The 144,179-nt window shown below is 40.1% G+C and overlaps 1 protein-coding gene across 3 annotated transcripts; it reads left to right on the top strand.

Annotated features, from left to right (window-relative positions):
* Window positions 1-27,268: 27,268 nt before the first annotated feature.
* Window positions 27,269-130,388, top strand: LOC126343865 (ran GTPase-activating protein 1). Of its 3 annotated transcripts, XM_050001974.1 has the most exons (10): window positions 27,270-27,503; window positions 32,726-32,913; window positions 39,395-39,574; window positions 54,479-54,613; window positions 74,081-74,353; window positions 76,125-76,309; window positions 96,302-96,464; window positions 97,334-97,426; window positions 129,506-129,630; window positions 129,744-130,388. In XM_050001974.1, the coding sequence occupies exons 1-10, from the start codon at window positions 27,392-27,394 to the stop codon at window positions 129,814-129,816; spliced, it is 1,527 nt and encodes a 508-aa protein (XP_049857931.1). In that variant the 5' UTR covers window positions 27,270-27,391; the 3' UTR covers window positions 129,817-130,388. The 3 variants fall into 3 exon arrangements, with proteins under 3 accessions (XP_049857932.1, XP_049857931.1, XP_049857933.1); XM_050001975.1 differs by lacking the exons at window positions 129,506-129,630; window positions 129,744-130,388 and adding an exon at window positions 100,819-101,026 and having other exon boundaries at window positions 27,269-27,503; XM_050001976.1 differs by lacking the exon at window positions 32,726-32,913.
* The last annotated feature ends 13,791 nt before the right edge of the window (window positions 130,389-144,179 follow it).

The raw sequence follows: 144,179 nt of genomic DNA, 5'->3' as shown, positions 1-144,179 counted from the left end.
AATGTAGAATAATCCCAATACTGCCAGTAGTCCATGTAATGCTGATCGACCTATACCATTACCTGATAATAGGAATGTAAGAGGAGATTATGTGTACCAACAAAATTGGAATGAAGTGTATTAAGCTGAGATACACAAACCACCCAGGAACCTAACCGACGGCTGGTCAAACGAAAGCCAGTCATTTTAGGCCTTCCTCAGATGGTTGGTTATGAGGAGGGAGGCAAACTTCACGGGTTAATCAATGTCCTTCATTACAATAACAGCTCTGACATCAGAGACGAATTAATGAAGAAACCAAGGGCTGAAGTCACCAAAGAGGATTTTACATTACAGGCGATAGTAGATGCTAAGATTAATAGTATTCATATAAGTATTCTGATTGACACAGGTGCAACAGTCAGCGTAATGATGAGTAGTTGTTTAAGTGTGGTTAGTAGGCAACAGAAGCTAATCACTTAACCAGTGTCAGGATGTACCGTTTCGAGGACTTTTAGCACAAAAGCTCGAAAGATAATTAAACAAGTGCGGGTAGCAGTAGAACTACAAGAAGCAAATTTGGAAGTAATTTCTTGATAGCGTCTAAAATGATTACACCACGCATCTCGGGAATGGATTTTTTATGTGAATATTGTGCAAACCTAGACATTAAGGAAGATTCTTGTACCTTAACTGTTAACGACAAACCATTAAGAATAATGTTAAGAAAGAAGAGAATAATCTTAGGAAAATATTGTCAACATTTGCTTGTAAATTATGTTCCAAGGAATATTCTGCATGACATAGGTAACGACCGTGACAAATTAACTGATGTTGACACAGATGTTAAGCATCGATGCAAAGGTTAGGGAATCGGAATACTTGTCAATTCAACAGCAGATAGAGTTCAGTAAAGTGTTAAGATCATAATTGCCTTATTTAATAAGAAGCCAGGCATAATTAAGAACTTCGAATATCACCTTGAGACCTATCCTCATAATAAGACGACATACTCGGTACGTTGGTCAAAAAGAGAAGCAGTGACGAAGGAAATCTAGAAGATGCTAGAAAATCTAGAAGATGTTAGACTGGAGTATTATAGAAACTTCAAATTCCGAGTACTCCAGTCCTCTTTTAGCTGTAACTAAACCAAATGGAGAAATACGTTTAGCTTTAGATGCGAGAGATATTAATGAAATAACTAAACCAGTAAGGATTCGTCCCCGAAAACCTTGAAGAACTCATTCAAAAATTCCATGGAGTGAAGTTTTTGACCTCTCTTGACCTCAAAAGTTCATATTGGCAAACAAAGATCTCTAAAGAATCAAGAAGATATACCGCTTTTATCTATTTAAGTAGAAGCTATCAACTTAAGATAATGCCATTTGGGTTAAACATCAGCGGTGGTGTATTTATATCAGCTGTAGTAAAGGTGCTCGGTCCAGATCTGTTGGAACGAGTTACGGTGTATGTAGATGATTTATTAATTGCCACAGAAACCTGGACAGAACACCTTGAATTATTAAATCGTGTATTTGCAAAATTCTTGGAGTATGGAGTGACAATTAATTTGGCTAAATCAAAATTCGGTAGAAATCAAATTAAATTTCTTGGTCATATAGTTACACCAGAGGGAATAGTACCAAACCCTAAGAAGTTAGACGCTGTTAAAAATTGCCCGTATCCTAACAGTAGGAAGCAACTAAAATCATTCTTATGATTAGCGTCCTTTTTCAGGAAATTTATCTTGGATCAGTTGTTAAATAAAGAATGCTTGTTTCAATTGTTGAGGAAAAATATACCATGGCATTGGACAGATGCTTGTAGTCAAGCGTTTGATGAAATACACAGCGCTCTAGTTAATGCTCTGCTGCTGCATCATCCGTGAATGGAAGAGGATGTTTTCATCGCGACTGATGCATCAGAGACGTGATTGGGGGCTACGTTATTTCAGATGGATGACGAAACTAATGTAGATACTATTAAATAATTGCCTTTGTTAGTAGAACAGTCTCCAGTAGTGAACGCTCATACTGTACCACCGAACTAGAAGTATTAGCAATAATATGGGCGTTGAAGAAATTCTGATACTTCATGTATTGTAGGAAAATAGTCATATATTGTGACAACAAATCTGTCACCTTTCTTATGTCTAGTAGAATGTTACATGGACGACTTATACGATTGCATTAGTGTTACAAGAATACAACATACCTGTTACGCAGGTCAAGGGTCGCTATAACGTCGTGACAGACGCGTTGTCAAGGCTACGGACAACTAAATCTAGTGAAATCGAAGAAGAACGAATTGTAAATTTTAAGGTAATGATACTTGAAACTGTCCCATATACGAAGCAAGTGAGTGAGCTGTGTTCACAGCTGGAACAGATGCAAAGAATAGAATGTAGATGGAAAAAAATTATAATTAATTAAAGTACTGGCAAGGGTGATGCAACTAAGAATCACTATAGAATAAAAGAAGGAGCCTCTTCAGTAGTTGCAAGGGCAACAGTCTGGATGATGGACTGATCTGGCCTTGTAACAATAACCAAAACGGCCTTGCTGTGCTGGTACTGCGAACGGCTGAAAGCAAGGGGAAACTACGGCCATAATTTTTCCCGAGGGCATGCAGATTTGCTGTATGATTAAATGATGATGGCACCTCTTGGGTAAAATATTCCGGAGGTAAAATAGTCCCCCATTCAGATCTCTGGGCGGGGACTACTCAAGAGGATGTCGTTATCAGGAGAAAGAAAACTGGCGTTCCACGGATCAGAGTGTGGAATGTCAGATCACTTAATCGGGCAGGTACGTTAGAAAATTTAAAAAGGGAAATGGATAGGTTAAAGTTAGATATAGTGAGAATTAGTGAAGTTCGGTGGCAAGAGGAACAAGTCGTTTGGTCAGGTTACTACAGGGTTATAAACACAAAGTCAAATAGGGGTAATGCAAAAGTAGGTTTAATAATGAATAGGAAAATAGGAACGCGGGTAAGCTACTACCAACAGCATAGTGAACGCATTGTTGTGGTCAAGATAGATACGAAGCCCACACCTGCTACAGTAGTACAAATTTATATGCCAACTAGTTCTGCAGATGACGAAGAAATTGAAGAAATGTATGAAGAAATAAAAGAAATTATTCAGATGGTGAAGGGTGACGAAAATTTAGTAATCATGAGTGACTGGAATTCGGTAATAGGAAAAGGGAGAGAAGGAAACGTAGTAGGTGAATATGGATTGGGGCTAAGAAATGAAAGAGGAAGCCGCCTGGTAGAATTTTGCACAGAGCACAACTTAATCATAGCTAACACTTGGTTTAAGAATCATAAAAGAAGGCTGTATACATGGAAGAAGCCTGGAGATTCTAAAAGGTATCAGTTAGATTATATAATGGTAAGACAGAAATTTAGGAACCAGGTTTTAAATTGTAAGACATTTCCAGGGGCACATGTGGAGTCTGACCACAATCTATTGGTTATTAGCTGTAGATTAAAACTGAAGAAACTGCAAAAAGGAGGGAATTTAAGGAGATGGATCTGGATAAACTTAAAGAACCAGAGGTTGTACAGAGTTTCAGTGAGAGCATAAGGGAACAAATGACAGGAATGGGGGAAAGAAATACAGTAGAAGAAGAAGGGGTAGCTTTGACAGATGAAGTAGTGAAGGCAGCAGAGGTTCAAATAGGTAAAAAGACGAGGGCTAGTAGAAATCCTTGGGTAACAGAAGAAATATTGAATTTAATTGATGAAAGGAGAAAATATAAAAATGCAGTAAATGAAGCAGTCAAAAAGGAATACAGACGTCTCAAAAATGAAATCGACAGGAAGTGCAAAATGGCTAAGCAGGCATGACTAGAGGACAAATGTAAGGATGTAGAGGCTTATCTCGCTAGGGGTAAGATAGATGAAGCCTACAGGAAAAATAAAGAGACCTTTGGAGATAAGAGAACCACTTGTATGAACATCAAGAGCTCAGATGGAAACCCAGTTGTAAGCAAAGAAGGGAAAGCAGAAAGGTGGAAGTAATATATAGTGGGTCTATACAAGGGCGCTGTACTTGAGGACAATTTTATGGAAATAGAAGAGGATGTAGATGAAGATTAAATGGGAGATATGGTATTGCGTGAAACAAGGCCCCCGGAGTAGACAACATTCCATTGGAACTACTGACAGTATTTGGAAAGCCTGTTCTGACAAAAATCTACCATCTGGTGAGCAAGATGTATGAGACAGGTGAAATACCCTCAGACTTCAAGAATAATATAATAATTCCAATCCCAAAGAAAGCAGGTGTTGACAGATGTGAAAATTACCGAACTATCAGTTTAATAAGCCACAGCTCCAAAATACTAACACAAATTCTTTACAGACGAATGGAAAAACTAGTAGATGCCAATCTTGGGGAAGATCAGTTTGGATTCCGTAGAAATACTGGAACACGTGAGGCAATACTGACCTTACGACTTATCTTCGAAGAAAGATTAAGGAAAGGCAAACCTACATTTCTGGTATTTGTAGACTTAGAGAAAGCTTTTGACAATACTGACTGGAATACTCTCTTTCAAATTCTAAGGGTGGCAGGGGTAAAATACAGGGAACTAAAGGCTATTTACAATTTGTACAGAAACCAGATGGCAGTTATAAGAGTCGAAGGACATGAAAGGGAAGCAGTGGTTGGGAAGGGAGTAAGACAGGGTTGTAGCCTCTCGCCGACGTTATTCAATCTGTATATTGAGCAAGCACTAAAGGAAACGAAAGAAAAATTCGGAGTAGGTATTAAAATCCATGGAGAAGAAATAAAAACTTTGAGATTTGCCAATGACATTGTAATTCTGTCAGAGACGGCAAAGAACTTGGAAGAGCAGTTGAATGGAATGGATATTGTCTTGAAAGGAGGATATAAGATGAACATCAACAAAAGCAAAACGAAGATAATGGAATGTAGTCGAATTAAGTCGGGTGATGCTGAGGGAATTAAATTAGGAAATGAGACCCTTAACGTAGTAAAGGAGTTTTGCTATTTGGGGAGCAAATTAACTGATGATTGTCGAAGTAGAGAGGATATAAAATGTATACTGGCAATGGCAAGGAAAGCGTTTCTGAAGAAGAGAAATTTGTTAACATCGAGTATAGATTTAAGTGTCAGGAAGTCGTTTCTGAAAGTATTTGTATGGAGTGTAGCCATGTATGGGAGTGAAACATGGATGATAAATAGTTTTGACAAGAAGAGAATAGAAGCTTTTGAAATGTGGTGCTACAGTAGAATGCTGACGATTAGATGGGTAGATCACATAATGAGGAAGTATTAAATAGGATTGGGGAGAAGAGAAGTTTGTGGCACAACTTGACTAATAGAAGTGATCGATTGGTAGGACATGTTCTGAGGCGTCAAGGGATCACCAATTTAGCATTGGAGGGCATCATGGAGGGTAAAAATCATAGAGGGAGAGCAAGAGATGAATACACCAAGCAGATTCAGAAGGATGTAGTTTGCAGTAGGTACTGGGAGATGAAGAAGCTTGCACAGGGTAGAGTAGCATGGAGAGCTGCATCAAACCAGTCTCAGGACTTAAGACCACAACAACAACAATATGGAGCCTGTTCAGACAGCTGAAGCAGTTAAGGACACCATTCACGTAAAATGGGAAATCCTGGTTTGAGTCGTGGTTCCGCACGAATTTTCGCTTGTCGCCATTGAATTTGTTGCACTCGCTGACTGCAGCTGAAGTCAGAAGTTCGGTTTTGTCAACTACAACATTGTTGTTTGGATGAAAGAAGTTACCTGTATCAAGGTATTTTGGTCTTATACACAGAAGCGCCAAAGGAACTGGTAGAGGCATGCATATTCAAATGAAGAGATATGTAAACTGGCAGAATAAGGCGCTACAGTTGGCAAAGCCTAAATAACAGAAGAATCTGGTGCAATTGTTATATCGCTTACTGCTGCACAGTGATAGGTTGTGGGGCAGTGTATGGAATAATTGTTGAATGATAAATGATGTGGAATGTCTTTCCCGGCTGATGCACCATATGTGGGGCGGTGGGTGGAAATTTATATGATTGAAATGAATGAATGTGGAATGTCTTTCCCAACGATGCACCATATGTGGGACGACGTATGGAAATATTTGTTATTAAAATGTTCGTATGATTTCTTTAATGCTGTTGTTTGCCGTTCTCAACACTGGCTCTCTAACTACAATATTGGCAACTGGAAAGTGATTAACAAAACGTGAAGCCTGTAATTAGAATTCCTAGGGCCCACTTCATCTGAGAAATACACTTATAACTGCAGCTTATAGCTCTGAGGAATTAGGAGATTGTCTGAGATTCATAATCAAAAACGATTATTTCAAAAATGTTCACTATATTCTGAAAGTCACAGATCAAAAAGAATCCACACAATCCAACTACCAGAGCAGTTCAGAGTCTAATGCGCTGATGCAACTATAACTGTTCCAATTGAATGTTTAAGTGAATGCTCCCCATAATTTGATGATAATGGCCATCAAAAGCCACGCTAAATAATGGTAGAATGTCTGTCCAGCAGCGGCACGTGAAAATACGACATATGCGAACTGAACATAGATCATCAAAGTCATCCCAGAATTAATACTTCACTCGAAAATGATTTCTTCGTTACGCATATCCCGAGTAACTTGTTACGGCATCCGAGGCTGTTTATAGCAATGATACCGATGCGACTCCCGGGACAGGTGGTGTGCAGATCAGCGTCTGGAGAGAACTGGGGCCTTCCTTTCTCGCGCAGCGTTCTTGTATATAAAGCCGCGGTGCGTACGGCTAAGGGAACGCCTGATCAATTGAGTTCTCCCGACTAGCCGCTGGGCTAGTAATGCACCACTTTAAGTTATTGAATAAATCATTGCTTCCTTTGCTTATGACCGATGAAGCTCTCAATTTAAATGTGCCATCAGCACACAAGTAAGTAATCATAACAAAAGTCTGACGTGGCTAAGTCCAATATTTTGAGCGAGAGAATTAATTTAATTACACTATACGCAGTAGACGAGCTCTGAACTTGCCATTTGGAGATACGCTATCGCTACAGTTTATTAGTTATTCAGTTGAAACTTCTCCCATCTTTATGACTGTAGCGTATCTCCCTTCTACTTAAATTTAAACATCCTAGCTTTATTCATTCACCTACTTAATCTATCTTGCTTCCTTAATTTTTAAGAGAAAAACCAGAAAATTATGAATTTCAACTAAAATTTTAATTTGTGGGATCCAGAACACTGTTTATACTAAATTATTATGCAAATGGTATCTAAATATGAATTTTTAAGTTTCTAGCTCTTTTCTGTTGCGCCAACGATTTTTACAGAAAAACGTCAAAATTTCGAAAATGGTTAAAGTTATTGAACTGATATTCAACACATATTGGTTTAGTATTGCTCCTGACATGCTAGAAACGTTTCAGGTTATTTACTTGATTTTTAAAGTATTGGGCAACATTTATGACGTCAGAGCTAGTTACAGCGGACTGGCTGGCACACAATGGAAAAACTGTTGTGAATTTTATACGGCGTGAGTAGGCTGCTTCCCTACAAGGTTATCAAGAGTTAAGTGAGTTTGAGCGTGGTGTTATAGTCAGCACACAAGGACTGGGACAAAGATCTATGAGGTAGCGATGAAGTGGGAATTTTCCCATACATCCATTTCAGGAGTGTACTGTGAATATCAGGAATCCAGTAAAACATCAGAACTGTGAAATGACTGTGGCTGGAAATAGATCCTACAAGAAGGGGACCAAAGACAACTGAAGAGAATCGTTCAACATGCCAGAAGTGCAACCAGTAACACCTATATCGATTAGAAGTAAGTTTATACTATGTATATGTGTATCTGTGATTATGAATTGTTTCTTTCTTGATACTTAAGGTCATCGATTTGCGACAGGAAATTTAAAATTTGTAATTTATGTATGGAGAAAACTAAATAATATTTACAATAATGAAATACTATAATAGATGTATGTTTTAAAGAAAACAATATGCATTGTGTAACATATAACATTAGCTTACGGCGCCGCATGACAGAACGTTCGTACGTTTTATTCACAAAAATACATTTCAGAACCTACAAACTGAGTGTAAAACAATTGTAAGGCGTGTACTGAATGTCCAGCGACGCGAACTTCCAATAGATCCGGAAAAGTAATTAATAGAAAATTTCACAGGCCTTTAAAAGATAAAATATAAATTATTTAAAAATTAAAATGGATATTAAGACGATTGTAGGTCAGAACAAGCGAAATGAGAAAATACCGAGTGTACTAGATGGAAGTAGCTAACTAGACTGGAGTGCAGATGACGCCACAGGGCGGCAGCAGGCTTACATGGAGTGCCATACGCACTTTAACGATCAAATTCAGAGGATGAGATCGTCACAAATAAAACAAGCTAGGAAAGACGGCACGACTAAAGACAGTGGTTATTTTAACGTCTCGATGGATATGTTCAATTCATGGAAAGTCGAAAGTGAACCGAGTGAAACACAAGAAGTAGAATCTGAATATGAGGACACCTTAGAACATGAAAGCAAAAAACCACTGGATATGACCGAATTGTTAAAAACGTTGGCTGCACGAATTACAGAACAAGGTCAACAAATTGCAACACAAAGTAGTAATATTAACAAACAAATTACAGCACAAAGTAGTAATATTAAGAAAAAAATTACAGCACAAGGTAGTTACATTAACAACTAACTTAAAGTAACGGCAGATGTAATTAAAGCACAAAGCACCAAATTGAAATGCAAGGGGTTAAAATCAATAAACAAATCGAAAAAGTAAACGCAAAAGTAGGTGCGTTGTGAGCAATGCAGTTAGGGACTTCAAAATTGAGATAGACACTATCAATAACAATGTAGATAATATGCAGGTACAGATAAATGACCTCAACAATAGATTCGATACCGAAATAATGAAAATACAAGACCCTGTAGAACCTTATCTGATAACAAAAGTTGATGAAAAAGGTTTTGGCCTCAAAACCGAATTAATAAACAAATGTAACACCAAAATTTCTCAGTTGAGACAAACGGTAAATGATTCCGAAGAAGAACTGAGGAAACAAGTGGCAACTTGCAGAAAGAAGTGTGAACAGAACACTTCCCCAATTCAAGGCAAAGTGAGCGACCTCGAATGGAAAATGAGGGGAAAACCGAATTACATAATTGAGAGAATAATTTTTAGAAAATTGCTGGAGGGTGAAGAACGTTTCGATTGGGCTAAAAACATAGTGGATGGCACCCATTAGATTTTTTGAAAAACTGTGAAAGGTATTTTCCTGATTATGTAACGCATCAGAAAAAGATCAATGTGGTCATTAGCGCCTCAGCAGGCGATGCAAAAAAATGGGGATTAAATTTAGATACGGATTAAATGTCATTTGACGAATGTAAACAAACATTTATAGAGGAATACTGGTCGAAACAAATACAGGACTACCTATGGCGAGTTTATCATGGCAAGATTATATGATAATAGAGGCAGGAGCTCAATGAAAAAAAAAATTGCGGAATGTGTTATCGAAAGTTGACAGATTTGAGAAACAGACAAATGGGATCCGAAATAGTGTGGGAACTGTGGAAAAGCTCCCGGCGGATTAGAAACGTTACATGGGAAGCAACCACAAAAGCTTCTCTTCGGTTTTCGAAAGAGTAGAAGACGAGGATCACTGGACAGGGAATCGTGATTATCGTCGAAACAGTAACAACCGGAAGACGGAAAATCACGAGTATAATGAACAAACTGAGAATGAACGTTACTGAGTAAATACTCATATGATGCAAAGAGGCAGAGGCGTTTCACGGTAAGGGGTTTGTACCCCGAAACTTTCACAACCGAAATGATGCAGAAAACTAAGGCCAACATGTTTTATGGGCGACATTCGCACAGACAAGTATTATAGTCGCAAACTAAATAAACCATACCGGATAAAACGAAGTGAATGTAAGACACAAGCAAAAGGCAGAGATGCATTGCAAGACAGTGCGCGCGTAATGACAGGTGCGGGCAGGAATGAGTCAAGTACAGGAAGATATACAGCAGGCGGTAACATGCAAACTAGGCCACCGCATGCGCTGACCTTGGCAGAGCGATCAACTAGCCACCATGAGGCTGCAGTAGCGACAGTAAGAAAAGATGACGTCGCAAAGGAATTCAGTAGACCTGTTTCGGTGTAGAATATCACCGAAATGAAAAGATAATTGATCGTGTTATTAAGTAAAAGTGAAAAGACAGACAATTTGTGCGAAAGGGAGTCGTCAGAGAACATGGAAGACCGTGAAGATTTGTCATACAGTTCAAAGCAATATAAGTGGGAAAATTTTGAAAAGGGTTACATGGCCAGAGATTTAATAAAACAAAGAAACGAAAGTGCAAACGTCGGAAAGAGGGTGTTATCTGAAAATGAAAAGAGGTGGAAGTAGTTGGCACCGTGCAAGGTTCAAGAGCAGCAAATTTAGATGGAAAGATTGCTAAGAGAAAGGAAAGCGTCGCGCAAACCACGCGAGCTGCCAATGTTAGGAAAATTGGTGCTGAAAATAGAAACATGGTCGGTATAAATAGGGATCTGGAGGAAGATGAAATCCTCAATAGTGTGGATGCTGCGATCCTGGCTGACGAAAAATTCGTACAGGCGAAGGTTGGTGATGGTCATAAGATATACATTCAGATGAATATATGAGAATCACTGAAATCCAAGACGATTCTACGAAATATGAAGTTAAAGTTCACGTCATCCGAAGTGATATTGAAGAAACGCCTGTGACTAAAAATGCAATAGAAATTTTTGGAAAGGATTAGAAACTTTAAAATAATGAAACTAACAAAAGATTAAAAGAAGAGATGTCTTGTTGTCTTAGTGTAGCATTCAGATAGTGAATGTGAAATGAGTGATAGTTCAGGTGAAGAAAATGTAGAAATAGAGGAAAGGGAACAAAGCACTACGAAAAATATATCTCAAAAGGAAAATGAGGTTTTTTCTAAACAAAATCCGGTGGTAGATACCTAACCATAAAAGTAAGAGCCACCTGACATTTCGATACCGGGGCAAAAGTTGATGAGAGTTGTGAAGCAAGTAGAAATCAAAAACGGAAAAAGCCCCCAGACATATATGATTTGCCAGCAAATAACATATCTTGGAGCAATCTTGATGATCGAACAAGATTTGTTATAGGAGGAACAGGAAAATGCGAAAAGTAGAACTATCAAACAAACTGTCATCCAAGTCGAAATTTACGGTACTAAATTGCAAGTTCTTTTAGACACTGGATCCCAAATTAGTGCTATTTCACAATCTTTCTTTCAACATATTTCCAAAAAACCTGGGGTGGTTATGATGTCAGTAAATGGTGTGAAAATTGTAGGAGCAACTGGCAAATCCAGCAAGCCTATTAAAAGACAAGTGTTGGTGGAGTTTGAAATGAATGGATGAAAATTTGAATACAGCTTCCTAGTAATGCCCGAATTGAATGCTAAAATGATTTTAGATATCGATTGATTGGCTAAGGAAAAAATATGTATGGTAACGGTATTGTCAAAATTATCAGTAAATCTAGCATTTTGGAAATTAGGTTTGAGGAAAACGAAATTTCACAGGACACCAAAGCTGATTCATTCGTATTAGAATTAGACCTGGGAAATGACGGTTTGTCCAATATATGTCAAATATACCATGTAAAGAGGGTAATGATTGATAACACAAAAATAGAAACTTTTAAAGAAATTATTGAAGAGATTCAAGAACTTACGTCAGAACAGAAAGCTGATTTGTTTAACATTCTAACTGGTAATCAGGAATTAATTTCAGATACACTGGGGAAAGTAAAGAATTTTCAATAGCGTACTGAAGCAGTAGAACACAAAACATTTTTTGTGAGACCTTATCCAGTACTACTTGCTAAGAGAGAAGCCGTGCAGGTAGGAACCGATAAAATGCTTGAATGGGGAGTATATAAAGGAACAGCAGTGAGTATAATAGCCCTCTTATTATTGTGAACAAGAAAGATGGAGGCGTACGAGTGGTAATCGATGCACAAACTCTAAACAAGGTTGTCAAAAGAGAAGTAGATCGTCCAGAAAATTTAGATGGTGTGTTGCAGAAGTTCCACAATGTGCGATATTTGACTAGCTTAGACCTCACAGCAGGTATTGTAAAATCCCATTACATAAAGAGTCTCGAAAGTAAACCGCATTTCTATTTGTGGGAAAATATTACCAATATAAAGTTGTTCCTTTTGGTCTTAATACTTCTGCCTCAGTCTTCATTAGGGCTTTAGATTCTGTGCTAGGAAGGGAACTAAGTGCTACATTGACAATATATGTGGACAACTTGTTGATCGCCACAGAAAATTGGAGGGAACGTTGTGAATTGTTAAACAAAGCCCTTTCTGCTCTTCAAGCACGAGGAATGACTCTAAAACTGAAGAAGTGTGAGTTAGTAAACAGAGGAAATCGAATTCTTGGGACATATTATTTCCATTCCTGGGTTTGGAACAGACCCAGAGAAGTTAAATGCTATTGAAAAATGCCTGCCACCTAAGAACTGAAAGCAGTTAGAAGCGTATCTCGGTCTCTGTGAATTTTACTGCTAACATTTAGTAGTCCTCATTTAAATGGGTTGCTTAAGAAAAACAGTGCATTCATTTGGACACAAGGATGCCAACAAAATTTGGAAAATCGAATGAATTAATAAAGAATAATATTTTGCATCACCCTGGTTTGAGTGAACCATTTCACATGAGTACTGATAGCAGTGCGTATGAGATCGGGATAGGAATTTTCCAAGAGAACATAGACTTAGTGGAAGCAAAATGTAGGACAATAGCTTTCGGTAGTTGAACCCTGACCAAGTTCGAAAGAAATTACACCATTTCGGAAAAGGAAGCTCTAGCTATCATATGGAATTTGAAAACGTTTCGAAATTATTTATGGGGGCATAAAACCATTATAAAAATGGCTCTGAGTACTATGGGACTTAACATCTGAGGTCATCAATCCCCTAGAACTTAGAACTACTTAAACCTAACTAACCTGCCCGGGGCAGGATTCGAACCTGAAACCATAGCGGTCTCGCGGTTCCAGACTGTAGCGCCTAGAACCGCTCTGCCACCATGGCCGGCTAAAATCATTATACATAGTGATCACGTAGCATTGACGTTTCTTAATGATTGCCACTTATTTACTGGCAGATTAAGCTGTTGGGCACTGTACCTCCAGCAGTTTGACTACAAAATTTTCTATGTTAAAGGAAGAAGATGCCAAGTCCAGGCTAACGGAAGGAATGGACAGTGCTCCAGAGGAAAATAACGAAGATGGCACTTTTCATATCACATTCATCAAAAAAGAAAATCGAACATATTTGCAAAAATATGTGGTACTACCAAAACGAAGATGAAGTCTGGAAGTCAGTTAAAGTAAATTTTAATAATATCAAGTATTCTAAAATTTGTAAATTTTATAAACTTTTTAAAGATATTTTATACAAAAGGAAAGATGTGAATAGAGAGAAGTGGAAAGTATGTTGGCCATCTCAATTTGAGACCAAAGTAATTGATTATTTCCACCTCTCCTTAGTACCATGTGCTCCGAAAAAATGTATAGAAAAACCCTCTGATATAATAGTAATGAACATGAGTGCAACAAAGAAAACAACAGATCGAATGAAATCATATAATATGTGCCAGAGGGCAAAAGTTCCAAATCGAACCAACCAAGGTTATATGCAGAATAATGTACCAGAAGACATTCAATGAAACATGGGGCATGTGTGACACGTATATCGATTAGAAGTAGATTTATACTATGTAACTGTGTATCTGTGTTTATGAACTGTTTGTTCTTTGTTACTTACAGTCATTGATTTGTGACAGTAAATTTAAAGTTTTTAATTTATGTTGTATACATGGAAGAATCCTGGAGATACTAAAAGGTATCAGATAGATTATATAATGGCAAGACAGAGATTTAGGAATCAGGTTTTAAATTGTAGGACATTTCCAGGGGCAGATGTGGACTCTGACCACAATCTATTGATTATGACCTGTAGGTTAAAACTGAAGAAACTGCAAAAAGTTGGGAATTTAAGGACATGGGATCTGGATAAGCTGAAAGAACCAGAGGTTGTACAGAGTTTCAAGGAGAGCATAAGGGAACAATTGGCAGCAATGGGGGAAAGAAATACAGTAGAAGAAGAATGGTTAGCTCTGAGGGATGAAGTAGTGAAGGCAGCAGAGGATAAAGTAGGTAAAAAGACGAGAGTTGCTAGAAATTCTTGGGTAACAGAAGAAATATTGAATCTAATTGATGAAAGGAGAAAATATAAAAATGCAGTAAATGAAGCAGGCAAAAAGGAATACAAATATCTCAAAAATGAGATCGACAGGAAGTGCAAAATGGCTAAGCAGGGATGGCTAGAGGACAAATGTAAGGATGTAGAAGCTTATCTCACTAGGGGTAAGATAGATACTGCCTACAGGAAAATTAAAGAGACCTTTGGAGAGAAGAGAACCACGTGTATGAATATCAAGAGCTCAGATGGCAATCCAGTTCTAAGCAAAGAAGGGAAGTCAGAAAGGTGGAAGGAGTATATAGAAGGTTTATACAAGGGCGATGTACTTGAGGACAACTTTATGGAAATGGAAGAGGATGTAGACGAAGACGAAATGGGAGGTAAGATACTGCGTGAAGAGTTTGACAGAGCACTGAAAGACCTGAGTCGAAACAAGGCCCCCGGAGTAGACAACATTCCATTAGAACTACTGACGGCCTTGGGAGAGCCAGTCATGACAAAACTCTACCAGCTGGTGAGCAAGATGTATGAGACAGGTGAAATACCCTCAGACTTCAAGAAGAATATAATAATTCCAATCCCAAAGAAAGCAGGTGCTGACAGAGGTGAAAATTACCGAACTATCAGTTTAATAAGTCACAGCTGCAAAATACTAACGCGAATTCTTTACAGACGAATGGAAAAACTGGTAGAAGCGGACCTCGGGGAGGATCAGTTTGGATTCCGTCGAAATGTTGGAACACGTGAGGCAATACTGACCTTACGACTTATCTTAGAAGAAAGACTAAGAAAAGGCAAACCTACGTTTCTAGCATTTGTAGACTTAGAGAAAGCTTTTGACAATGTTGACTGGAATACTCTCTTTCAAATTCTGAAGGTGGCAGGGGTAAAATACAGGGAGCAAAAGGCTATTTACAATTTGTACAGAAACCAGATGGCAGTCATAAGAATCGAGGGTCATGAAAGGGAAGCAGTGGTTGGGAAAGGAGTGAGACAGGGTTGTAGCCTCTCCCCGATGTTATTCAATCTGTATATTGAGCAAGCAGTAAAGGAAAAAAAAGAAAAATTCAGAGTAGGTATTAAAATTCATGGAGAAGAAATAAAAACTTTGAGGTTCGCCGATGACATTGTAATTCTGTCAGAGACGGCAAAGGACTTGGAAGAGCAGTTGAACGAAATGGACAGTGTCTTGAAAGGAGGATATAAGCTGAACATCAACAAAAGCAAAACGAGGATAATGGAATGTAGTCAAATTAAATCGGGTGATGCTGAGGGAATTAGATTAGGAAATGAGACACTTAAAGTAGTAAAGGAGTTTTGCTATTTAGGAAGTAAAATAACTGATGATGGTCGAAGTAGAGAGGATATAAAATGTAGACTGGCAATGGCAAGGAAAGCGTTTCTCAAGAAGAGAAATTTGTTAACATCGAATATAGATTTATGTATCAGGAAGTCGTTTATGAAAGTATTTGTTTGGAGTGTAGCCATGTATGGAAGTGAAACATGGACGATAACTAGTTTGGACAAGAAGAGAATAGAAGCTTTCGAAATGTGGTGCTACAGAAGAATGCTGAAGATTATATGGGTGGATCACGTAACTAATGAGGAGGTATTGAATAGGATTGGGGAGAAGAGAAGTTTGTGGCACAACTTGACTAGAAGAAGGGATCGGTTGGTAGGACATGTTCTGAAACATCGAGATATCACCAATTTAGTATGGGAGGGCAGCGTGGAGGGTAAAAATCGTAGAGGGAGACCAAGAGATGAATACACTAAGCAGATTCAGAAGGATGTAGGTTGCAGTAGGTACTGGGAGATGAAGCAGATTGCACAGGATAGAGTAGCATGAAGAGCTGCATCAAACCAGTCTCAGGACTGAAGACAACAACAACAACAATTTATGTATGGAAAAATTAAATAATGTTCACAAATAAATTTTATGATACATTTATGTTTATAAAGAAAACATTGTATCTTGGAAGCTGGTTCATACTTAGGACACTTGTATTGTACATTGTATAACATTAGCTTATGTCAAGGCAGGCTAGTATCATAAACCCTTTCACAAATTGCTGCAAATTTCAATGCTGGGCCATCAGCAAGTATCAGCATACTAATCATTCAACAAAACATTGTCAATATGAGCTTTCAGAGCATAAGGACCACTTGTGTACCCTTGTTGACTACATGACACAAAGCTTTACGCCTCGCCTGGGGTCATCAACACCGACATTGGACTGTTGATATCCTGAAACATGTTGCCTGGTTGGATGAGTCTCATTTCAAATTGTATCAAACGGATGGATGTGTACAGGTATGGAGACAATCTCATGAACCCATGAACCCAGCATGTCAGCAGGAGACTGTTCAAGCTAGTGGAGGCTCTGTAATGGTGTGGGGTGTGTGCAGTTGGATTGATATGGGACCCCTGATACGTATAGATACGATTCTGATAGGTGACAGGTACATAAGCATCCTGTCTGATTACCTGCTTCCATTCATGTCCATTGTGCATTCCGATGGACTTGTGGAACTACAGCAGGACAATATGACACCCCAGATGCCCAGAATTGCTACACAATGACTTTATGGACATTCTTCTCCGTTTCAACTTCCACTGGCCACCAAAGTCCCCATACATGAACATTATTGCGCATATCTGTTTTGTCTTGCAGCTTACTATTCAGAGGAGATCTCCATCCCCTCGTGCTCTTGCGGATTTATGGACAGCCCTGCAGGATTCATGGTGTCAGTTCCCTCCAGCACTACCTCAGACATAGTCGAGTCCATTCCATGTCATACTGTGACCCTTCTGCCTGCTCACGGGTACCCTACACAATATTAGACAGGTGTACCAGTTTCTTTGTTCTTCAGTGTATATCGAGCTTGACGTTTAAATTTTTTTGTGATAAATTTCAAATAAACTTTCATAAATGTAAGATGAACAGAGCTGGCTGCCATGATTGGTAGTGACGTTAGGGGTATGCCGAATTGAGCAATCGACTCACAAGAGAAGTAATGTAGATGTAGGTATTTTGCTGTGGTGATAAGTATAGCATTGGTGGACAAATGCCTCGCAGTTCCATCAGTATTTGGCCAAATAAATGCCTTTTTCACTGGTTGCCCTTAGCTTGGATGAGAGACGCAGTGGAAATTGCTTACTGGCGGAAATCTGCTGTGACGAACTGCCACGCTTGTGACATGATACTTCATAGTATAACACTACTGCCTTGTGTAGAATCTGAATACGTCAGATCTATAAGTCCTGCGATGTGTTGAGGAGTATCTTAGTTCATTGTCTCATTCTTGGGCTTTGGCAAATACTATGAAGTCAGACTCCTTCCAAACAGCGTCAGTATGAGATAATGTATCTGATGGTTCATATTCTGCTTACCATCAGTGTGTCGAATATCCATAGTAAATTATCCAATGAAGTCCCAACGCCGCAACTGGCGCTGTGATATCTTGTCTGGCTTCTGATGGAAGGCGAATGTGGGTAGCGTCTGGTCTGTGATTATAGTAAAATGTCCGTCTTCAAGCATGTGTCTAAATGTTTTGATTGATTGAGGTATATGCCACACTGAGCTCGCTGTTGTACAAAGACAGATTTGCTCATGAAGGCGATAATTTGTCATTGAAGAAAGCTGGACGTAACTAGAAATGTGGTACACGCTCCATGTAGTGCGTACAACTCTACTGGTTGTTGATGATGCATCCAGCATAACTGCGAGATACATGTCGGAAGAGGATAAGCTAATACCGAAGCCTCTGCAATGTTAGTTCTTACTCAACATCAGTCCACTACAGCTTGCCTCCAACTTCAGGCAATCTTTTAGGAATACATTCAAAGGTGCTCTCAACAATGCTTGATTACGAACTAAAAATTGATAACGTTTTGCCAAGTCTAAGAAATGGCATAACTCACTTATTGCTGTGGTCTGTGGAAATTGAAAAATGGATTCCACACTACTTTGAGGTGGTAAAATTCTTTGTGCTTTGATGATGCATCCTAAGAATTTTACTTCTGCCCCTCCAAATATGCATTTTTATGGTCTAAGCACTACATTGAGCTGTTATAGTCCAATGGATAGTTGCTGAAGGTGGGATAGATATACTCAGCCTCACTGGACGACATTGCAAGTGGGTCATCAAGATAGAAGTAACATAACTCTAAGTGTATAATTACTCCAGAAGACTGTATTCTATGGAGCCACAACCTAGATGTATAATTTTGAAAATAAAACTGTTTCAACTGTAAGTAATTATTTCACTTACGAAACGCTGGAAAGTGTGGACAGTATGTGCAGACTGAATGACATTTCCAGAAATTCGTATAATCTGAATGAAGTACAAACAGCTGTTTTGCGTATATCTTCTGGTGGTGTCAGTGGAAAAGATATGAGAGGAAACCACAAAACAAAAGGAAATCTACCCCATAAATTGGACATAACATCATGGCGACAAAGAATTTTTATAAAAAATCATGACAAAGATGGAAGCTGAGTTGCAAATTGACATAGCCATAGCTTTTGGTGGAAGAACTATTAACAGTGTACAGATGATTATTACCGGTATTTCGCCGTGGAAGACGAGGAAGGGGTATAATATCCCTTGGCCTGTACTAGCGGTTGGGGGAGGGAGCCACAAAGCAGGGGGAAATATGCCCCAGAAGTTGGACATAGCATGATGGCAACAATTTCATGTAAATTCATATCAAAGATTAAAGCTGAGATGGAAATTGGCATCGCCGTAGCCCTTGGCCCGTACTTGACATCGCCGTAGCCCTTGGCCTATACTGGCGGTTGGTGGTCGTGAATCGATCAGCTGATTGGAAGGATAGAAGCTGAGATGCAGGCTGGCGTAGCCATGGCCCTTGGACCACACTGGCGGTTGGTTGATATTGAGATACAGGCTGGCGTAGCCATGGCCCTTGGTCCATATTGGCTGTTGGTAATGTATTGAGCAGTTGATCTGTTTATCGACCTTCGTATTATTATTGGTTCAAAAAAATATATATCGCGAGGCGGCACGTTTTGCCTGCGCAAACGAAATATTTATTCCTTGGCTTAGTGTTGCTCCACGGCGAGCTAAGAAATGTAAGAAAATCGGTATGTGACCTGACTTTCTTGCGAGACAGTGTGTGCAATGAAACAGTCATTGTTAGCCGCCATATTGTGTAATTTGTGTTTTTTTTAGATTCACAAGCGGTATGTAAGGTTAATGTGGAGTTTAGTAACAGCCATAAAACACTCAGGTCCATTTCAAAGGTAATTTCGCGGATTTACTTTTGAAAGAAAGATTCTGTGATGCACTGTATTGTACGACAAGCTTGTATAGGACTTCGAACATTTGGTGGTCGGTGTTTGCTGTAGAACCTGCTTCAATAACACGGTCAAAAGCAGAGAGAAAGTTTCTCTGCTAAAACGAACTCTTTTCACTCGCAGACAATCATCGAATGACCAAACACGAATGGCAGTATCCCAGTTAGAGAATCTCCTATAGAAGTTTTCTTTCTCTTACATTTCAGGAATTTTACAGGAGACCGTCGGAGCCGGCAGCTGCTTGTATACCACGAGAGTATCTTGTCTACGTGTACAAAATTACGTACGTATGGTGTGGGAGTAGTCTGCGCCACTCGGGAAATTCATATTGTCCTTAACAGACATACAAACGGAGACACTACACACACTGGTTCAATAACAACGAGTTTAATATTACCAGGTTAAAAGCATTAATTTTTTTTCTTTTGAGCCATAATAAGGGGTATACTGCGATATAAACACTTATATCAAAGGTAAATTGTAGTTTGAAAGAAGACTATTATGAATACTCAGTGGCCGTCCAATTTCAAATCTGCTACCATTGCTACTGATCCCGTACAGCGTTTTGCTCGTCACAGAGTGGTCGACACTGCCAGACTGCAGCTCCAGATTTTCTATGATATTAGCAAATCCTCTCCCTGGTAGGTAAATGATTGTCTCTTTGAGAGAGCATCGTCATTCCAGTACGGGGTGGAGTGCGATATTTGTAGAGCCGCAGCTTCTTACATGGTTCAGCTGTTTTTGTTTGCAGTGCTTCCAGAGGGCTTTACGTCATGGTGGAAATGGCTGTGACTCCCTTGCATGTATAAGTCTCTATCATCTGAGTGAGAGCATTGGGGTCACCAATTTAAATTGTACTTGAAGTCCATCTGTAGACAAGTGTGGCAGCCTTATATTCCGCTGGATAGCATCGTTCAGTAAGTTGTTTGCCAGTGTACAAAGAAGACGAAGTAATCGGAAAATTGTCCAGTTACTACACAGAGCAATTTTTCAAGTCGCTTGGCTTCTGACAGCGTCAAGAGCGTTAGGAGCATGTTACAAACACTTACTTGATAGAGATTTATTTTCTAATGTTTGGTGGAGAGGTTACGATGTCTTGTGTTTCTGTAGTCATTTATTCGTTAAGTACATCCGCCACAAAACTATATTTAGTTTCGATCAAGGTGATGTGAACCAAGACAAATTGGCTTTCAAGTTTGGCAAACCACAATACTCCATTGTTGGGCCAGGAGGTAGGGAATTTCACCCCACTAGTCCTAAGAATCATTTTTGTCATAAGTAAGTCAGTGCTTGCACTATTCTTTATGATTGTCAAGGTAGGCACTGAGTACTTGACGCTATTCTCTAGTAGTTTTGGGTGATGCAGTTGTGTGAAAACTTAGTAAGAAACCTATTATTCTTCTGGTATGGGATTAACTTTTTCCGCCATGCAATGCTATTGTTCCAGCCCATGATTAGAAAGCTCAGAGTTGTCAAACGTCGTGTGGAAATACAACTTATTCAACACAACATATAACATTTAATTATTGAACGATAGGCATTTTACAAAAGTTGATTAGAATGAGCAGTACACAGTTACATTCAGTATTAAGCTGACATAAAAGACTATTATATAAGCACATTTTCAGGCAATGAAATCAAATTTAATGTACTGGAAAAAATAATCACCGGTATGAGCACCACAGAAGAGCCTAGGATAGGACTGATCTCTGTAAGAACAAGGACTACAGAAGGAAATACAACTAGGGACCTGGAATGTCAGAAGCCTGTACCAACCTGGGGTAGAAAAATGGGTAATAAAGGAAACAGATGAGTTTCAAATTGGTCTACTGGCTCTGCAGGAGACAAGGTGTACAGAAACCAGAGCTACTGAATTGGAAAACTATGTCATATTCCATGGAGCCTAAGACGCAAACCACTCACTAGGAACTGGTTTTATAGTGAAGAAATCACTCTGTACCACATACATAGATTTTAAATAAATCAACCCCAGAATCTCACTCCTAACCATAGACACAGGAAAACACAAACTCACATTTATGAATTATCATGCCCCAACCAAAGAAACCGATGACACCAAGAAAGATATTTTCTATGGGGGATTAGAAACGGTTTTAGACAATGTACCAAGAGAACACTGCAAAATTATCCTTGGAGATTTTAATGCGAAAACAGGGAAAAAAGCAGCCTTCATGGGAACCATCGGAAGGCACAGTTTACATAATGTTAGCAGTGATAATGGCACTAGGCTGGTTAGCTTTGCGACTGCAAAAGGCTTGTTTATAAGTAGTACTGATTCCGACAGGAAGAGTATATATAAAGGAACGTGGGTGTCTCCAGATGGGAAGACAGTGAACTAAATTGACCACCTAATTGTAGAGACGAGAATAAAGAAGTGGATGCAAAATGTCAAAATGGCACGAGGTGCGGAATGTGGATCAGACCAGTTCCTTGTTAGGGGAAGGATGAAAACAATATGGAGAGCCAGAAAGTACAAAAGAATGCAAATAGTCACTCGATATGACCAGGAAAATCTGATTATGATGATATAAGAAGAACTTTCAAGAAGGCACTGACAAACCGTTTTGAGGCTTTGAATGCATCCCGCTTGCCGACAGCGCTCCACAGACCAGAAGGTAACTCATACAAGTGCTAGCCCAGCCCGACAGAGCTTTACTTCAGTAATCTGATGGGAACCGGTGTTACGACTGTGGAAAGGCAAAAAAAGTATGTTATAACGACATTTAAAGTACAATAAGAATGTTGTTGCCAGTGTATTAGCACTTACTTGCAAGTCGAGTAATATTGTCACTTGGAAACAATTAATTCACAGAGTGAAAAAGGATGCTCTTTTTCTGTCTAATGTGAAATAATATTAAACGTGGAGATGAAGACATAAAATACAAAGCTTGGCACTATTAAAATAACGTTTAATACACTGCATTGTATTTTGGACTAATAATGATAGTGAGCGAACATCGGTCAAAATTCACATATTATTTACGAATTATGTTAATTCTGTTACTCCCATCAGCCACTGCACTGGATGTCTTTCTAGAGTGTGCATTGGTATTCTCTTTCCATCTTCTGACAAAGTGCCGGCATCTCACAGTCCGTCTTCATCGGCGGTTGACGTTTAAAATCATCACAACGATTAGCTCTAACCAGAAGAAAATGGAGAAGTTAAGGGAGAAAGCAAGTAAAACAGTCTGCACATGTCAAACAAGTCATCGATTTTACTCTGTGTACACAAAAATAAGTTCACTTTCATATACACCACATTTTAAATTTTTAGGTGGGACATATTCTTCCAGAATTAAACTAAGAATAGTTCTCATCCTCCAGTCTGCAGCAAATCTATGGAGTTTTTTTTGGCCCTGTGTTTACGTGGCCAACATCCTGTGCTCGCAATTCATCTTTGACACATGAAATACAGAATGTCATTCCCATTTTATTGTCTCCAACACAGGCTGCAAAACTGTTTATAAGGTGAAATCCAAATCATGATTCACACAAGCTGGTGTTGCATGTAATTTGTTTGCCTCTTTAACAATGCAGTCCTAGAAACCACTCACTTAATAGATGAAAAATTCATTTTTGAAATCGAATTTGTGCTTCTCCCTTAATTTGTGCTCAGCCAGTGCTGATTTATCTTCCTGTCCATGTTTTACATGGCAGATATGCTCAGTGCAACAGATAGAGATACGGTGCTGAGTTTTTCAGATGTTATATTTGCCCAGTTTGCAAAGAATGCGATAGAGCCCAAGTGTATGAAGTCCAAAATTACCTTTGCCACGCCCAAAAGATTTCTTACTTTTACATATTGGCATAAGATGTGTTGGATTCCTTTCTTGCCTAGAGCTCGGCCAGTTGTTGTTCAAGCTCTGCCAGCAAATGGTTGGAAGACGATTCTCTGGTCACTTTCTTTGTGTTTACCTCTATGGATTTGACACTGAAGTGCCTTCTTAATATTTTCTCTCCTAAAGCCGTTGGAAGCAAAAGTGTTTTCCAGACATTCCAGCTCCATCATTTTTTAGAAATAGACGTAAGTTTTCCCTCTTCATACTCTGAGTGATTCCATGATGATGTTACAAACTTTGAGGATAGGGGAGAAGGGTAAACTTGTCAAGTGAAATTATATGGTTCCAGATAGCTTTTCAAGTCTCATGTATGTATATATGATGAGCAAAACGACGAATGAAAATTTGTATTAAGGCCAGGTTTGGAACCTGAGTCTCCTGCTCATTAGACAGATGTGCAAACCACTACGCCACCCTGGCACAGCAGCTTTGCACAACTGCATGGACTACGACTACCCTAGCATGCCTCACTCCCCAATCCAAATTCCCATTCGTGCTTACTCCACTTGGTATTCCTCATAAACTCCAACACCATCACTCTGGAGCTGTATTGGAATAGCACCTCAGTGTCAAACAAAATGGGGAATCCTGCTTGAAACCCAGACATAGGCACTTTTAATCAAATGAAAGTATATAGTACCTGAGACCTTTTGGAGGCTCAGAAATCTATTATGTATTTATGTAGACTGGAGTTGTGAATCAAAATTTGTACCAAGGCCTGCCTAATAAGCAGGAGAGCCAGGTTCGAATCCCAGACTAAAGCACCTATTCCTGAGTTCCAGCCAGGATCCACTGTTTCGATGCTGAGATACTATTCCAATACAGTTGGAGAGCCTCTGCAATGTTGTTCGAATTTAGGGGGAAATACAAAGTGAGGTAAGGTGGGAATGGGAATTTGGATTGAGGAGGGAGGCATGTTAGAGTAGTCTGTGCAGCTGTGTAAAGCCACTGTGTCAGGGTAGCGCAGCAGTTTGCATATCTGCCTAGTGAGTAGGAGGCTCAGGTTCGAACCTCAGCCTTGGCACAAATTTTCGTTTGTTTCTTTAGTCTGTGTATATACATCATAAATTTATCAACTTAAAATAAGGAACCTTGGTCTAGAAACGACTGAGTCGAATGTTATAAGTGAAAATTGTTCTGATACCTCTGACAGTGGAATTTATATATCGGGTCTGTTTTCGCTAGGATTGTGGAGTAGCAAATTTTCAGAGGTTGTAGTGAGGACCAAAAAAAGAAAAACAGTCTGGTAAACTTGGGCTGAAAAACGCATACCTTAAGAGATATGAGCACCTGTTCATTTTCGATACTGTGGAACTCATCTCTTCCACTGCAAGCTCTTTGGCCTCGATATTTTTGGAGAAGGCAGTGTGGAGAAAAAAAAATACATACCTTAAGAACTACGGGCAATTGTTCAGCAGAAGAGATGTGTTCCACAGTATCAAAGATGAAAAATTCTCCCCAGCTACTAAGGATACATTTTATAGCCCACATTCACTAGATTTTTTTTGTTTTGGTCCACGTCTGAAAGTTTTCTACTCTACAATCTTAGCAATAATGGTACTAGTACATTTATTTCACTGTCAGAGGTATCAGAACGATTTTCGTTTTTAACTTTCGATCTGGTCGTTTCTGGATCAGATTCCCTTACCTCAGAGTGATACATTTATCCACATATATAAATCGGATGCATTTGTTCTTCTCAACATTAATTGTAAATTTTCTATTTTATTAATATTGTCTAGGTGGTCGAAGAATTCTTCAAGAGAGACTGTCCCATGTTACCACACTACAAACATATCATAAACATACAGGGTGGAGAAAAATTGTGTCGCAAAATTTTAACCCTGGATAGCTGATGCAAGTAGGAACCAAAATTACTACAATTGTGCAGATCAACAATGCACAGTTTTTGACCTACGTAAACAAGGCGTCATGCACTCTGATTGGCCGTGGAACTTCCCTGTTGCACGATGTTCTGGACGACGCATGACAGTGAATGTGTTGCCTGCTGGAGATCACGATGTATCCAAGGTGGCCCGCACGCTCTGGGATAGCGCGCCAGTCTTCCACTCTGGGAGCCAATCTGTTGGGATCCCAATACATCCATTGTAGTTTCATGATGAGACGTACTTGGAAGAAACCTCCAACAGCTGTTAGTTTGCATACAGAAAGTATTTTACAAATTGTGTCGGCTGTGAAAAGGTCCTTCTTTGTAGCTACTACATTGTTTACTTAAAGTAGATGCTGAAGCTCGCGACCTGCTGACACGGCACAAGCTTGGTACCATCGAATGGTGTTTTGGAGAACTCTTTCAAAGATTCCTGGCATTGCCTTGATGTGTCTGGTGGCTTGTTGAATTCAATCCGTTAATTCCTCTTCGTTTCTAGGCCATATCCTACCAGCACCTCTTCCCATTACCCAGCCATTGTAGAGTTCATTTAAACATCCACGTACAGAACGACTGTTATGTGCAGGCGCTTCATCATGCTACAACCACATGCGTAGCCGTATGACCAGGGGAACATCTTCCAGCAGGCTCGGTAGAGTTTCCTGCAAAAAGTGAAGGTAATTTGCCCGGTAAGTCGAGGAGATAGATGGACCATCCCAATCAGATGGTCACTCACAGTGCCTGCCCAAATGTTGAGCGAAAATCGTTCCTGGTATCCATGGACATATATGATATATGGGATTTCCCCTTGCCCAGTAATGAACGTTTCGAGTGTTGTAAAGGTCATCCCGATGGAAGGTGCACTCGTCAGCAATGAGTACAATGGCGGGGGAGTCGGGATCTCGTGCAACACGTCGCAGAAACCACCCGCAAAACCCTAGCCCATGGGTTTTAGTTCTTGGTTAGAGTGGAATGCTCGTGTTTCGAAATGCAGCGACCAGGGAGCAGTGGTGGAAGGACAGTGGCATAAAAAAGTACGAAGAATTGGAACGTTTCATGGCACGCCAAAAGTCCCGTCTCTTAAGTTGTGCCACTGAAAAATGGAAGTTCGAGGAAGCAACTGCAACTAAAGTATGCCGCTAGCTGTGCCTACCCATTTGTTTCGTGTGTGGATGCGATTTTAATTGTGGTATCAAACGAAAACTAAAATAGACTGACAATGTATCGATATGCAGGCGCTGAACCAACAGTGATGCGGGGCAATTAGTGGCATCAAAAAGTTGAAAGGACTTAAAATTTTAGTTGCTTGATCGGAGTTCTTCCCAACGGTCCTTCCATATTCAACTTTGATGACTCCACTTTAGCTGCGTCACATTGGTGGCAGGTGAAAATTTGCTATATGCTGATGCCAAGCGAAGTAGGCTATTCATTTTTAATAACGTGTTACACAACACGAGTACATTCCAGTATTTTCTCTGGACTTCGGTGGTATTCATAAGAGCCAAATTTGTTTACTATCCTGTATTTTTTTAAAACTATTTACGTCAACGAAATAGACATCAGTCATATGGACGCCAGTTTGTTAACATCGCGTTCTCTTTGTGTCATTCTATTATAAACACTCGTACATGTGTAAAGCAATTCTTTCCTAAATTCGTTGGAGACCAAGAGTTGGGAGGGTCCCAGTTGCTAAGGCAACGCTTCAGATTACTCACACGAAATTTCAAATCATCGAACTCTGTAAAAGATTCTATATAAAGCGGAATGTTTCTTTTCACATTGTTTCAGCGTCTAGCTCCACTTCATTCTCGGATTGTCTGTACTGAAGTCTTTTAGTGCTACCTTCACAGAGCCTAATTTATCAAGACCTTGTTTACTTTTACATTTATTTACAATTACTTTGCCGCAATGGGGACATAGTATCTTTGATTGAAGTGTGTGGCGTACAGGTTTTGTCGCGGGAAGGAAGTGTTTTGGAAGCGTGTTTGAATATTTCGGAAAAAAAGCATATTAAGGATCAAAATGTCGCTTGCAGACCTGGAAGAGGTGACGGAAAAGCTTGGGAAAACTCACATCGAAGGGAATGGAGTTAGCTTCGCTGGGAAATCGTTGAAGCTCGATACCGAAATTGATGGTATGTCAATGTGAAGTTCTCGCGGAATGAAATCACGTTAAAACCATGTCATCTACTATATTTCTTCTCGATTTCTGCACCTTAGTTGAATAATTCTTGTCATTGATACAACGCGGTCTTAGGTTGTCTCAGGACCGAGCAAGTCGTTTTCGAGAGACTGTATTTTTTGGTACACCAGCTAATTACTCCCCTTGCGGTAAACATAATCGGTCCGTATTGTGAAATCATGGGGCACTGACAACGATGAGTATTAGAGAAATTGAGGAAATGGTTGATTTAGATGAAAATTTGAGTCATCTGGTTGTCAGTTCATTGTCATTTATATTTTCGACATATCTGTGCGACGCCTGTAGTAGGCCTAAATCATTTCCTAGTTGTTCAATAGTGATGGAATTTTTCCAGCATTGTTTTCACGCTGTATTTAAAGCTGGCACTGCAATTGTTAACATATTTGTTCCTTTTAAACAGCAAAGGAATTTCATAACATGATCAAAAAAAGTCTTATTGTAGATTGAGATTAAAAGATGTCCACACAGTTAGTCATATGTTTGCAAGTTTCACAGCCGTGGACTATACTAGTCACATGATGATAATTTTGGATTTGTTTTCCACAGAATAAAGTTGGGTATACCGTGTAACAATAATGCTTGTTTTCAGTATAGCTAATAAAATTAATAAAATAATCATTCAATATAAACTGTATATTGACTGGTGTTATTTATTGAACATATTCCTTGCCTGTTTTAGGTAAACTTAATAATTGGAAACCTGCAATAATCTCCATTTATAAAGAATGTTTGTTGTGCTACTCAGTGGTCTGACGTAAGAAGAGAGTTATCAAAGTGACTGACATGAAACAGTGAGTCATTACTTACTGGAAGGATTCCAGATAACTGCTGTGGGCTGAATTTTGAACTGTTTATCTCAAGAGCAGGTCATTAAATGGGGCATTCAGCATATAATTATTTTGTATTTGCACGTAGTTTTTCAACAACACTAAGTAAGTTACCATGTGGGGCATGTAGTCAGTCAAATGTAATTTAAACTTGTTTGGAATGAGTAATTTATCGGTGTCCTTACATGACATCCACTGGCGAACACCACAGATTATTCTTACTGATCACTTTTCTGCAGTGAATACTATCTTTCATCACACTGAACTTCCATTCGGAAGGATGATGGCTCAAACTTGCATCTGGCCAACCTGGTTTAGGTTTTATGTGATTTCCCTAAATCACGCCAGACAAAATGCCAGTATGGTTCCTTTCAAAGGGCATAGCCAACTTCCTTCCCTAATCTGATGGAATCAATGACCTCGCTGTTAAGTCCCCTCCCATAAATCAACCTACGAACCCTCATTCTAAGCTATGATATCTCCGAAAATTATTCTATAAGACATTATTGAGTAGAAGTATGCAAACATGTCAGGAGGTTGATTAATTTGTTTCTATGTTTGCTCTTCGTATGCTTACTAAATTAAGTGAGCCTAATGGTTTGTGAAGCTCAGTAACGTGTTTCTTCCAGTTAAAGTTTTCATCAATATGTATAGCCGGCCGGAGTGGCAGAGCGGTTCTAGGCTCGTCAATCTGGAATCGCGCGACCTCTATGGCCGCAGGTTCGAATCCTGCCTCGGGCATGGATGTGTGTGACGTCCTTAGGTTAGTTAGGTTTAAGTAGTTCTAAGTTCTAGGGGACTGATGACCACAGCAGTTGAGTCCCATAGTGCTAAGAGCCATTTGAACCATTTCAATGTGTACAACCAAAACTTTGGAACCTTATACCCTTTTGCTGGGTGATGTGCTGCATCAGTTGTTGTTATAACTGTTGTACAGAACTGCATGTAGTGTGTTTTTAAATTCAGGTAAAGTCCATTTTTTAAGAGTGACTTTATAACTCTTTTTAAAAATGTAATTTATCCTCTCATCTGTTCATTCTCTCTGTGATTCATTATAACTCTCGTGTTGCTAGCAGCATTGCTCTCAGGAATGTAACAATTTGCAAAATTTTGCACCCCTCCTCATCCCCCCCTCCTCCCCAAAAAATCTGTGAGTCAGATTATTCTCACAAGTTCAATATTTGAGCTTATGTGTTCTGTGTACAAAATGTGCAATTGTGACACACAAATGCAGATAGTCTGAAGATTGTTTTTATCTGAGAGTAAAACTACTAATTTTTTTTTTTTTGCCAATGTGTAGAAAAGTCACAGCATTGTTTCTCTATTGTTCATAGGTTGCTAATGCACCAGTTTTGTGCAGACAGTGGGATGGTACTTTCAAGTAATCATTGAGAGGCAAGATGGGAGGCAGTGTATTTCTAATACCAAAATTGAAAGCATTCTCTTATTTGCTGTTGGTGGGTGATGTTGCTCATGTTGAATGTGAAAGCTAAAAACATGGTTGAGGTGACAGAGTGAAATGTAGCTTAGGCCAAGGTCTAGGTAGTTGTCACCTTCATTTGTTTGGTTTTTCCAGCCATGTTACAGATTATGAGGTGGTGATAAGGTTGGGACCCAATAGCACAGCTTAAATTAAATTAAAGAAATATACTGTGTTTTCACATACATTCCAAAGACACCCCCCCCCTTGCATGTGCCAGGAATTGTGAGGTGGTAGTAGTGTTGGGAGACTCCAGTAACACAACTTAATTAATTAACTTGGATGTCAAAATATTTGACAGGTTCTTCCAAGTGTGTTAAGACTCATAGGTTGTGATTTATTGAAATGAGAATGTGACAGTATTCCTTAGTCTTTTGTTTTGAATCACATCAATCTGCTGCTTTCGTACTGGTTGTGTAGTAGAGCCAGCAGTTGACACAAGTTTCATTCCCTCATACCTCTCTTTGAGCATTGACAACATTGCTGCACAAACCATGTAAGCAAGCAACTGGCACCTTTAGAGTGGGATGATGGAGTTGAGCCTCAGAAACTTATCCTAATTAATAATTACAGTAGAGTCCCGCTAATCCGAATACTCGCTTAATCAGAAAATGAAAAATGTCAGTAAAAGCGTATGGAAAACTTTTTGGTGAACTGCTGTACATACACGCTATTTTAATTTATAAACATGTATTAGAAAAATTGGCAAGAAAACATTTGGTTTAAACAATGCACAACAATGAAAGAGAAGCTGTTAAACTTAATAAAATACAATGGACATTTTATCCCCATTTTTTAAGTGACAAAAACTCATTGTTTTTTGGCGTAATGAAGGCAGTCCGTTATATGGCGCATAGTTGCACCATTGTCTCATAAAATCAAATCAACAGGTGTAGCAGTGAGATGTTGCTCCAAATAACACAGCGCAAGGTCAAGGGCTTCTGCTTCACTGTGTGGCACCAACTCTCCTTTATCGCTTTCAGGTTCATTGCCACTTCCATCACAGCAGTCCGCTTCTTCCTGGTCTTGAGTCACAGCAGCAACTAAATCGGTAAGGTTCTCCACACATGCCCCATCCACTCATCTACATCTGCTTCACTAGCTTCTTCACATCCAGGGATTGTCTGTATTATTTGTAGTAGATTTTCCTCTCCATTTTCAACTAGCTTGTCCTGAAATTAAAGAGGTGTCCGCAGTTTTCTCCACGAGTTTCACAGAGTATTTTCTGAAATATTCTGTCATGCCTCAGCGGCCCAATAAACATCCTTCACGTTGGTCTTTTTTATTTTGCCCACTAAAGGAATGCTATTATCTTGAATCAGCAATCTTAAAAATTGTTTTCTGTAAATCAGTTTTAATGTATGCCCTGGTCCATCAGTTGTAGAAGCGATGTAACATTCAGCAGCAAAAACTTCGCCACAATTTCTCCATCACATAATTCCTCTGTGCTGGGATGAGATGGCGCATTAGCAATCGAACGGATTGCACAGTGAGACAAATGATTTTCCTGAGAAATCTGTTGAACAGAGGGAACAACCTGGCCATGAAACCATTCTTTGAACAGCTTACCATGATGATAAACGGGCAGGGACTTCATGCTACAGTTTTTAAATGCTCTGGGCCTAGGCATATTTGCCGATTGGCATTAAAGGCAGCTTATGATTACCAACAGCATTGCTGCATGCTAATAAAGTCACACGATGTTCGCACATTTTAAAACCAGGAGCATGGTCTTCTGCTTTTGTTGCCAGGCTTTTTGTTGGCAGTGCCCTAAAATTAAGCCGACTCTCATAAGCGTTATAAATTTGTTGGGGAGAATACTTTCCCTCTCTCATCATTTTTCAAACTCGCCCGAGTATTCCTTCACTGCATCACAGTCAGAAGAAAGTTTCTCTCCAGTAATTGTTAGCTGATGGATTCCATTACGTTTTTTGAATCTGTCCAACCAATCCTTACTCGCACTAAAAGACTCATCGCCATTCATTAACTTGTTCAGGTAAACAGCCTTCTCCTGAACCAGTGCTCCGCTCAGAGGAGTTCCCCTTTCTCTTTCCTGCGTAAACTGAAGGAAAAGAGCTTCATCCACTTTATCGTACTGCGATTGTTTCAGTGTCTGCCAAATTTCGAGCGTTTTTCCCGAAGACGCACAGGACTGTTCAAGCTTCACTCAGTTCTTCTTCCAACCACAAATGGTTGCTTTACCAACACCCAGTTCCATTGGCAGTTTAGATACATTCTCACCATTGTCTATCCGCTTCAGAGCATTCAGTTTTTCTTTGAGAGTTAACGTTGTATGTTTCCGTACACTCATGACGAAAATACGTACACCACTACAACAGAACGAATACAATACAACTATTACGCGTGCCAGCAATCAATAACTAACATAACCAAACGCTTTGCGAGCCAACTAGCGGTGCACTGACCTCAGACACTACAAAGTTCTCAACAATGCATAACAACAAGGGCAGGGAGTGAGAGTGAGTCATTGTTTCCACACTTGTTCCCGTTTGTTACCATGGTGTACCTACTTACCTGTTTGGTGTACTTCATTCTAGAAACTCGTCACTGTAATTCCGGCTAATTCGAACAAATTGGTAATCTGAACAAGGCCCGGTCCCAATTAGTTCGGATTAACGGGACTACTGTATTAAAGTTTAGTTATATGTGACAGTGTTTGCTTATTGATGGCCCATTCTAGCCAGTCATTTGGGGTTTTCAGTGACAAGGAAAAGCAGTTTGGCAGATAAGTGTGTATTGGTAGATAGTATTTTTGTTGTTGGTATAGTAAACAAAAGCGAGTAAAATACTGTTGCATTAAGTAAAGTTTTAATATGTCTGAAATAGCTAAAGAAGTTGTCGACGCGATTGCATCATGTGAGGATATGCAGTTCCTCAACATGGAAGGTAATACACTTGGAGTTGACGCTGCAAAAGCCATTGCCAAAGCTCTGGAAAGTCACAAGGAATTTAAGCAAGCACTATGGAAAGATATGTTTACGGGTCGCATGAAAACGGAGATTCCACTGGCTTTGGTGAGCATACCATTTTATTTTCCTCAATGTGACAACTTGAAACTTTTTGTTGTATTTTGCTGGTGCTGCTACTACTACTCCTACTACTACTACTACTACTACCACCACCACCACCACCACCACCACTTACTACTGCTATTGAACTGAAGTATTTGGACATCTCATTTTAGGAACAATTTCTGCTGGATAATATGCAATAAATGTTTACACTCCATTTCTCCTGGAGATTTAAATTGAGGTTTCTTGTAATGAATGTGTGATATTTATACACTAGTACAGGTCATTCTGAAGAGAAAAGTTGTCAACATTTTCGCGGTTTAACTATGTAAATGTGGGTAGCATAAACTACAATTTCTTGTTCATGTTCTAGTGACTATTTCTTTTCCTATACTTGCATGTGACAGTTAGCAGAATGTTAAAAAATTCCAAAAAGTAGTAAAAAATTACACTGTTTTATTCTGAAAGCATTGGCATTAACTTCCTGTTAACATCGCCGTACATCAAGCTTACAAACAGTAATTGGATACTTGATACTGTATTTGCACAAATCTAGGCTGCACTTTTTTACCTAAATTTTGGCTTGTAAAATCATGGTGTGGCCTATAACCATGATTTTTTTCCCACTCAGATCTTAAACGTCAATTTCAAAATGACATTTGCACATATTGTGCGGATTAAAAATTTAATGTAATAGCTGTTCTTAAAAAAAAAAGTGACTTTGTTTTGCAAAACTGCTTTAGCTTGTTTGTACAACTTTTTCAGTTTCTAAAGAACCGTGGTGCAGCACATGATGCAAGTTGATGTTTCAATACAATTTGAATGGCGTTAGTTGGCACTGTCAGCTGTTACAGCCAGCCAACGTAGCCAACCATAGTTAGTGCAGATGACATTGTGTTCAATGTATCTGTGTACTTGTAAACAGAAGCATGCATACGTAACACACAGAATTACAAATAACAGAAATATTACGTGTGTTTGAATTTGATATGGTGTAAATTCGATGACATGTTCAGGGAGGCTAATCTTTGCTACAAAATACGTAGCAGTCACTTAATAAATCAAATTTATTATTAAAGGTATTTAAAGCTATTTTGCTACTTGTACGGGTGCATATATTTTACTTTAAGCATTTTGTTTTCTCTATTGAAAACATTGTCTGTGGCAGCAGTTTTGTCTGATTTCTGCTTACATCTGAAAGATTCATCTGCTTCCACATTTTTCGTATCTGCAAATACAGATTTCTAGTACTTCTAACAAGCGTAAAGCGTTTACGAACACCGTCGCCACACAAATGAAGAACTGTAATCAAATCTAGTATAGGTAGACGGTAAAAGTCGCGCAACATCGAATAATTAGCAATTAATGTTTATTGCTTTTGCTGAAAATGTATAACTAAAAGTACGTTAAATCTGAGGACATCAAAACATCACACAGTGGCACTGTTTTACTCCAATCGAGCATAATCGCCAGAATCACCAGCATCCGTTTCTTTGCTCTCACTAGACAATACAGTGTGTTACCCAGGGTGACTACCACGAAGAAAGTCATCTTCAGTCCCATCAAGGTAACTGGAAATTTCAGTTTTAAAATAACTTAATGACAAGTTCTTCCAATATCGACCATCAAGCATCCAAAATCCAATGACATTTCTCTGACAGAAAAGTGCTTTGTAAATGGCCTCCTGGCATCAAAGTTGCTTTGCTCATGATATAATCTGTATAGAATTGTCTTATACTAGCTGCGAATGGATGATTGATCCAAGCATCCAAAGGCTGCAACACAGTTGTCATGCCGCAACTCGTTCAGTGTCCTCCTTTCAGATTTTTTTTACTCCTTCACCAATGTGCCCGCAAAAAGCTATCAAACACAAGCACTGATCTTGAGCGAAGCAGAACTCCTGGCTGCTTATTCCACACTGCTGAAATCCAGTGTAGAACCAATTCCTCTGTCATCCACCCACTGTCACAAGCTCTACAATGATACCAAGTGGTATGCTTTCTTCTTTTGGGAGGATTTTCTGATTGGAAACCACATATGGTGGAAGTTTTGGACCATCATCTGTAATGCTTAACCTCACTGTGCATTGCTGCTTTTCAGCACCACATGTACGGATTTTCAGACTACATTCACCAACAGTATTTACTGTTGTGCTGCTGGGCATATAAAAAAAGACCAGTGTTTGGTTGCATTCCATGTCTGGGAAAGTAAATTACAGCTTTTCTATCGAAGTCAGATTACGTAACACTGAAAAGTTATCATACTGTTTTTGTAAATTTGAGGCAGGTTTTGCGCATTTGTAGTTCTGCGACAGTGTTTTGTTGCATGAATTGCTGAATCCACGCATACAAAATTTGAAATTGTACTTGCTAAATGTTATCTTCAGAAAGCTCTATTTCATGTTCATATTGACATTTAACTCACTGCAGCTAATTTTTGACATTGTTTATTTTGTTGTCAAAATATTTTATGATATTACTGAAGTAAATTTCCTCAGCTGTGGCCACTTGTAACTGGAAAAAATGATGTTTAATAATTATTATAGCTAATTTAAATATGCTGTAGAACTGTTTTACATGGTGGAAGGTGAAAAATTCTTTGCCTACCTCAGAGACGATATAGATGCCAATAAAACTTTGTTATTACAAGAAGAATTTTAAATCCAGTTAAGTGTCTATTTGGAGAATAGGTTTGTTGATGTAGCATTTATGAAAAATGATGTGATCCCCTCATTCAAACTGATAAATGTGAATGGTAGGTTATCATAGAATACTTTATGTAGAGCAGTTTGTCACCAGCAGAAATTCATCCAATGGCAAGGAGTTGGAATGAACTTTTTATTAAAAATGTATGAAATAACTTATGCCTTAGTTCTATCAAAACAAAGAAGACCATACAGACTGCACACTTCAGCTTGGCCCCTATGACCAATGAAAATTGGCTGACATCTCGCTGCTCCAGAATGTTAATACTCATTACTAACCCAAGCTACGTAACAGTACTGTACGCTGTAGCAATAAGTAGCCATTGTCAGTGTAGTGTTTGTGTTCAGTGATTGATAATATTACTTACAAAAATGAATGAAGAAGCTGTACCTAGTTTCTCTAACAACTCGCTGTTAACTTTCATGTCACTTATATGACATATTAATCCATTATATGTTTGGTTCTTTTATAAGCTATAAGGTGGTAGCTCTGGTAGGAGGAGGAGGCAGCGGCAGAGCTTGTCTCAGCAAACAGCATGTTGCGAGATTGGTACAAATGTTATCAGAAAATGTAGACTTTTGTTACCAGTATAAACTAATGGTTTGCTAGTATTCACAACGGGCAGTACCTGCCTCCTTTGAAGTGAGAAAATCTAATAATACTAAGGCAGGCCAATGCTGACAGATATGAATACTACCAAACTATCAATTTAAGAAGTCATAGTTGCAAGATAATGAAATGGACTGACCGAGCTAGGTGGTATTCAGGAGGAAAATGGTTCAAACTTGTGTGTGGCCATCCAGATTTAGCTTTTCCATTATTTCTCTAAATCGTCACATGGCATATGCCAGGACGGTTCCTTTGAAAGGGTATGGTTGATTCCCGCCCTCCCCTCCCTTTTCCCTAATCTGAGCTTGTGCTCCATCTTTAATGACCTTGTTGCCGATGGGACATTAAATACTAATCTTAGCCTCCTCCTCCTCCTCCTGAAATGAATTATTTACAGAGAAAAACTGGTAGAAGCTTATCTTTGGGAAGATCAATTTGGGTACCAGAGAAATGTAAGATCATTTGACACAGTACTGATGCTGCAACTTCTCTTAGAAAGGTTAAAGAAAGGCAAATCTATTATTTATTTTATTTATTTACACGTCAAGTTTCGTAGGACCAAATTGAGGAGCAAATATCCAAGGCCATGGAATGGGTCAGTACATGAGATCACAACATAAAAGTAATAACATATAAAAATAAATGTTTATGAACCTGAAAAAAGTCAGTCCATTAGTTTAAGTAGACGCAATCAACAACACAATAAGAGTCAGCTTAATTTTTCAAGGAACTCCTTGACAGAATAGGAAGAGTGACTCGTGAGGAAACTCTTGTTTCGATTTGAAAGTGCGTGGATTACTGTTAAGATTTTTTAATTCGAGTGGTAGCTTATTGAAAATTGATGTAGCAGTATACAGCACCCCTTTTTGCACAAGATTTAAGGAAGTCCAATCCAAATGCAGGTTTGATTTCTGCCGAGTATTAACCGAGTGAAAGCTGCTTATACTTGGGAATAAACTAATATTGTTAACAAGAAATAACAATAATATAGAGGCCAATGTCAAAATACCCAGACTTGTGAACAGGGGTCGACAAGAGGTTTGTGAACTTACACCAATTATTGCCCAAACCACCTGTTTCTGAGCCAAAAATATCCTTTTAGAATGGGAAGAGTTACCTCAAAATATAATACCATACGACATATGCGAATGAAAATAAGCAAAGTAGACTCATGTTTGTGTCGAACGATCACTGACTTCTGATTCTATTCAAATAGTAAAAATGGCAATTTAAGTCTTTAAGTGGGCTTACCATGACAGCTTACTATCTATCTGAACACATAGAAATTTGAACTGTTCAGTGCACTAATCATATACCCACGTTCTGTGAAATTAAAATGTCAGGTTTTGTTGAATTGTGTGTTAGAAACTGTAAAAACTGAGTCTTACTGTGATTTAGTGTTAGCTTATTTTCTACAGACAGGTCATGTACTGCACTATGTGAAACTGAGCCAATGTCACACACAACATCTTTTACTACTAAGCTAGTGTCATCAGCAAACAGTAATATTTTAGAGTTACCCATAATACTAGAGGGCATATCATTTAGATAAATAAGGAACAGGAGTGGCCCCAATACTGATCCCTGGGGCATCCCCCCCTTGACAGTACCCCACTTAGACCCCATATCACAGCCATTATCAACACTGTGAATAATGACCTTCTGCTGCCTGTTGCTAAAGTAAGAGGTGAAACAGTAGTGAGCTACTCCCTGTATTTCACAATGGTCCAACTTATGGAGCAATATTTTGTGATCAACACAATCAAATGCCTTAGTTAAATTAAAAAATATGCCAAGCATTCAAAACTTTTTGTTTAGCCTATCCATTACCTCACAGAGAAAAGAGAATATAGCATTTTCAATTGTTAAACGACTTCTAAAGCCGAACTGTACATTTGATAGTAAATCTTGTGATATTAAATGATCAATTATCATTACATACACAGTCTTTTCAGTAACTTTTGCAAACAGTGATGGCATAGAAATAGGTCTAAAATTATCCACATTATCCCTTTCTCCCTTTTTATAAACTGACTTTACTATTGAGTACTTTAATCGCTGAGGATACTCATCGTTCCTTGAAGTCGAAGTTAGGGGACCTATAAATAACAATAATTAGAAGTTTAGTATTACTAAATTCAACTTCCCCTGCACAACATTCAAATATCTGTTCAGTGCAGCGTCGTGATACATCTATGAACTCCAATGGAATACTGTTTTTTACGTACATAGCCACTCCTCCACTCCGCAAGGAACTCCTTGAGAAACAGCCAGCTAATCTGTATCCTGATAAAGGAAGCCTATGAATTGGCAAATTATTTAAATGGTGCCTTGATATACCAATAATTTCAGAGTCAACATCTATAAGCAATTCACTAACTTTATCTCTAATGCCTCGTATACTTTGATGAAATAAAGTAATTCCTTCTCTACTTGGAAACATTACATCCTCGGAAGGTGAGCCATTAGTTAAGAGGGACTTCCTTTAAGCAGGTATACCTATCAGCTGACTTCAATGTAAAGAAGGTGCAGCTCTAACACCAACTACTATAGGAATTTTGCCATGAGTGACACCAATTACACCAGTAGAGCATGTGGCAGGGATAAAATACAGGGAGTGAAAGGCTATTTACAAATTGTACAGAAATCAGACTGCAGTTATGAGTTAAACACTAGAGGGGGGGGGGGGGGGGCAGCAGGAGCAGTGCTCGATAGCAAAATGGGACAGGGTTGTAGGCTATCCCCAGCATTATTCAATCTTCACATGGAGCAAGCAGTAAAGGATATCAAGAATAAATTTCAGAAGAGAATTACAGTTCAGGAAGAGGTTTGCTGATGACATTGTAATTGTCTCAGAAGTTACTTCAGTGCCCACGGTTTTGAGATCGTACACAGGGTTCACGTGTTTCCATCTTTTCTGTCGTGTGTACTGGTACATACTTTTTGGATTGAAATATAAATCATCTAATGTTTGTTTTCCTCTGGTCTCTCTTATCCCCATAATTATTTGATGGGGCTCTACACTCAACTTTTACAGTTAGTGATTGAAGTGTAATCACTATGCCTCTGGAGAATTGTGTGTGTGTGTGTGTGTATGTGTGTGTGTGTGTGTGTGTGTGTGTGTGTGTGTTGGATGTAGGCTTATTACATGCTTACTGTTCTGCCCACAGAAACATCTAAGCAGTGGACTGATGCTTGCTGGAGCCCAGTTAACAGTGTTGGATCTAAGTGATAATGCTTTTGGACCTGTGGGAGTTGAAGGACTGGTGACCCTACTAATGAGTTCAACTTGTTATTCTCTGGAAGTGCTAAAACTAAATAACAATGGTCTTGGAATCACCGGAGGAAAGGTAAAAATTATGTATTGTTAAATAACTGAATATTGTCATGATCAGAAATGATATTGGAGATTAAATATGACAGAGGCTGCAGTTTTTGAAGTATTTATGTAGAACAATAGTTCTTAATATATGTAAATTTTCAATTTCAGTCATCCATTTATTAATTTAGAACAGGAATTGATAATATCTGTAAAAGTTAACTTCAGCCATCCATTAAGGATGGGAACGTATTTGAAAGTCATTCATTCACACATTATGTTCCATAACTCGCACCATGGAGAAGAGCCTTCAGGGATGGAATGAGTTAAATTCTATATTAACTTGCAGAAGCAACCACGGCAAGCGACTTAGGTGAACTGTTTTGTGTAGCAGTTACATGTAGTGCCCATCTATTTGAACATCGATAGTGGAGAAAAGAAAAGCAGTCAATAGTGAAATCTGTGGATCTGAATTTTGACTATTACATAGTCATCCTCAGTCCTAGATATTACAAAACAGGAAGATCAGGAACAAATATAAGGTAGTTGTCAGTGCATTATGAGTGCAAACATAAGCACCACACAATTACAGACAGTATAACAATAAGTGACATTAGTCCAAAGTGGTAAGTAGTAAACAATATTGACGGTGTTGCGCTTATAGGAGTCTTAAGGCTTACATGTTGAACAGGAAGAAAATGTGATGGCAGAGCCTTGTGGTGCCCTCTGTTGAGGTGCTGGACAATAGTTATGTAATTCAAAAAATTTAAAAATGTACTGGACAATTAAACTACAAGTATTGGCTAAACATGGTAAGAAATCGCGTGTCTAGCCATAAGTATAGTCTGCTCAGTGATAGTAAATAGAGGATAATGTCATATATTTTTGCATTATGAACTATTGGAAGAGGATCCATTTACAATTCTGTCAACATGAAAAGTACAGTATTAAAATAACGTACTGAAATAGTTAAAATTTAATGGAAATGAAAATAGCATGATGTAACAATGTGTGGCTTCTGGGCATAAACTAAAATCATACAACTCATAAAATATGTTAGTGCCATCTGTGGGATTACAGTACAAACATTTCGAATATTGCAGCATTACAATGTCAAAAGATCTGAAGCTAACCTGTGGCTCAAAAATGAACTCTCAAGTAAGATAAAAGATTGAAAATAGTACAATAAAAATGGTATGCCCTTTTTGGTCATAAACTAAAATCAAACAGATCATAAAATACATAGCATCACCTTTGGGCTTACAGTATAAACATGTGGCATAAAACAGCATTATTGAAAGATATGAAGCCAGCCAGTGGAACATAAAAATGAACAAAAAAGTGAAACAAAGGAATGTAACAGAGTTATGGGAAATAAAATATGTTCAAACAACAGGGACTAAATGAGAACATGGTTATTTTCAAACATGCGACCTCTCTGGGCCAAGGAACAAGATACACATGCCATACTATGGCAACAACAGAAATGCCAGCAGAACATTAAGCAGTGGGATAGATCTTGTAGAAGGCTATAAACTGACAGTGTGACATTTTTAGTTGCTTTTAAATGTATTACATAGTGAGATCACTAGTCCTTAACTGGGTGAAAACAGTAAGAAAGTAAGTATCAAGACCATACTCGAATACTGACTTGTTAATTGGTCAAATAAGTATGTGACATGAGAATGGACATATTGAATTGGGTGTTGTCACCCCTTGTTGGTATATCTTAGGTGTTTCGAAACGATTCAAATCACTTAAGAAAGGCAAGTCTTCCAGTCCAGATGGTTTACCAATCAGGTTCCTCACGAGAGTATGCAGACACAGTAGCGCCTTTCTTAGCAATAATATTCAACAGTTCACTTGATGAAAAGTCTGTTCCTAAAGACTGGAAAGTAGCACAGGTCTCACCAATATTCAAGAAGGGAAATAGGAGTAACCCATTGAATTACAGACCCATATCGCTGACCTCAATTTGCAATAGGATTTTGGAGCATATACTGTACACAAACATTATGAATCACCTTGAAGAAAATTACTTAATTATACATAACCAGCACGGATTCAGAAAATATTGTTCTTGTGCAACAGAGCTAGGTCTTTATTCCCATGAAGTAATGAGTGCTGTCGACAAGGGATCTCAGATCAATTCCATATTCTTAGATTTCCAGAAGGCTTTTGATACAGTTCCTCACAAGCAACTATTAATCATATTGCATGCTTATGTAGTATCGTCTCAGTTGTGTGACTGGATTCGTGATTTCCTCTTAGAGAGGTCACAGTTTGTAGCGATAGACGGTAAATCATCAAGTAGAACAGAAGTGATATCTGGCATTTCGCAAGGTAGTGTCATAGGCCCTCTGCTGTTCCTGGTTTATGTAAATGGTCTAGGTGATAATCTGAGCAGCCCCCTTAAATTGTTTGCAGATGACACTGTACAGGGTGTATACGACCTGGGAGATCCAGGAAAACACCCGGGAATTTTTTCATCCGGGAGAAAACCAGGAAAACCCTGGGATATTTTTTTAGAATTTTGGGAATTTTTCATTGTTTTAGTTTTCAGTAAAATTTTTGTAATTTTGACTGGTAAGAACCGATATTCTAACGAAGGATATTACTACACCCAACTGCTGCAGAATAATACTTCAACAATAAAACATAAACCAGAGAAAAAAATGAAAATAACTTCAATTGCAAAGTAAATGCGCCATATACGACGACAACGCACAGTGCTCATGCAAGCGTCTGCCAGCTGGAAAATGTGTCAAAGGCATTAGGAACACTATGCAATGCTCCAAAACAACAAATTGCCTCCGATGAGTGTGAGGTCACAACTGTTTACATTAGATTCGTTTTAGCAGTTACGATTGGGCTCATGTGGATGCGCAGCTGAGTCTCGTTTGGGTTGTAGATTCTCCCACTTCTGGCTACAGGAATGTGGCTGTTGGTTGTGCAAACAGTCACAGCAAGCAGCTAGAGGCTACTGGGGAAAGGGGGCACCAAATTCGTATTCTTGAGGGAAGAAACTTGTTTCAAAAAGCATCTAGTATCCAGTGCACGTTTGTCTATTGATTATTCATGTGATTTTGAAATGCTTCCCTGTTGATTTTTGAACACATTTTAAGTTGATTTCTGAATGAATCATAAGTTGATTCTTGAATGCATGCATAGTGTATGTGATGTCTCTGTCAGCAGAATTCTTGTAACATATAAAAATAAACTTCCCACAGACAAAAGGGGATGGGGATATACGACCTGAGTGGAGTAAAGCCGAACAGATGAATGCCAATCACTGTCTGATTATGTGGTTGATGGATTTGCAAGTGATCAGTGTTGTTACAATTACTATCGAAATCCATAGATTCAGACTACCAGAATGGAAATAAATGACTGACAGGAATAACAGGTGAGAAAGATTACGCTTTATCTTCTCGGTGTATCCAAGAAAATGAAATTTTGACAGAAAATTTTGGGCTAGATCGCTACACTAGTAAGGACCAAAAGTACTGACCCCAGCTAACAGCCGCGTAAGTTCTGTTCTGGAAGTAACTTGGAAAACGTGTTGTACGAACACATAATAACGCCTAACCGGAAAATAATCGCGGGATAACTAAACCTGTGATTCTGGCAGGGTTAGTGAAGTTAATCGGCTAACAAATTTTGACAATGCCAAGAGTAACTACAGAATTAGTGATGACAAGATTGTTTGTTAGAACAAGGAAGGAGAAGAAACGGTGACATTACACAAATTATGGAAGAATAAGATGGGGTATCTTTTGAGAGGCCAGACAAATGTGTGGTTCCTGAAGAGGGGCAGCAACCTTTTCAGTAGGTGCAGGGGCAACAGTCTGGATGATTGACTGATCTGGCCTTGTAACTCTTACCAGAACGGCCTTGCTGTGCTGGTACTGGGAACAGCTGATAGCAAGGGGAAACTACAGCCGTAATTTTTCGCGAGGGCATGCAGCTTTACTGTATTGTTAAATGATGGCGTCCTCTTGGGTAAAATATTCCGGAGGTAAAATAGTCCCCCATTCGGATCTCCGGGCGGGGACTACTCAGGAGGACGTCGTTATCAGGAGAAAGAAAACTGGCGTTCTATGGATCGGAGCGGGGAATGTCAGATTCCTTAATCGAGCAGGTAGGTTAGAAAATTTAAAAAGGGAAATGGAGAGGTTAAAGTTAGATATAGTGGGAATTCGTGAAGTTCGGTGGCAGGAGGAACAAGACTTTTGGTCAGGCGAATTCAGGGTTTTAAATACAAAATCAAATAGAGGTAATGCAGGAGTCGGTTTAATAATGAATAACAAAATAGGAGTGCGGGTAAGCTACTACAAACAGCATAGTGAACACATTATTGTGGGCAAGATAGACACAAAGCCTACGCCTACTACAGTAGTACAAGTTTATATGCCAACTAGCTCTGCAGATGACGAAAAAATTGAAGAAATGTATGATGAAATAAAAAGAATTATTCAGATAGTGAAGGGAGACAAAAATTTAATAGTCATGGGTGACTGGAATTCGGTAGTAGGAAAAAGGAGAGAAGGAAACATAGTAGGTCAATATGGATTGGGGCTAAGAAATGAAAGAGGAAGCCGCCTGATAGAATTTTGCACAGAGCACGACTTAATCATAGGTAACACTTGGTTCAAGAATCATAAAAGAAGGCTGTATACATGGAAGAATCCTGGAGATACTACAGGTTTCAGATAGATTATATAACGGTTAGACAGAGTTTTAGGAACCAGGTTTTAAATTGTAAGACATTTCCAGGGGCAGATGTGGACTAAACCAGAAGTTGTACAGAGTTTCAGGGAGAGCATAAGGGAACAATTGACAGGAATGGGGGAAAGAAATACACTAGAAGAAGAATGGGTAGCTTTGAGAGATGAAGTAGACAAGGAAGCAGAGGATCAAGTAGGTAGAAATATGAGGGCTAGTAGAAATCCTTGGGTAACAGAAGAAATATTGAATTTAATTGATGAAAGGAGAAAATATAAAAATGCAGTAAATGAAGCAGGGCAAAAGGAATACAAACGTCTCAAAAATGAGATCGACAGTAAGTGCAAAATGGCTAAGCAGGGATGGCTAGAGGACAAATGTAAAGATGTACAGGCTTATCTCACTAGGGGTAAGATAGATCCTGCCTACAGGAAAATTGAAGAGACCTTTGGAGAAAAGAGAACCACTTGTATAAATATAAAGAGCTCAGATGGAAACCCAGTTCTAAGCAAAGAAGGGAAGGCAGAAAGGTGGAAGGAGTATATAGAGGATCTATACAAGGGCGATGTACTCGAGGACAATATTATGGAAATGGAAGAGGATGTAGATGAAGATGAAATGAGAGATATGATGCATGAAGAGTTTGACAGCACTGAAAGACCTGGGAGTAGACAACATTCCATTAGGATTACTAACAGCCTTGGGAGAGCCAGTCCTGACAAAACTCTACTATCTGGTGAGCAAGATGTATGAGACAGGCGAAATACCCTCAGACTTCAAGAAGAATATAATAATTTCAATCCCAAAGAAAGCAGGTGCTGACAGATGTGAAAATTACTGAACTATCAGTTTAATAAGCCACAGCTGCAAAATACTAACGCGAATTCTTTACAGACGAATGGAAAAACTGGTAGATACGGATCTCGGGGGAGGATCAGTTTGGATTCCGTAGAAATGTTGGAACATGTGAGGCAATACTGACCTTACGACTTATCTTAGAAGAAAGATTAAGAAAAGGCAAACCTACGTTTCTAGCATTTGTAGACTTAGAGAAAGCTTTTGACAATGTTGACTGGAATACTCTCTTTCAAATTCTCAAGGTGGCAGGGGTAAAATACAGGGAGCAAAAGGCTATTTACAATTTGTACAGAAACCAGGTGGCAGTTATTAGAGTCGAGGGGCATGAAAGGGAAGCAGTGGTTGGGAAAGGAGTGAGACAGGGTTGTAACCTCTCCCCAATGTTATTCAATCTGTATATTGAGCAAGCAGTAAAGGAAACAAAAGAAAAATTCAGAGTAGGTATTAAAATCCATGGAGAGGAAATAAAAACTTTGAGGTTCGCCGATGACATTGTAATTCTGTCAGAGACGCAAAGGACTTGGAAGAGCAGTTGAACGGAATGGACAGTGTCTTGAAAGGAGGATATAAGATGAACATCAACAAAAGCAAAACGCGGATAATGGAATGTAGTCAAATTAAATCGGGTGATGCTGAGGGAATTAGACTAGGAAACGAGACACTTAAAGTAGTAAAGGAGTTTTGCTATTTAGGAAGTAAAATAACTGATGATGGTCGAAGTAGAGAGGATATAAAATGTAGAATGGCAATGGCAAGGAAAGCGTTTCTGAAGAAGAGAAATTTGTTAACATTGAATCACATAACTAATGAGGAAGTATTGAATCAGATTGGGGAGAAGAGAAGTTTGTGGCACAACTTGACCAGAAGAAGGGACCGGTTGGTAGGACATGTTCTGAGGCATCAAGGGATCACCAATTTAGTATAGGAGGGCAGCGTGGAGGGTAAAAATCGTAGAGGGAGACCAAGAGATGAATACACTAAGCAGATTCAGAAGGATGTAGGTTGCAGTAGGTACTGGGAGATTAAGAGGCTTGCACAGGATAGAGTAGCATGGAGAGCTGCATCAAACCAGTCTCAGGACTGAAGACCACAACAACAACATAGTTAATTGATTAACAAAAGTTTACTACTGTCTCACAGTATGTAGTGTCTTGAGAATGAGCTTTCAGACTCATATTTTGAGTATATTGCTCACATTTGTTAAATGCTTTCCTGAATATATTTATTTTTTAAAGTTGTTGGATTAGTAAGAGTCAGAAGAAACTACCATTCTTTTTACAACAATAATTATTGTGGTGAATTATAAGTCGTATTGTTGTCTGTAGGTAAATAAATTTCAGCTGATGATACGAGAGACTGGACACCTGTGATTCATTTTGGTTGCATCACTTGTGGACCAATAAAGCTGTCATAATTGTGAATATCTTTGAGTCTTTTTCATACTGTGCATGCATAATAGAGGACAAATATTTTATAGGAAGATGTAAAAATATAAGTTGCATTAAAAGGAAAATTCATATGAGAAGACTCCAAAATTGAGAAAGAATTGTTGGAAATTTATTTAACTACAGGAAGTGAAGTTTTCAGTATTTTTGATGTAAATAAAATTGAAAGAAACTTCCACATGGGAAAAATATATTAAAAACAAAGATTCCAAGACTTACCAACCGGGAAAGTGCCGGTAGACAGGCACAATAAGATAAAATACAAAATTTCGAGCTTTCGCAACCAGCGGCTGCTGCATCAGGAAAGAGGGAAGGAAAAGGAAAGATGAAAGGATGTTGGTTTTAAGGGAGAGGGTAAGGAGTCGTTCCAATCCCGGGAGGGGAAAGACTTACCTTAGGGGGAAAAAAGGATAGGTGTATACTCGCATGCACGCGCACACACACACACACACACACACACACACATACATCCATACAGACACAACCAGACATATCTGCTTGTGTGTGTGTGTGTGTGTGTGTGTGTGTGTGTGTGTGTGTGTGTGTGTGTGTGTGTGTGTGCGCGCGCGAGTATATACCTATCCTTTTCCCCCCCTAAGGTAAGTCTTTCTGCTCCCGGGATTGGAATGACTCCTTACCCTCTCCCTTAAAACCCACATCCTTTCATCTTTCCTTTTCCTTCCCTCTTTCCTGACGAAGCAACCGCCGGTTGCGAAAGCTCAAAATTTTGTGTGTGTGTGTTTGTGTGTTGTTTTATTGTGCCTGTCTACCAGCACTTTCCCGCTTGGTAAGTCTTGGAATCTTTGTTTTTAATATATTTCAGTATTTTTGATAAGACACATACAAAAATACATGAAATTATCCTGTTTTGTGGAAATATTAGGTCCTTCCTTAGAGGGAATAGAGTGGGAGAGGTTAGATCAGGCAGATAACTCACGACATCATGATGAAAAGGAGGATCCACCTGTTGTGGGGACGAAGGTTGGTCCCTATAATCCTGTGGTCTGAGCTGAAAATTTCTTGGGAAGGCAGATGGAGGACTTATTCAGAGAAATGCAGGGACATATAGAAAATGGTTTGAAGAAAGTTGCTGTTTGTGCGCTGAATTGACTGAGGCATAGTGTGTGAATGTGACAACAATATGGCAGTTATGTGAGTTAGGTGTGTTTGTAACACTCATTCAGTTGACACTGCCCTTATTCAAGGAATTTCTTCCTCAAAGGATGAAGGCAGTATCCCATTGATAATTGGGAACTTCAAAGTATTTCAGGAAATTGTATTTATCCAGCAAGAATTCAACCATTTATAGACTGTACAAAAGACGTCATATATGTTTAGGAAGGCTGGACAATTAAAAATTACAATTTCCACATTAAACTCAAATTTACAGAAGTAAAAGCCATATTACTCGCAGGGTGCAATGGCGTAATGGAAAGTGGAACAAGGTGTATTTGATTTGGGATTGGTGTGCGGTGTAATGTCACCTCCAACCCTTATCACTGCAGTGGGTGTAGACACACATCTTTTAAAGTCACTTCCATGAATGCTCTGCATAAGTCTTTAATGCTACTTTTGTTTGAGGTCCTCGCCGGTAATCTCTGAAGAAAGAGAGCAAAGAAATTTAGAGCTGTGCTTCAGTATTTTTAATCCATCAGTGTACACAGAAGAAGAAGAATGTTTTGCTGGGCATTAGTAACTAAGAAAGTACCATTAGAAGAAATTAAGCTCTATGACAGAAAGATTTTGGGTAAAGTTTGAAGACTTTAGTCACCTCTTGTTGCAAGTGGAAACAATTTTTATTTCAGAGAGTGTAAGACTGTGAATTGGTTCTTTGGACAGGTTTTGAGAATTCTTATGCTCCCATGGTCACAACATTCTGTCACTTCAGTGAATTCTAATAAGAACAGTCTCTTGAAGAGTTTCAGTCCATACATTAAGCATCTTCAGCGATTGAACAAAGTAATTTACTATTGATAAAGTAGTTAAGGATAGTGATGCTGTTGGTATCGTCACAGTTACTACCTGGCTAAGATCTTGCAAGAGTTTATTTATGTTAAGACGGTTTAGAGTCAGTGGATGTACTGTGTAAACCAGAAACAGAAGGCTGAACTTTCGGAATTATTAATGCAAGACAGGTTTCATTCTGGAAGATCAGAACTGTACAGAATGTTGCTGTATCAGCTTAACCCACACATGTAGTACCAGTCATGATCCCTAATGAAGCCCATTCAAGAGAAGTGAAGAGATAAGTGAATGTGCACTAAAGAGTGGCGTCTACTGTCTTCACTCCAGGCTCACAGGCCATGTGGACTACACATTAAGAAAGGATAGAAATCATTGTAAATAAGTATACTGTGGTATGGAAAATTTCACTGATGGAGCAGTCTCTACAAGCCAAGTAATAGTGCCACTTCCATACAATGTTTGAAAAAATTTCATACTTGGCATGGGAACTGCCAGGTTCTTATGTGAAGTAATATTTTTTACTTTCTGACCGACAGTTTACTCCCAAGAGAGCAGTGGACAGACTAGTTATGTACCCAGGGTGTATATGACCCGGGACAACCAGGAGATCCGGGAAAAACCCGGGAATTTATTAATCCGGGAGAAAACCAGGAAAAATCCGGGAATTGTTTAGAATTCCGGGAATCTTTCATTGTTGTAGTTTTCAGTTAAATTTTTGTGATTTTGGCTGGTAAGAACCGATACTCTAACAAAGGATATTACTGTATCCCCCTAATGCAGAATAATTCTGCAGCAACAAAACATGAACGAGAGAAGAAAATAAAACGGAAATAAAATTAAAGTTGCAAAGGAAATGCGCCATATACAACAAAAAAACACAGTGCTCAGACGAGCGCCTGCCAATAGCAAAGTTTGTCAAAGGCTTTAGAAAGACTATGCAATGCTTCATGACAACAAATTGCCTCCGATGAGCGTGACGTGGCAACTGTTTAATTTAGATTCGTTTGAGCAGTTGCGGGCGGACTGTTGGGTATGCGCAGTTGCTTCTGGTTACAGAAATGTGTCTGGCTGTCACTATCTTAGTATTGTTTGGAAATATCGTAGATCCGCGGCTGATGCACAGAGCAGTCTGAGTTGTGGTGGGGAGGAGGGTCATCTCCACCTGACCTGTGTTTACGTTCAGTGATTTTTTTTTGTTTCCTCCTTGTTTCTTGCTCTAAAGTTAAATGAAAACAAAATGGATTTTTTTTTGGCCGAGAGCTAGCAAATGAATTAAAATATGTTCGCATAATTATGGAAGGCTAAAATATGTTGTTAGTTTCAGACTTTATGTCCACCTTTCTGACAGTCAAGCATTAATCGCCTTGCAGAACAATGAAGTTATTTTTGTCTGTTTGCTAAAGAGATTTGGCTTTTAATAAATCTTTTCTGCTGAGGCAGTCAATTTATTTGAAACAAAGTGTTTAATTTCACACTGTTGGCTAGTTTCAATGGTTCGCTGCATTTCAAGTGCACGTTTGGCATTATGCTATAATAAAGAACCAAACATGAGATAATACAGTACTGGTACTCCAAGAAAATTTGCATCCGAATCTGGGCTTACGAATGTGCACTTTAAGCCGAATTATGCATTTTAGTATGGTTCACGAAATTCCGATGCTCTTGAAGTATCCTCTGATGTCTTGTTTCTTTTTTATGAAATAATGTGAAATCTTTTAGTGTTTTACATGTAGGAACATCGGACTTCATGCGTCATCGTAGCTGCGCAAGCATGGTGACACCCATCATCTGGCGCTCTCTGGCAACTGCTGAAACAAACCTATTTCTAACAGGTCGCGGGAAGACGTTGCGACTGGTGGTTTGGAAAGTGTTACATTCAAAGTATATTTCCGTTTATGCAAGATGAACTATGTGCGAGAATGTACGATAAATTTCTTAAATCACAAAGCTTTTGACTGTCATTTAAAAATCAACTCTATGAGGACAACCATTTAGAAGAATTTCGAGCCCAGAAGATTTACGTTTAAATTTACATCGTTATTAAAAATTTACTGGTACATTTGTGTGATGTATCTTAAAGTGTAACATGTGCAAAAAAGATCAACATTATATGTGGAAGCTTAGCTTCTCTTCCCGCTTAGTAATATTCTTTTGTGAATGCTATGTATATTAATGTAAACCATTAACTTTCCTTACTTGTGTGTTCGCGCTACTTCAGAGTGATCTTGCTATTGACTGACTGCATCACGTGTCTTATGCTGTCATCAGCTGCCGAGATCACGTGACATGAGATGTGTCTGGCTTACAAAAGCGCATCGCAATCTGATTTCAATGCTTCAGAAAGCGACATGCGGTTTTTGCTGGAATGCAGATTTATACCTTCGTAATACGAAAATATGCAGCGTACATGTTGCTGCACATCAAAGGTCTTTAAAACGTGTCCCCCCGCCCTCCCCCCGAATTTCGTTTTCTAAAATGCCGGTAAATTCTATGTCGGTATATAAAACCATAAACATTCAAAGGATTGATGAGTTTTACATTGTCGAGGAAGAGTATACTGTCACTTAACACAGGAAAAGTGTATTTTCTCGCAGGAGAAAGCCTATTTTTAACCGGGAAAAATCCGGGAATTTTTTTTCCTTGTTCATGTATTCACCCTGGTACCACTACAAGAGTGTATTCCAGCTAGTGGTGAGGGTTGTATTACAATTTCTCAAAATAACTCACAAGGAGAACACATAAGCAAGCCTGCGATGTCTTCTGATCCACCATGACAACATGCCTGCCCTCAGTGCAGCCAAATGCAAGTGTTTACTAGAAGACTGTCAAATACAGACACTTTTGTATATGACATAAAGTTCAGGTCTGCTCCAATGTCACTCCTTTTCTTTTCTCAGAAGTGAAAGAAACCAACTGTTGGCTTTATTTTGAGTTATGGAAAACAGTTAAGTTTGTCTGCAATCTGTTCCTGAATAACCACTTTTAAAGAGGTATGTTGTAAGGGCATCACTAAAAGTTTTTGGAGAGGATTTATTGTTGCTTGGAGTGATGTGAAGATGAGTTAATGGAAAACAGTGGCGTCCATGGTCCTCTCATGAATAAGGCAAGAAAGGAAGTGATTGATTATTTTTCGAAGTTGCTTATAGTGTGTCTATATAGTGTCTTATAGTGTGTGGATATCCATTAGGAGGGCAGATTTGCAATGATGGTGGCATTGAAAATGGATTTAAAAGGTCAGGACAAGAGCTGTTAAAAATTCTTTCACACACATGTTACACTGATGGTATACTGTAGGGAACTGATGACTTTAGAAGTTAAGTCCCATAGTGCTCAGAGCCATTTGATGGGATAATGGTACAGTGTGTGTGTGTGTGTGTGTGTGTGTGTGTGTGTGTTTGTTCAAAATGGTTATACAGGTGCAAGTCTGAAGGATATGTGACTTCGTAGACATCATGGGATTGCCATGAATGGTTTTGTAGGGAAGTAAGTTTGCTACAGCTAGTATGGTCATGTTCTGTGGCAACAAAGCACCTGTGTGTAAACCAGTGATTATTGGTTAATGAATTGTCTTGCATGTGGTAAGACGTTCTTAATTTACCTGCAACACTTGAGTTTTAAGCATATCTGAATATAATGGTACAGTGTGTGTGTGTGTGTGTGTGTGTGTGTGTGTGTGTGTGAGTGTGTGTGTGTGTGTGTGTGTGTGTGTGTGTGTGTGTCTTACACAGATGTAAGAAGAATGTAAAAATTCCAGTTCCAAAGAAGGCAGATTCTGACAGGTGTGAATATTATATAGGAGCACACGAGGCAGTACTGATCCTGTGACATATCCTAGAAGACAGGTTGAAGAAAAGCAAATCTATACGATATTATTGAGGTAATTTACACAATATGAAATCTGAGCAGTAGGCTGTTCACGAAACCTGAGGAATATAATGGGATGTTACAATGGCGCAGTCTGAACAGTGTGTTCAAGAATAAAATCTTTCATAAGGTGAACTTTTGGGCCAAATAAGATAATTATGGATTTGTAGATAGCAAAATAGCCTGTTAGCTATCAAGACATTCGATATCGTTTGCAAAGTGCAGTGTGAGGCATTGTGATGTCTTCATTCTACTGAGCCTCGTTAAATGGCTGAAATGCTAGAATGGCTGGCACTCTAGCTTTTGATGGCTGTCTCCACTGTCAGAAGGAGTACAAAACATTGACTGGCATAGCTTTCATGGTTTTTTGCAGATAGGCATGATTGGAGGTGCTGAAATGAGGCATGTGCGGAAGGTGATTTGGGCAGCTCATAGCGACACTTGTTAACATCAAAAATAAATTTATGTGTAATGTAGTTGTTTCGGAATTTGTATGTCTGGAGTGTAGCTTTGTATGTCTGTGAAATGTGGATGATGAAAAGTTCAGGCAAAAAGAATAGATGCTTCTGAAGTATGGTACTACAGGTGACTGCTGAAGATTAAATGGGTAAATTGGATAACTGAAGAAGAAGCACTGAACTGAAGTTGAGAAAAAAGAAATTCATGGCACAATTTGAATAAAAAGAAGGGATTGTTCCATAGGACACATCCTGAGGCATCAAGCAATTGTAACTTCAGCAATAGAGAGAAGTGGGGGGGGGGGGGGGGTGGATAAAAATTGTGGAGGTGCACCAGAGCTTGACTACAGGAGGCAGGTGCAAATGAATTAAGGCTTGTTATTGGTTATTATTTGACATGAACTTGGCTGAAATTACTGAAATAGATATATCAAACAATGGAAAATCCGGAACAGAATGTGACAATATTATGAAAAGGAAAGTTGCTACTCACCATATAGCAGAGATGCTGAGTCACAGATAGGCACAACAAAAAAACTGTCACAAATAAAGCTTTGGGCCAGTAAGGCCATTGTCAGAAATAGGTGACACACGAACGCACAAGGCACAACTGCAAACGCAACTCACACACGACTGCAGTCTCGGGCAACTGAAGCTATGAGTGTGGTTTCAGTTGCCTGAGACTGTAGTCTCGTGTGTGTGTGTGTGTGTGTGTGTGTGTGTGTGTGTGTTTGTGTGTGTGTGTGTGTGTGTGTGTGTGTGTGAAAGAGATTGTTTTTGACAGTGGCCTTATTTGCTGAAAGCTTTATTTGTGACAATCTTTTTGTTGTGCCTTTCTGTGACTCCTCATCTCCTATATTGTGAGTAGCAACTATCCTTTTCATTATGTTACATTCCATCCTGGATTTTCCATTGTTTTATAAATATTGTTATTTGATATTTCAGATTGTTTTAAATCAAAGTGCAGTTCATTTTAAAAAATGCATTGTTTACAATCACTTAAAAAGCAACAAAGAAACTTAAAAGTAATGGATGAAACCTGAGGATAAGTATGATTGTATCACAGCTGGTTTGAAGTAGTTGTGGCAGCTGTAAAGATTTTATTTTAATTTGAATATTTCTTCTACCTACTTGTACTGCTGTGGCTGTCACATCTGTGAACTTTTTGTGATATTATTTTTAACCCAGTGTTATGTACATTTAGTTCCTCTTAAAAAATAGTTTATTTTTCCCTCCCTCTTTACATTTCAAACTACATTGACATTAGTAAGTTGGTTGCCAAAAAAAAAAATGTCAGAATACTCCATACTGTACCAGATAAAATGTCTAAAATATGATTTTTTAAATAATGAAATCCATAATTCTGTGCAGTAAAAGTTAGTTTTGTACTTACTTTTACCTAAGATAGTTTGTCCTGGATAGGACAGTCCAGTGAAAAGACAACATAAATATGCTCATGTCAGTTTTAACATTATGCAGTTATTGTTAGGTGTCGTATTAGGAGTTCAGTATTCTGGTGTTACCGTGTGTGTGTGTGTGTGTGTGTGTGTGTGTGTGTGTTATGTACCGATTTCAGAGTATAATTTCAGTGTATTCAATGCTAAATTTTTATGTTTTCAGATGTTGGCCAAAGGTTTGCTTGATTGTCACAGAAATAGCAAATCAGCTGGACGTCCACTTGCACTCAAAGTGTTTATTGCTGGACGCAACAGACTTGAAAATGAAGGAGCAAAAGCTCTGGCAGAAGTATTTAAGGTAATTATTCATTTCATTATAATTATGTTTTGTGCTAAATTTCCTAGTAATATGATCCATCAGACACAATTGTTTGGTTATATATATATATATATATATATATATATATATATATATATATATATTAAAAACAAAGATTCCAAGACTTACCAAGCGGGAAAGCGCCGGCAGACAGGCACATGAACAAAACACACAAACACACACACAGAATTACGAGCTTTCGCAACTGGCAGTTGCTTCGTCAGGAAGCACGGCCAGCACATCTTGGCACAGTGTTACACCGTCCGAGTTATCTGGATACTTCCCACCAACACCAACCTATCCGAACTCCGGAGATGGGAACTCGCCCTTCAGTATATCCTCTCTTCTCGATATCCGCCAGGCCTCAACCTCCGCTAATTTCAAGTTGCCGCCACTCATACCTCACCTGTCTTTCAACAACTTCTTTGCCTCTGTACTTCCGCCTCGACTGACATCTCTGCCCTTACTCTTTGCCTTTAAATATGTCTGCTTGTGTCTGTGTATGTGCGGATGGATATGTGTGTGTGTGTGTGTGTGTGTGTGTGTGTGTGTGTGTGTGTGTGTGCGAGTGTACACCTGTCCTTTTTTTCCCCTAAGGGAAGTCTTTCCGCTCCCGGGATTGGAATGACTCCTTACCCTCTCCCTTAAAACCCACATCCTTTCATTTTTCCCTCTCCTTCCTTCCTTCCTGACGAAGCAACTGCCAGTTGCGAAAGCTCGTAATTCTGTGTGTGTGTTTGTGTGTTTGTTCATGTGCCTGTCTGCCAGCGCTTTCCCGCTTGGTAAGTCTTGGAATCTTTGTTTTTAATATATTTTTCCCATGTGGAAGTTTCTTTCTGTTGTATGTTTTTGAAGGTTAAAAGTAGTGTATGAAATGTTCAAATGGGTGAACTAGTATCCAGTTCTTTCAGAAAATTCTCTACTCGGGGAAGTTTATTTTTTGTGCTGCTAAAATTCATACTGAGTTGATGAAAGTTTGAAGTGAGCCTGTGCTTTTATTTTGAACAATTAAGAAAACATTACTAAATTGCTTGCAGGCGGGTGTCTCTCTCCTCTTGTCTCTCCCTTTTCTGCAGAGCTAAGACAAATGCCTATTCATCAGTGGATGTGAAGATAAATCAAACATAAACGGGATTTTATTTTTAAAAATTATTGTAAAAAAAGGCAAGTTTAGTTTATTTTTCTACTGTTTCCTGCTTTACATCTCTCCAAATAGAAAGGAAGTTTCCTTTAATCCCAGCACCATTCAATTGTGCATGAATCTCTTTGTGCCCTTGTCTTCTAATTGTTGCCCTCCTAGAGCTTCTTTAATTGGCTCAAACAGTGGAAACCCCATGGTTGTAGGTGTGAGCTGTAGGGAGGATGAGTAGGGTCAAATGAATTTCTTCAGGTTTTGAGACCACTAGAGCCCCAGGATGAGGCCTGGCATTGTTGTGAAGGAAGATGGCATCTTGAGTGGTTGGTCTCATCTTTTGTGGCGATATACAGCCCTCGCCTTCTTCAACAACTCACAGTGGTAAGCAGCATTGATTGTACATATTTCATGCAAAATATCAGTGAGTAAAATGCCTTGCCCATAGAGGGAAACTGTTGAAAGAACTTTGCCAGCTGACTGACACATCCTTCACTGTGTGTATCTCACCTTCTGCCATTCCACAGTGGCTTATTTCAGTATGAGGGGATAGTGGTGGAACAACATTTCATTGCAGGTGACAATATGACTCAAACATGCTTAACCCAAGCCTCGGGACATCTCAACTCATCTGTGGTCAAAATGTGAGGGATCCATCTGGCACACTGTTCGCGGAACTTTAGGGTGTTAGTGATAATTGCTTGACCACTCCGATAACTTATTTTGAGCTGTTCTGGAATTTCAGCTAGACTCACCCATCAATCGTCTTCAGGAACATCTCAAATTACCTAAACATTTTCATCTGTAATGCTGGTCTGAGGGTAGTGATCATGTTCCTGATTATCCACAGATTCTCGTTCATTCTTGAACTCAATATTCCAGGCAAACATAAGAGCCCTTCACAGTGTTTGGTCTCTGAACAATGCAGTCATTTTTGTCAGTTGAATTCCTTCACAAGCAAGAAATTATAATTATGCGTTGGACAATGGAGGGGTTCATCTGTTGCCCAGACATCATGAGTACTATTGATGAACTGTTTGGAAGAATGGAATAGTTGACTCTCCTTACTCATAATGCAAACTCCCCCCTGCCCCGCCCGCCTGCACCACCCCCTCCCATAGCATACTAGAACATAGGCCAAGTCCTATCAGCTGTAGACATTCATGTTTATATTTGATTAAAATAAAATAGAAAGAAACTTCCACATGGGAAAAATATATTAAAAACAAAGATTCCAAGACTTACCAAGCGGGAAAGCGCCGGCAGACAGGCACATGAACAAAACACACAAACACACACACACAGAATTACTAGCTTTCGCAACCGATGGTTGCTTCTTCAGGAAGGAGAGGGAAAGACAAAAGGATGTGGGTTTTAAGGGAGAGGGTAAGGAGTCATTCCAATCCCGGGAGCGGAAAGACTTCCCTTAGGGGAAAAAAAGGACAGGTGTACACTCGCGCGCGCGCACACACACACACACACACACACATATCCATCCGCACATACACAGACACAAGCAGACATATTTAAAGGCAAAGAGTAAGGGCAGAGATGTCAGTCGAGGCGGAAGTACAGAGGCAAAGAAGTTGTTGAAAGACAGGTGAGGTATGAGCGGCGGCAACTTGAAATTAGCGGAGGTTGAGGCCTGGCGGATATCGAGAAGAGAGGATATACTGAAGGGCGAGTTCCCATCTCCGGAGTTCGGATAGGTTGGTGTTGGTGGGGAGTATCTAGATAACTCGGACGGTGTAACACTGTGCCAAGATGTGCTGGCCGTACATCAAGGCATGTTTAGCCACAGGGTGATCCTCATTACCAACAAACACTGTCTGCCTGTGTCCATTCATGCGAATGGACAGTTTGTTGCTGGTCATTCCCACATAGAAAGCGTCGCAGTGCAGGCAGGTCAGTTGGTAAATCACGTGGGTGCTTTCACACGTGGCTCTCCCTTTGATCGTGTACACCTTCCGGGTTACAGGACTGGAGTAGGTGGTGGTGGGAGGGTGCATAGGACAGGTTTTACACCGAGGGCGGTTGCAAGGGTAGGAGTCAGAGGGTAGGGAAGGTGGTTTGGGGATTTCATAGGGATGAGAACCAAGAGGTTACGAAGGTTAGGTGGACGGCGGAAAGACACTCTTGGTGGAGTGGGGAGGATTTCATGAAGGATGGATCTCATTTCGGGGCAGGATTTTAGGAAGTCGTATCCCTGCTGGAGAGCCACATTCAAGGTCTGATCCAGTCCCGGGAAGTATTCTGTCACAAGTGGGGTACTTTTGGGGTTCTTCTGTGAGAGGGTCTGGGTTTGAGGGGATGAGGAAGTGGCTCTGGTTATCTGCTTCTGTACCAGGTTGGGAGGGTAGTTGCGGGATGCGAAAGCTGTTTTCAGGTTGTTGGTGTAATGGTCGAGGGATTCAGGACTGGAGCAGATTCGTTTGCCACAAAGGCCTAGGCTGTAGGGAAGGGACCGTTTGATATGGAATGGGTGGCAGCTGTCATAATGGAGGTACTGTTGCTTGTTGGTGGGTTTGATGTGGACGGATGTGTGCAGCTGGCCATTGGACAGATGGAGGTCAACGTCTAGGAAAGTGGCATGGGATTTGGAGTAGGACCAGGTGAATCTGATGGAACCAAAGGAGTTGAGGTTGGAGAGGAAATTCTGGAGTTGTTCTTCACTGTGAGTCCAGATCATGAAGATGTCATCAATAAATCTGTACCAAACTTTGGGTTGGCAGGCTTGGGTAACCAAGAAGGCTTCCTCTAAGCGACCCGTATTTGATTACTTTCATATTAAGAGTTTGTGAAGTATTTTACTCCATTTGATATGTCAGAGTTCTGATAAGCCTAAATATTTGTCTCCTGAGAGTCACATTGGAGCAGGGTAAAATACTTCGGTTGACAATGCCCCCAGTGTGTTGTTATATTTCGCAGCACAGTGCGCAGTGTAACGTGTCAAATATCTGAATTCTTCTGATGAGCTTCCAACATCTTCTGTCACAGCAAACAATGCAGTAGCCTCACAGCTGAAACTTGTCCTGCATCTCTGGTTCTCCTTCTAGCATGGCCATTGCTTCAGACATATCAGGCAGAATTTCACGAAGCAAACTCGATGACAGGAATTATTGTTAGTTGTCTTCCAGTTCCACAGATGATGTGTTTGACAGCAGAATGTCATGAGCATTTGTTCCCAGAATCATCAAAAACAGGCAACGTTTCACTTCTTTCAGGGAAAGATGGTGATAGAAACGACCTGTACCTCCAACCTAAGGAAACAAATTGTTGAGGCAGTCCTGGTTTAGCCATTCTGTTAAAATATACTTAATTCTGAGTGACATGAGGTCAGCATCAAGGGCAAATAAAGAATTAATTGATATTTGAACAGTTCCTCGTAGAATTTGCATGAGTTGCTTTCCGTTGCCAAACTGCATTTTTTCACAGGGAGAACACCTTTTGTTGAAGATAGTTTTCTGGAGCTGTTCATTAGTTCTGTAAGTGTTTGCTAATACGCTGATCTCTGTTTGTCAACAATTTTCCAAGAATTGGTATTTCCTTTTCGTCCAGCAATAGACAGTGCATTGCTTGAGCAGTTGTACTTGAAAACAGTTGCAAGGCTGATTATACAAATTGCTGCTCTTTACAATTCACATTGATATGAAACTGTGGCAATTTGGGGCACATGTTAATTTATGCATTATCTAATGATTGGTGCTTTTGTAATCACATCCCATCGGAAAGCTTAATGCCATGATTAAGAAGTGGTTGTGAAGTAATTTGCACAAGCGGGGGACATCTGAAAATACCCACACTTTTTTCGCCGGGTCCTGTGCAAACGGGAAACATGAATTGACCTGGTCAATATGCAGTTTGTTTCAGACGCATCGATTTGACGGCCCAAGATCAGAAACAGCTGTGACAACACTATAACCAACATTATGAAGTGAGGAAACTTTTGAGTTTAGCAGCACCACTATCATCTGAGTATGTCATAAAATATTGGCTGTTTCCAACCTGAACGAAGTCCACTAACTATGTGTGCCTACAACACTACCATCTAACCCCTCTCAGGGTACTCACAGCTCTTTTGTAAGTGTGCTTGACTATCACAGGGCCCTAGCCTATGCAGCATTACTCCCTTTCCTTGCTACATGCTTATACTTTCACTATCCCCCCCCCCCCCCCCTGGTTTATGATTGGGCCCCAAGTTTTCACTATTAGCGTATTGTACAACTTTTCATGAAATAAACACGTGGTCCCGATTCGGTGTGTGCTCCTTCTGTGTGCTTTTCCATCTCTTCACCCTTCCCTTTAATATGGTAATACACCCTAAACCCAGCATGGTAGCCATCCCAATGGGGGGAGGGGTCATCAAGTACTTGCATGGTGTGGTAGACTCCCCTGATTACACAGGGATTGTGCTTTTGTTGCCCGAGTTGAAGATTCTCCATGTATGCCAAGGACTGTGTGCCTGCTGTGATGGGCACGGGTATTACAAGCAACGGATTACTGCTCAGGCAGCAGTTGCTGAGGCTGGATGTTGCCCATGGGGAGACACCCTGTTCAGAGTGGGTGGCATCTTGGCAGATAAGCCACAAATGAAGCAAACGAAGTTATCCCCTGCTTGGTGCTACATGGACCCCAGCAGTCTTTATGGAAGAACAGTCCTTTTTCATTGCAGAGAGATACGACCCTAAAATGTTCCCTGCCCTGTCTACGCCATAGGAGGAATGTATGGCTAAGTGGTAAACAGAGCAATACTCATCGCACTACTTGTTTTGTTCAAGGACTGATGGTGATTCCTTCTTGACCATGAAACCTTTGTTCTTTGTGGAGAAATTAAAAGACAAACTTGGGGAAATGGCAGCTATCTCTAAAGTGTAAAGTGGGTCAATGTTGTTCAAAACGGCATTGCCCAGTCACGGGCACTGCTCGCTTGTAACAAGCTGAGTGATATACTGGTGACTGTTACTCCCCATAACATTTTCCATAGAGACCTGTTCTGATGATAAGCTACTCACCAACTTGGAGCATCAGGGTATACACTCTGTCAGTTGTGAGCATAGGGGGCCAGATGACAGTAGGGTTGCCACATGTGCCTTCATATTGGCTTTTAAAGGTGATTCATTGCCTGAAAAGGTCAAGGTGATGATATACTGATGTGAAACCGTATGCCCCCTTGCTTGAAATTTGGGCGCATGTGTTGGCGTTGCCACGCTAGCTCCATCTGTAGAGATTGTGGAAGAGCACTGCCTGTGAACACTCACTGTGAACCTTCCTCCATATGTGTCAACTGTGAAAAGTACCATTCTCCATGCTCATCAGATTGCACCGTTTTCCAGAGAGAAAAGACAGTACAAGACTCCCCCCCAGGGGGCCCACAGTCCTTTTGTGGGTACGTGTGTGGCGCACATGGGGCCCCGAGCTATTGCAGTCTCTTTTCCTTTCCTCTGAAGGCTGCATTCACATCCCTGTTCCTCTCCCTTCCTGTCCTTGCTCCTTTGTCCCTGCCCCCTCTTTTCCCTCTTAGTGGACTTCTTTATGCCGACCTGGCTATCTTCCTGGCTTTGTTTTGGTCTGTGCTATTGTTTATTTTGCTGTTTCCATGTCCTTTTAGGCATTTTTTGGTCCGCTTGGGGTTTGACTCAATTTCCAAAATTTTCCATTCAGTGTAAGCCATTTAGGGATGAACTTGCTGCCTAGCTTCCATAGTGCAGGTTCCTCTCCCCCTCCCCCTCCCCTTTCCCTTTGCACTTTGGCCCCCCTCCTGCTAGGTCACCAGCACGGTAGCCAGTCCATGCGGTGGGGCTGTTAAGTACCCACTTAGCTGAGACCCCTGAAACCACAGGTATCACACTACTAGTATCTGAGCTGTTAAAGCCTTGTGTATGCCCCGGAGTCAATGCTCATCATTTTGGGGCATTGTAACTTTTGGGAGCCTGGAACTCCCGGCAATGGCTTCCATGCCAGATGGCTCTTGATGTGCCTGGGTGGCGCCCATGGGGCGAGCTCCTGATTGGAGTTGGTGGTACTAGGGCAGACGCCTTCCGTATGAAGCGGCAAGAGTTTCCCCATCCTGGCCATTCTGTGGCCATCTCTAAGAGTGGTAGCAGATCCTTTGGCCTTCCCCTCCGTGGCTACCTCCTGGGACGAGCGCCGAGCTCGCTGGCTTGGGTTGAAACCTTTCTCTTGTTACCTGGTTTGTACCAGGATGGATGGCAGTAGTTTTGCCATGACCAAGCCTTTGTTTTTCGTGGACACAATTGAAGATAAGTACAGCAAAGTTGAATCGATGAGTAAAATGCGGTTCGGTGCTTTGCTCATTAAGACATCTTCTGCTGCCCAGTCTGATGCCCTGTGTGCTTGTGATCGTCTCAGTGACGTCCCAGTCTCCATCATGCCCCGCCAATCTTTGAATTCAGTACAGGGCATTATTTTCCACTCAAATCTTCTTCTGCAAACTGACAAGGAGCTCTATGCTAACCTTGAGAGGCAAGGGGTTTGTTTTATCCACCGTGTGCAGTGGGGCCCTCCAAAGAATCGCATCGCTGCGGGCACCTTCATCCTGGCCTTCGAGGGGATGTCCTCCCTGAGAAGGTCAAGGTGATGGTGTATCGGTGTGATGTAAAACCTTATATTCTACCACCGTTGAGATGTTTTAAATGCTTAAGGTTTGGACACATGTCTTCGCGCTGCACCACTGATCCCCTCTGTGGTGACTGTGGGCAGCCCCTCCATGAGGGGGGTGCCTGTGCTCCCCCACCAGTGTGTGTAAATTGTAATGGACAGCATTCTCCACGCTCGCCTACATGCCTGGTGTTCGTGAAAGAAAGAGGGATTCAAGAGTACAAAACCTTAGATCGGCTCCACCTACACTGAGACTCGTCAAAAATATGACCGGCTCCCTCCCATGTCTATGACCTCTACTTTTACTTCAATTACGTCCATTCCCCTTCCTACCCCTTCCTCTTCCCAGCCCCACCCCATTCGCCGCATGATTTCAGCCTCCCCCCCTTCTCCCACTCCCCCTCCCCCTTCCCCTCGGTACCCATACCCACCCCTTCGGGTGCTGCTCCCCCTCCCCCTCCCCCTCCGGAGAAGTGCCCCCATCCTTCGGCAGCCACTGGTACTGGAGCTCCCTCCTGGTACTCCTCTTCCTGGCACCTCCCCTCGAAAGGCGATCTACATCGGCAGGATGATCAGCGTCTGTTGGGCGCCAAGGTTGTCGGGTGTAATTCCGTGCCTACCCTCGCTGAAGGCTGCCCTTCTCTTCCTTCCCAAGAGAAGAAGCAGAAACACAAGAGAAGGGCAAGGCCCCTCTGCTACCCCCCTGAGGTGCAGCCTTCCCCTCCTACAGTCAATGAACTAACAGTGTCTGACCCCACCTATATGGGTATTACCCCATCCTTATCGGTAATGGATAGCGACTCGGTGGTGTGACTGACTCTGGTCTATTCACTTCCACTTTAGATTCCGGCTTGAGAATCCTCCAGTGGAATTGTAATGGATATTTGCATCACCTTCCAGAGTTGCAACCCTTTCTTGCGCTCCAAGAGACCCATTTTGTTACTCTTGCTCATGTGCCCTTCGTGGGTTCCATGCTTTCTGTCAGAACCGAATTGGCCCCTTGCAGGCTTCTGGTGGTGTTTGCACCTTGGTCTGCAAGGACATTGTTAGTAAATGGGTTCCCCTCCATACCACTCTGGGGGCCATTGATGTCAGGGTCCATCTGGCCACTCTAAATCACAATCTGTAATCTCCACCTCCTACCTGACAGGCTGCCCACGTCCCATGTCCTCACCACCCTTCTTCAACAACTCTCTTCTCCCTTCCAGTTATTAGGGGACTTTAATGCCCACAATCCTCTTTGGGGTAGTCATATGACTATTGCCCTGGGCAGGGCAGTTGAAACTATTCTGACAGGGCTTGACCTCTGTTTCCTAAACACTGGCACTCCCACGCACTTTAGTGTGGCGCCCAGCACTTTCTCAACCATTGACATCTCTGTCTGCTGTCCCGGCCTTCTTCTCTCGATTCAGTGGGGCATCCACGATGACTTATGTGACAGCAACCATTACCCGATCGTTTTGACCTTCCTTGAGTGTCTCTCGCTCCATTGCCCTCCCAGGTGGGCCATATCTGGGGTGTCTTCTCTTCTGCTCCCATCCCCCCTGTATTGCCACATGACAGTATTGATGAATCTACTCAGACTTTGACTGCCTCCATCCTTTCAGCAGTTGTTTCAGCAATCCCTTCTTCTTCAGGTTCCCCCTGCTGGAAGATGGTCCCTTGGTGGACTCCGGAAATTGCTGCAGCTACCAAAAAACCGCTGCCATGCTCTTAAACACTTCAAGCAGCACCCTTCTACTGTTCTTCTTCTGGTCTTTAAACGACTCTGTGCCTGGGCCAGTACCTAATCAAATTTCAGAACAGATTTGCTGGGAATGATATGTAGCTGCCATAGGATCCCACACCCTATCTTCACAAGTCTGGTGAAACTCCGGCAAATTTTTGGCCACCAGGGTTGCAGGAATTTCTGTGCATGGTTTGTCCTTACCAATCCGGACTTTGTGGTAGAAAATTTTGCTCAAGCTTTTGAAAGAGCATTCAGAATGACTGCCTTTGTCTTTTGTTTTCCCGCTGCTGAGAACAATATAATGCCCCATTCAGCGAGTGGGAATTTGCCAGCACCAGTGCCCTTGCCCTTTATCCTGACACGGCTCCTGGACAGGATCGGATACCTAACCAAATGCTCCAACACCTATCGGTGGCTGGCCACCATTGTATACTGACCCTCTTCAACCGCCTGTGGAGTGAGGGACTTTCCTACCCAGTGGCAGGAAAGCATTGTTGTTCCAGTGTTGAAGACAGGGAAGCTGCCTCTTCAATTGGATAGCTACCATCCAATCAGCCTTGCTAACACCCTCTGCAAGCTCCTTGATCACATGGTGAGTCGGCGGTTGTTTTGAATCCTTGAATCCTGCAATCTTTTGTCATAGACTAAAAGTGGTTTTCGCTGTGGCCAATGTACGGTGGATAACTTGGTCCACCTGGGGTCTGCTATCCGGTCGGCTTCTGCCCATCGGCAACACCTCCTTGCAGTCTTCTTTGATTTGCATAAAGCCTATGACACCACCTGGTGCCACAACATCCACACCACCCTTCACGAATGGGCCTCCGTGGCACTCTGCCCGTTTTTCCGTAATTTCCTTTCTTGTCGCTCGTTTCGGGTCCAATTGGCTCCTCTTACAGCTCTCCCCATCGGCAAGAAAATGGGATCCCACAGGGTTCCGTGCTGAGCGTTCCTCTCTTTCTAATAACCATTAACGGTCTGGTGACAGCTGTTGGGCCGACAGAGTCCCCCTCTTTGTATGCTGATGATTTTTGTATCTACCTCGCCTCCTCTGTAATGGGCCCTGCAGAATGCTGTCTACAGGGGCAATCTGTCAGGCAGATTCATGGGCTCTCTCCCACGGCTTTCAGTTTTCAGTGGCCAAGACTTGTCATGCATTTCCGCCATCACCGTACAGTCCATCTCCATCTGGAACTGTGCCTCGATGGCCAGCCCCTCGAGGTGGTGAACACCCATCGCTTCTTGGGTCTGGTCTTTGATGCCCAGTTGACATGGCTCCCTCACCTTTGCCAGCTGAAGAGGATGTGCTGGTCCCATCTCAATGTTCTTAGGTGTCTGTGCAATACCACCTGGGGTGCAAACAGCTCTGTGCTCCTGCGATTGTATCGAGCATTACTCCAGTCTCGTTTAGACTATGGAAGTCCTGTCTATGGTTCTGCGTCGCCTTTAACACTGCATATACTAGACCCCATCCACCACTGTGGGGTCCGACTTGCGACTGGTGCCTTATGTACTAGCCCCGTACTTAGCCTTCTCGCAGACGCAGGGATTCCACCATTGTGAGTTTTGCACCAGCAACAGCTGATATTTTATGCGCTCCGCTTTCGCTGCACCCGAAAGCACCCTAATTATGGTCTCCTTTATCCAGACACGGAGGTCACCCTGCTGCAGCGCCGGCCACAATGTGGGCTTACCATGGCTGTCTGCGTTCAGTCGCTCTTTTCTGAGCTCCAGCAATTGCCTTTATCACCTCTCTTCTCCGCTCACACACTTACCCCTCCGTGGTGCGTCTCTTGGCCGCAGCTCTGTCTTGATCTCTCAATCAATTCAAAGGATTCTGTCCCTGTGATGGCTCTCCACCACCAGTTCTCCTGTCTCCTCAGTTCTTTTCAGGGTTCAGAAGTGATCTATACTGATGGCTCCATGGTTGCTGGCCACACTGGTTTTGCTTACACCTATGCGCAATGCACGGAACTTCGTTACTTGCCACATGGCTGTAATGTTTTTATTGGAGAATTGGTAGCCATCTTGTGTGCACTGGACGCTATCCGCTCCTGCTCAGGATTATCCTTCAATATCTGAAGTTGCTCATTGAGCGGTTTGCATGCTGTCGGCCAGTGCTTCCCTCGCCACCTGTTGGTCATCGCTATCTAGGACTCCCTTTCTCTCCTCGCTCAATGTGGATGCTTGGTGGTTTTCATTTGGACCCCAGGCCATGTTGGGATTCCTGGCAATGAACTTTCCGATCAACTGGCTAAATTAGCTACTACCAGGTCATCTCTTGCTATTGGCATTCTGGAAATAGACCTTCGCTCGGCATCACGTCATCAGGTTTTGGGTCTTTGGGATGCAGAATGGATCACTCTTTCTTCGCCGATCAAGCTCAGGACACAACTCCGTGGTGATCCTCCTTATGGTAAGGCCTCTGTCATCCTCTGCCAGCTCCACATCGGCTACACTTTTTTGACTCATGGTTATCTCCTCCATCATGAGCACCCCCTCTCTGTTGTTGTGGATCGATGTTGACTGTGGCTCACATCTTATTGGACTGACCCAACTTAGCAACCCTACGATGGACTTTTAGCTTTCCAGACTCGCTACGCCTTATGTTGGCTGCCAGTACCTCAGTGGCAGATCTTGTTTTATGTTTTATTCATGATGGGGTTTTTTATCATTTTATTTAAGGGAGGGTCCTTCCACCTTATCTGTGAGTGGAGGGGATGGCAGGCCCTCTTGCTCCCCCCTTCGCCCCGACTGGATTGGCTTCAACTGGGCTTGGTGATTCAGTCCAGCCCTCTGCCTTCCCAGTCCTTTCGTTATGAGGTCTGTTAAGTTCTGAGTGTCTCTCTCATCTCCTTTGCTTCTTCCTTCTCGCCCCTGTCGTTAGTCACTTTCTTTCCCTCACATCGTCTTCCGCCCTTTCCCTTCCTTCCCTTAGTTTCTCATTTTATGGACATTGTAGTGTGTAGATATCTGAGTTGTATGGTGATAAGTAATGGTAATTTTTGTGATAAGCACTTTGTCTTCAAGATACCTTTCCATTTTTGTCTTCAGTTCAAATGGAATTTTGATTTTCTTTCCCATTATGCTTTTATAAATCCAGTATTTTATTACATGTAGCACACAGTTGTATAGTCATTCCGAAATATACTAAATGTAGCATACATAATGAATATTATTTGCATAGTTCACTTCCAAAACTAAGTAAAACTACTTAACAGACTGCATTCAACAGCCAAGTTATTCAATAACAGTAGAATACGTCCAAGTAAAGAACAAAGTAAAGAACTATCATCAAGTTATAATCAATTTTGGAGGCTGAATCAGATGATGACTGGGGTTGGAGTGATGCCTCTGAGAATAAACCATTATTTGAAGTGGACCTGATTGCTGACACACATATTATATGTTCAGAAACAAGTGAAACCAGAAGTTATATTCACAACAATAAAACAAGTGCAACAAACAACACTGACGTTGAAACTGACATTCAAAGAGGTTGTTCTAAGCCAGGAACAGCGACAGACTCTTAGAAAAGGAATATGATTTTGTTCAGTGAATGAGGTGATTCGACTACTGTGCTGACATTTACTAAAAAGGTGAAAGTGTGTTCTGGAGACAGTCTCCTTGATTTCTTTATTGTATTTATTTCTAGAGAAATTCTCAAGCGAAATTGTTGGGTAGACCAACTTGTATGTACACCAGAATGAAAAATATTATTTCTCCATTTCTGTTTATGAACAGAAGAGATATTTCAGTACAGCACTAATAATGACTTATTTCGAATAACCAAGAATATGATGATGTCAGCCTGAGGAAACTGGCTTACGCATATACTTGATTGCAGGTGCTATGTATTTCAGAAGGTATTATGATCTGTGCCATTTCCTACCTTTCAAAGATATTTCTACAAATTCTCTGGATAATATTGGCAAGCCATAACATTATGGCCAGTTTTGAAAGCTCTACATTGTAACTATCATAAGACTATCAAATCTGGAGAATTCAGTGTTGTTGAGATGGTTATTCCATTCAAAGGGAGATGATCCCTGAAGCAATATCTCCCAAAGAAGTCGAAGAAATGTGAGAGTGAGCTGGGGTGTCTGGTTACATGTGTTGCTTTGAACAGTTCCAATGCTGGAGGAGAGGACACACTGATGTTTGTGAATGTGGGGCAGTAGAAGACATTGTGCATCTGTGTCATGGTGTCATGACATTTGTGGAATGAACAACAATGTTTACATTGACAGTATCTTCAGTAGCATTCCCTTGATGCTTAAACTGGAAGAGCTAAACATATGGGTTGTAAGTACCATTCACATTTACTGACTGCAGGGAGCAGAAGGCATTACAGGAGGAGGGACATTGGCAGTTCTTTGTTAGTTACATCATTGGGAGGCATTACTATCACAAAATGGATTGACAGTTCACTTGTAATTGTTGTATCATATATTGGAAGAGAACCTAAAGGGATTGCTGACAGTTTTAGTCGAATAAAAAAAGAAGTTTACAGAGATTAAAAGCCCCACGATAGCGGAATTTATGTAAGTACATGGAGGTGTTGACCTGGTGGATTCTGTCGTTGCCAGCTCTAGAATTGTCTTTGGTGGCACATGAGTGTTTTCTACCACATGTTAAATACTTTCTACCATGTGTTAAATGTAACTACAGTTAATGCCTGGATATTCTGGAAGATGAGTGAATAAGAAAAATATGGATCTGCAAACATTTGAAAGTAGAATGATCTCTGGACCAGTACTCAAAGCGAAAGCAGAGGTTGAAGGAAGAATACAGTAGACCTTCAGATAGAAGCCTAGTGTTGTCGGAACATTAAAAAAAAAGCAGCCTGTCATTCCATACCCAATGAATTATGATTCAATTGTGGATCATGCTGGTCTGCCAAGTCACAGTCAAAATGCCCAATATGTCATGATCAAGATTGTAGATTTAAAACACATTACAGCTTTAAGAAACGTAATGATTGTGTGTGTATGAAACAATGTCATTCCTCAAAATAAAATTGAAGATAGTGTGTAAACCCTTCAGGTATTCTTTAATATTACTGATAAATGTTCTAAGCAAGATGTAGTTTGTGTTCTATCTGCCCTAATAGGACACCTCCTTATTGGTCTATGGAAATAATTTTCTCGATTTTTTGAGCACTTCTGGGGTATTTAGTGGGACGGCTGAATGGCTGAAGATGACTAGAAATTGGTTTGCTGAAATATTATGCCTTTTGGATGATGACACCCACCTAAATACTTGCGAAAAGATTTTCCTATCCCGGGGAAACCTAAAATGACTCTTCTTTTGAGTTATGAAAAGGATAATTACTACTCACCATATAGTGGAGATGCTGAGTCACAGATAGATACAACAAAAATACTGATAAAAAATGAGCTTTTGACCAACAAGGCTTTTGTCGAAAACACACACACACACACACACACACACACACACACACACACACACACACACACCTACCTCATACATGACCACAGTCTCTGGCAGCTGAAGCCAGACTATGAGCAGGATAGGCAACCAGGTGGGGGTAAGGAGGGGCTGGGTTGGAGAGGGGGAGGGATAGCAGGGGGCAGGGGTGGGGGACAGTGAATTGCTGTTAGTGGGAAAGTGCAGGAACAAGGTGGAGAGAGGATAGGGCAGTTAGGTGCAGTTGGTGGTTAGACGGGGGGGGGGGGGGGGGGGGGAGTAGGGGAAAAGGAGAAGTAAAAAGACTGGATGTGGAATAGAGGGCTGTATAGTGCTGTAATGGGACAGGGATGGGCTAGATGGGTAAGGACAACGACTGACGAAGTTTGGGACCAGGAGGGTGACAGAAGCACAGTATATTTTGCAGGGAGAGTTCCCATCTGTGCAATTCAGAAAAAACTGCTCTTGGTGGGATCGATCCAGATGGCACAGGCTGTGGAGCAGTTTGAGTTGTGAAAAATTTTGCATAAGATAGGTCTTCTGAAAATGTTTATTAATTTTGGCTTGATAATTTGTGCATGAGAGGGTTAATTTACTTCCTCTTGTTTCCCTTTTAATGTGACCCCACCCCTCACCCCATTGTTATCTCCCAGAAAATCTTAAGATAAAAAATATTCTCTTCAGTTTCTGCAGAGTAGTTGCTCCTTAATTATTTCATAGGTGTAGGGCCTCTGTGTCCAATGGACTTAATATACTACCAGTTTGTTATATCGTTATAGTCTAGGGCCTCTGTGTCCAATGGACTTAATATACTACCAGTTTGTTATATCGTTATAGTCACCTGATGCCTAAATATTGTACACTTTGGACATGAAAAATGTTGTTATATTTGTTCGATATTTTTCTGGTATCTGTGGTGGGAGTTTCATCTTCGAAAATTTAAGTACCATATTCCTTAACATCTGACACACACACACACACACACACACACACACACACACACACACACCAGTGGTGAAATTGACACTTATTCATAAGTGTGAGAGGAAACAGAATAAATCTAAGTCTAAACGTAAATGAAAAATCATGGGCTTTCCATACTTGAGAGAAATGTAATAAAATTAGTTCCTACAAATGGACATTGAACAGAAGTTACACAATTTGTTCTTGCACAGTGCTAAAATGACAGGATCTCTGCCATTTTTATTAACAATGTATGTTAAATGATTACACATACTATCCAGTTACAGAAGAAACCGATTATCTGACTTTTGTAACTTCAGAAAATAGTTATTCAGTGAAACAATTTTAGTTACCGAACATAAGATGAGTAAGAGAATATTGTAAGCAGTGGAGTTATTGCAAGTTAGGAGCTGAGGCACTGGTGTAAGTAAAGCTGTTAGGATGTGTTGTGAGTCTTGATTGGGTAGTTAAGTTGTTGATGCCCTTGCTTGCAAAAGACTAAGGTCCCAAGTTCAAGTCTCGGTGCAGTACAGAGTTTTAATCTGCCAGGATGTTTCATTTGGGTGCACCCTCCACTGCAGAGTTACAATTTGTTTTGGGATTGATTTGTAAATGAACCAGTAAAAAATAAATTTTACAAATTTTGGCAGAGCTCTCTGTGTGACTATGTGGCAGCCAATTTAGCGTATTATGTATTGTTGTGTACTTTGCTAAATAGTACTGTACTGACACTGTTAGTCAGTGCACTAATTTAAGCATTCTCAACCATGAACTTAATAGTAAGCACAAAGAGAAAGAAATGCATAGAATATTCACAATCATAATCATGTCCTTAAGCATATCTGATATTGAAAAGCAACTGAAAGAATTGAAAACAGGTAAGTTGCCAGGTCCTGATGGAATCTCAGTTCATTTTTATAGTGTACTCTACAGCGTTGGTCCCACATTTAGCTTGCACTTAACACAAATATGTCTCTCAGCTCTAATTTCCCAAACAACTGGGAAAAAAACTGCAGGTAATTCCTGCATACAAACAGATTGAAAGAATGGATCCACAAAATTACAGACCAATATCCTTAACGTTGGTTTGCTGCTGAATTCTCGAACATATTTCAAGTTCAAGTATAATAAATTTCCTTGAGGCACTAAAGCTTCTGTGCACACATCAGCACGGATTTAGAAAGCATCATTCATGGGAAGCTGGGCTTGCCTGTCGCTTACATGATGTCCTGCAAATCATGGATAAAGGGCAACTGGCAGATGTCCCTCTGCAAACTGTTAATGATGATCTGAGCATGTGAAATAGGTTCCCAGATATGTGAGTGGCTCAACGACTTTTTAAGTAATAGAACTTAGTTTGTTGTCCTGGATTGCAAGTGTTCATCAGAGGTAAGGGTATAAGGGTATTGTCAGGAGTGTCTACAGACAGTGTGCTAGGACTACTCTCATTCTTTATACATAAATAATTCGATGAGGGATGAGGTGAACAGCAATCTACAATTGTTGGCTGGTGATGATGTAGTGTATGGAAAAGTGTCATCGTCATATGACTGTAGGAGCATACATTTAGACAACATGTCTATTTGATGTGATGAATGTCAGCTTGCTGTAAAAGTAGAAAAATGTAAGTTAATACAGAAGAATAGGAAAAACCACCTTATAATATTTGTATATTGTATTAGTGGTGGGCTGCTTGACACAATCAGGATGATTAAATATCTAAGTGTAATGTTGCAAAACAATGTGAAATGGAACAAGCATGTAAGGTCTGTAGTAGGGGAGTCAAATGGTCAGCTTCAGTTTATTGGGAGCTCAACTATATAGGAATTGACATAGAGAACACTAATTTGATCTATTATTGAATACTGCTCAAGTGTTTGGCATCCCCACGAGGTTGGATTAAAGGAAGACATTGAAATAATTAAGAGGAGTTTTGGTAGATTTATTACCAGCAAGTTCAATCAACACATTGTGTGGAGATGCTTTGTAAACTCAAATGGATCTCCCTGGAGGGAAGACAAATGTTCTTTTTGCAAAACACTGTTGAGGAAACTTAGAGAACTGGAATTTGTTGCTGACTGCAGAATGACCGTACTGCCGTCGGTGTACATTTCTTGTAAGGACCTTGAAGACAAGATAAGAGAAATTAGAGTGCTTGTTTGGAGACCTGAAGACAGTAGTTTTTCCTTTGCTCCATACACAGATGGAACAGGAAAGGAAATGCCTAGTAGTGGTAGAAGGCGTCCTTCATCATGCACCATATGGTGACTTGCAGAGTATATATGTAGACGTAGATTCTTGAAATTGTTCAGATGCATTTGTGATGCAGCCATTTGTTTAGAAACAACATTGCGACAGACTTTTTTTAAATATACCATATGGCATTTCTTCACTTAGCTGGATAATGTTCCTGTCAGTACTGCCTAAGGGATAAGAATAGACTCTGTGTGATGAATGTATAGATACAGTATTCTCAGGCATTGCAAAGTTTGTGGAATCCTGATTTTCCTATCTAATAGTTTAGATATTTATGTTGTGAAACTGGGTTATAACTGTTTCATTACAGTGTTATTTTCTGTGTTTAGTTGAAAATTAAATACCACAGTGGTGTAATGATATGTCAGTACATGACCCACAGTTTTACATGTTGATCCAGTTTCATCTTCAGACACAACTTCCTTTATTACCAGATAAATTGGCCTGAATATTGCTAGTAAATCTGGGATCTGTGCACATATGATTCGTAGAGGAATTAGAGAAGATCCAATGAAGAGCAGCACTTTTCACTATAGGATCACTTAGTAAGCACAAAAATGAGAGACACCCAGCCAACTCCTGTGATAGGTGCTGCCAGAGATGTGTTCTGCTTTGTGGTGTGCTTTACTGTTAAAGTTTGAAGAGTGTACATATCTAGAATAATCAACTAATAGATGGCTTCCTCATAAATACGTCTTGCGAAAAGATCTTGAGAGATTTGGGCTCTCTGGGACCTACCAGCAATTGTACCTCCAGTGACCCGTGTGCAACTGTAACAGAAAAGGGGAAGTGGCGTGGTATACAATGTATTCTTTGCCACACACTGTACAGTAGCTTGTGGTGTAGATGTAAATATAAATATGTACGTTGTAAATAAAATAGAAAGAAACTTCCACATGGGAAAAATATATTAAAAACAAAGATTCCAAGACTTACCAAGCGGGAAAGCACCGGTAGATAGGCACAATAAATAAAATGCACAAACACACACACACAGAATTTCGAGCTTTCGCAACCGGCGGCTGCTTCGTCTTTCCTGACGAAGCAGCCGCTGGTTGCGAAAGCTCGAACTTCTGTGTGTGTGTGTGTGTGTGTGTGTGTGTGTGTGTGTGTGTGTGTGTGTGTGTGTGCGCGCGCGTTTTATTTATTGTACCTATCTACCGGCACTTTCCCCTTGGTTAGTCTTGGAATCTTTGTTTTTAATATAAATATGTACATTGTTTGAAATTACCAAATGGGTGATGTACATTGTTAAGAATTTGTTGCTAGGACTCACCTGGAATTTGTCATTATTAACAGGTTCTTCTAATGTCCGTTTCAGACTGTAGGTACTCTGGAACATCTGTCAATGCCACAAAATGGGATATATCATGTTGGTATAACAGCAATATGTGAAGCCCTGACACATAATCCTAATTTGAAGATATTGGACCTGAATGACAATACTATCACAGCAAAAGGTGCTCTATCTGTAGCCAATGCCCTCTCTAGCCTCCAGAAATTGGAAGAAATTAATCTTGGTGATTGTTTACTTAAAACTAAAGGAGCAACATTACTGGCAACTGCCCTCAAGAAGGGACATCTCTTACTTAAGGTATGTGCAACTTAAAAGACACCAATTCATGTAGAAACTTATTCAAAGAAATGCAAAAATGAACACTATTGACATTAGGACACTACAGAATCATGACTTATGAAGTTCCAGATGGACTGCAGTGTTGGACGAGAGAGAAAGAAAGAGAGAGAGAGAGAGAGAGAGAGAGAGAGAGAGAGAATATTTTTAAACAAGAATTAAAGTTTTTAAGCTGAACTAAAATATTACAGTTCTTTTCTGTGTGCCTACCTCTCACATAATGCCTCCACTACAAAGTAGTTATTATTTTTTTACTCATTTCATTTTAGAACAAGTTTTTTGGTTCTAAAATGAAATAAATAAAAGTAACCAAACACTTTGTAGCGGAGGCATTAATTGAAAGGTAGGCACATAAAAAAAGAACTGGAACATTGTTGTTCAGCTTAAAAACTACAGATATTTTTTAAAAGCTCTCTCTCTCTCTCTCTCTCTCTCTCTCTCTCTCTCTCTCCCTCCCTCTCTCCCCCCCCCCTCTCCCTCTCCCTCCCTCCCCCCCTCTCTTTCTCTCTCTCTTGTCCTAACACTGCAGTCCATATGGCTCTTCATAAATCAGAACAGTTGAGAATATTTGCACCTGTTTAATGAAATTTCATTGGTAACTTTGATGATCCCAATCGATCATGACTGTCATATGAGGAAAATGAAAAACTGCAGGACCACCTAGTTGGGTCCCCCATAAGGCATGATTCACATACCTACTTAAGCTCAAGGCCACTATGTCACATAATGTGACAGCAGCACTCCTAGTGCATAAAATCAAAACTGAAACATGTGCAACATCTGATGAGGTCTTTCCAGGCATCTTAATATGTCATCATGGAAAAATAAATGCCTTTAAAAGAAACTGGTGGCAGTTAATTCATTATAAATTAACTATGTTTCAGCAGTTGCAGTGTTCTTATATGCCCATAATGGATGAAATTTTTTACTAATGTCAATACAACAAAGAACATAACAACAGATATATAGCAGTGACACAGGAAATTTAGTTGACAAACAATGACGAGTAACCTAGCAAATCTCTTCCACGGGCTAGATGGAAACCAATTGTGAGCTGCTGGTTGCCCACTTGCAACCTATTTGTTGTGTCCTGTTGGATGCCCAAATTATCCTTCTATCCTCTATGAGAGTTCCCAACAAACACATTGATTTCAAGAGTTTAGAGCACTCTCAAAATTATTAGACTAAATAGTAGCTTAACACTATTATTTTGGCGGCTACTGATTGATTGGATTTTGCCTCTATCAGTGCAGATTTTAACAAGTTCTCATTGGTATTCTGCTAGTCAACAAGTGTTCTTAATCTGTCCCTGACAAAATACAAGAGATCAGTTAAGACTTTGAGAGTTAGTTGCAGTAGTCATTGGCCAACCTACTACACAAGAAGATACAACAGTAGTATTCCCCTTCTTGTCTCCATCAGTTGATAAAAAACTTTCAGTTGATGTAAGAAAGTCACATAAACTTCCAGCACATATTCTTCACTTCATTTCCTCAACTACTGTAGGGAGCATAAATTTGTCAGACACTGCTTTTTGTAGGTCTGTGTACTAATATATCTGATGAACAGCCATCTTCTGTAAATGTATTGGAGGTGCCCTTGCAAACTGTCCGTGAAGGTTGAAAGTAATGACTTAAGTGGATAAATATCTTGTATAGTAATTTATTCTAGGCACTTCAACTTCTGTGTTTTACATAGACTTTTTTTTTTACTGTGTCTGCATAAATTTCAGGAAGTTCATTTGGGCTATAATGAAATAGGTGCCAAAGGTGGTTTAGCATTGGCTGAGGCAATGCGTAATAAAGGTAACCTGAAAATTTTAGTTCTTCAAGGAAATCAGTTTGGTGATCAAGGAAGGCAGGAGCTACAGTCAGAATTGAAGCACAGTGGACGTATTGGAGCTCTAGGAAGCCTTAGGTAAGATATTAATTAGTTTAATTTAGTGCTTTGATGCTTATGTAAAAAGTTTATTCTCCCAGTGCGTAGGTATATGTGATTGCATTCATGATTCTGTTAGTTATTAGCAGTACACTACATTGCACCATTACACTGTTCAGAACAAATTGCATTGGGAGCTCCAGGATACTGCAAACATTACACTGCTCTCAAGAAACTGTGGGGCAGCTTGAGGCCTTCTGTGCAGCTGTAAGATGATGATGCCTGCAGAAAGTGGTTTTGAAGTTTGGGAAAAGTGTTATAGCTGTCCATATGAGGAATAAAAGGTGTTTTTACTGGTCAGGATTGGTGGTGGTATGAGTGTGGAGGATCTTAGGGTGAGCAGGTGATCAGCATTCGAACACAGTTTATCGATTGGGGAAGCCCGGTGGCTAACAGTAGCAACAGCAATGACAAGGCCGGGAGAAAGACCCGCTTTTATTCCATGTGGATAGCCGACAAGCGCGCGTGACGACCTGGCGGCGTGGACTCGGCAGGGATGGAAACATGCATTCCCTGCTGGATGGTGAACAGTAGCATGCTGCTTCCTCATTCCCTTACAGGAACATAATTATTTGGGACTTGAAACCCTCACAAAAGACCCTTATATAATGGTATAGCTGTAAGATCCCCCATGTTGGGCACCAAAATGTAGCGGATGGGAGTGCTTGCACAGAAACATTAGTAAAACATTTCTTGCTTGTCAGGCTGTGCTCTAGTCTGTTGTGGGCATTACTGGGTTTGTAGATGGATTGAGAGAGAAGTGTGATATGTGTGGGGACGCAGCAGTCAAATCAAGGTAAATATAAAACAAGTCTTTATTCATTCCATTAAACTTTACTCCACAATGTAACTGTTTATAAGTGGCTGCAGACAGACATGAGGATGAACATAAACAAACCTTTAATTACTTCATCCAACAAGTAGTCACTTAAATGTGTTTCTGCCTTTATGTAATTTGGGGGCAGGTGGCTGGCGGAGCGTTGGCTGCCAGGTTTGGGCAGACAGGCAGATATCCTTCATTCGTGGCCCTGTCAGCAGAAGCGGCATGGCATGGTGGTGATGAAGAATCCAGTTGTCACAGATTGCCCAGCTGGCCAAATGCTGACAGACTGATTCGGGTGGGCTTAAATGCTTCTGCTCTCCACTAGTGGCAGGCTGCATTTGTGTGTCATGCTGAACTACCTGGAAAAGAGGCAATGACTGGCTGTTGTAACTGGCAATGGGTCAGCTTTAATTCTTCCTGGTGAGTGGCCTGGTTTTGTCATGTTGAAGGCTGTGATGAGGAAGAGGTGTTAGTCCACTCAGAGTAAGGGTCACTGGTCAGTGCCTGGCTGACTCCAGTGTGACATGATTACCATCCTGTCACTCCACTGCTGGCTCCAAACCCCCTTTAAAACTTTTTTCCTTTATAGGTTCTTCCCCGCTACGGAATAAATCTGCCCTCAGATTTTGCTGATACATAAACACTGGTTTATTTACTGTTATTTACACTTCACTTTTTCCACCTCCACTCATGGTGTCACTTTGTCCTTTGTGCTATGTACATTTTCTGTTCTGCTTCACATCTCCTGGCTCCACACAGAGGTCTTTGTTCTTGTTTACAAACTCTTCACTTAAACCCACTTTCAGTCCTACTAGCAGCTACACCATTTCACATCGTGGGGAAGTAATCTGGGTCCAGGAAGGCATGTGTTCCTTGAACTGTTTAAGAGTCATTCCATGTCAAATCAACACACAAATGTACTATTTTCAACTTGACCATATCTGATTTTTATGCAGTTTTTGTATTCATTTTACATAATGAGAGAAGTGGTGTTTGTGTTTTGTAACTGTACATATCTGCCAGATGAAGTAGGTGTTTGGGAGGATCATACACTACTGTAATTCTTTCAAGAAGAATGGTCTATGTAAAGTGAAATTGTGAATGGTTGATATGATCAGTGTCATAATGACAGACCACAAAATATGTGACAGAGTAGGAAAAAATTAACACTGAAACAAGGCCTGTAGCTGAACCAAGTACAAGGGTCATCCACAAAGTAAGTTCCGTTTCTATTTCTATCTGCAGCAGCACTATGATCACAGTTCTGAGCATGCGTGGCAGTTGCTCTGACTCAAGGAGAAGATATGTACGCCATTTTCAGATTGCTGCTGCTGACTTGTGCTTTGTAGTGCTTCTTGATAATGTCAGCCATAATTGGAAATGCTGCTGCATGTGAAGTCAGATCTGTGATTAGTTTTCTAAATGGAAAGAAAATTAAACCAAAGAAAATTCATTGGCAAATCTGAGAGTGAGTGAGTGAGAGTGAGAGAGAGAGAGAGAGAGAGAGAGAGAGAGAGAGAGAGAGAACATACCCACAGAAAAAGTTTGAGAAAGTATCAAAGGTATTCCAAAGTACAAGGGTCGTTTCAATAATCAAGGAGACAAATTGGTTTGGAGAAAAAGAGCATTTATTTTTACAAAACAATACTTTTTTACTTTTTCAACATAATCCTCTTTAGTATGTGTTCCAATGGGCCACAAGAATTTTTATTCCAGCTGCAAAGAACTCTTTATCTTGATGTCTGAACCAATTTCCCACAACCTTTTTCGTGTCCTCGTTGTCCAGGAACCTCTTCCTATGTGGTGCCTCCTTCAGGGCACCAAACAAATGGATTAACTAGGTGCTAAATCAGGACTGTAAGAGGAATGAGGCAGTACTACCCAGTCCATTTTGTCGATGGTTTCACACATTAGTTGAGCAGTAGGAGGTCGTGGGTTGTCTTCCTCTCCTCTGACATCCATGACATCTGTTTCTCATGGCTGGCTTCACCTTGTTTAAAAGCAAATCCAAGTAGTATTGGCTGTGCATTGTACACTGCTCTTTGAGATAATCACAAAAAACTGGACCTTCAGCATCCCAAAACACCGTCAGCATGACTTTTCCTGCTGAACAGTTTTGAATTTTTTCTTGACAGGTGAGTTGGTGTGCTTCCACTCCATGCTTTGTCGTTTTGATTCTGGCTCATAATATTGAACCCAAGTTTCGTCACAAGTTATAATTTTGTTGAGGAAGTGCTCACCTTATCTTTCATAACTTTACTTTAGCCCTGTGCACAAACTCAACCTTGTTTCCTTGTGTAGCCGCTTCAACTCCTTTGGGACCCATCTTGAGCATGTTAAGCGGTACTTCTGCTTGTTACAGATAATGTTATGAACTGTACCATTACTAACTTGAACCTTACCAACTATCATTTCCACACTCACATAGCGGTCGGCATGAATAATATCATCAATTTGACTTTCAAGTGAGGGAGTCGAAACTGCAACTGGTCAGCCAGAATGGTGTTCGTCAGTCACTGAGTCGTGACCATTTTGAACTGCTCTACTCACTTGTAAAGATTTGCATGATTCATACAACCTTTACCATAAACTTAGACATTCTGTAGTATATATTCACTGGTTTCTTATCTTCAGCAAGTAAAAAACAAATAACAGAATGTTGTTCAACTAATGTGGATGTTTCAAGGGGATTCACCATCTTGAAATGTGTTTTTGAGGTAAAGTTGATACATCAGCTGAGAAGGGCTCATCACAGCGATACCAAATGAAAGGTACCAATCCGACCTTACTAACAGTTTTCTCCCCAGACCAATTGTCTCTATAATTATTGCATGACCCTGTATGGGTTTCTCCCAGACAGAGACTGAGGCAAATGTGGAATCTGAAATTATAATGCAGTTGAAAAAGAAGTTAATTACTAGCATCACAAGCAGCGAGAAAATCCAGCTATTTACACTTCTTCTGAAAAGTTGGACCATCTGAAGGACTGCAAATAAATTTAGGGCCTCAATCTACTTAGTGAGAAAAGCAAAACTATTAGACAAAGAATGTGATATCTTAACAACTCCCTATCCAAAACATATACATGTCCTAAGTGAAAACACTGTGAAATGTATTATAGAATTTTACAACAGAGAAGATATAAGCCACTGTTTGCCTGAGAAGAAGGATTTTATTTCTGTTAAATAAAACAATCCCAGTGTACATAAATAAAATGTCTGGTGTTGGAAAACACGAAAGAGCTGTATCAAGCATTCAAAGATGTACATCCATGACTGAAAATAGGATTATCCAAATTTTGCCAGTTACAACCCAAAAATTATGTTCTGGCTAATGCAACCAGTATCCATAGTTTGTGTGTTTGCATTATCCACTAAAATGTGAAGCTCATGTTAGAAGGTTGCCAATTGAAAGTGTTGACATGTGATGCAGACTATCAACACATAGAAACATTGTCTGGCTCAGATAATTTGTAATCCCTCACAGCTAAAATTTTATGTCAGCATGTGATAGCTGCCGAGGTGCATATTCTTTCATGGAATACATAGGAGAGTTGTTTGATGAAAATGGAATTGATGAAGTAACATACAAACTGTGGACATCTACGAGTATAACAACTCTGCAGATACGCCTGTCTTCTGTGGGAGACTTATTGGTAAGCCTCATTGACAGATTAAAAAAGGCTCCTGCTACACTCCATCATAGCCAGCCAATAGTCTGAATTTCTGCAGCATCTGAAAGAGAGACTTGCTGACAATGAATACATCGATATATGTGATTTTATAAGGAATTATGCATTTATCATGCAGGATGAATTCAAAGGGCTTCAGTGGAAAATGTGCAGGCCACCATCCATCCATTAATGTTTATTTTAGACATTCCAAAACCGATGTAATTGATCACATGTTATTTTTTATCGTATCAGAATACCTTAAACACGTCACTGTGTGTGTTCATCTTTTCCAACGTCATTTGGTTAACTTAATGATTTTCCATTTCCATAGAACACCCAAGTACATTTATTACGTCTCAGATGGTGCTGCAGTCCAGCAAAAAACTGCAATAATTTTTCAAACATATCTTCTCAGCAGAATGATTCCAATGTCTGTGCAGAGTGGCATTTCTGTGCCATACCCTATGGCAAAGAGCTGTGTTAGGGTATCACTGGTATATTATCAAGAGACTTGCTGCCCCTGCCAGTCCGCAGTGCTTCTGCAACTCTCAGATAATGATACCATTGCAGATATCCACAAATTACAATATTTTATTCCCCCTGGCCGTAACAAAATTCAAATGAAGGTTTTCTCCAATTCACCAGACATCAGAAACGAATATGTAACACAGACCCAAGAAGGCTCATACCTTGGTGATATCGCAGAGTTCGTTGCATGTATGTACGGAGATCATTGGTGGGTTGGATGTGTGTTGAATATTAATAAAGATACCAGAGGAGTTACAATTAGCTTCCTTACAACCTGAAGCTGTGTGCTGAACCTTCCGCAAATGTGGTTTGGCTGGAACAATATCATCATGTTTTGCATTGAAAAGACGAAAAGACTTTCACAAATACTAGCTTCTGGCCAATAAGGCCTTCGCAAGAATTAGATGGCAAATACACATACATACCCACTCTCGCAAACCCAACTCACATGATTGCAGTCTCCGGCAACTGAGACTGCAGTCATGTGAGTTGGGTTTGTGTTTGTGTGTGTGTGTGTGTGTGTGTGTGTGTGTGTGTGTGTGTGTGTGTGTGTGTGTGTTTCTGTCGTCTAATTCTGACGAAGGCTTTACTCGCCGAAAGTTATTATTTGTGATAGTCTTTTTGTTGTGCCTATCTGCGACTCAGCATCTCCACTATATGGTGAGTGGCAACTTTCGTTTTTACAATATTGTCACAGTCCATCGTGGATTTTCCATTGTTTGATGTGTGGTGCAATTATGTTATTTGCATTTTTCATTCCCTTGTCGTGTTATAAATACACCATATTTGATAAAATCAGAGATAGTCAGGTTGGCAGCTGTGTTGATTTGACATGGAATGACTCATAATGTGGTTATATTTATCTGTACAAATACTACATGAGTATCGTATCATTAAGATTTAATCGGTAATCAAAACCATGAGGTTAATTCAAATGAAACCTGGTCAGTGCATATACCTTTGCCTTACACGCAAGGTGGCACCACCTAACTGCGGGTAAAGTGATGTCATCTATTGGTAGAGAGACTGACGCATGTGCACAGTTTGATGTTGCATAGTGCCAGTGTGGTTTCACGGCAAAGAGAAGGTGGTCACACAAGCTATCGTCTACTTCCGAACATGCAGGCGAGTAAGCAGGAACAAGGAGGGAGTAGATTTTTGGCGGTGGAGGTAGTTGGAGGCTGTGAAATGTATCGACGGGTGAAGGCTGTGTGCAGTGAGTACAGTCTGAGTTGTTAAAATGTTATGGAATGGTGCAAATGATTCCTTGAGGGGCGCGAGTCACTGGAAGACGATACTTGTCCTGAACAGGCTCACCACGTCATCACGCCAGAAATGTTTGCGGAAGTGAATGCGGTGGCAAAGTGTGTAACTGGGCCAGGCCTGGATCTGACAGCAGCCTACTAGCTGCTTCAAGGATGGAATTGACTGGCTAGTGTCGCAATGGGATAAATGTGCCAACAGTTTTGGTGACTATTTTTGAGTATGTGTATTGTGTGTAATCAAATTTTTGAGTGAATAAAATAGTTCCCATTACCTTACACTAGTGACCGGGTTTTGTTTGAATGCCCCTTATATTTAGAGACTAAAGAGGTTAGTGGCAGCATTTCCATTGTTGCATTCATTATATTTACTGGGAAGAGCTTTATGCTGAACTCAGTTAACTAACTTCATCTTCTCAGTGTGCACATAGTTTATCATTACATTCTTTGTATTTCTTTGTAATGAAGCTCGGTATCTCAACTAACAGATACCTCTCGTTCCGAGCAAATGCAACTAGTTCTGTGGCCCCCATTTCATGAGCTGCCCAATACAATGGACCAACCTGCTGGGTCACAGTTGCTTTCCACCTACTCTCCTCTGCGCGTTGCTTTCCAGCTCCTCTCCTCTGCCCATAATACATTTTTTCCCTGTCTGTCCCGACATACTATTTCCTAGGCTACCCTCTTGCCCATAAGACATCTTTTCAAACTTTCCTGTCACATTCTCCCGAAACACCGAATTAATACAGACATCATTGGCAGATGTTCTGCTGTTACATGCAATGCTTCCCAGCAGACCTAGAGCAGTTTAATTGATATCATGGTGACTAACGATATCACACATCCATGTCTCAGCATCTTACTGCTTTGGATCAGTCAAGTGTAATGTAAAAAGAGAAAATCTGAACCATCTGGTTCTACTGTGATTCTCAGAGCGTGCTCTACTTGCTCAATGCTGAAACTTGTGTCTAGGAACAACAAATCTTTGTGTCGATCGAGTGTGCTGATCTGCTGGCCTCTGGTCAACAGGTCTTGCGTTTCCTGGGTGCAGACAGTGAAAACCTGCATTCACCTCTAGCACAAAGAACTATTTGATCAGTTCCATGTGAAATTCAAGATTGTCTTGTGTGGAAGTGCCTAAGTTGTTTGTGCAGTTTATAGGACCTGCAGTTTACTTTACCAAAAACTCCTTGAAAATATACCCCACAACTAAAAATGTAGTTAAGTTTGTATTCTTCCCAAAATATGAGTAGTTTTTCATTAAAAAATGTTCCATTTCTTTTCTTAACTGACTAATTCTGTATGTTTCTGAGTGTAGAGAACTAGGCGGACGGATTTGTCTGAATACCATGTTTATCGTAGATGTCTGCATAAATAGTGTGGATACTGGTTTCCTTCATTAATCTGGATCTGAATTTGATCTTCGAGTAGTGAAGCTTTACATACATCTCTCAAAGTTCGTATCCAACTACAGCAGTTTATGGATAGCTGTTGTTTCCATGTAACATACCTTTCAGCAGATTGTACTTGACAATAGCAGAACGACTATTGCAATTGTATTCACAATCCTGGAGTTACAGAAGTATTCATTAATGCACTGGGCCGGAATGGAGAATCAAAAACAGCTGACAGATTTTGTGATATAAGCTAGCTAGCTTAATAAGTCTAGTATTAGGGCAAGATCTACACGTTACCATTTTCGATTTACTTTTTATAAGTGTTTGCTCTATTTTGAAAATTGGGCTACTGCAGTTGATAGTCCCAGTACTAGAGGCATTGAAATTTTTCTTGTTAAAGATGTTTACCATTAAGGAATTGCCTGTAAGTTACACTGTGTTGCAGGAACTCAGGGTTATTGGTGTTACCATTTCTTTTGTCAATGGTATAAGGTTAGAAAAAGGGGAAAAAACAGCCTGTGCTGTCTGATTGCTATTAGCATTTTGCCTATAAATAAACAGCAAACGAAAATTGCCACTGCTAAAGACAGTGAGTTAAAAAAGTAAAGAAAATTGTCAAAACACGCTTTCTGTGGGTAGAACCATGGTAACATACATGACAGTATGTTTTTTAGACACAATTTGTAAGCTTATAAAAGTCCCTGAAATGAGATTTTACATTGTGTGTATGGGAGACATTCTGCATCAGATTCTTGCAGTAAATATTGTTTTAATTTTATCAGTTTCAATTTTGATGAAATTTTGTATATATTACACACTTGAGAATGCTAAAATTTCATATGTGGAAAGAACAACTCTCTGGCAGCATTGCTCTTTCCACAATTTCCTGGAATATCAATGTTTGAGAAATTTGAATATCAATGTTTGAGAAATTAAAGATTACAAGTCAGGAAGAGTGATCTGGAAGTGTGTTCTGTAGTAGGGCCATATAGGTTAAAGAGTGAACTGTATTTCTCAGGTTTATTACTGCCTATATTGCAGTGCACATATTGCAACTTTTTTTTCCATTTTCCAACATAAGAAATGCACAATAACCAAAACACGTGAACAGTACACAGGTGACTACTGTAAGGTTTCGATGTCTGCCACTGGAAAGTGCTACATGGTGCAAACTCGAGGCCAGCTGAATGCAGCCAATCGGTTCGCATGATCAATACCAAGATTTGTTTTCCCCTGGACAGAATGTGCTGAACTACCACTTGTTACCTCTATCTTATTATTAGGAAAGCAAGTTCCACGTTCACTTAATTTAATTCTAACCTAAAAGCTACTCTAACTTGTTACTTGAACTTCATCTATCTATAGATCCCCCAGGGGCTCAGCATTTGGTTGCTGGGTATGGGCTTGGCGATCCTGGATTCCTGAGCTGGGGACTGGTAAGTGCTACCAGTCCTCTGTTACTGTAAGCTCCGAGCTTGCTTCAGTGACCCCCATGTGGCACAGCAGTGGAATGTTGTCCATCTTGGAGAACAGGAGCCTTGGCGTCACCACCTGGACTGCTCAGGCATACAGGGCTCTGCCTGAGTCAGCGGTTATTTCCCTAGAGTCTCGTGGGAACCCTATGGAACAGTCCCATCAAACTACTACTGCTAACGAGACGGGTGTAGCATCAGATAGTATCTACATCCATTCATCAAAGAGAGCTCATTTGGTCACTCCTTCCAAGAATAAATCTCAGAATCATAGTAACGAGGCATTAGTGTGCCATAACACTATTATTGTAAGCAGAACAGGGGAACCTTTCAGAAGGTCTCCCCTTTCTGTGCTCACGAGACATTGGAGGGTATTGTTGGGTTCCTACAAAGTGTCAAACGACTTCGTAATGGAACACTTCTAATTGTAATTGCCAACTCAAACCAAATATTTAAGCTTCTGGGATGTATGGCCTTAGGTGACTACCCAAAAGGGGTGGTTACCTGCTCCAATATAATGAAGATGGACCCCATGGAGTTACCTGAAGAATGGAAAAATATGGGTGTCACAGAAGTGCAGTACTATATGAGAGTCAGTGGCACATTGGAAAAATCTGCAACATTTATTCTAACATTTAGTACTCCAGAATTACCTGAACACACCCTTGCAGGCTATATCCGTGTTAAGGTTCGCCCATTTGTTCCTAACCAACTTCCGCGCTTCAGTTGTCAGAGATTTGGTCATAGCACTATGGGTTGGCTACATGTGGAAACTGTGGAGGTTCGGCTCACAAATCAGGCAATTTTTGTTTACTTCCTCCGAAATGTATAAACTGCCCCGGCGATCACCCAGTGAGGAGCAGAAAGTGTGAGGTCTACAAGAAAGAAAGGAAAATTCAGGAGTTGCAAGTCAAGAGACGCGTATCCAGTGGTGAAGCTAAAAAAAGCTTTCAAAGCTCTACAACCTCTGATTTTTCCTATTTCTTTTGCATAGGCCCTTAAGAAGCAAGTCTTCATGTGTGATGCCTCCACACAAACTCACACCACAGATTCAAGTACGATCACATGCATTTGTCAGTGTACCTATGGGGGGAAGGCGTGTAAACGCTATACTTGAACCAGAAATCATTCGGAAGCTGTTGGTGCTGGGTATACCACCTAAGCCACATAACACTGCCCACCGTCAGAAGTATACTAAGTCCTACCCTCAACCCAGGCACCCATTTTCTCCCATAGATAAGAAAAAACCACCTTCAAAAAGTAGTTCACAGTCAAAGAAAGTAGCAGTTAAACCTTCGGATTGGCAAGCTCTCTCCCACTCAGATGAGGACTTCCAGTGGGAGGAATAGGAGAGACAGAAACTGGCTAACGTTCCCCCTGACCTTCCTGGTAAATCACTGCCTCCAAGGGAGAAAGACAAGACCAACCATGCCTAACACGACACAGCATGGTAACAGAACATCCTAATTCACAGGAGGACTCAAATTACGACAGTCGGAAGATAAAATGTCAAGCAGAGCTTGTAAATCATTCAGAACATAATTCAGCTATATTGACAATGGAAAATAACCACAAACTACTTATACAGCTTTCCGAACAGCCACTGCTAGAAGAAAATGCTACAGCCGTTGCTCTTGGTCGGCACACACCACGGACAGAGCGCCAGACGTGGCATGGATCGCAGAGGGAATGCCTAGCGCAACATACACATAAATACCAGACTCATTCCACACTGGAATCAGTATCAGACAGCACCTGAAGAAGACAGCGAGTCACGCAGTTGAAATATCGTGCAGGAAGAATGCAAATACCAGCAGAAATGCAATTAATCAACATGACAACTCCTCGACAGGAAAGCTTGAAGAATTACTGTAGTATATGCTTAAAAATGGATGAAAAAAAGTTGTGAGAACGTAATATGGAGTAAAAGTTTTCTTGTACTGTGTCAAGCTTAAGATCACTTTGGGCCTCTGAAGACACCAAGGCAGCACCACATTCCATCCCTATCTGTGTATTTGGAGGTCTGATAGATCCAGATCCTTTAAAGACTCAATAGCACATATCCCAAATGGCTTGGTAGCATGGAGCCGATTCCTGCTGTTCAACGTTGGGTTGGACCACTGCACTAAATGCCAATTGCTGAGGTGACATTGAGATTTTCAGTGCCTGTTGATCCACAAGGACACTGCATCAAATCCAGAGTGGTGGTTCACCAGCCTCTGCACACATACTCTGAACTGAGCTGGTCTGAAAGGCTCCTGTCGATACCTGATGTCCTCATGGTGGACAGTGTCGAACATCTAGAGGTAGGAAATATGTTCTAATCCATAGACCACACTGCCATAATCTAAACATGATTGAACAGATGCTTTATAAAACTCCAGGAGGTGAAACCTATCAGCTCTCCATGCTTTTCCAGTAAGGCATTTAAAAATATTCAATGACTGGAAGCTCTTTGTTCGTAGGCCTTTCAGATTTGGCAGTCAAGTTAATTTCGAGTCAAATAATAAACCAAAAAGGCACAGTCTCTTGAAAATGTAAAATATTGTCGCCTGTTGTGAACAATAGTTGGTTAAAATTTCAATGAGCACATTTAAAATTGACACATGTAACCTACTCTGAAGAGATCCGAAAACCAGTTGTCCTGGCCCAGGTTTCCACTCTCCTAATGGTCAGCTGTAGCTGCCTCGCTGCCACTGTAACATTGGAGGCTGAGTAGAAGATTGCGGAGTCATCCACAAACAGCATTTGACAGGGCTCCTGACTGCGGAGGAAATGCCATTGATAGCAGTGGCAGACAATGCGACACAGTACACTGCCTGGGGGGCCCCGTTCTCTTGAACATAGCAGTCACACAAGGCATTGCCAATGTGGTATTGAAGACGCTGGTCCTTGAGAAAGGATTGGATAAAAAGTGGCACATGTCCATGGACTGACATTCATGAAGTTGGCGAAGGACGTTGTTCCTCCAAATAGCGTTGTATGCTTTTTGGAGGTCAAAAAACACACAAATCAAATGGTTTTGGCATACGAAGGGCTCCTGTATCATCGTCACCAGTAGAATTAAGTTGTCAAGGGTGGAACATAGCACCTGAAACTGCACGGGGAGCTGCTCAGATGACATCGGGATTCAAGCAGCCAGCTGAGGTGGCAGTTAATCATGGTTTAAAGTGTCTTACCCAAACAACTGGTAAGTGTTACACACTGGTAACTGTTAGGGGTGCTACAGTCCTTGCCTGGTTTCCGGAATGCCCCATTCCAAGTGGCGGGGTACTGTCCATCAAACTAGATCTGATTGAAATGAGAGGAGCTGTCATTTCACTTCAGAGCATAGATGACAAAGCATAATGGATCTCATCAGGTCCTGGAGCAGTGTCTCTGCCCACAGATGGAGCCGATTCCAGTTTCCAACCAAGGGAGATAGCATAGTGTCCAGCACACTGGACTCACATTCGGAAGGATGACGGTTCAATCCCGCGTCCGGCCATCCTGATACAGGTTTCCCATGATTTCCATAAATCACTTCAGGCAAATGCCAGGATGGTTCATTTGAAAGTGCATGGTCGACTTCCTTCCACAACCATACAGGCATGGCGGACTTCATGTCAGCCTCACTGCTGGAAGGAGGTTCTGCTTACACAAGGCTGCACATCAGACATAGCTCTTTAAACACGTGGCTTTCTTCTCCAGCAGGAGCATCCAACACTCAGTGAAGTTTGTGGTGTGCCACTTTCAATTCAGCATATATTTTTGGCAAAGAGTCTGTATACTGATACTTGGGCAGCCCTCAGTCTCGATAGACATCTACCCACCATCCTACCGATACTGATTTCAGTGTCACAAGCGTGGTGAAATGTTGTAAATTGTCAGGCCTCTTCCCTAAGTTGGGGGGGGGGGGGGGGAAGGGATGCCTAAATTGGTGGGGAAGGGACGCAGACTTAAATGCATTACAAACTGCTCCACATGTGGGTACAGCCTTCATCCCCACTCTTGAGAATGGCGTGCTGACTTTTTGTCTGGGTGCTAATGGCCATGATGTTTAGCACTCCTCACCTTGAGTCGTTATATTTACAGTTCTCATTCTACTCCACAAAAATTTTTATGTATAAGAAAAACTATTTTGACCTATTCTTATGTCCTCTTGGCACCCACAAAATCCCACATCTTAAGTCAGGTGCACTCCTAGCTCTGGCTTTGCATAGTGATCTTTTTGATGCCAAACCTAACAGATCACATTGTGTAACTTGGTACAAGGGCATGAATGCAAGTTACACTGCGTACAAGTTACTATTATCAGTGGTTTGGCCCTCGAGCCAAATGCTGCAACTGTATCTACACCTGACATATTGAACAAGACTTCGAGGGTACAAAGATACCAGAATGAACTGATGACACAAGTGAAAAGTTTGTGCTGCTACTCTCATATGTTTCTGTCCTAGTTGAATCATCACTTGCAGTCATCTGCCATCAGAATGATGCATACATTCTTCATCATTGTTGATTCATTGGTCTCCAAAACATCCCACTTCTGACAACATAATTGGTGTAGGAGTGAGATGCCCCACATTGGGTGCCAAAGTCGAGTGGATAGGAGTGGCTGCACAGGAACAAAAGTCAAACACAAAACAGTTCGTGCTTGTCAGAATGTGCTCAACTCTTCCATGGATGTCGTAGGATTTGTAGATGGCTTGGGAGACAAGTATGACATGTGGAGAAGATGCAGACAAACCACTGCTGGATATAAACCATTTCTTTATCAAACAAATGACACTGTATGACTCTAGAAACATTTTGAAGTCTCAAATGTGTGTGATTTAGATATGGAGATTGAGGCGATGAATGAAAATTTATACTAAGCCCAGGATTTGAACCTGGTCTCCTGCTGATTAGGCAGATGCAATAACCACAATGCCATGCTGGTACCGATGCCTGGATTTCGAGTGGGATCTCTGCTTTTATTCTGTGTTGAGCTACTATTCCAATACATTTGCAGAGCCTCTGCAGTGGTGTTAAGAGTTTAGGGGAGTACTAGATGGGGTTACGGGATTAAGTGTGAATGGGAATGTGGATTGGAGGGGAGGGGGGGTGTGTGCTTGGGTAGTCAGTGCAGTTGTGCAAAGTCACTCTGCCAGGGTGGCGTAGTGGTTAGTGCATCTGCCCAGTGAGCACGAGACCTGGTTTTGAATCCCAGCCATGGTGCAGATTTTCATTTTGTGCTTCAGTCGTGCATATCATGGTTCTTTATTAATTCCATTAAACTCTACTCCACCGTGCAACTGGTCAGAAGTGGCAGCAAAGAGGGATGGGGATGAACATAAAACAAGACTTTAATTAATGGTACAGTCATTTAAGTGTGTTTCCCTCATCATGTAATACCCTGTATGCAAACCAGTGAAAAAACTTTGGTTCAAGTCCACATATGTTGCCTATAAAAGGTAAATGTAAAGATCTACTTAATGAGTTAGTTGTTTATTTCATGAATCAGTTATACTACACATTATAAGTAGCTTAGCACCTGCTGCTTTGCTTGCATAATCTGTATGGTCTGCACAGGCTTGTTCTCCTTTTCTGTAATCAACTTTTTTATTTTGTTCACAAATTGCAATACCTTCTAAACTTCCCTTGCTAATTAAGGCCATAGAAACATCATATTTCCCGAGTGCACTTCTGACCAAAAAGTGATTCTGGTAGCGGCAGTCAAATGTTTTTGTTAATCATGCCTTTTGCATTCTAGTGGCGATACTTCCATAGGAACTTTCATTCCCTAACACATTCTTTATATTTAGCAGGGAAATGAAATACAAATTTTCATACTTCTTTCTTCAGAATTGCCTTAATAGCAACGTATTTTCAAAAAGTCTTTCATCCCCCATTTTATCCCCTTCATAGCAGAATTTCGAACAATCCCTTGTCAAATGATGTCTGTAGTGTAACAGGTTTCTATCCTTAGCAGTTTAGGCTGGGTAGTGATGAGTCAGAGTGAGAGTCAGTCAAGACATTGCCTTCTATATATAGAGATTATGCGGAGCAGATTAATTTATAAACTGTTAATTTCTATTTACTTGTAACAATGGGGCACAATGTTCGTTTACTAGTGAGGCCGAGGGCTTCAGGGATTGCTGCTTGTAACTAATTACCTCCAACCACTCATTCCCCACCACACAACACACATTTTGTATGATGATAAGGGATATTAATCACCTTGCTCATAGCTATCATCATCCCAAATAGTAGGTTTTTCATTAAACTTGGACAGTGTTGATCAGGTGTACATTTGGGGCACCAGATAAGGATGAAGGCTCCAAGTGTTACTCTGAGATGAAGAGGTAGGTACAAGAGACATTCGTGGTGAGTTGCATTAAACTAGACAGAAGGCTAATGACTCAAAAGCCTTCCTAAGCTGGGCTCTGGTCAGTCACTTAGTACTGTAAGCTTTGTGGTGCTCCAGTGGCCATCATTGAGTGCCACAATTGTAAGTTGTTTGACACAAGGAATGAGGATCTTGGCTTAACCTCCTGGATTGTGAGGATGGCATAAACGTCAATCCTGGAGGTGAGCGTTGTGCAAAAGTGGTATGTGACAGAAATAAAAGAAAAAGAAAACAGCTAGGACTCTTGCTGCACCTGATTTGTTTTTGCCTTGTTCAGGGATACAGGACTCAGCCTGAGTTAACTTTTAAATTACAAGCTGATAGTGGGAGTGCGGTAGTTTCCGTTCAGTTAATAGATAGCTAATCCACCGAGATCATCAGTCGAGAAACATTCTTAACAATAGCATCACACACAGTGCTTGTAGAATACTTCTATAATCAAGAGCAAAAGCATTGTTTAGAGATTGGCAAAGCATCTAGTAATGGGACACGTTTAGTGGAGAGAGCTTCTTACATCAAATTAGACAGTTGTTTAGTGCAAAGGTGCTGGGCAAGTTTTTGGTAGCCAGGGAAATTGATGAGACTCTTAAAATGTATTAGTGCACATAGACAATGAAGAGTTAAGGATAAGCATAAAGGGTAATTTGTGTTACATATATGAGGAATATAGTGAAGTGGGTCAGTAGTTAGCTTGAGTTTGATTCATTGATTTTACTGAAATGCATTACAGTTATCTTCTCAATGCTGTTTGTCAAAATCCTTAAACAAATGTGTTCTTCACTATGAACAGCTAAAACCATTGCATGTGAGAGACAGACTACATTTGGACAGTGAAGACAAGTTGTGCATAAGTAGAAGCTCTTGTACAGCACCAGAGCGGAGTAATTTTTTTTGGAAAAATAGCAGCAGCATTGAGTCTACACAACACGGCATTAATCAAAGAAAAATAACAGGACATACATATAACTAAGCTAATTTTGTAACTGTAGCCAAGAAAATTAATCTGGTCCAAAACCACCTTTTTTTTGGTACAGTGGTGAACAAAACACCTAAAATAGATTTGTGATCATTCTAATGACCAAATAATGAAGGGACTGCCAACAAAATAAGTCATCTTGGTAAGAATTTTAACATGTAGAGCCTGGAAACCTAGGTGGAGACGTACAGCGCTTGATGCTTTCGCCAGACCAAAATGAGGTTGCAAGCATTAAGAAACCGCTGATTTCAGGCTGGCTGATTGTCAGTTGAGGGTAAAAATGTGACACGATCATGTACCATCTATAAGCAAACAGCCCCAACATAGTATAAAAAGGCCACCAGTTAACAAGTGGGCGAGTGAGCAGAATTCAATAGTTAGTGTTACTGCCAGCAGACAAACCTCAGGTGTCTTGTCAGCCAAAAGTAGAAAATTATGGGAGTGAAAGAATCCATTGAATTAAGCTTGTAAATGAACGATGACTTGCATTCTTGCCTGTACATATGTCTGGACTATGGTTAGTTAGTCTATCGTGGCATACTTGTAACCAGGTCTGATCCACACTTGCAGTGTGATATGTAACAGATCCTGAGAGCTCAATTTCAGCAGTAAGAAACCGGCTCCTTTTCATGATTTGAGTCAATGTGATAGGCTAGGCGGGCTATTTGTTATAGTAATTTTAATATCTAGTAAGCCTCATCTATTTTCTGCGCTCATTGAAAATTATGACCCCAGTGTCTGCACTCTTCGATATCTTCATGTAAATTTGGGAAGAAGTGATAAAATCAGACTAAGGTACCAACTCAGAAGCTCATTTCTTTATGTCTACCTCCCTAGCATGATACCTGAGTCTTTTTGTACTGTCTCCAACCATAGAGTTCTGATAAACCTCAGCTAGACCCTGCCACCGACCTGTTCTCTTGCATAAAGCCGCTCACGCGCCAAAGAGTCAGTATTCCTGAAAAGTCCCTCATTGCTTCCTTTTCTACTGAGAGATTCATACATGTGGAAGAGTTGAAACCACTTGCCCGACCTATGTGCTTTCATTTACAAGAAACAAGAAAGATGCTGATGTCAATGTACAGAAGAGTAGCCATCTTTGTATGTGACACACAACACTCCTGGTTTCTCCACCTCACCATAAACTTACAAGAAGTTGCTGTATTAATGTGTGTGCATAATAAGCTGTGCAATTGCCCATTCTTACTTTCCTCATCTTAACCTAAAGAGTGGGAAATTGGTTCTTTCTGTGTTCTGTGCTTTCCACTCCACACACTGGTGCTGCAGGCTTAATCAGAGTGCCATTAGTAAATAATTTAGATTCTGTCCACCTGCCACCTAAAAGTATCATACATAAGGAGCCCATCTCTCAAGGATTACTCAAAAGGCAGGAAAAATAATCTTTTTAAAATTCAAGTTATTTAGCAGCATAGCTCAATGTGTTTGGCATCTTGTTTTTACAACTTAAGGCAATAAATGAAAGTCAAGCTCTGCCAAATTGGGATTTCAACAAGTTTCTACTGGCAGTTTAATCCAATTCTGAGTGTGTTAGTGGTTGTCATAGCATTAAATACAAAGAGTAGGATGGTTGAGGCAGAATTCTGTAGTTTAGTTAAAAAATTTTGTTGTGACTTAACAAATGTGTGAGGGAAAGTGCTTGTTCTGATCAAGGGGGGTTATCTTTTTTGGAAAATGACTTTTTCATCAATTCTGTATACAATTAATCTGCATAAATATTTTACATTGTTTTGGCCATGCAGTTACCTGTTCTTACTTTACTTATCTTAACACAGAGCTTGAGTAAGCTGTTCTTTCTTTGTTCTCTGCTTTCCACACCACACGAAGCTGCTGCATGTTTCATCAGAATGTAGTTAGCAAGTAATTTTTATCCTATCTCGTATTTTTCAGAAACCTAATGAATATTGGGTTAACTTGTGGTCTGTCCCACATAGTTTTTGTTCCCTTTTTCACTTTTTAGCTCTTTGCCTTCTCATATGCTCCTTGTAGACTTGTGCTGTTGTGACATCCTATTCTCAAATGCAACTCCTTTCACAGTGCTATGTCATTTCTAGTGCAGACACTGTACGTCGTCATTGTGGTACATTGTGTACCTCTCTGGAAATTCTCATTCCTGCTATATTTCCATGCTTACTTCCTTAAATCTCATACTCATTTTGTTTTCTCTTCGTTATCTGAAAACGTTGATTCTCATTTTACGTAAATGTCTGCGTACCACAGTATCTCAATGTGTCATTAAAATTAAAGCACTCACTTCTCCTTGGAGCCAGAAAAATCTCTTCACTGCTTCCCAGTGTTTCTTTCTCTAAAATCTGGGAATTTTTTCCTTCTCTGTGACATATGGTGTAGTTCAGACAAGCATACAGCCTTCCCAATTTCTTTCTATCATTACTGGTCACATGCTGCTTTATTCCTTACAAGTTGTTTTTTGTCTGAAATAGTTTGTGATAAAACACTGGACTGATATTTGGGAAATCCCCATCCAGCCATCCTGATGGAAGGTTTACATAGATTTTGTATATCAATTAAGACAAATGCCAATATATTTTCTCTGAAAAGGACATGAGATTTACTTCCACATCTTTCCCCAATCAGCTTTATTGTTTTTACTGCCGTGTTGACAGTATTTAATGTTACAGAATCATTACCTCTCTCTTAGTGTGTTTTGTGATGAGATTAAAAAACTGAAACGTTGAGCAGACCTGACAAAAATCTTGGCAGACAGTAATATAAATCAAGATAGAAAAAAAGCATAATAAAGAGATGAAACAAGGTAGAAGCACGTTAAAGGACAAATAATGTAATAATTTTGCATATTGTTTTTATTAAATATCAGAGTCAACACAGCCATTGTGTTACCATCTATTGTCATAATAGATATGCTGTTGAGGAGAAACCATGTACAAATCTATTATTTATAAATCGTTGAAAATTCTCAATTGCTTTTATTCCTTTGAGTATACGGCCTTGGTATTTTCTGATGTGTTGTCACAGTGTTTTTTTTGTAACACCTTAAGTTTTTTTCCCCAAACAGTACTTACTTCTTATTTACACTTATCAATTTTGTTATTTCTCTAATGCATCCACTAACTTCTTTTCTTATCTCATCTTATATCCTTAAATTTCCCAGTGTATCTCTTCTTTCAGTCCCTTGTCACTTGTTTTATGTGTAAGTTTAACTAAATTTGGTGAGCAGTAAATTGATTAATTTTTGGATTGATTCATTTCTAAATTCCCCTTTCTTTACACACACACACACACACACACACACACACACACACACACAATACTCTTAAAGAGTACTGATATAGTTGCTTGCAGTTCATAGCTGCTTTTCAATGCTGATATCTTGTTTCATGTGGACCATCTTCCAACAGATATGCGAATTTTTCCTGCTAATATCTAAACGGTTTCAATAAATATTGTGTATGTTCTTCCAATGTTCTTTGCAGTGAAGATGAAGATGAAGAGGAGGAAGATGATGAAGATAAAGAAGACAGTGAAAGTGAGAGTGAAAGTGAAGAAGAAAATAGTGTAACAGAAGGACTAGAGGAAGTTGTACATATCCAAATAACAGATAATAAACCAGTTACTCAAGTTAAAGATGATGTGCAGGTAATTGTCTGTAGAAATATAACAGTATGTATGCATGTCCAGTCTTATTACTCTTACAATTTTTTGATCAGTTTAAATTGCACGGCTTTACATTATCTACAAAAACTGAGGAACCTACTTATGCAGGCATGTTATGATCTCAATTGACATGTGGGACAGCTAATTATCCAAGTTTGACACTTTTAAATCTAACTTCATTAATTTAATTCTAACATGGAACATTCTCATGAAAAGAGATGCACTAGCTTTTAATGTAACTTTCACTGCCAAACAGACCTGAGCAACATGAAGTACTAATGTGATCAAAATTTGTTTACTTGTCCCTTCTCTCTCTCTCTCTCTCTCTCTCTCTCTCTCTCCCTCTCTCCCTCCCTCCCTCCCTCCCTCCCTCCCTCCCTCCCCCCCCTCCATCATGTCCCCATCCATTTCTCTCTCCCCTCCCCCTTTCCTTCCCCCTCTCATACACACTCCCTCTCTCATACATCCATCCACCTCACCGTCCCCCTCCACTAATACCCTCCATGCCCCCCTCTATCGCTCGGCCCCCATCCCTCCCACCTCTTCGCTCTCCTCTGTCTTCCCCCAACACCGCTCCGCCTCGCCTCTGTCTTCCCCCCACACCGTTCCACCTCGCTTCTGTCTCTCTCTCCCCCCCCCCCCCCCCCCACCTCTACCACCACTCTGCCTCTCTCTCCCCCCCCCACCTCTACCACCACTCTGCCTCTCTCTCTCCCCCCCCACCCCAGCTTACATCTCTACCACCGCCCCCGCCCTCCCCATCTCTCCCTCTCCCTACCTCCTCCCTATCTTCCCCTCCCTTACACACAGATTTGCTGTTCTTATATTATGAACACACTCCTGTTTTGCAGGTGAACCTAAAAACATTTTTGAATTCACCCACGGCAGAAAATTTTGCGAGCATAGGAAGTGGACATGCAGAAATAATTATTGCTGAAACAAAGGTAGAGTGGGATTATCTGATAACATTGTATACCTCTTCAACACAAACCATAAGCTAAGCTGTGCCAGAGAATGTCTGTTGGTGAAAGACACATATTTGGAGCATTTAATCTATTAAAAAAAATCTTGTAACTTTCAGTGTAGATATTATGAATAAGATCTTTGAATTTTTGGCATTATTTAATAGAGGTGTAACTTCCGAATTCTTCATTAGCCTGTGCATAACTCTGTAGATAACTATCACCAATCCCGTAATCTCTCAGATCAGCTAAACTCGGAAAGTTTCAAATCAAGGTGTGGTGGTTAATAGGTTTACTTAGTTATTAGAGTTGCCTCTGTGATCTCTTTCTAACTTTGATAAAAGAAAAGGTGTACCACCAGTGATTTCGCTATCAACTATGTAGAAAAATGAAACAAACTCAACTATGAAAATACACTCCTGGAAATGGAAAAAATAACACATTGACACCGGTGTGTCAGACCCACCATACTTGCTCCGGACACTGCGAGAGGGCTGTACAAGCAATGATCACACGCACGGCACAGCGGACACACCAGGAACCGCGGTGTTGGCCGTCGAATGGCGCTAGCTGCGCAGCATTTGTGCACCGCCGCCGTCAGTGTCAGCCAGTTTGCCGTGGCACACGGAGCTCCATCGCAGTCTTTAACACTGGTAGCATGCCGCGACATCGTGGACGTGAACCTTATGTGCAGTTGACGGACTTTGAGCGAGGGCGTATAGTGGGCATGCGGGAGGCCGGGTGGACGTACCGCCGAATTGCTCAACACGTGGGGCGTGAGGTCTCCACAGTACATCGATGTTGTCGCCAGTGGTCGGCGGAAGATGCACGTGCTCGTCGACCTGGGACCGGAACGCAGTGACGCACGGATGCACGCCAAGACCGTAGGATCCTACGCAGTGCCGTAGGGGACCGCACCGCCACTGCCCAGCAAATTAGGGACACTGTTGCTCCTGGGGTATCGGCGAGGACCATTCGCAACCGTCTCCATGAAGCTGGGCTACGGTCCCGCACACCGTTAGGCTGTCTTCCGCTCACGCCCCAACATCATGCAGCCCGCCTCCAGTGGTGTCGCGACAGGCGTGAATGGAGGGACGAATGGAGACGTGTCGTCTTCAGCGATTAGAGTCGCTTCTGCCTTGGTGCCAATGATGGTCGTATGCGTGTTTGGCGCCGTGCAGGTGAGCGCCACAATCAGGACTGCATACGACCGAGGCACACAGGGCCAACACCCGGCATTATGGTGTGGGGAGCGATCTCCTACACTGGCCGTACACCTCTGGTGATCGTCGAGGGGACACTGAATAGTGCACGGTACATCCAAACCGTCATCGAACCCATCATTCTACCATTCCTAGACCGGCAAGGGAACTTGCTGTTCCAACAGGACAATGCACGTCCGCATGTATCCCGTGCCACCCAATGTGCTCTAGAAGGTGTAAGTCAACTACCCTGGCCAGCAAGATCTCCGGATCTGTCCCCCATTGAGCATGTTTGGGACTGGATGAAGCGTCGTCTCACGCGGTCTGCACGTCCAGCACGTACACTGGTCCAACTGAGGCGCCAGGTGGAAATGGCATGGCAAGCCGTTCCACAGGACTACATCCAGCATCTCTACGATCGTCTCCATGGGAGAATAGCAGCCTGCATTGCTGCGAAAGGTGGATATACACTGTACTAGTGCCGACATTGTGCATGCTCTGTTGCCTGTGTCTATGTGTCTGTGGTTCTGTCAGTGTGATCATGTGATGTATCTGACCCCACGAATGTGTCAATAAAATTTCCTCTTCTTGGGACAATGAATTCACGGTGTTCTTATTTCAATTTCCAGGAGTGTATTATTTAATTATGTTAGTATTATGCTTATGTGCAGTAATGACCATATTTTAAAAAATAGTTTTACGGAACAAAATATTACTTCCCTCCACAAAAATGATCACAGACTGTCTTTCACACATGTATTTATTTAATTATATAGGGTGAGCCAAAAAAGGACTTTACAACTTTGGAATGATGTAGAAATTTATTGTGACAAGTTACAGAATCAGTAGATGTCATCTTGTAGCATACATAACATGTTTGATTCATGTCGTGCGTCAGTGCCCCATTCTGCCACCGGGAATGCCAGCATAGTGCACAGTTAAAATTTCTAGTTTCATTGTTGCGGAGCATGCTAGCTGTGTGTTTTTGTTTCATTAAACAAATTCTGCAACTGTTCAGCATAAATTTTGTACCGAATACTCCAAAGAACACCCAAGCAGGCCTACAATTTGCTCCAGGCACAAGAACTTCATTGAGATGGGTTGTTCAGGGTGACTTGATAAATTGTGTGTGTGTGTGTGTGTGTGTGTGTGTGTGTGTGTGTGTGTGTGTGTGTGTGTCATGAGACCAACATTCCATAAAATGCTTTGTGGTCAGTAGTGTAGACTTTTACACTTAAAACCATACAGATTCACAATGGAACAGCACAATAGAGATGTAGGTAAGATTACTCTGTGATGCAGATAAGAATGCTCTTGGGGAATTCTGTGCAGAAATGTTGTGTGAGATAGAGGACAAGAGACATTCCTGAACACAACAGTCTTCAGTGATGAGTCAACATTTCGTATCAGTGGCACGGTGAACACCCACAACTGCAGAATGGGAGGCAGGGAAAATCCACATGTAACCCTGGAACACGTTCGCGACAGCCCCAAAGTTAATGTGTTTGGTGCCCTTAGCAAATTAAGTGAATGACCCATTCTTTTTCATGGAGAAAACTGTCACTGGTATTGTATATCTGGATATGCTTGAAAACTTTTGAATCCTGCAGATCAAGAAAGGTGACAGAGATTAGACAGTTTACTTTCAGCTAGACAATGCATCCCCTAAATTCCTCATGAAAGTTTGTGGTTCTCTTAATAATCACTTCCCAGGTCAGTGGATTGACCGTGAAAGGCAATTGCCATGACCATTTCATATACCCAGACTTGACATCAATGGATTTCTTTCTCTGGGGTTTTATTAGCGATCTTGTGTATGTTCTTCCCCTACCAATAATTTAGTCAACATGAAAAATGGAATCTATGCTGCTGTTCCACAATTAAGCCTGATTTGCTGTAATGAGTGTGGGAAGAAAGTGATTACCAGTGGGATGTTTGCTGCGTAGCAAACGGTAGTCACATTGAACCAAAATGTCACTTGGCACTTTCATGTGAAACATTACATTGTGTGCTACAAAATGACACACTTACCAATTCTGTACGTTATCTTAATAAATTTCTGTGTCATTCCAAAGTTGTAAAGTCCTTTCTGACTCACACTGTACATTCCACCTGGCATTCGAGTCGCTTCATTTCTCTGATCTTTATGTTGAATTACCAAATTTGTTTCAGCGGCACCCAAAAGAAAAGTTTTTTGGAGAAGTTCATGCCCCTTTTGATGGCAGTCTCGTCACTAAGCACAAGCAATTCTGAAACTGCAAACAGTTCAGTACTGTCATGTTGCAATACGTTGTACAAAGAATTATTTGATTGGGCAAATACAGTGGAAAATATTTCTATTGTAAACAACTCACTCCTAGCCTACCTTGGGTTGATTAAGGTAATTTTATTTATTTTCATTCCATTGTTCCTGAATATGACTTGTTGTGTTAAAATCAATGTAAAAATTAGGAAAAACAACATTACAGCTTCCAGCAAATTATGTCACTTGACACCCTATCATAAGGTATCATTTTTAAGCACATCCATGTTTAACCATTGATCACACATAAACAAAACTTTTGATGTTAATTTCTTAATGTGCTTTTACAGCATAGGTATACATCACTTCCTTACAAACTATTCTGTCTCAGAAATGCACCGCGCTTCTTGATGCCGTTATTGTGAAAAGAGTGAGATTGTTTAAACAGCTAGCTCTTCCACAGTTAATTCTCACACAAATTCTTTGCTTCCTACTTCCACTTCGTTGCTCCAGAGATATGGAAATAATAGAGCTATAGATCTATACTTTATGGTGGGTTTCCACCTCATTTCTCCCCCCTCCCCCTCCCTCCCCCCTCACCCCTCCCTCACCCCCTCCCTCCCCCCTCCCTCCCCCCTCCCCCCTCCCTGCCTCCCTCCCTCCCCCCCTTCCCTCCCTCTCCCTCTCCCTTTCCCTCTCCCTCTGTCCCCCTCCTCCTCCCCCTCCTCCTCCCCCTCCTCCTCCCCCTCTCCCCCTCCTCCCTCTGTCCCCCTCTCCCTCTCTCCCTCTCTCCCTCTCCCCCTCTCTCCCTCTCCCCCTCTCTCCCTCTCCCCCTCTCTCCCTCTCCCCCTCTCTCCCTCTCCCCCTCTCTCCCTCTCTCCCTCTCTCCCTCTCCCCCTCCCCCTCTCCCCCTCCCCCTCTCCCTCTCCCCCTCTCCCCCTCTCTCCCTCTCCCCCTCTCTCCCTCTCCCCCTCTCTCCCTCTCCCCCCTCTCTCCCTCTCCCCCTCTCTCCCTCTCCCCCTCTCTCCCTCTCCCCCTCTCTCCCTCTCCCCCTCTCCCCCCCCCAACAGGTGTCTCACTTACAGTAAATCAGTAAAGGGAACAAAGTCAAATGTCCAGGACTCAGTGGTTGTAATGGCATCGAAATGGAGGATGACAGAGAGAAGGCAAAAGCAGTTTCACTGAGAAAGATCATACTGCAGTTCCGTCTTTTGATTGTCACATTAAAACCAAAACAAGATGGAAATAAGTGTGTGCAGGATGGAAAATCAAATAAAATCACTTGAGAGAGGAAATGTTTCTGAACCTGATGGAATACCTGTAAGATTTTTTGTAAAGTGTATGAAAATATGCATTTCTTCTGGCAGCAGTCTACCTTACATGGCTGGAGAAGCAAAACATTCACAGTGATTTAAACAGTGTGCAGGTCATTCCCATTTTCAGGAAGGGTCACTGAACTGTAGCACACAGCAAACAACAATGCTGTGAAAGACTGCTTGCTCTGTTAAGTTATGAAACCCAGAAGGCACTAGATACTGGTGCCCAAGTTGATGCAGTGTTCCTTGACTTTCAGAATGCATTTGGCGCAGTTGTGTGCTATTGCCTTGTGAACAATATATGACTTTTCAGGATATCAGACTAGCTTTGTGATTGGAGTAAAGAATTCATAGTATATAAAACACAGCATGTGAAGAAGAAACTTCAGCTATTAATTGTGTGTGTGTGTGTGTGTGTGTGTGTGTGTGTGTGTGTGTGTGTGTGTGTGTGTGTGTGTTTTGATTTTAACCGTATGCTGAATATTTAATTAACCTTCAAATAGTGTATGTTAGTTTATGTTTTAAAAACTTGGTGAGGTTTGTGGGCCACATTTGTTTCAAAGCTTATTGTGGGTGCCACACCTAAGGGATCTGAGGGCAAGTTCCATCAAGGCACTGGACATCTTAAATTCCCTCAGTCCAGTCACATGTTGTGGGGGGTAGAAAGGGCACATTTTCTATTGTTTCATAAAGCTTGTGTATCATCATGTTTACATTATGGTTGCACACTTCACCGATTGGCAATAACCACATATCTCAGGACTACAAATGTTGACCACTGGGGTTACGTAACCAACGTCACTGAGTCTGTGGAACCATTCTGCTGTGAGCTATATCTGCAACAGCGTTGAAGCACTATGCCTCGTTGCGACCGCATCATCTCATGTTGGGTGAGGTGTAAAAGTTTTTCACTGTTCCAGAATAACCAGCATATCAAACCATTGTTCATTGTTCCATGGAAGCAGTTTTCACAAATGGTCTGCCAGGAATGAGGCCGTAAAACAAATTTGCATGACATGATTGGCTGGGAGTCCTTCAGGAAGTTGTTTTAATTGGACACCACTTCGGTGCATTGTGCTTCCTTATCCTGCCCAGTAATCTTACTTAGGAAAGGGGACCTACAGTTTAACGTGAAATCTGAATCGCATGTCTTTCCTGGCTTACCTTCACTCTCTTCCCTGCCTACAAAGGTTAGAGATGGAGGTGTTGTTTTGCTTGATACCAGAGCACAGGGCCACCCTCTGGCAACGCACTCGCACATTTTCCCCCACTCATCTCCTTTTTTGCTCCATTTTCCTACCTCCCTGCTTAGCAACCTCCAGAAACCCTGCCTGTTGCCAGCAGACAGCACTCCTTGCTCCCCCTTCCCTGCCCCCTTCAGATTGCTGCTTCCATCCCACATGATAGTTATGTTCTGGCTGAGCAGCTGGTGTTGGCAGTCATGTGTGCGTGAGGCGTGCATGCTTATGTGAGTGGTGCACATTTCTGTTCTTCTGATGAAGGCTGTGGTCAAAATCTTGTGCAAGTGTCTTTCAATTGTGCCTGTCTGCAACTTAATGTGTCATCTTTACCATAAGTAGAGATCTATCTTTTCGTACATCATTGTTATAATATTTTCAAATTTAAGAATTATGAGTGGTTGCTGAAACACTTATTTCACAGCTATTTGAAGTAAACAATATGAACTATAGTTTTTAAGAATATTTCTGAAAGAAGTAGAATTAAATTGTAGTAACTTCTCCATAAAATTGTTATTAACCCTGTTTAATATCTAAACTTATTCTGCTGTAAGTGCTCGGCAGTAAATATAGTAAATAAATGGGGCACACAGTAGTGAAGTGTTGACAGCATATTGTCTCCAAGCAGAAATTTGAAATTGTGACAACACTATGAGGTGTTTTTTTGGACACAGAGTTATTTGTTCTTCAATTCGTTAGTTTTATCAGATTTGTAGTTTCTATATAAAATAATGGAACTGAATGAGATGTGTGATGTCAGTAAATATAATTGATAAGTATATCTTCATTTTCAACATACAAATTTAAAAAAATTGCTGTTAAAAACACCAAAATTGGCAAAAATAGCACCAAAATTGGCCAAAAAATTAGTTTTTCTTCCCCTGTCTCTTTTTAACAACCAGTACAATTTAAGTATCTCATGCTGTGCATTTCACAGTGGTTTGCAAAGCATGGGTGTAGAAGTAAAGGTATGTAGGTGTAGAGGTGAATAGGATATTTAAGTCTTTTTGTTTGGGCTGTATGCTTCCTTGGTTGCACATTTGCTAATTTATTTCTCTGAATTCCCCAGTGCTCTGGAATCGAGAAGAATGTCACCTCCATCTCCAGGCTTTGGTAGCAGGGAAGTGAGTCCTGGATGTTCTGGCCATTTTGTCTGTTGTGAATGAATTTATGGGCACTTAGTGAGTCAGAGCACATATTTCTCAGAACAATAATGTCCAGTCTGCATGAGTCCCCTGAAGTCTGTGTTAAAGGAGAGGAGCGACAAAAGATTGATGGGTATATTGGCAGGGGGTGGCCTTCTACCATTGCATCTGCCCATCTTTCTCTAGTCCTCTCCTTTTCCACTCTGTTTTCCTGCTGTCCCTTCGCGTTCCCTACCCCTTTCATATTGCTACATCCATCCCATGTGATAGTTGCATTCTGGCTTGGGCTGCCGGTGTTGGTAGTTGTGTATGCTTGAGGTGTGCTTGCTTATGTGAATGAATGGTGTGCGTTTCTCTCTTTCTAACGAAGACTGTAGCCAAAAGCTTATGTGTCAATATCTTTCAATTGTGGAAAATCCAGGATGGAATGTAACAATACCAGAGAAGGAAAGTTGATACTCACCATATAGCAGATATGCTGAGTTGCGGTAGGCATAACAAAAAGATTCATAGCTTTCGGCCATTAAGGCTTTTGTCAGCAGGAGACACACACACACACACACACACACACACACACACACACACACACACTTCAAGACTTGTCAAAAATATATTACAGTGTGCCAGTCATGTAAATATAACGTCTCGTCAGTTGGTTGGAGTTGACAGTCAACAAACAGAAACACAATGAAAATGTGTGGTGGTCATTTAGTCGGCCATCTTCAGTTGAAGTTTTGTGTGAGTACAATGTACACCAATGAACAGAAGGTAGAAATATTTTCCTATGGCCAATGTAAGTTACCCAAACAGTTTACATGTACATATACACACACACTTCACAACCCACAGTATGGTGCATGTTGGAGGGAACTGTTAGACATTTCTTTTCTTGTTTCACCCACAATTAGAGTGAGTGAGAAAAGACTGTTTACATGTCTTTGTACAAACCCTAATTTCTCTTGCCTTCATGGTCCGTACGCAGAATTTTTTGGCGGCAGTAGAATCACTCTGCTGTCAGCTTTAAATCCTGGTTCTCTCTCTCTCTCTCTCTCTCTCTCTCTCTCTCTCGCTCTCTCTTTTTCCCCTCAATAGTGTTCCGCAAGAAGGTTGTCATCTTCCTTCCAGGGATTCCCATTTCAGTTCGTGAAGCAAGTCTGTAATACTTGAGTGTTGATCAAACTCGCCTGCATCCTAAACTTTTGAGCAGTACACAAGAATGGGTCGCATTAGTGTGTTGTACATGATCTTCTTCATAGATGAGCTACACTTTCCTAATATTCTCCCAATACACTGAAGTCAACCTTTTGCCTTTCCTACTACAGTCCTTCCATGCTCATTCCGTTTCATATCACTTTGCAATGTTATGCCCAGATATTTAAATGACTTGACTGTTTCGAGCAATGCATTACTCATGGAGGAGGTGGAGATTAGTGTTTAACGTCTCTTCGACAACGAGGTCATTAGACGGAGCGCAAGCTCGGGTGAGGGAAGGATGGGGAAGGAAATCGGCCGTGCCCTTTCAAAGGAACCAGCCCGGCATTTGCCTGAAGCGATTTAGGGAAATCACGGAAAACCTAAATCAGGATGGCCGGAGATGGGATTGAACCGTCGTCCTCCCGAATGCGTGTCCAGTGTGCTAACCACTGCGCCACCTCGCTAGGTTTGCATTACTCATGCTGTATTCAAACATTACAGGTTTGTTTTTCCTACTCATATGCAACCTACATTTTTCTTACATTTAGAGTTAGTAGTCATTCATCCCACCAGCAAGAATTTTGTGCAAGTTGTCTTATACTCTTCTACAGTCACTCAAAGAGAACACTTACTTGTAAACCATATGAGAGGCGTTGGAAAAGCCTGTGCAAAGTCCAACAGATGGCACCACTGGTACGTATCGAGGTCATGTTTAGTTAGTAGGCATCTTTGGAAAGAACGCACACAAAAGTTTCAGCCATATTGGTCTATTTCTTTGTGTTTGGTGTGAATTAAAGAAGTTGTGTTATCATCAAAAAAATGGAAGATAAAGAATTTTTGTTTCGTGCTTAAACATTTCTTCATGAAAGGCAAAACACCTCAGGAGACTAAATAGAAACTTGATAAACATTACAGTGACTCTGCACCTTTGATTAGAACGGTTTATAAGTGTTTTCAAAATTTTCGGAGTGGCCATATGGGCATAAGTGATGCTGAATGTTCTGGACACCCTGTGGAGGTTACGAGTCCAGAAATCATTGATAAAATCATGATATGGTGATGGATGACAGAAGAGTTAAGGTGCATGAGATTGCTTGTGCTGTGGGCATCTTGAATGAATGGGTACATAATATTTTGCATAAACATTTGGACATGAGAAAGCTATCCACAAGATGGGTTCCGGGATTGCTCATGCTTGACCAAAAACGGAATCGTGTGAAGTGTTGCAAGGATGGTTTTCAGCTGTTCAGGAAGAATCTGCAGGTCTTTACATGTCAATTTGTCACTGTGGATGGAACATGGATACATTACTATACTCCTGAGACCAAACAATAACCTAAACGATGGGTTACCAAGGGAGAATCTGCACCAAAAAAGGCAAAGACCATTCCTTCAGCTGGAAAGGTTATGACAACTGTCTTTTGGGATTTGCAAGGGGTAATCCTCATCGACTATCTGGAAAAGGGTAAAACTGTTACAGGTGAATATTGTCATTATTGGACCATTTGAAAACTGAGCTGCAAGAAAAACACCGGCAATTATACCGCAAAAAAAGTCCTTCCCACCACGACAATGCACCAGTACATAACTCAGCAGTTGTGGCTGCAAAACTAATGGAAATAGGATTCAAACTCGTTTCACGTCCCCCCCTCCACCCCCCTATTCTCCAGTTTCGGCTCCCTCTGACTACTATTTCTACCCCAATCTGAAGAAATGGCTGGTGGGACAAAGATTTTGTACAAATGAGGATGTGACTGCAGCAACTAAGAGCAATTTTGCAGACTTGGACAATTACTATTATTCAGAAGGGGTCAACAAATTAGAACAGTGTTGGACAAAATTTATAAGTCTAAAAGGAGACTATGTTGAAAATAAAAAAAGGTTTACCCCAAACATGTAAATAGTTTTCATTTTTGCACAGACTTCTTGAACAGCCCCCATAGCGTCACCAGCAAATAGTTGCAGATTGCTTTTCACCTTGTCCAACATATTTATGTATATAGATAATAAGAGCAGTCCTTCTCACTGCCCTGGAGTACTGCTGATGGTACCCTTGTGTCCGATGAACACTTGCCATCATTGGTTTCTGTTACTTCAAAAGTGTTCAAGTCACTCACATATCTGCTAATCTAATCTGTATGCTTGGACCTTCATTAACAATCTGCAGTGGGCACCATGTCAAATGCATTCCAAAAATCTGTGAATATGGAATCTGCATGCTGCTCTTCATCCATGGTTTTCAGGATACTGTCTGAGAAAAGGGCAAGCTAAGTTTCACATGATTGATGCTTTCTAAATCTGTGGTGATATATGGATAGACTCTTTTCTGCCTCAAGGAAGTTTATTATATTCTAACTGAGAATGTGTTCAAGAATTCTGTACCAAACAGTTGTTAACGATATTGGTCTATAATTTTGTGCGTCTGTTCTTCTACTCTTTTTACGAATAGTAGCCATCTGCACTTTTTTGCAGTCACTTGGGACTTCGTTCTGCGCGTGAGATTTGCATTAAATGCAAGCTAAGTAAAAGGGCCATAAAGTACTCTGTAAAACTGAATTGGGATTCCATCCAGATCTGGTGACTTATCTATTTTAAACTCTTTTGGTTATTTCTCTATATCAGGGATATCTATTACTGTGTCATTGATATGGCAGTCTGTGGATGGTAAAACGATAGTATGCGTGTATGATCCTCCTGCTTGAAAGATTTCTTAAATCCAAAATTTAATGCTTTAGTTTTCCTTTTGCTATCTTTTACTGCCAGGTGAGTCTGGTTAATGAGCGATTGGATGGAGGCCTTAGACTTGCTTAGTGATTTTACATAGGACCAATATTTTCTCAGCCAGATCTTTTGTTAAGATATGAAAGTGGTAACTGTGTGATTCATGCAGAGATTCTTTTATAGATGCACGAATCTCTACTAACCTTTGTTTCTTGTCATTAACCTTTTTTTTTTAAATAATAATAAAAATAATAATATTGAGAGTGCAGCAGTCTCTGTTTCTACAACATTTTATGACTTTTTTTATTGAACCGCTGTAGATCTTTTCCATCCGTAATCCGTGTATCCAGCACATACATCTCCAAAGCACAATATATGATCAGTTTCAACTTTGCTCATCATTTTGGTACTGAATGATGTCTACTGATTGTCTAATAGGGGAGATAATTGCTTATCTGTTTTTCCTAGCAAAACAATACTCTCCTAGCCTTTGTGGTGGTTTTAGTGATTTCACTACAATTTCATGATCACTAATCAAACAATGGAAAATTGAGGATGGAATGTAACAATATTATGAAAAGGCAAGTTGTTGCACCCGTATAGCGGAGATCCTAAGCCGCAGATAGGCACAACAAGAAGGCTGTCATAAATAAAGCTTTTGGCCTGTAAACCCTTAATCAACACACACACACACACACACACACACACCTGTATGGCTACAGTTGTCTGGGACAGCAGTCGTGTGTGTGCATGCGTGCATGTGTCAGTCGTCTATTTTTGACGAAGGTCTTATTGGCCAAAAGCTGTATTTCTGACAATCTTTTGTTGTGCCTATCTGTGACTCAGCATCTCAGCTATATGGTGAGTAGCATCTTTCCTTTTCATAATAGTGTCTAGTGAAGGAAACAAAAGAAAAGTTCGGAGTAGGTATTAAAATCCAGGGGGAAGAAATAAAAACTTTGAGGTTCGCCGATGACATTGTAATTCTGTCAGTGATGTAATTCTGTTAGAGACAGCAAAGGACTTGGAAGAGCAGCTGAACGGAATGGATAGTGTCTTGAAAGGAGGGTATAAGTTGAACATCAACAAAAGTAAAACGAGGAAAATGGAATGCACTCGAATTAAGTCGGGTGATGCTGAGGGAATTAGATTAGGAAATGAGACTCTTTAAGTAGTAAAGGAGTTTTGCTATTTGGGGAGCAAAATAACTGATGATGGTCGAAGTAGAGAGGATATAAAATGTAGACTGGCAATGGCAAGGAAAGTGTTTCTGAAGAAGAGAAATTTGTTAACATAGAGTATAGATTTAAGTGTCAGGAAGTCGTTTCTGAAAGTATTTGTATGGAGCGTAGCCATGTATGGAAGTGAAACATGGACAATAAATAGTTTGGACAATAAATAGTTTGGGCAAGAAGAGAATAGAAGCTTTCGAAATGTGGTTCTTACAGAAGGATGCTGGAGATTAGATGGGTAGATCACATAACTAATGAGAAGGTATTGAATAGGATTGAGGAGAAGAGGAGCTTGTGGCACAACTTGACTAGAAGAAGGGATCAATTGGTAGGACATGTTCTGAGTCATCGAGGGATCACCAATTTAGTATTGGAGGGCAGTGTGGAGGGTAAAAATCGTAGAGGGAGACCAAGAGATGAATACACTAAGCAGATTCAGAAAGATGTAGGTTGCAGTAGTTACTGTGAGATGATGAAGCTTGCACAGGATAGAGTAGCATGGAGAGCTGCATCAAATCAGTCTCAGGACAACAACAACAACAATAGTGTCTCTGTACTAACATTGACACTAAGATCAAACCTGTTTGTAGTTGCAAGGTCTAAATTGTATCCATTGCTTGTGGGTTCTCGAACTAGATGCTCATGACAGTTTTCGAAAATTGCTTCACAAGGCTGTCTGTCTGTACTAACTGCAATGAATCCGTAGATCTCCCAGCCTATACTTGTTAGGGTAAAGATGTCTCCAACTAATTTGATCTGGTTATTTGCGCACAACTGAATGTAGACTTTGAATGATTCCACAACTGTTACTGCGAAGTTGGGTGGCCAGTTATAGCAATAGGTGGCCAATAATTGCAATAACGTGAGAATGTGGGTTCTTGTCAGGATATCACTCTGTGAAATTCCGCTGCCTGAGTAGCAGTAAGCCTCCTTCAACCACAGTAGAAGAAAGGTAATTGTGATGCAAGTTATAATCAAGGACTGCTGTTTTTGTGCACAACATATTGTTTAAAAAGTGGAGCAGTACTGTGCTACAAGTACCTGTATTGTAAATAAGAAAACATCATTGCAATTACCTTCTGCTAAATTAAATTATCCATAGACGAGTAGCTTTCTACCATATCTTTATTAGTGCACATTGTTCTCGTATATATTATCAATTGAAGATGGTGGACTGAATGACCAGTGTGTAGTTTCTCTGTTATGCCAGAATACCTGCACTATGTGCTAATAGGGGAGTGTCAGTCAGTTTCATGTTGTTTTTAATAACATCATGTTTACAAGAATGGTACACTGTGATTCATTTCCGAGTAGGTCTTGTGAAGAGGAAGTGGATTATTGAATAAAAAATACAGTGTGCTATTTGAAAAAGAAGTAAGCTTCTGGCCTAAAAGACCTTCATTAGAATTACACACACACACACACACACACACACACACACACACACACACACACACACACACACACACACAGAGTATCCGGCTGCCAAGGCCAGACTGCGAGCAGTAGTGCTTGATAGAAGAAGCAGTCTAGATGGTGGGCTAAGGAGGTGGAAAGAGAGTAGGGCAACTAGGTGCAGTCGATTGGTTAAACTGGGTGGGGGGCTGTGGATAAGAAGAGAAGTAAAAAGACTGGGTGCATTGCTGGGATAGAGGGTTGTGTAGTGTTGGAGTGGGTACAGGAGAATGGGATAGGTGGGTGTAGGACAGTGACTAACAAAGGTTGAGGGCAGGAGGGTTACAGGAATATAGGCTATACTGCAGGGAAAGTTCCCGCCTGTGCATTTCACAAAATCTGGTGTTGATAGGAAGAATCCAGATGGCACAGGCTGAGAAACAGTCATTAAAATGAAGAATGTTGTGTTGGACAGCTAGCACAGTGACTGGGTAGTCCAGCTGCTTCTTGGCATCAGTTTGTCGTTGACCATTTGAGCGGACAGCCCGCCTGTTGGTTGTCATTACCATGCAGAATACAACACAGTGGTTGAGGCTTGGCTTAGCTTAGCTTGTAGATCACTAACTGGTTTCACAAGTAGCTCTGCTTCTGATGGGAAGGTGGTGCTTATAACCATACTGGAGAAGGTGGTGGTAGGATGTATGGGACAGCTCTGGCTCCTAGGTCTATTACGTGGATATGAGCCATAAGGGTGGATTTTCCAATATGTGTTAAGTACAAGAAAGGCAGTTGTACTGAGTAGTGGCACCCTGATAGTCAAATAGCATTTGCTTGTTAAATTTTTTGTTTTGCTTCTGGACAAGTGTTATCTGGGCTGGTCGGGATAAATGGAACTCGCTTAATAGTGAAAAAACTGCCACTTTGGGTCTCTTTCGACCTGGAAGCCCAACTGCATTCAGTACAACAAGGCTTTTGACACTGTCTAAATTTTCCTCTGGTATGAAGAGCTGCTATGTCACTAAATTTTGAAAGGATTTCTAGCTCTTCAGAATATTTACACAGCTTAATCGTGTCATACCAGGTATACATACATGCTCTTTTCCTTGTCATCATTAATAGAGTTCATCATCACCATCTGTGAATGCAAACTTCAATGTATCTGTGTCCGTAACAGTTGACAGCTTAGTTTTAATTTGTAACCCTATTTGTTTCATTGTTTCCTTCACCTATGCATGAGGTCCTGAGCCCCACATTTTTCAGCAGTTTTCTGGCTTCATTATTAAAAATTCCTTTTCCTCTAATACAGCATCTGTCTTCAAACTGTTTTAACTTGGAATGGAGGTACCAGTTTTATCTGCCAACATCATTTCCCAAAAATTTTGTGCAGCAGACCATGCCAAAAACTGCATTTTGGAGAGATTTTTACTTCTGTGTGTCAGTTAGACTGCACATTTTCGTAAGACTTAAATATGAATATGAAAACTTAAAAATGTGACACTTCAGCATATAAGAAGTGACCAAATCAGTATGGCACCTGCTTGGTTTGCTTTTATTAACCAATCACAGCACAGGACACACAATATTGCGCAAATGTGTTTCTGGTGACAGAACAGAACACTGAGAACACTCATCATAGTATTTGCTGAATACTAGTTTAACTGTTTTGTGAAATGAAATTTATGACAGCCTGATTTGTAGTGTAGCCCTAGTGACTGAAACAAGTAAAACAATGAGGCACAATGTTGATTTACATGTATCAAAAAGCGAAAGTGCCGTATTTGATGGTTTTCATATTTACACTCGTGTACTATGGAAACATGCAGTTAATGTACCAACTAAAGACGTCTCCAAAATGCAACATTTTCCTACAAAAGGGTCAGCATATAAAGCTGTTACTAACTAATGGGGCATCCAGGCGTCGGTATTTAAACTGGAAATAAACAGTCGTTTTAATGTTATATGTGTACCTTGGCCTTGAAACAAAAATCAGGATCTAGTTTCAACAAAAAATGTCAGTTACCAATATTAGTAAACTGCTGCCTTCAAATTTGTAAGATTTTTATGCGAAATTGGGGAAAATCTCAAATTTTTATTTTAAAAAAAGCCAGTTTTTTTATTTTTCTCGTTATTGTTTATGCAAATTTTTCCTGAGGGCTTCTTCCTGTTCCATTCACATATGGACTGTCTGAAGATGACTGTTCAAATGCTTGTGGCCATATTGTAGTTAATAAAAATCTTGTCCTCACAATCCCTACAGGAACAATGTGTTAGGGTTGTAGTATATTCCTAGATCCATCATTTAAAGCTTTGTTTTTGAAACTTTGTATGTAGGATTTCTCGGGGTACTATTTTGTGTATCTCCAAGTGTCTGCCAGCTCAGTTTCTTCTCCATTTCCATGATGCCCTTCTATAGGTCAAACAAACCTGTGACCGTTTGTTATGACCTTCTCTGTATACATTCAGTATTGCCTTTTAGTCCTATTTGAGTATGGGTCCCATACATTTGAGCAGTATTCTAGGATGGACTGCACACGTGATTTATAAGCAATTTCCTTTGTAGGATTGTTTTCCCCATTATCCTGCCAGTATACCGAAGTCTGTCACCAGTTTACTCATGACTCAGTGTAAGTGACCATTCAATTTCATATCCCCAGCAGTGTTACATTCAAGTATTTGTACGAATTGAACAATTCCAGCTGTGACTCATTGATATTATAGCCATAGAATACTATGTTTTTTTTTCATTTTGTGAAGTGCGCAATTTTGCATATCTGAACATTTAAAGCAAGTTGTCAGTCCTTGCACCACACTGAAATATTATCAAGATCTGACTGATTATTTGTACAGCTTCTTTCAGAAAATACTCCACTATGGAAGACTGCATCAATTGCGAAAAGTCTGAGCTTACTATTACTATTGTTCACATTGTCGTCAATATACAGCATGAACAACAAGGGCCACATCCCATTTCCCTGGAGTCCTCTGAAGTTACTTTAACTTCTGTTGTCTCCATCCAAATTAGCATGCTGTATCGTCCCCACCAAGAAATCCTCAATACAGTTTCAAATTTCACTTGATACCCCATGCAGTAGTACTGTTGATAATAAGCATAGATACGACACTGAGTCAAATGACTTTTGAAAATCGAGAAATGCCACCTTTACCTGACTGCTTTAATCCTGCCTGAAAGCTTACCCGACTACTTTAATCCTGCCTGAAAGCCATTTCCGTATGTCACTTCAGAAGAGTGCAAGCTGGGTTTCAAGTTATTGATTTTCTTTGGAATTGTTATTGATTTTTTTGGAATCCATGTTGGTTGGCATGGAAGAGGTCACTCTATTCAAAGTAGCTCATTGTGTTTGAACTTAGAATGTATTCTAAGATTCTACAACAAATGGATGCAAGAATATTTTATAATAGTTTTCTAGATCACTTCTGCTGTACTTCTAGTAGACAGGTCTGATCTGTGCTTTCTTCCAGCTACTGGGGACGATTTGTTGTTAGTGGTCTACAGTACATTGTAGTTAAGAGAGGAGTTTATTGACTGCAAATTCAGTATAGAATCTGAAAGAGATTCCATCATGCCCTAAAGTTTTCTTCAGTTTTAATGATTTGAGCTGTTTCTCAACACTATTGACATTAATATCTACTTCACTCATATTTGTAATGGTACAAGAATTAAGTTACGCACTTCAGCTTTTGCTCTGCTTCACTCAGTTTCAGTTCTTACCTCACCCATGAGTGATTGGACACTAATTTTGATGCCTCTAATAGTCTTTGCATGCAATGAGAAGTCAGAAAGAAACCCTTGGATAAGAGGTTATCCAAGGGTTGCTGTCACGAAAGTGGTTAGCACATCAGCCTAGTGAACAGGAGAACAGAGTTCAAATCCCAGCCTTGGTACAAATTTTCATTTGTTACTTCCGTCTACAAATTTACAAAATTTCTTGCTGTCTAAATATCATCCTTTCAATAAATTAATCGTATTTATTTGTTAGTGAACATGATTTTCACAGTTTGTTGGATTTTCTGGACACACAGTACTTCAAACACTTATTTAAAAATGTGTAATCTATGTGATTGTCTTTTCTAAATGCTATTTTCATAATAAATTTTAAGCTGTTATCCAACAACAGCGCTCTTTTTATAAGCCACTGTTGCATTCAGTTAGGCTCAGCATCAACTTCTACACGCTGCAAACCTCTGTGATGCACATGGCAGAGGGTAGATTTTGTTGTTCTGTGCATACTGCAATTAATTATTCTTGTGCTCACAAAACCTGTGAGAGTATCAAGAGGGGTTTTAGCATATTCCTAGAGTTGGTTCTTGAAATTTTGTAATGGAATGCCCTAGGATAAGGAACCAGAAGGATAACGGGTAAAAGTGAAACGGCTGGACCTCAATTAGATATCGCCCATTCCTGTAACAACAACAATAATGGCATTCATTATCAATTACTACAGTGTTAACACTCTGATATGACAACCTACTCACACGTATGTGAAAGCTTGCTTTATGGTAAAGAAGCAACCTTTTAGCAGTCAGTAAACACAATGAATAAGGAAAGTTCTTAGTCAAAGTGTTCAATGGTTTTTACCAAGTGGTAAGTAAAAAACCCTTAAAAAATATCATTAACAATAAATGCATAAGTCACAAGAACAGGTGCAGAAAAATTATTCGTAATTGTTAAATGCCAGAAGAAAAATTACTGACAATACAATATAGCCAAAATGACCATATTAAATTTATGTAAAGATGTGCCTGAAGATACTGAACTCAAATAAGAATACTTAAACAGGAAACTGGAAGAACAGCGGCATGGGCAGAAAGACCACACTGTTGAGGTTTCCTTTAATAATAGAAGTACATTAACCTTTTTGACACATGAACAAATGTGCATAGTTGGTGCACACAAGGACATCTAAAATGTAGCTCATAAATGTACTTCATTAAAACAGGTAATGACCATAATAAATACAGAATTTAAAAGTTTTTTTTAAAAAGGTATCTAGAAGAACTGTTTAAACTAATAAGATGAGTAAGCCCTTCCATAGCACACACTGAAATATAGACTGTAATTTTGCTGGTGTCTCATTAATGTATATTTTATATTTGTAAAAGGTTTTGGAGTGCACAGTAAGCTGCTAACAATGGAGGCCAGAGTAACAATCAATTATGTTGTGCCAGGCAAGCCCAAAGAACCAACAGCCACAAGGTTTACCCATCAAAATCGTGCATCAGCGATACAAGGAAGCCAGCAAGAACAGGTCACATAACGCCACATGCTGGTCATGCTCTGCTCTGTCTTCAAGAGTCTGCTCGTTCAGTTCTTTCAGCATCTTGTGACGCTCTACAATGGCTCAAACAAACCTGGTGCTACCCCACTCTTCATATATGTTCAGTATCCCTCGCTAGTCCTATTTGATATGGGTCCCACACGCGCGAGAAGTATTCTAGTATGTGTTCCACGAGTGATTTGTTAGCAATCTCCTTTTTAGGCTGATTGCATTTCCCAAGCATTTTACTAATGAATGGAAGTCTTCCACCTGCTTTACCTATGACTGAGCCTTTGTGATTATTCTGCTTCATATCTCTACAAATGTTACATTGAGATATTTGTATGAATTGACAGGTTCCTGCACAATTTTATATTTTTTGACATTGAAATGAAATTGTCAGTCTTTGGACCACCATGAAATCTTATCAAGATTTGACTCAATATTTATGCAGCTTTTTAAAGATGGTATTCTGTGTTATCAATAACTGCATCAGCTATGAAAAGTTTGGTCTTACTATTAATATTGTCTGAGATGCCATTAGTATACAACATGAAAAACAAGTTTTTCAACACACATCTGTGGGCCACAATCAAAGTTACTTCTGCATCTGTTGGTGACGCTCCATCCAAGATAACATGCTGCATCCTCCCTACAAAGAACTCCTTAATCCATTTACAAATTTCACTTATGTACCACGTACAATTGTACTTGTAATAATGGGCATAGAAGTGATACTGAGACAAATGCTTTTCAGAAATCAAGAATACTGGATCAATCTGACTGCCTTAATCCATTGCTTTCAGAATGTCGTGTGAGAAAAGTGCAAGTTGGGTTTCAGTTGATCAGTGTTGTAAGAACCCATACTGACTGGTATGTAGAAGGTCATTCTGTTCACAGTACCTCATTAAGTTTGAACTCTGAGTATGGTCTAAGATTCTACAACAAATAGATGTCAAAGATATTGGACAGCAGTTTTCTGGATCACTTCTGCTACTCTTCTTATAGACAGGTGTGACCTGTATTGTCTTCCAACTATTGAGCATAGTTTTTTTGTGTGAAAATCTATGGCGTTTTATGGTTAAAAGAGGGGTAAACTCGGCCACAAATTTGGTATCAAATCTAATCGCTATTCAATTAGGCTCATGGGCTTTGTTCTAGCAGTTTTAGCTGTTTCTCAACACTTCTTACACTATTATCTGTATCACTTATCTTTTCAAAGGTGCGAGACTTAAATGGGGCAATGTCCCTGGATTTTCATTTCTAAGGGAACATTTTCAACTTAAATTCAGTGTTAAACCTTTTACTTTACTACCAACAGTTCCAATTCCTGTCTGTTTCACGAGTGCCTGGACACTTAACTGTGCTACAGCTAAAATTACTTTTACATTTGACCAGAATTCCTTTAAGTTTTGAGAGAGATCCTTCAATGGCATTCCGCTACAGAAGCTGTTTAAGAATTCACGTATTGCTCTTTTAAAACCAGATGTGTTTCATTTAGCCTCTCCCTGTTTGTAACTCTATGCTTTGTTTTACATCTATTATGCAGTAACCCCTTGTTGCGTCAGAAGTTCTTTGCATTGATTATGTACCTTGGAGAGTCCTTCACTTCATGAACTGTTCTCCTATTACATATGTCTAGTGCATGGTCAACTGTTCACCTAAACCTAAGCACTCTGTTCTCCATGCCCCTCTTTAGAGCTAAATTGAGATACAACATCGGGCTTGTTATTTAATTTGTTGAACAGATAAATTCTTCTACTTGTTTTAGTTGCCATTTGCTCTATGTTAATGATAGTTTCAATAACTGTGTCATCGATAAGTTTCCCTGCGGGAAAAGATCAGGTCCATTTGTTGCTAGTAGATCCAATAGATTTCTATCAAGAGTGGACTTTCGAATAACCTATTCTAGGTGGTTCTCAGAGAACATGTTTAGTAATATGTTACAGTATGTTTTTAACACCCTTTACTTAAAAAACTTTAATTTTCCAGTTGATTGTTGGATGATTTATCTCCAACAATGATGACAAGTATGATTGAGGAACTTATGTGATAGTGAATTTAGGTTTCCTCTTAAGTTTTCGGTTGCATATGAAGGTGAGTCTGGTGGATGATAGAAGCACATGATTAAGAGTTTATGCCCACCCTCGATATTGAGTCTTGCCGAGACAATCTTGCATGCAATTGCAATTACTATCTCGGTTGACTTGAGTTTCTTGTCTGCTGAAATAAATACACCACAGTCATTTACCTTTAACTTACCCTGTTAATATAACTTAAATTTCAGGAACGGTTCAAATTAGGGCACTTTGGTGTCAGTGCTTTTGCATTTAGTCACTATGGTTTTTAATACTCTTGCCTGATTGTGCACTTCATTTTTTCTTATACTGACACTTGCAGTTCACCTACAGCTTTTGTTATGTAGACTGGTTGGAGAGTTGCCTGTTCTGAAAAACAATTCTGTGCACCCTGTGATAGCTGCGTAGCAGTTTCTAATGTGTAGTGGACACAAGGCCCATTTAGGGGGACCTTATAGTTCTTACGGATAACAGGCTTGCTGCAGTGGTAGCACTGGTTCCCATCATATCACTGAACATTGTTGGCAAGTGGAGAGCAGTCAGCCCTTTGAGGCCATTTGGGGGGCTACTTGATTGAGAAGTAGCAGTTCCAGTCACAAAGACTAACAACGGCTGGAAGAATGTTGTGCTTACCACATGCCCCTCTGTATCTGCATCCAGTTACGCCAATTGGCTATGGATGGCAGGGTGGCCCGGTGATACCATTACGCCTTCTGAGGCCTATTCAAATGGAATTTTATAGTTGGCCCAAGTCCAGGATGCCGTAGCCTAGCTTGTCACAGCACCTTTGAAGTCTCTGGTTAAAGCCTTCCACTCCACAAAGAATCTGTGGGCCACCGAAGTTTTACGGTCAGTGCTGCAAATGGTGAGCATTATTGAAACTCTATGAGCAAGGCTACTCCTATCAATCATGACACAGCACACACCCACTGCCCCAACAGATGAAGTGAGTCTCATTGGTCTTGTTTCATTTTCATTGAAAGACAGTACATCAAACTTGTTGATTAGGAGAATGGGTGTAACGTTTTCTTGTGGCACACAACCTGTGAAAATGTAAAATACAAGGGTGGTTTGAAAAGTTCTTGGAACGGAATAGAAAAAAAGTACTTACATCACTGAAACTTTTTTTTCTCCTTGTAGATTAATGCACTTGCTCCAAAGATGTTCCAGTGCCTTGATCCCATCTCGAAAATGAGTTTGCTCCAGGCCTGCAAAATAGTTGTCAACTCCAGCTCTCAATTCTTCATTTGAAGTAAATCTTTGTCCACCAAGAAAAATTTTTAGTTTTGGGAAGAGACGGAAGTCTGACGGAGCCATATCAGGTGGAATAAGTTGGGTGTGGCAACAATTCATACCTTAGTTCATGTAATTTTGCCATGTCAATGGCACATGTGCGGGTGTGCATTGTGTTGAAGGAAGATGACTTTCTTCCTTGCTAAACCTGGCCTTTTTTCACATATCTTTTGTTGCAATTTTTCCAGGAGGTTAGCATAGTATTCTCCAGTAATTGTTTGCTCAGTGGGGAGATAATGTACAAACCGAATCCTTTTCGCATCCCAGAACACTGACACCATGACCTTTCCCACCGAAGGAATTGTTTTTGCTTTCTTTGTTGATGGAGAATCGGCATGTTTCCATTACTTTGATTGTTGTTTTGTCTCTGGAGTATAGTAGTGCACCCAAGTTTCATCTGTGATCACATACCGGCACAAAAATTCTTCTTTGTTTCTCCTAAAATGGGTTAAACCTTGTTACGATATGTCCATTCTCGTGTGTTTCTGATCAAGCATAAAGTCGCAGCACCCACCTTGCAGATAATTTTTTCATTTCTAAATCTTCAGTTAAAATGTGATGTACTCTTTCAGATGACATTAGCAACCGCGAGCAATTTCATGCACCTTCAATTGGCAATCCTCCTTGATCATTTTGTGTACTTTTGCAATGATTTCTGGATTAGTGACAAATCTTGGCCGACCAATGTGTGGTTCATCATCTAAGCTCTCCTGACTAAATTGAAACTCATTTGTCCACTTGGCAACAGTTCAATATGAAGGAGCAGAGTCCACCAGTGTATTCTGCAAATTGGCATGAATGTCTTTTGCTTTCGTATCTGTCTTTATGAAGTACTTAATAACTGCTCGAATCTCAATTAACACTCCCCCCTCATATTCGCTAATCACTTCGTGGGCACAACAACAGAGCCACTTCACCACCACAGCCCTCTTTCAAGAGCACTGACGTGTAACGTGTTTACGGGCAGCAGTCTAATGAATAACATGTGAACAGCTCATTGAAACAGTGCTGACCTCTCCTGGTGATTCCGAGAACTTTTCAAACCATCCTCTTATATCATGACACATGCCAAAGTTTTGATGTAATCAACACAAAAACGTGTAACATATGGTCAAACCCGGTACAACATAACAGGCATGCATGGGTGGATACAAGCAGAAACAGACACATACAAGATGATACTACAAATGCCTGAAGTGTTAATTTTGCAACATGAAGTCACCAGCAATTAATTCTACTCACAATTGGAAAGCTCCTGGAAAAGATAAAATAGCAAATTTCTGGCTAAAGAACTTCACCTCAACACATTCACATCTAACTAAATTATTTAACAGTTACATTGCAGACCCATACACATTCCCTTGATACACTTACACATGGAATAACTTATATTAAATCTAAAGATCAAGCGGACACAGCAAACCCAGCTAAAATCGCCCCATAACGTGCCTACCAACAATATACAAAATATTAACTTCAGTCATTACACAGAAATTAATGACACATACAACACAGAACAAAATTATAAATGAAGAACAAAACGGCTGTTGCAAAGGAGCACGAGGACGTAAAGAGCAACTGATAATAGATGCAGAGGTGACATATCAAGCTAAAAATAAACAAAGGTCGCTACTCTATGCATACATTGATTACCAAAAAGCTTTTGATAGTGTAACCCACTCATGATTACTACAAATATTGGAAATATACCAAGTAGATCCTAAACTGATACAGTTCCTAAACATAGTAATGAAAAATTGGAAAACCACACTTAATATCCAAACAAATTCAAATAATATCACATCACAGCCAATACAGATTAAGCATGGAATATACCAAGGAGACTCATTAAGTCCTTTCTGGCTCTGCCATGCTCTGAACCCACTACCCAACATGCTAAATAATACAAATTATGCATACAATATTACTGGAACATACCAACACAAAATCACACATTTACTATACATGGATGATCTAAATCTACTGACAGCGACAACTCAACCAATTACTAAAGATAACAGAAGTATTCAGCAGTGATATAAATATGGCTTTTGGAACAGACGAAAGTAAGAAAAATAGCATAGTCAAGAGAAAACGCACTAAACAAGAAGATTACATATTGGATAACCACAGCGACTGCATAGAAGCGATGGAAAAAACAATGCCTATAAGTATCTAGGATACAGACAAAAAATAGGAATAGATAATACAAATATTAAAGAAGAACTAAAAGAAAAATATAGACAAAGACTAACAAAAATACTGAAAACAGAATTGGCAGCAAGAAACAAGACAAAAACTATAAGTACTTATGCTATACCAATATTGACCTACTCATTTGGAGTAGCGAAATGGAGTAACACAGAACTAGAAGCACTCAATACACTTACACGATCACAATACCACAAATATAGAATACATCACATGCATTCAGCAACACAAAGATTCACATTAAGCAGAAAGGAAGGAGGGAGGGGATTTATCGACATAAAAAACCTACATTATGGACAGGTAGACAATTTAAGAAAATTCTTTCCAGAACGAGCAGAAACTAGCAAAATACACAAAGCAATCACTCATATAAATACATCGGCTACACCACTGCAATTTCATAACTACTTCTACAACCCTTTAGATCATGTAACATCAACAGATACGAAGAAAGTAAATTGGAAAAAGAAAACACTACATGGCAAACACCGGTATCATCCAACACAGCCACACATCCATCAAGACGCATCTAACACATGGCTAAGAAAAGGCAATACATGCAGTGAGACGGAAGGATTCATGATTGTAATACAGGATCAAACAATAAACACCAGATATTACAGCAAGCATATTATTAAAGATCCCAATACCACAACAGATAAATGCAGACTTTGCAAACAACAAATAGAAACAGTAGATCACATCACAAGCAGATGTACAATACTAGCAAATACAGAATACCCCAGAAGACATGGCAATGTAGTAAAAATAATACAACAACAACTTGCCATACAGCATAAACTAATAAAACAACACGTTCCCACATACACGTATGCACCACAAAATGTACTGGAGAATGATGAATACAAATTATACTGGAACAGAAACATTATAACAGATAAAACACCACCACATAACAAACCTGACATCATACTCACCAATAAGAAGAAGAAATTAACACAACTATCGAAATATCCATACTCAATACAACAAATATACAGAAGAAAACAGGAGACAAAATTGATAAATACATTCAACTGGCTGAGGAAGACAAGGACATGTGGCATCAGAATAAAGTTGACATTATACCAATTATACTATCAACTAAAGGAGTCATACCACACAATATCCACCAGTACATCAACGCAATACAGGTACATCCAAACGTATATATACAACTACAGAAATCTGTAATTATTGATACATGTTCAGTTACCCGAAAGTTCCTAAATGCAATGTAACATATACCGTACTGTTAAAAGGAAGTCGAGCTTGATCAAGGTCCGCGTCACTTTCCATTTTTAACCAGACATAATGTCTGAGAAAGGAAAGAAATAATAATAATAATAATAATAATAACAATTGTCATTATATTATTAATATAATAATTTTAAAGAAATTCCATCCTCTTGCGCTTCATGTGCTACTGTGCTCGTCTTTACTTTGTTCGTCCACAAAATGAGAATATGTATGAGTATGTTACAACTAAGTAAGATAATAGATGACTAATTTCAGTTCATATCAGGTAATCGATAAAAAATTAGAGATGAAATCAATGTATATGTTTAGTTGCTATAATGAGGTCAGAAGACTACACAACAATGTGAGATATAGATTACCTTCATCGGTAAAAGTCCTCGTTCCAATCTCCTGTTCCTCCCCTACACCCAACATGGCTTCTTCTAAGTCTTGTGAATGGAGGTGGTTTACATTCTCACAAACTGTATCACAGTTGATGCAGCACTTTGAGCAATGCAGGCTTGTTTTTCAGCTTCTACAAGAGTATCCATAACACCTATTTTGTATTTTCATGTCATATATGTCAGAATAACATCAGGTGCTAGTGACTGAAGCATAGCTGTTGGAACCAAGTGATACTTGGACCTCGTCCAACCACATTCTTTGGGATTTTTGTTTTTGCTCAGCCACTTTGTTGTATCTGATGGAACACTCGGAGAATATGCTGGCAAGCTGCACCTCAGTTGGTGGTAGAGAAGCAATGTTAGCAATTGTTCTTTGCCCCATTTCTGGGCTGAAGTTATGGTGGGATTTCAAAAATTTGGATTCAGCACCCTCTAAAACAAACATAAAGCTTTCTACAAAACTTTCCACTATTTGGTCTCTCTGAGCACCATTTGACTAGGCCGTTGAATAGTCAAAATGCAGTCACTGCAGTCAGTAGCCACTTACTCATTTTAAAAAGTGAAAAAGTATTGTTCTGTACACAAAATTATGTCTATAATATGCACTGATTACACTGAACAACAAATTTGAGGTGAAAGAGTGTAAATTGCATGATTTTGAGTTAGTTACTATATATTTATTTCAGTATAAAAATATAAAAAAATCATCTTCATAAATATTTAGCTCTAGTTTTTTTTAAATAATTACATTTTTGTATAAATAATTCACTAACTAAATAATACATTCATGTTCCAAGATTCAGCATAAGAAATTTTAAGTAAATAATTACTTGAATTATGTTATGTATTGTGCATTGATAAATTTCAGTTCCATTCTGGAAGTACAAAAGTAAAATATCAAGAAAAATGAAGATAATATTACATGAATAAAAATACTTTGTAAATCTACTTTGTACCTGAACTACGTAAAGTAAAAAAGAAAATATATACACTAACTGGTCACAAATGTATATAAAGGATTACAAATGTTAAATACCCATATGTACAGTCTGTACAATTGCATATTTTGTTCAGAGATAAATTCAGAAACTGAACATTTTCGCTTGGCTTGACGTTTTTACACATGCTATGGAACATCCCTTTTGACAGTCCAGCAGTAATCTGCTAAAATAATAGGGCCCCACTTTCGAGCATACCTCTTCCCAAATGTGGCAAAATCTTGATTAAATCGCTCCCCATGTTAATCATTCACTGCACCACAATCTTTGAGGAAGAAGTCAAGATGACTATGTAAGAAATGCATTTTCAGTGACATGTTACAACCAAGTTTTTCATAAGATGACAACATGGTATCTACAGTCTCCTTGTAATTTATTGCTTGTTTGCCCCCTAAGAACAGTAAACAGACTGTCTTAAAACATTCCCATGCACGCTTCTCATCATCTTATATGATTCCATCAAAAGTATGGTCTCCAAACAGCTCTCAAATCTGTGGGCCTACAAAGATACCCTCCTTTACTTTGGCATCACTTAATTAAGGGAATTTTTGCCTAAGAACTTAAATGTGTCACCGTCTTTGTTCATTCCCTTAAAAGCTTTTCATGAGACCCAACTTGATGTGCAAGGATGGGAGCAGAATCTTTTTAGGGTCTACTAGAGGTTCACTCTTAATGTTCTTTATACCAGGTTGAAGAGATTTTCTGGTGAGCCATTCATGTTTACTATAATGAGATGCACGAGCACAGCTATCCCATTCACAGAGAAAGCAGCAATATTTAGTACATACCTAACAGAGTGCAACCAGTTTCAAGTCTCCACAAATTTGCCATTGAGAGTCATTATACTTGATGGCTTCTTGTAAAATTTTCATGTTTTCGTATGACTCTTTCATATGCACACTATGCCCTACTGGAATAGAAGGAATCTCATTACCAATATGTAAAAGAAATGCTTTTAAGCTCAACTTTGATGAATCAATGAAGTGTCTCCGCTCATCACAGTTGTAATTAATTCTGAGAGCCTTCATTCGACCATTCGCCAAAACTATCTTAAGAGTTAAAAAAAAAAAAAAAAAAAAAAAAAAAAAAAAAAAAAAAAAAAATTAGTGAACTGTTGCTCTCTTCTACAGTAGAATGAAACATTTACATTGCTTTCCAGAAAATTGCACTGCTACAATCTTGATGCTAAAATCTCAGCCTTAGCTTTGGAGAGCTCCAAATCTCTAATGATATAACTTAACTCATTTGGAGACAATTTTTGTGGAGCATCAGTTGATATATTTGAAAGAAACTCTGGATCTTGTGATGTGCATGGTTGAGGACATTCAGAATCCCCATCAGAAGTAATCTCATACTCTTATCGGTGGTTCAGGTTTTGCATGTATGGTAGGAGGAACCATACAAAAGTAGCAGTCACTGATGTGGTTGGTTGGCTCATGCCCAGATCATGGGCACTGTAAAGGGCACTGAACGTCCTTTCCCATGCATCAAATTCCTGAGGTTGCTGGCACAAGTGTTGCAGATCACGTGTGGAGCCCAGGGTTTATCCTGACCACCTATTTTGCACCCAAAATAACAACTATGAGCTTTTTTTAAGCAGTGGGGTTATTTGCTGTTTTTGTGAAGCAAATATCACTTTTCCACACACATAACAAAATGTGTCAGCACTGTTAACACAAACTCGTTACATTTTTGTTCACTTCAGTAGCAATCAACTTGAGCAACTGGTAGTTAATATTGAAACAAGTGTGCAAAATTTATTACATGCATTAATAAAGTCACTGAAGTTGAAGAGAAGGGAGACAAAAAGATCACTAAAATTGGTATCAGAGTGTTTATATGCAAAACATAGCACACGAGTAAGACCAGGGACAATAATATAATCCATTGTAACTAGTTATTATGAATTTGACAAATCATTATAATATTTGGTTTTAAACTCAAGATAAAAATCTGTGTATGATTATCTCACCGTAATGAAACAGTGTAAAATGAAAACTAGAGCTAATTTTGAATTGTCTTTGTGATATTCGCGATCAACACTTTAGTATTTATAGGAATTGGCTATTTTCATTCGATTTACATTTTCATTGTTGCACAGTATTATGGACACCGCCAGAAAGAAATTTAATGACATGCGAGGTGGAATAATTGTGTGTGTCAACGCAAGAGAGGTGGGAGTGACTGAGTGAGGAGTGTCATTTTGTAGATTTACTCATCAGTGTGACAATGTTTTTAGCCCATTTATCTCCATTTTTTTTAATAGATGTAAGGGCACTAATAACCTCACTGTAGAGCACCTGTAAAATCCAAACATAACAGCACACACACGACACAGCGTAATGCAGTGGTAGTATTTGCCTAAAAAAATATTTCCTGAAGCATACCATCACAAACAGCCTGTAGAACACCCCTATTATTGCTGTTTTGGAAGTTAGGTTAAAAGTGTTATAACTTTTAATGTTCACCTTATAAGCTGAGGCTGAAAATGTGCTGTAACTTATTAAACATAAAAGAAAAACCACTTGGCAAAAAATTACACGTGAGTGACTGGTACCACTATAACAAACTAAATTCATTTTGCAGTCAGGGCTGCTGTGTTACCTAATATGGTTGAAAGAGTTAGAAAATTACATTATGGAAAATGATCACTGTGATACATTATTCTTTTATCAGCATTAGTCCCAAATTAAAAAGTGAAGGGAAATAAACACACTGCTAGGAAGGCTAGTGTGGCACAACCTGATATGATATTTAGTGACATAATTAATCTTCAGCCAGTATTGAGACCGCTGCATAAATGTTGATCAGTTTTGAACATTAAAGTTGTTCCCTTCTTAACCAGTTCCTGCACTGACAACCTCATCATTGGGGTCCCTAAACATGCTACCCTCTTCTCCCCTACACACACACACACACACACACACACACACACACACACACACACACCAAGTGCACTTAATGGAATCTGGATTTGGGACTTTCCAAAATTGGTTCTTTATGACTGTCTTCCTCCTTACTTAGCAAATGAATCTGATAATGTAACAATGTTGCATTGTATTTCTCCCCTAATAATGTGGATGGTAATATCAGACAATACACTTTGTTTACTGTGGTGTGAAAGTGGTGCTTTATTTTGCTTTCTAATCACAAACAATTCTCAAATGCGAGATTCAAAATTTCATCAGATGAAACCCAAAAGATCACTGCAATGGTAAATTTTGTGCTGTGTGTAAAATAAACATTGGCATTGTCCAAAGTACTCATTCATATAAAATAGTAAATGAATAGTGGAAGAAAATTGTTTCTTTTCAGATATTTCATTAACTGGTGAAGATATGAGAAAGCTGTTGTGGTTTGTACAGATTAGAGTAAGATCATATAGTACTGCACTGCATAGTGGAAGAAAGATGACCTATTCATGTAGAAATCTGTTTGGTTAACAGAGAAGAGACAGGAGTGCCTAATTTTCAGTGCAAGATTCAAGGAGGAATTTAAGTAGTAAAATGCCTTGTTAGCATGATTTGCCAGAATTGCATACATATTAAGGAATAATAAGGTTTGAAGATAACTACATGATGTGGTTGGTATGATATGCATGCCCCGTGCTGTCATATTCATTTTTAAACAATAGTGTGTGTTCAGTTAAAGTTAAGGCAAGAAAACCATTGACACCTGCTACCAGAGCCAAACATTCTTCCTGGCAACATTTTTTGGCATTTATTGCAAAGTGCTACCAAAGTTTCTCTGACTGGAAATATAAATTTTGGGAACAATATCAACTGAATGTGTTTGCAATTGTGCTTGTATTCATAGGGCTTTGGTTTTTCTTCCACTCACAATAATACAGTGGTGCCTAATGAGATTAGGCAGAATAATGTTGTGGCTGGGAATGCAATGAATGAAGTAATTTTTTGTTCCATGCAAATTGTGAGACTTTTTAACATCTCCTAATAAGGCATGGAGAAGAACCAGAAAAATTACAGATTGAAGTTTCAGGCTGTTAGCATGGGCTGGAATCAGTCTTGTACTGGTAGATTCCCACGTTCTCTAAAGTGACTCATTGACATTGCTAATGGATGGAGTGGGGGTCGTGGCACTTTATTATCAGGCAGACATGTATCACTGGTGATCCATTTCTTTTTAATCAATATTATTTGTATTTGTACAACATTTTAAATGATATCGTGGAATATGAAGGTATATCAAATCTCATGGCTCAAACGCAAAATTAAAATTGCACAAAGTGTGCTTGGGCTATGCATCAGATACACGAGGAAGTTTCTGTTGTGGAAGAGAACCAGTTTCTCCAGAGAATTTTGCATAGGATCAAGTGAAGTTCTGGTGGCAGCTGTAAATGGTCATACTTCATGCCAGATAGTTGTGACAGCCGGTACATTGACACAAAAAATTCTCCTCCTTCAAGGGGTGTAATTTCTAGTACTGCTCACAGAAACTTTTAAAACAGAACACAGCAATTTTAACTTTTGGAATAGAAGTGTTTCCCCCCCCCCCTCCCCTTTCCTTCTGAGATGAAAGTGGAATTGTCGTGAACATGTATTCAGGCCTCATAGGAGGAACCAACCTTTTCTTAAGGGAGGGAAGCAAAGATACTTCTTTCTGTTGTAAGTGTTCTTGGTAGCAATACTGGGAGTTGCAACTCTTGATGATAAGTATCGGCCAGTCTTTCTGGAATAATTTACTGTTACCAGGCTACTGTGTGTAACTGTTCAGCGTGTAGCCTGAGAAGTCAAAATTTGCCATAGAGAGATACCAGTTCGCACAGGTGAATGGCATGCATTATGCTGAGACAAAGACCCCACTAGTACACATTTTAATTTCTGTTATAAAAATTTGGTGTTCTTTCTTATTTTCAGAGTGAAGACAAAAACTTAAAGCCACCTCAGAATGTAGAAGGTTGTTTGTTAGCTCTTGATTATGTGGTTAAACAGGATTATTTTCCACAAAGTACAAAGGACACACTTATGGTCTTCCTTGACAGGTAAACTACTTGTGGGTTTTGATTTTTTTTTTATCTGAAATGATCATAATTTACTTTTAAAGCCACTAATTTTTTTTTAGTTCAATTGTAAAACAACTAATTTGTTTCCACAGAGCAACAAGAATCCAAGTAAATTCCTCAACAAAACAGAGATTACTGAGCAATCTGCAGCAAAGAAAAATGTGACATAACGAATTTTTAAAAACTTTTACTTGCCAGAGCTACTGAGTTCCTGACAGTGTTTCATTATGAATGATACAGTTGTGGAACTGACATTTTCATTTATTTGTATTTCTGTGATAATGGCTCCAGTGTGTGATTGATATACACTTCCATAAAAACTAGTAGATTCAACTTGGGACTAAGTTGGTTGTTTGGAACAGCAGTGATAAATCTTGGCATGTCATAACTTATTGCAGGTGATATATCACCAAAAGACAGACCATTGTCCTACAAAAAGGTGTTTGATTGAATCTGTTACTAAAGTAAACGATGTATCTTACTTTTGTAAACAATGTGAAGTTGGTACAAGACATAAATGATTATTCTATTTCCAATCATGTTAAATAGTGTAAGTTGTTAGCAGCAGAGAGAGTTTAAGGAAAGAGCCGAACTGCTTTAATAATTAAATTTTTAAAGTAAGTGACAACTACAGTATTTCCTGTTCTTGTCTGGTGTTTTTGTATTACTCTGTGAATGATGATGTAAAATGTCACACCTATTTTATATCATAAAAACAAAAAATCAGCTTTCAAAATTTGCAGTTTTCTTCTCCTCATGTTTTTGTAATTTTTTTACTTGATAATGGGTGGAAAATATCACTTATTGTTGGTTAATTAAATTTTCTAGTCATTTCAAGGTGATATATCATCGTAATATTTTTATGCTTGTAAAATTAGCATGTGATCTATAAAAGAAATACAGTAGAAATGTTGTTTTTAAAAATCAGTGTAGTATCACCTTTGCTCTGTAATCAGAAAAAGAACTTTACCATTCTTGGGTAATTAAGATTTACACTTTTTTGGTAGGTGCAACAATAAGATTGGAACCATTCACTTCTCTCATCTAACATACATGCATATTTATGTGTACATAAGTATTCAGACACTTATGAGATTCTAGGTACGTTGTGCGCAATAATATGTCTAATTAAGGACATATTTCAATTTCATGAATAGAAAAATACAGCAAACTGTATACATTTCTCCCCTCTATGCTGTTGTCCTCCCTTCGGATACTTTGACAAAATATTGATGTTACTGTCTTCTCTAAACGTACATGTAAATTAACTACATGATGAACTATCTTGGTGTAAGACGAATTGTATCCTGAATAATACAGTTCTTGTGAATGTGCTTTGAATGCAGAACTTCTTCTCAGGACTCGGGAAGTAAGTGTTCACACATTAAGTTGATATTAAACAATATTTTTGAAAATATAACCACAAGGTCTTCCATGATGGATTTTTAGTATTAAAAGTTCTTAGGGGTTTGTCTTGGTAGTTATCTATAGAAATATGTTTATAGGTATGTTTAGCAATCTGAAGTTAGTGTGAGAGCTAATTTTTTATGCATTTGCATAATCAGTGCGATGTGCTGAAGATAAAAGGCATTCATCTGGCTCAGAAATCATAGTTACAGGGAGCCAAATAAACTGCAAAAAGGACTGTGGCAAACGCAAAGGCAGCGGCAAGGAAAAAGGTTTATGAGGCAACTGAAACAGGTGTTGAGATTTTCAGAATAGCTAGGACATGAGACAAATAAATAATGAGACAAATAAATAATGAGAAGAGAATGGTGCCCTAATAGGAAAGCTGTGGGAGCAATATTTGAACATCTTCTCGATGAGGAAAATCCAAGATAAGTCTTCAGTAATGGTGTTTGGCAGCGGATATAACTAAAGAACTGGTAGCAGCTATGAAGAAAATGAAAAGTTGAAAAACACAAAGTTCTGATGAAATCCCAGTTGAAGCTTAGAAGTGTTTTGGTGAAGAAGGGCTGGATATATTATGGTGCTTGATGCAACGAATATATCAGGAAGAATGAATTCCTGATGACTCGAGAGATACTACAGTAATTCCCTTATTCAAGGGGTAGGGTGACATCATGATTGTACTAATTATAGAAGAATGAAACTAACTGAACATACTATGAAATTTGGGAGATGGTAATAGAAAGACAGCTTCGACAAGAAATCGCAGTAATAGTTGAATAGTTCAGATTAGTGCTGGAGAAAGGAATAAAACTACCAATATTTGTGAACTTTTAAGAGAAACAGTGCCATGGCAAGAAAGCTGTAGGTGCATGAGAGTAGGATATTCCACATTTTAGTCGGGACGTGCCAGAATGCCGGTAAGAAGCAGTAGAGGGCTAACAGAATGGATACCAGCTAAAGTCGGATTGCATGCAGAGTCAGTGTTGAGCATATAAATTTTCAGTCTGTCAGTGAATTGTCAGGTGTTAGAGAGCAAGCTCCTTAGTGTTTGATGCTCACAAATGATAGTGTTATGTTGCACCAACAAAAATTAAATGAGATTAAAAAGTTGGAGATATGTTTTGGAAGACAAGGAATGAAAATCAATATGATGAAAACTGAGTCTATGTGCCTACGGGGATAAGAGGAGGAAACAGTCCAGTGAATGAAACTTCGAAGTCAATAGCTTTATGTACTTAGGACCAACAGTGTCTAGTGAAAGCAATAGCTCAGCTGGATGAACAGAAAAGTCTTCAGATGTGCTGTGATAGAAAAATAAAATCTGAGGACGAAAGGAAATGTGTAAAAGTCAGATCTGCAAAGCTGTATAGAAAAGAGAGATGGGCACCAACTACAGCACATTATAAGGCAGTGAATGTGGCGGCTGAAAGAAGAATTTGCCGTATCTCAAGAACTGATAGGATTGGAAATGAGGGAATAAATGACGTAAGTATCAACAAAGGGTCAAGAAATGATGATGCAATGAAATGCACATATCAAAAGAAGGGGCAGTGCCTGTGTTGGCAAGAGAATGGTAGGGAAAGTTGACAGGGGAAAAGGAAGACCAAGAAGAAGATGGACTGACTGTCCCACAAGTAGGGAAAGACTAAAACACACATGTAGGGCTACATTGTCCCATTTAACTACATGGTTCTACAACTGTGCATAAATGAGCCAGTACAGATTAGTGTGATAAACTATTCGTCCAATAGCTAGCAACATTGTATGCGTCTCCGCAATTCAGTTCCTCAGTTATGCAGCAAGATGTTAGGTGTACTCATAAAAACCCATGAAGGACTTTCCATTCCCATAAATACATATCTATTCAGAAGTCGGCAGGTCTTGAATTAGTGGTCAGTGTTGCTGCTTCTGGATCACGGGGCCCCAAGGTTGATTCCCCGCCGGGTTGGGGATTTTCTTTGCCCAGGGTCTGGGTGTTTGCGTTGCCCTCATGATATTGTCATCAGCATTTGTGGTAGTGGTAAGATTGGACTGTGTAAAAATTGGGACTTTGTATGGGTGCTGATGACCTTGCAGTTGAGCAACCCACAAACCAAACTATCATCATAGATATTCAGAAGCATTTACAATAATAGCTCACAAATTATCAAGTGGGGAGGGGGGGGATTTTTTGTAAGACCATGACCAAGGACTCTAAAATGGGGCCTCCTATTCCTGCTTCCTTTTTGAGCAGGGAGACATAACACTTGAATCAGAATTAATCTCAAGACACTTTGTTCAGGGCTATGTAACTGTTTTTGGATGACAATGTTCCATTGCTCACTATGTTGTGCAATTTTAATTGTGGAATATTTTTGAAACTTTGAATCAGTTTAAATTATCACAAGACTTCATGTAATACTGTTTACTTTGGGATTTCCCAGTAGTGTAATTGTTGTTGTTGTCTTCAGTCCTGAGACTGGTTTGATGCAGCTCTCCATGCTACTCTATCCTGTGCAAGCTTCTTCATCTCCCAGTACCCACTGCATCCCCCATCCTTCTGAATCTGCTTAGTGTAGTCATCTCTTGGTCTCCCTCTACGATTGTTACCCTCTACACTGCCCTCCAATACTAAATTAGTGATCCCTTGATGCCTCAGAACATGTCCTACCAACCGATTACTTCTTCTGGTCAAGTTGTGCCACAAACATCTCTTCTCCCCAATCATATTCAATACTTCCTCATTAGTTATGCTATCTACCCATCTAATCTTCAGCATTCTTCTGTATCACCACATTTTGAAAGCTTCTATTCTCTTCTTGTCCAAACTATTTATCGTCCATGTTTCACTTCCATACATGGCTACACTCCATACAAATAATTTCAGAAACGACTTCCTGACACTTAAATCTATACTCGATGTTAACAAATTTCTCTTCTTCAGAAACGCTCTCCTTGCCAGTCTACATTTTATATCCTCCCTACTTCGACCGTCATCAGTTATTTTGCTTCTCAGATAGCAAAACCCCTTTACTACTTTAAGTGTCTCATTTCCTAATCTAATTACCTCAGCAATACCCGACTTAATTCGAGTGCATTCCATTATACTCATTTTGCTTTTGTTGATTTTCATCTTATATCCTCCTTTCAAGACACTGTCCATTCCGTTCAACTGCTCTTCCAAGTCCTTTGGTGTCTCTGACAGAATTACAATGTCATCGGCAAACCTCAAAGTTTTTATTTCTTCTCCATGGATTTTAATAATTACTCCAAATTTTTCTTTTGTTTCCTTCACTGCTTGCTCAATATACATATTCAATAACATTGGGGAGAGGCTACAACCGTGTCCCACTGCCTTCCCAACCACTGCTTCCCTTTCATGCCCTTCGACTCTTATAACTGCCATCTGGTTTCTGTACAAATTGTAAATAGCCTTTCGCTCCCTGTATTTTACCCCTGCCACCTTCAGAATTTGAAGGAGAGTATTCCAGTCAACATTGTCAAAAGCTTTCTCTAAGTCTACAAATGCTAGAAACATAGGTTTGCCCTTCCTTAATCTGGCTTCTAAGATAAGTCGTAAGGTCAGTATTGCTTCACGTGTTCCAACATTTCTATGGAATCCAAACTGATCTTCCCCGAGGTCGGCTTCTACTAGTTTTTCCATTCGTCTGTAAAGAATTCGTGTTAGTATTTTGCAGCTGTGACTTATTAAACTGATAGTTCGGTAATTTTCACATCTGTCAACACCTGCTTTCTTTGGGATTGGAATTATTATATTCTTCTTGAAGTCTGAGGGTATTTTGCCTGTCTCATACATCTTGCTCACCAAATGGTAGAGTTATGTCAGGACTGGCTCTCCCATGGCCGTCAGTAGTTCCAATGGAATGTTGTCTACTTCGGGGGCCTTATTTCGACTCAGGTCTTTCAGTGCTCTGTCAAACTCTCCATGCAGTATCATATCTCCCATTTCATTTTCATCCTCTTCCATTTCCATAATATTGTCCTCAAGTACATCGCCCTTGTATAGACCCTCTATATAGTCCTTCCACCTTTCTGCTTTCCCGTCTTTGCTTAGAACTGGGTTTCCATCTGAGCTCTTGATGTTCATACAAGTGGTTCTCTTATCTCCAAAGGTTTCTTTAATTTTTCTGTAGGCAGTATCTATCTTAGCCCTATTGAGATAAGCCTCTACATTCTTACATTTGTTCTCTAGCGATCCCTGCGTAGCCATTTTGCACTTCCTGTCAATCTCATTTTTGAGAAGTCTGTATTTCTTTTTTGCCTGCTTCATTTACTGCATTTTGATATTTTCTCCTTTCATCAATTAAATTCAATATTTCTTCTGTTACCCAAGGATTTCTACTAGCCCTCGTCTTTTCACCTACTTGATCCTCTGCTGCCTTCACTACTTCATCCCTCAAAGCTACCCATTCTTCTTCTACTGTATTTCTTTCCCCCCATTCCTTTCAATTGCTCCCTTATGCTCTCCCTGAAACTCTGTACAACCTCTGGTTCTTTTAGTTTATCCATGTCCCATCTCCTTAAATTCCCACCTTTTTGCAGTTTCTTCAGTGTCCACATTTGCCCCTGGAAATGTCTTACAATTTAAAACCTGGTTCCTATATCTCTGTCTTACCATTATATAATCTATCTGAAACCTGTCAGTATCTCCAGGCTTCTTCCATGTTTACAGCCTTCTTTTATGATTTTTGAACCAAGTGTTAGCTATGATTACGTTGTGCTCTGTGCAAAATTCTACCAGGCGGCTTCCTCTTTCATTTCTTAGCCCCAATCCGTATTCACCTACTACATTTCCTTCTCTCCCTTTTCCTACTACCGAATTCCAGTTACCCATGACTATTAAATTTTCGTCTCCCTTCACTATCTGAATAATTTTTATTATTTGATCATACATTTCTTCAATTTCTTCGTCATCTGCAGAGCTAGTTGGCATATAAACTTGTACTACTGTAGTAGGCGTGGGCTTTGTGTCTTTCTTGTCCACAATAATGCGTTAACTATCCTGTTTGTAGTAGTTTACTCGCATTCCTATTTTCCTATTCATTATTAAACCTACTCCTGCATTACCCCTATTTGACTTTGTGTTTATAACCCTGTATTCACCTGACCAAAAGTCTTGTTCTTCCTGCCACTGAACTTCACTAATTCCCATTATATCTAGCTTTAACCTATTCATTTCCATTTTTAAATTTTCTAACCTACCTGCCCGATTAAGGGATCTGGTATTCCACACTCCAATTGTTAAAAGACCAGTTTTCTTTCTTCTGATAACGACGTCCTCCTGATTAGTCCCCGCCCTGAGATCCAAATGTGGGACTATTTTACCTCTGGAATATTTTACTCAAGAGGACGCCATCATCATTTAATCATACAGTAAAGCTGCATGCCCTCGGGAAAAATTACGGCCGTAGTTTCCCCTTGCTTTCAGCCGTTTGCAGTACCAGCACAGCAAGGCTGTTTTGGTTATTGTTACAAGGCCAGATCAGTCAATCATCCAGACTATTGCCCCTGCAACTACTGAAAAGGCTGCTGCCCCTCTTCAGGAACCACACGTTTGTCTGGCCTCTCAACAGATCCCCCCCCCCCGTTGTGGTTGCACCTACGGTACGGCTATCTGTATCGCTGAGGCACGCAAGCCTCCCCACCAACGGCAAGGGACTTAACTGTCCCAGTGGTTACATTGTGCCACAACTATGCATAAATGAGCCAGTACAAATTAGTGTGATAAAATATTTGGCTGATTTATTCTTAGAAACATGTGGAAAGTTGTTAAATAGTGTTAATTTAAAATAAATCTCTTTTGATGGTGAATGAGATAAAACACACTGTAACAAAGATCTTACAGTCCAAGTCAGTGAGTAATGTATCTAACTGCAGATAACCTCTGCGGGTACGGGTGTTAGAATAGGCCCAAGGTATTCCTGCCTGTTGTAAGAGGCGACTAAAACAAGTCTCTCACTTTTCGGCCCTATGAGTTCAGGTCTCATTCTATGGTATGACCTGTCACTTTCAAAATTCTACCGAAGTACAGGCCATACGGGGAAGGGCGCATTACATGGTGCACGAGTTATCTATAGTGCCCTTAGATTTGATCTCTTGTCATGGCTTTGCATCTCCACCTGTGATTCAACTATTAGGGGAGAACACTTTCCAGGGTATGTCATCTTTTTCTGTTGTCTCCTGTCCCGTTTCACCCCCATGACAATATTGGATTTCTCTGCACCCAATATCCTGCATGGTAGGCAATCCATTGTGGTGGGGCTATCGTGTACCAATTTGGTGGTAGCCCTCTGACAATACAGGGATTGCATTGCTGATGCCTGAGCTGTAAACTCCCTATGTATGCAGCTGCCTGTCTTTGTGGGACATCAAGACTCTCGGCAAAGGCCATCATGCCAGTTGGCCTTTGCTGTGGCTGGGTGGTGCCCGTGGGGAGAGCCCCTGATCGGAGTGTATGGCATCAGGGTGAATGACCCTGCAATGAAGCGGACTAGGACTAAGTCATCTCTTGCTGGTGACTGTAAGGCACCAGCAGTCTCTAAGAAGGGTAAGATCGAATACAGTGTGTAACGTGCCGTGACATGTCTCCTCACCCGGGGCACCACATGTAACGGGGTGTACCAGTACTGAACATTTCCTCACCCAGTAGATAGTGCGCAGTATTCTCGACCTACCTTGCTTTGTTTGTTCAATCTTGTCTTCCCGGTAGCTGCGTCCGTCTCATCTAAATCAAACTGAAATTAAGAAGCCAGGATCCTAGGTTAAGTTCTCCAAAATCAAAAGTCAAGATCGTATTCATTGTTGAACATTTATGTCAACCTCAGTACCATTTATTTGTTATTACTCGCACACACAATATTCACGTGACCAGGCCCCCTACACTTAATTATTACATTAGGTAGGTCAAAAAATTCCAGTAGTTAACAATGTTCATGGCCTGAAAAATTAACTAACTTGCACACTTTTGCTCCAAGAAAATCTGACCGAGAATTAACTTGAGAACTGCACCAGCTCTGATCTTATATAGACGAGCGCTTGAATATTTGACTATTTCTGTTAATATATTATAGTTTATAATTTCCCAGGGTTAAAATGATTCTTTCTGACTGGTTTTGAAACTAATTATTAGGTTTTACTATTTAAATAACATGAATGAGCTGTATCAATTTAAATATGCGGAACTAAGTAATGCATCCGCCGTGGGAATTTCCAGCACACTCAAATTTTACTTAATATGTATTGCACAATATACGTCATTGTTCATAACTGTTAATATGATGCATTTCCAACAAAACTAATTAGCTCATTACTTTCAGAATGGACATTAGAATGTACTGAAATAATAGATCTTACAAGTGGAATTTTTATTTAAACTATTTTTGAATTCTGTACTATGAGGCTGAAGGCCACAGAATCTGAAGTCTTGAATCCGAGTAGATAAAATGAAAAAAAAACAAAAGTTCATTGCCTAACTAAGTTACTGAAGGAGTGTAAAACCAAAACAGGATAGCAGTGGGCAACCCTGCTTCGTCCGCACAGGATTAAACTGATGAATATTTTGAAATAGGAATCTGGATAATTCCAAAGAAAAAAATTACATACATGTGTTGCATATATACCAACATCATTTCACTTTAAATTCACATACATAGCATTTCATTCACTAAAACATTTCAATAGAAAACCCTGGAGGCACTGGTCATCAAATAACACATATTATTCAAAAAGACAGTAAGAATTAACACATTTAAATTTGAATTTTCAATGATATATTGAAATCTTCCTATCTCAATACAAGAATAGTTACAAAACAAAAGAAAACATTTACAAAAAATTGACATAATAATATTTACATGACATGAAAACATTCTTATTTCACACACGACAATTATGTGACCGCTTGTTATTTTGATCATAAAACAATTTGTAGCTTACTGGTGAGTCATTTTTCACACTTGAGCTAACTCATTCCACTTGAGATCACTGCCGTAGTGTACATTATTTACCTATTACCCAGAAGGCTTGTCCTTTCACCACTAGGGTTTTTTATTGCTTCATTCAACCCCACATTACTGATTACAAAAACACGTATATATACTACCTTAGATAAGATTTTATATTATAATTTTAAAATGAACAAACACAAACATACACACAAAATTCAAGCTTTCGCAACCCACAGTTGCTTCATCAGGAAAGAGGGAAGGAGAGGGAAAGACGAAAGGATGTGGGTTTTAAGGGAGTGTAGGCAGGTCAGTTGGTAAATCACGTGGGTGCTTTCACACGTGGCCCTGCCCTTGATCGTGTACACCTTACGGGTTACAGGACTGGAGTAGGTGGTGGTGGGAGGGTGCATAGGACAGGTTTTACACCGGGGGCGGTTACAAGGGTAGGAGCCAGAGGGTAGGGAAGGTGGTTTGGGGATTTCATAGGGATGAACCAAGAGGTTACGAAGGTTAGGTGGACGGCGGAAAGACCCTCTTGGTGGAGTGGAGAGGATTTCATGAAGGATGGATCTCATTTCGGGGCAGGATTTTAGGAAGTCGTATCCCTGCTGGAAAGCCACATTCAGAGTCTGATCCAGTCCCAGGAAGTACCCTGTCACAAGTGGGGCACTTTCGGGGTTTTTCTGTGAGAGGGTCTGGGTTTGTGGGGATGAGGAAGTGACTCTGGTTATTTGCTTCTATACCAGGTCGGGAGGGTAGTTGCGGGATGCGAAAGCTGTTTTCAGGTTGTTGGTGTAATGGTCGAGGGATTCAGGACTGTAGCAGATTCGTTTGCCACGAAGGCGTAGGCTGTAGGGAAGGGACCGTTTGATATGGAATGGGTGGCAGCTGTCATAATGGAGGTACTGTTGCTTGTTGGTGGGTTTGATGTGAACGGATGTGTGAAACTGGCCACTGGACAGATGGAGGTCAACGTCAAGGAAAGTGGCATGGGATTTGGAGTAGAACCAGGTGAATCTGATGGAACCAAAGAAGTTGAGGTTGGAGAGGAAATTCTGGAGTTGTTCTTCACTGTGAGTCCAGATCATGAAGATGTCATCAATAAATCTGTACCAAACTTTGGGTTGGCAGGCTTGAGTAACCAAGAAGGCTTCCTCTAAGCGACCCATAAATAGGTTGGCATAAGAGGGGGCCATCCTGGTACCCATGGCTGTTCCCTTTAATTCTTGGTATGTCTGGCCTTCAAAAGTGAAGAAGTTGTGGGTCAGGATGAAGCTGGCAAAGGTAATGAGGAAAGAGGTTTTAGGTAGGGTGGCAGGTGATCGGCGTGAAAGGAAGTGCTCCATTGCAGCGAGGCCTTGGACGTGCGGGATATTTGTGTATAGGGAAGTGGCATTAATGGTTACAAGGATGGTTTCTGAGGGTAACAGACTGAGTAAGGATTCCAGGCGTTCGAGAAAGTCGTTGGTGTCTTCGATGAAGGATGGGGGACTGCATGTAATGGGTTGAAGGTGTTGATCTACGTAGGCAGAGATACGTTCTGTGGGGGCTTGGTAACCAACTACAATGGGGCGGCCAGGATGTTTGGGTTTGTGAATTTTAGGAAGTAAGTAGAAGGTAGGAGTGTGAGGTGTCGGTGGGGTCAGGAGTTTGATGGAGTCAGGTGAAAAGTTTTGTAGGAGGCCTAAGGTTCTGAGGATTCCTTTAAGCTCCGCCTGGACATCAGGAATGGGATTACCTTGGCAAACTTTGTATGTAGAGTTGTCTCAAAGCTGACGCAGTCCCTCAGCCATGTACTCCCGACGATCAAGTACCACGGTCGTGGAACCCTTGTCAGCCGGAGAATGATGATGGATCGGCCAGCTTTCAGATCACGGATAGCCTGGGCTTCGGCTGTGGTGATGTTGGGAGTAGGATTAAGGTTTTTCAAGAAAGATTGAGAGGCAAGGCTGGAAGTGAGAAATTCTTGGAAGGTTTGGAGAGGTTGATTTTGAGGAAGAGGAGATGGGTCCCGCTGTGATGGAGGACGGAACAGTTACAGGCAGGGTTCAATTTGGATAGTGTCTTGGGGAGTTGGATCATTAGGAGTGGGATCAGGATTATTTTTCTTCATGGCAAAGTGATATTTCCAGCAGAGACTACGAGTGTAGGACAGTAAATCTCTGACAAGGGCAGTTTGGTTGAATCTGGGAGTGGGGCTGAAGGTGAGGCCTTTGGATAGAGCAGAGGTTTCGGATTGGGAGAGAGGTTTGGAGGAAATGTTAACTACTGAATTGGGGTGTTGTGGTTCCAGATTGTGTTGACTAGAATTTTGAGGTGTTGGAGGGAGCGGAGCTGGAAGTGGGAGATTGAGTAGATGGGAGAGACTGGGTCTGTGTGCAATGAGAGGAGGTTGTGGAGGGTGAGTGAGTTGCCTTTCTGGAGGTGGGAAACCAGAAGGTTGGATAGTTTTTTGAGGTGGAGGGTGGCATGCTGTTCTAATTTGCGGTTGGCCTGTAGGAGGATGCTATGAACAGCCGGGGTGGATGTGGGAGCGGAAAGATTGAGGACTTTGATTTGGGATAGGAGTTGACGGGTGTGTTCATTGGCCGAGTCGATGTATAGGTGAAGGATTAGGTGGGTGAGGGCTATGAATTGTGCAGTTTGGAACTGGTATAAGGACTGATGGAAAGAAGGATTGCAGCCAGAGATGGGAACTTTAAGTGTGAAGCCTTTGGTGGTAATGCCAAATGTAAGACAAGCCTGAGTAAATAAAATATGGGAGCGTAATCTGGCTAGGGTGAAGGCATGTTTGCGGAGGGAATGTAAATAAAATTTAATGGGGTCGTTCTAGGGATGTTGTGAGGTTGACATGGTATTAGAAGGTGGAAAGGGTAACATGAGATTAAAGTGAAAATAGGGAGAGATAAAGGTGTGAAAAAGTGTTGGTTTGAGATGAGCTATGTTGATCCTGTGCTGAACTTAGGTTGGTGAACAACAATAGGTACAAAGATTAGGTAGTTGTGTTGTCTCCAAAACATGTTAAAGGGTAGGGAAACTCAGGAAAATTTCGGAAAAAATATGTGTAAATGTATTCAAAGGACTGGTTATGTACTGGCAGGTTATGAAAATGAGGCTAACAATTGCGCGCGCGCACACACACACACACACACACACACACACACACACACACACACACCCACCCATCCATACATATACAGACACAAGCAGACATATTTAAAGGCAAAGAGTTTGGGCAGAGATGTCAGTCGAGGCGGAAGTGCAGAGGCAAAGATGATGTTGAATGACAGGTGAGGTATGAGTGGCGGCAACTTGAAATTAGCGGAGATTGAGGCCTGGTGGATAATGAGAAGAGAGGATATATTGAAGGGCAAGTTCCCATCTCCGGAGTTCGCATAGGTTGGTGGGAAGTATCCAGATAACCCGGACGGTGTAACACTGTGCCAAGATGTGCTGGCCGTGCACCAAGGCATGTTTAGCCACAGGGTGATCCTCATTACCAACAAACACTTTCTGCCTATGTCCATTCATGCGAATGGACAGTTTGTTGCTGGTCATTCCCACATAGAAAGCATCACAGTGTAGGCAGGTCAGTTGGTAAATCACGTGGGTGCTTTCACACGTGGCTCAGTCTTAAAATCTTATCTAAGGTAACAGACAGATACATATTTAACCCTATTTAGTACCGCAGGTCAACAATGATTTCCTCAAAGCTTTCAATAAAGTTATAGTATTATATAAACATTGCATATGGAAAAACCTCTCTTTTTATGGAAACTGTTTTTAATATAAGTTTTCCACTTATTGTTTCCTAACTGTGTGTGGTTTTTTTCCAAAGGAGGTAAGATATGATGGAGTCTAACCAGCAGTACACATACTTGGTCAAATGCTTAATTATTTTGTAATTTGGATTCAACAGGTGCCATTTTAATAATTAAATCCTTGGGAGTGCCATATTGTTTATAGCAGAGAATCAATTTGTTGCCTTTCTTTACGCAGGCGTCATAATACTTAGTGTATTCTAATTATTAACTCCTCATTATAATGCTTATCTATATTTCAGTTGTTCCATACTCTCCTTTTCTTCTCTGTTAACTGTAAATATGTGAAGTGTACCCCTACTAAAACATTAATTACAGCAGACACAGGGTCCCTAACTATTACTTCACTTTACTATTTCATACTCGTTCACTTCATATTCCTTATTCACCATTATTCTCATTACCATCATTAATTAACTACCCCATGCTCTGCCTTCACTCAATCTCTAATAACAAGAAAGACACTTCAGAATCACACTTTCATATTCATCTTTGACTTACTTTATATACAGAATTTCATTATTACATACTTTATATACTTCAATACTCATCATAGTACTGATTATTCGTGCCTGAAACCTCAAACTATTATCACACCTGAAGACGTTTACTTCATTCTGTTAATACTCCATATAGGCAACTCTGTTTTATCACCTGACAGTATAACCAATATTCCTTCTAATAATATTGAGAAATAAAATGGCATTATATTTCTCATATTATTTTATAACCTCACAATATTATTGCTGCTGTTCACTGATACGCTATTACTCTACGTTCAGGCAAGTGTTTTTTTACTTTAATTTGCATTTTCCCATTTTGCTTTTTACCCCCTAGATTCCAACATAAACATAACTGCTGTGCAAGTAATCCATAGCATTTCTATTCAAACTCCAATACATGTTGTATTTTTAAAACTTATTTCAAATCACTTTCCACTCTTTTTAGCTTCCTATTCCACCAGTTACCAAATATCATTACTAATACATACATAAATAGTAAACTGAAAATTAAATTTGCATGGCCTAACTTATACGATAAGAACACCGACCAGCTAAGATATTCTCAACGGCCACTTGCCAAATAGAAAAAAGGGCAATATCAATAAAGTTTATCATTAATCATATTTCCTCCTCTGCAGCTTTCTATGTAATTATTTCTCTGAATACTTTTACAAATACTATGACAGCACCTTCATAAAGTTACCATAAGCATCATTATATACAAACCTTTCTGGTTTCTCATACTACATGCCCCCCTCTTTATAATTAGACTGGCAACAATAAGTATTCAATTGAAAATAACCAGTTTCTAAGCAAAGTCAAACAATACACTACAGTAAATAGGC

Source organism: Schistocerca gregaria, chromosome 1 (genome assembly GCF_023897955.1).
Source record: "Schistocerca gregaria isolate iqSchGreg1 chromosome 1, iqSchGreg1.2, whole genome shotgun sequence".
Lineage (NCBI taxonomy): Eukaryota > Metazoa > Arthropoda > Insecta > Orthoptera > Acrididae > Schistocerca > Schistocerca gregaria.
This window is presented reverse-complemented; position numbering and strand designations above follow the sequence as displayed.

Coding starts and splice junctions, on each gene's coding strand:
- LOC126343865 (XM_050001974.1), top strand. CDS start 27,392: ATGTCGCTTGCAGACCTGGAAGAGGTGACGGAAAAGCTTGGGAAAACT. Junction 39,575..54,478: donor TTGGAATCACCGGAGGAAAG/GTAAAAATTATG, acceptor TTATGTTTTCAG/ATGTTGGCCAAAGGTTTGCT. Junction 97,427..129,505: donor TAATTATTGCTGAAACAAAG/GTAGAGTGGGAT, acceptor TCTTATTTTCAG/AGTGAAGACAAAAACTTAAA.